At 45.2% G+C, this 144,179-nt stretch overlaps 1 protein-coding gene across 6 annotated transcripts; it reads right to left on the bottom strand.

Moving 5' to 3' along the window:
• Positions 1 to 23,851: 23,851 nt before the first annotated feature.
• Positions 23,852 to 115,370, bottom strand: GTPBP3 (GTP binding protein 3, mitochondrial). Of its 6 annotated transcripts, XM_069962226.1 has the most exons (11): positions 115,190 to 115,370; positions 105,874 to 105,947; positions 70,844 to 71,079; positions 68,257 to 68,343; positions 67,605 to 67,807; positions 66,291 to 66,363; positions 64,149 to 64,292; positions 49,358 to 49,523; positions 39,980 to 40,270; positions 38,996 to 39,165; positions 23,852 to 23,962 (listed from the first exon to the last, which is right to left on the bottom strand). In XM_069962226.1, the coding sequence occupies exons 1-11, from the start codon at positions 115,226 to 115,228 to the stop codon at positions 23,934 to 23,936; spliced, it is 1,512 nt and encodes a 503-aa protein (XP_069818327.1). In that variant the 5' UTR covers positions 115,229 to 115,370; the 3' UTR covers positions 23,852 to 23,933. The 6 variants fall into 6 exon arrangements, with proteins under 6 accessions (XP_069818327.1, XP_069818325.1, XP_069818328.1 ...); XM_069962224.1 differs by lacking the exon at positions 23,852 to 23,962 and having other exon boundaries at positions 38,831 to 39,165; XM_069962227.1 differs by lacking the exon at positions 23,852 to 23,962 and having other exon boundaries at positions 38,831 to 39,165; positions 115,177 to 115,369.
• Between the last annotated feature and the right edge of the window lie 28,809 nt (positions 115,371 to 144,179).

The following is a 144,179-nucleotide window of genomic DNA, read 5'->3' as shown; positions in this document are numbered from 1 at the left end:
CATATAGGAAGAGAAAATTTTATCACCGTACATATTACCGCCATACTGTTACTGACCAAATCCAGTATACTGAGACCAATATTACCAATAATACCAGTATACAGGGGGGAAATATTACTGCCACACCACTACCATCACCACCATATTGTTGCTGACCAAATCCAGTATACTAAATCCAATAAAACACAGTACCAGATCACAAGTAACAAATATTACCACCACATACTGACTAACACTGCCACATACTAGCACCACCGCTGTTACTGAATAATCCACTGTACACACATCACTATAACCTCATACCGTCAAATAGAGGTGGAAGCAGCTCTACATACAGGCCCGGATTGGTAATCTGGCAAAGCGGGCAAATGCCTGCTGGGCTGCCAATATTACCAATCCGGGGGCCGCCGTTCCTGGCCCCCATGTGCGCCAGCCCTCAGCAGTGGCTGCAAGAATAGCGCAGCCGGCCGCTGCGCTATTCATTCAGCCTCTGCAGAGGGCCGGCGCCCTGGCCCTTTAACTGTGAGCGTTCAAGATGAACGCTCACAGCTTGCAGCGCCCGCACTCTGCCTCTGACTGACAGAGCCTGGGCGCCATTGGCCCCCGGCCCTGCCAGTCACTCCTGTGGCCGGCCAGTCTTCCTAGCTGGAAGGTGTCAGGGCCGGCCCGGGGCTGCAGACGTGCCGCGCGCAGGCACGTCTGCAGGCACCTCTAACAGGACCCCAGCGGCTGACGTCACTTCCCTGACGCGCCGCTGAGGACCTGTGAGAAGAGACGCCGCCGACGCGCTGCAGCAGGGAGAAGAGGCTGCAGACTGAAGATCCGGGACCGGGAGGAAGAAGCTGCCGGGAGCGAGGTGACAGGTGAGAATGTGTGTTTTTTGTTTTTTTTTAACCCCTTAACATGTGGCCATGGTGGGGGGGAGGCACAGGGGGGGGGGGGTATTCTATATTGGGGGGGAGGCACAGGGGGGGCTATTCTATATTGGGGGGATGCAAAGGGGGGGCTATTCTATATTGGGGGGGAGGCACAGGGGGAGGCTATTCTATATGGGGGGGAGGCACAGGTGGAGGCTATTCTATATTGGGGGGAGGCACAGGGGGAGGCTATTCTATATTGGGGGGAGGCACAGGGGGAGGCTATTCTATATTGGGGGGGAGGCTATTCTATATTGGGGGGAGGCACAGGGGGAGGCTATTCTATATTGGGGGGGAGGCACAGGGGGGGCTATTCTATATTGGGGGGAGGCTATTCTATATTGGGGGGATGCACAGGGGGGGCTATTCTATATTGGGGGGGAGGCACAGGGGGAGGCTATTCTATATTGGGGGGAGGCACAGGGGGAGGCTATTCTATATTGGGGGAGGCACAGGGGGAGGCTATTCTATATTGGGGGGGAGGCACAGGGGGAGGCTATTCTATATTGGGGGGGAGGCTATTCTATATTGGGGGGAGGCACAGGGGGAGGCTATTCTATATTGGGGGGAGGCACAGGGGGGCTATTCTATATTGGGGGGAGGCTATTCTATATTGGGGGGAGGCACAGGGGGAGGCTATTCTATATTGGGGGGAGGCACAGGGGGGGCTATTCTATATTGGGGGGAGGCTATTCTATATTGGGGGGATGCACAGGGGGGGCTATTCTATATTGGGGGAGATGCACAGGGGGAGGCTATTCTATATTGGGGGGGATGCACAGGGGGAGGCTATTCTATATTGGGGGGAGGCACAGGGGGAGGCTATTCTATATTGGGGGGATGTACAGAGGGGGGCTATTCTATATTGGGGGGATGCACGGGGGGGGCTATTCTATATTGGGGGGATGCACGGGGGGGCTATTCTATATTGGGGATGCACAGGGGAGGCTATTCTATATTGGGGGATGCAGGGGAGGCTATTCTATATTGGGGGGATGCAGGGGAGGATATTCTATATTGGGGGGATGCACAGGGGAGGCTATTCTAAATTGGGGGATGCACAGGGGGGCTACTCTATATTGGGGGGATGCACGGGGGGGCTATTCTATATGGGGGATGCATGGGGGGCTATTCTATATGGGGGATGCACGGGGGCTATTCTATATGGGGGATGCACAGGGGGGCTATTCTATATGGGGGATGCAGGGGGGGCTATTCTATATGGGAGGATGCATGGGGGGCTATTCTATATGAGGGGATGCACAGGGGGGCTATTCTATATGGGGGGATGCACAAGGGGGCTATTCTATATGGGGGGATGCTCAAGGGGCTATTCTATATGGGGGGATGTTCAGGGGGGCTAATCTATATTGGGGGATGCAGGGGGGCTATTCTATATTGGGGGATGCACGGGGGGGCTATTCTATATGGGGGGATGTACAGCAGGGGGGCTATTCTATATGGAGAGATGTGCAGCGGGGGAGGGGAGGCTATTATATATGGAGGGATGTATAGATGAGGATGTATAGAGGAAGATGTTGCTGAGCAAGAAGCCTAAAATGTCTGTCTGACAGATCCCGTGGAGAGGAGTCATGGCCAGAGAAGCCTTCGTGATGGCCGGAGCCAGATGGAGAAGAAAAGGAAAAGTGGACGTCTCTTCATGCAGAGAAGACGCCTACTGTGAGTTACAGGATGTAACTGCACTATAATCACGTATAAGGTCTGCAGAACCTTTACACAGCTGGGATCTACATGTGTATCAGGGTGTCAAATTCAGGCCCTCCAGGTGTTGCAAAACTACAATTCCCGTCATGCTTTGGCTGTCCAGTCATGATGGGATCTGTAGTTTTGTAACAGCTGGAGGGCCGGAGTGTGACACCTGTGTTCTCTGGTCACTGCTTTGGGAGAATATTGGTCTTTATATAGTGGCTGTTATTTGGTGCCAGTATAGTGGTATCCAGTCACCGTATGCTGAGGGTAGTGGGCATGGTGTGATGGTATAGTGGTATTATCCAGTCCCCGTATGCTGAGGGTAGTGGGCATGGTGTGATGGTATAGTGGTATTATCCAGTCACCGTATGCTGAGGGTAGTGGGCATGGTGTGATGGTATTACTCGTCCTGTGTATTCTGGTATTATTGGTAATACTAGTGTTTTATATAGTGGATTATATTCAGTCACAGTGTAGCGGTATTAGTCACTATGTGGTGATAATGGCCGTGCTCATGGTGTGGTGGTAATGGCCGTGCTCATGGTGTGGTGGTAATGGCCGTGCTCATGGTGTGGTGATATTATTTGTTACTTATATACTGGTAGTATAGGAAATATTGGTGGGTTTCCTTAGTGACAGTATGGCAGTAACGTGTACACACAAAAACGTGTACAGTATGGTGATAATATTTGCTTACTGGTGTTATTAACTATGACTATTATCATGCACAGAAAGTTCTAGATAGATAGATGGATAGATAGATAGGAGATAGATAGATAGATAGATAGATAGATAGATAGATAGATAGATAGATAGGCGATAGATAGATAGATAGATAGATAGATAGATAGATAGATAGATAGATAGATAGATAGATAGATAGATAGGGAGGGAGATAGATAGATAGATAGATAGATAGATAGATAGATAGGAGATAGATAGATAGATAGATAGATAGATAGATAGATAGATAGATAGATGATAGGGAGGGAGGGAGGGAGGGAGGGAGGGAGATAGATAGATAGATAGATAGGAGATAGATAGATATCCAGTAGGAAATATCTATCTACCAGCTTATTATGTAGCTTTGATTACGCATGAGATCACAACCAGACACATTTTAATAATTAAAGCCTTACTACTTTTACCACCATTATATGGAGTGCAGACATAGTCAGGATAAAAGGGATTAAAAAAAATATAGTAACTTTTGTCCAAAAACAGCACCACCCCTGTCTTCAGGTTATGTGAGGTATTACAACTTGGCTCCATTCACTTCAATGGAACTGAGCTGCAATACCTCACACAAACTGAGGTGTGGCACTGTTTCTGGAAGAAAGTGGCCATGTTTTTCTCCTTTAAAGGGAATCTGTGAGGTCCATACCAGGTCTAGGGCTGTAGATCTCAGCAGACAGGTGTGAGGGAGATATCACTGACAGGACCTTTAATCCAGTGTAAACTTTTATAATTGTCCTTTTCATTACCAACTAAAGTTTCACAACAGCAGCCGCAGCAGCAGCACCCTATACGTCCATCAGTCAGGGCAGGAAGGGACGGGCGCAGAAGGTGCTGCTGTTGCTCCACATCTGTGACACTTCAGCTGGTAATGAAAAGAATGATTATAAAGGTTTACACTGGACTAAAGGTCAGGTCCCTGACCTGTACGCTGGGATCTACAGCTGTGCACCTGGTATAGACCCCACAGGTTCCCTTTAAGGGCACGTTCATACCTAATCCAATGCAGATTTGATGCTTCTGATTTAATCAGTTGAAATAAACACATAAATATGCCGCATCAAATCCACAGCAGATCATGTTATAGCATTATTTTTAGGTGTTGATGGTGGGGTTCACATGTTTAAAGAGAACCAATCAGCCCGTTTGAGCTGATATGGTTCCTTCGAGCATTGTATAAAGCACCTGGAGCGGCCCCGGCACGTACCGACCACGGCCGCAGCAGGTGCTTTATAACGGAGAAAATGACTTTTATTCCCCGGCTTGTGACTAGATACAAGCGGGGAAGTAGTCATGGTGGGTGGCTCCCCGCTCGTAGCTAGTCACTGCGCTCTGCCTGTCAGCGCGCTCAGAGGGGATGATTGACAGGCAGAGAGGTCCATTACTGGCCTCTCTGCCTGTCAATCATCCCGCCGAGCGTGCTGACAGGCAGAGCGCAGTGACTAGATACGAGCGGGGAGCCGACCACCATGACTACTTCCCCGCTTGTATCTAGTCACAAGCCGGGGAATAAAAGTCATTTTCCCCGTTATAAAGCACCTGCCGCGGCCGCGGCCAGTACGTGCATGGGCCGCTCCAGGTGCTTTATACAATGCTCAAGGGAACCATATCAGCTCAAATGGGCTGATTAGTTCCCTTTAAGGGAGTAGTGGGGGACATGGCTAAATGAAGCAGAATTGATATACCATGATATGGTATGTGGGCTGCTGGGGTTTGATTGCCAGGGCTGATTTTAAGTCCCAGTCCGGCCCTGTCTACATAGGTTCTGTACGTCTTCTCTCATCGGAGTTCTTCCTTTTTCATCTTCTTCTCCATCTGCCCTGGGCCATTATGAGAACTTCTCCGAGCCACAAATCCACAGAATCTGCCAGACAGACATATTAGACTTCTCACTCCTCACCATCTTCATCTCTCTACAAGCTGCACATCTGTATTGGCCCCTTTACACCCTCGTTTAGTGGGTAGGCTGACTATATGTATCCCCCCTTATAGTATATGCCCCCCCTTATAGATGGCCCCCACTTATAGATGGACCCCTCTCCCCTCCCCTTATAGATGGCCCCCTCTTCCCCCACCCCTTATAGATGGCCCCCTCTTCCCCCATGTTGCCCCTCCCTCTTATAGATGGCCCCCTCTCCAACCCTCCCTTATAGATGGCCTTTCTCCCCCCACCTTATAGATGGCCCCTTCTCCCCCTTATAGATGGCCCCCACTGTATGTTGCTTCCCCTTATAGATGGCCCCCTCTTCCCACACCCCTTATAGATGGCCCCTTCTCCTCTCCCCCCACCCCCTTATAGATGGCCCCCTCTACCCCCTTATAGATGGACCCCTCCTCCCCCACTCCTTATAGATGGCCTCCTGGTCTATCCCCGGCTGATGTGCGGCTGCCGGGGGTGTCCCATCCTATCCCCGGCAGCGCCGCGCATCAGTGAACTCCCTATGTGCCGGGGCTGGGACGCATCAGCCAGGGGCCCGGACGATCCTGCTCTTGTGACCACAAGCAAAACAGTGCTTGTAGTCACAAGAGGGATTAACGGGGGGAGGGGGCGCAGTGCGGTGGCCTCGTGGCAGGCCGGGTCGCAGCAGCGACCGCTGCGACCCTGGTAGCTATGCCACTGAACTGCCCTGCTTAAGCACAGTAGGGCTGCATGGTGACTCAGTGATTAGCACTGTAGCAAGGGCCGCTTCTGCCATGAGGCGAAGTGAGCACTTGGCCTCAGGCAGCAGATTCTGGGTCCCTAAGGGGGCGGCAACTCGGCCTATCATTTTAGTGAAGTCAGTCCGACAGGGCTGACCAACTCAAATGTTATGTTAGGTGGCCCTGGCGTGTGCAGCGGGCAGCAGCCTCCCTATCTACAGTCAGTGCTTTCCTGTCAGACCTCCCCTGCGCTTAGAATGATCACGTTCAGGACCTGTATGTGTTGTGTGCAGCTTCATCATTACACACAGGTCCTGCACCTGATCTGTGTTTGGAAGTTGGAGTCCTGTTTGCTCTGCTCTTGGTGCAGCTGCTGACCTGTCAGGACGTTCCACACAGTACAGACTGCTGGTGTCCCCCTCCCCCTACCTGACCACCACGCTGCTGCTGCTGCCACCGCTGCCCTTCGCCTTCTCCTGTCAGCTGGTGTCCACTCCTCTCAGCAAGCTGCTTGCCTGCTGTCCTGTAGCCCATTTCAGCCTTGTGCAGGTCTACAATTTTGTCGTTGGTGTCCTCTTTGGTCTTTGCCAAAAGAGTTTGGAGAGTGATTGACTGTGAGGACAGGTGTTTTTTTATACAGGTAACAAGTTCAAACAGGTGCAATTAATACAGGTAATAAGTGAAAAGTAGAAGGAGCTTCTTAAAGAAAAACTACAGTACTTTATTTTCCTGCGTATAAGACTACTTTTTAACCCAGGAAAATCTTTTCAAAAGTCAGGGTCTTCTTATACGCCGGGTGTTGTCTTATAGGGGTGTGCTGAAAAACATCGGAACCGGACTGGAGAATCTGCAGTTGCCACATACGGTGAGGGGAGGTAAAAAACATTTGCATCTCCACTGTATACAGCGATCCTATAAAGGGCAGAGCAAGCTGCATGCTTCTGGGGTATGGAAAAAAAGATACGGTAGAGTGGCACTGTGCCCAAAAAAATAGACCTCTTTCACCCATCTGGCTCGCCCTTGTATCCTACCGGTATTACTGTGCCTCCTTCTCTGCCTTTCTGTCTGTCTGATGTTTTTCATTAATTTTCATTTGGTGTGCGTTGGAAGATCGGTAGTCTTATATGATAAGTATATCCCAAACTATATATTTTAACTGCAATAAAATGCTAATTAATTATTTTAAAATCAAATAATCAGGAACTTCTAGATTTTGTGTCCCACAGTTGAATTGTACCTATGATAAAAATGACAGATGAGTGAACTTACAGTACAAACGAAGCAAAGTGCTTTCTTAGACCCCCTACACATGTTTGGAAAATTTCAAGACCCATAGGAATACATTAGTGACGGACACCCTTTAGAATTAATCCTAAAAGGTGTCTGTTCCGGAAAATAGGTCAGGATTTTTTATACCCTGTCCTATTTTCGTCCGGAAACCCAGCATGGACGCCCTTATAGAAGTCTATGGGAGCGCCGGAAGCCTGGATGCTTTCCTGATGGACATTGTCTGCGCATCCCCCCTTATCCTGCTCCCCCATACCTCACCAGTCGGCTCCCCCAGCCTCCGGCTGCCACTGCCCCCGGTCTGCTGCCCCGGGGCCTCCTACTGCCATTACCCCCGGTTTGCACCTACACCCCTGGCCTCCTGCTGCCTCCTCCACGCAACTCAATGGCGCCATCCGACCCCCCACCCCACCCCATTCCGCCCCCTGGACCTCAGCGGCTCGACTCCCCCAATCCCCTGCCAGAAGCCTGATTGACCCCCATCCTCCATCTCACCTCAGGGACCACCCTGACCAGGAATTAAAGACTAGGAAGGCCAGAGCAGGATCCAGGACAGGTATGATTATCCCCTAAAACTACTACTCCCATCAAGCCCTGCTGACAGTTTATGATGGGAGTTGTAGTTTTGCAACATGTGGTTATTCAGGTTGCAGAACTACAACCCCCATCATGCCCTAGTGGCAGTTCATAATGGGAGTTATACTTCTGCAACAGATTAGAGGATGAAACAGTATAGGAGGGGGAAGGCAGGGGCACAGTAGACCTACATCTCTCATCACGGTGTGGGTAGTTATAGGCAAGAAACATAATGGGAGCTGTAGTTCTACAGCAGATTAGAGGATGACACATGGCTTTAGGGGGAGACGGTGACACAGTACATGAGGGGGAAGGGGGCACGGTGCACAAAGGGGAGATGGTGGTATGGTACACGAGGAGGAGACAGTGGCAGTGTAAACGAGGGGAAGGCAGTGGCATGGTACACGAGAAGGAGACAGTGGCACAGTACATAAGGGAGACTTAGTGGCAGGGTTAAACGAGGGGGAGATGGTGGCACAGTACACTAGGGACAATGTGGGTACTAGTGATGTATGTTGGCATACTAGACCATAATGAGAACTCTTTTTTTTTTCTCTCATCAAGAAATCCTGAAGGCTTTTTTTATGGGTTTCTGAAGGTAAAAACTGATTACTGTCAGAAAATCCTGATGATTTCCTGATGCCTTTTAAGGCCTCCTGATCAGGATTTCCTGACAGTAAAAACTTAGGCCTTAGGTCGTCAGTCTACTTATGAGCAGGTTGCCTTTGAACTCCATGCCGCTCAACTCCAGGTGCCTGGAAAAGCTGCATCCAGTGCTGAACTTCTGTTCAGTATTATATCGAAAAATCAGGGAATCAGGGTACCGCCTCCCACTATTGGAGTAAGACCCAGTGGTCAAAAAAATCTATACATAATCACCGACGTACATGGACCACTGTAGGACAATTAATACATAACTTTTAATAATACATTAAAAACACAGTCCATACAACATAAACACACATGAACACCCAATAGTGTACTATATATACAGTGTGGTTTCCTCAAGAGCACTAGCAAATAGGGGGAACAGATGACCAGTACGTACGACAGGGGATAATGATAAGGGCTGTCACAAAAAGCGGCAGGGGAAATGGGGTGGGGGGGGTAAAGTGCGCCCTCAGCTATCCCTTGATATCCTCTTGCCCTGCCTTTTGGGGTGCCCACCTCCTTAGCAGGGTGGCCCCAACCACGGTGACAGTCCCTCTTCTGTTATAAGTGCTCAGGAGAAAAAAACAAACAAAGAAACAGAAAGCAAAAAAAGTGCAAAAAATGTAACAACTCACAATCACCTATAAGACACGTAATTGCAGCAGCACGATACATACAAAGATATGCAAGGAGTGCATGTAGAATATACAGCACTCGTTCCGACGCATTTCTACCGTCCCAGTGTGTGAGATGGGTTCATCAGGGAACAGTCTTAGCACTCCAACTTGGATGTGCCCCAAATATGAGCTGCTGTTAGGATCTCCTCTCAATAACATGGACCTCTTATAATGAAATACAATAATGCATGATAGAATGGGTTACTCGTGATATAGGGTGGTGGGGAGTATAGATTGCAGCACTGCCAGATGTAAATAGGCCAACACCCATGACACAATATCAGATATAGTCAAAAGAAAACCAGAGTATACATGTGCCCAGCCTGTTACTTAGTTTAGATACGCTGAATCAGGAGATGGTAACCGCCCGCTCACAGGGTACCAGAGGAGTCCATGATCCCCCTACAATGAGAAGGAGATGGCAAATGGCAAGGTAACCAGTCTTATATACTAGCAGTGTGTACTGCTTTCGGGTGCGGGTCATGTGATACATCAGTTCACATGACCACCCATATTGCTAATGGAACATATTTAGCTTGTTTATAGAGGCACTAGGGGTTATATGGGACATAGGGGGCAGTCTGTAGCATCCCTCCGCCTAGGGTAGAATAATATCTACTCACTGTAAAACTCAAACCGAGCGCGGAGACGATACACCGGCCACTTCCGGTCCGTGGAACGCATTCCATCGGGCGGAAGTGGGCGGTGAAGCTGTCACAGGAGTGACGGATGTGGAGCACAATATGCGCTTCAATAACAGGAGCGGATGTGTGCACAGTGGAACGCACCTGCCTTCCATTGGTAGATACCTGATATATATCAATACTTAATACGAATACAATACTAAAAAGATGGTATATGATGGGAGTATGACTAATGTCAGAAAGGCAAAAAAGATAAATAATACAGGTATTATGTTGGATAATAAATGATAACCTGTATACCGGACAGTAGGGGATGTAGCCATTGTCATAGCTTATGCAATGACCATTGCTACAACATGATAAAGATATAAGATTTGTAAAAAAATAAAATAAATAAAATGGGTGGTACATATATGTAACAGAGCATGGGCGGGCCAAAAGGCGCTTCAAGTAATATGTATAGTGTATATAATGGGGTAATGGAATGTAGGGCAAGCAACCTACACAACCCCCACCACCACGAGTAGAGCAATAAGGGCATTTAGGCAATGAATGATGAAAACACAAGTGTTTCATTCAAGCCCAGTGGGTTCACAGTACCGAGCCTGTATATCCCCTGGGCCTCTTTCTGTAGGAGGCGTTTGTCCAGGTCACCACCCCTTGGTGAAGGTCTAAGCACTTCAATCACCTGAAATTTGTCAGAAAAAGGTCTGTCTGGATGAGTTTGTCGCATATGCAAGGCAAGCAGTTTGTCCCAGCTATGTGTAATGTCCCCTATATGCTCCTGAACGTGTTGCCGTAGTTCGTGTTTGGTCTTCCCAACATATTTAAGGATACATGGACAACTCGCCATGTAGATCACTCCAGTAGACTTGCAGTTGGCAAATTCACGATTAGTATACACCTTACCATCTGTTCCAGAAAAAGATTGTGCAGCCTGTATATAATTACATGCTTTGCATGTCCTGCACCTGGATGTCCTCACCACTCGAGTCGGTCTAAGCCACATATGGGTAGACGGGGCAGAATAATGGCTGTGTACCAGGCGGTCACCCAAATTTCTACCCCGTCTGTAGGTGATGGCTGGTTTGTCATCAACTAATTTGGAAACTAGATGATCTGATTTAAGGATCGGCCAAAAAATGGTTCAGGATCTCCCTGATGGGAGATGCCGACGAATCATAGGTCCCTATGATTCTTGTTTTGGAAAGATTATCCGTGACCCTGTCCTTGGGCACCAATAGGGTGCGTCAGTCCCATTTTTGGCTTCCTTATAGGCAGTTTTTAGCACAGAGTCGGGATACCCACGATCACTAAACCATTTTTGCAAAGTGGCGGCTTCCTGATTAAAGGCTTCCGGGGTGGAGCAGTTCCGACGGGCCTTGAGATATTGCCCCTTGGGTATCTCCCAGCCAAGGGTAGCGGGTGGTAGCTATCCCATCGTAGCAGACTATTGCCTGCTGTGGGCTTGTGGTATATGGTGGTATTAAGGGGACCATCCGCCCCCTTTTCCAAGGATACATCCAGGAAACACAGTTTTTCTTCCTAGACCTCATAGGTAAATCTCATCCCTATTTTGTTAGTATTAAGACACTGCATAAACCCCTCAAACTGATCACGTGTACCCGACCAGATCACTGCGACATCATCGATGTACCTGGTCCATAATTGGATATGCTGTTGGTACTCTAATAGCTGGTCACCGGGCAATATCTCAGCGCTGGATCCCAGTCAGGTAAGTTCCTGGCAGCCTTGCTCTGAAACCTCAGTCTGCTGCCTCAAAATCTTGATCCAGGTGTTTTGTAGTCACTGGAGTTTTTTTGACCACCTGCTTCCTCAGGATTCTGGTAGCAATTGGTTTATAGCTTCCTCTCTCTGCAATGTCCAGGTAATGTAGCCAGCATTCTTTTAACCGTGACCCATGATGTACCTGGTAAGCCATGGCACCGACGGGGGTCGGTACAGAGAGGGCTGCTATTTGCCGGGGGGTATAAAGAGTAATCTTTTCCCCCCACTTTGGCTAAAGTCCTTAAGACCAGAGTGACAGGCTACAATTCCTGAGCTATTTAAAAAAAAAAAGTTAATGTTCCGATCTAGGGTTTAATCTCGTCCACATTGATCCACAGAGGATTAACCTCCTTACAAGCCTCAGTTCTTTTCGGAGTTAAAATAAATCCAAATTGCTCATGTGTAATTTCATCTTGTTACATATGTTCTAAACAGGATCTCATTGCATATGAAGGATTGCTGATATCAATGTATTTACATGTCATTTGGTATGAATGGCTACCTTACGGAGTGTCTTATTCTGTTAGATGAAGCTTAGCGCCCTATTCTTATTTTTTATACTTTTGCACTTTAGTACAGAGCACACATCATTGCTACCATGCTTTTTCAGCATGATGAACATGAACATTATATTTTATATCTAGTAGAGAATTATCCTTGTTTTGAATATTTGAATTATATTTGCTATCGTCGTATGTGGCCCGAACACATCTCTGATCCTGCAAAAGCATAAGTACAAAAAGTCCTAAGTGCAGCTTTTTGGTCACATTAAATCCAGAAAAATGTGAATAAAAAGTGATTAAAAAGTTGCATATATGCAGCCAAGCTACCGATAAAAAGTACACATTATGGAGCAAAAAATTATGGGGGACATTTATTAAGGAGTCTAATGTGTGCAACTATTCTAATGGGGATTGGTGTGTATTTTGTTCCAATATCTTGTGACTGATTCATTAAAATGTAGCACTGCCATATTAAATGTATCTAATTAAAAAGGCGCAAAAAAAGGCAGTTTTATTCACCTGGTTCTGACCAGACGTAAGCCTGCGCCTGTTTATGCGACTTTTTAAAAAGTCGCAAATGATAATTTGGGCGCTAATCCCAGATTATGCAAACTTTTGGGTGAATACTTAAAGCAGGCAGATTAAAAAAAAGTTGCATCTAAAAAATATTCACCTGTCGAATACTGGTTCATAAATAAAACTTAGACCAAAAATGGGTGAAAAATCCAATTATTCACCGAAAATTAGGCGCAAACCCCTTGATAAATGTCCCCCTATGTCTCAAAATAGCCCCGTAGACCTAAAAATAAAAACGTTCAAAGGATCAGTAGGGGTATATGTATGTTTGGAGTTCATTATTATGTCTTGAATATATTATTGTGTGTCTTATCCTGATGATGTTTAACGTCCTACTCTTTTTTTAATACTATTGCATTTTAGTACAGGACAAAGGACTTGTAGAGCTTGAATACACAGATCATGCTACCATGCTTTTTCAGCATGATGAACATGACATTATATTTTATATCATACAGAAATATCCTTGACCTTGCCATATATATGCAATAAACTGTACCAAAACCTTTCCAAGACATCATCATAGTGTGCTTTACAAAGCAATGAGAACATTCTGTCCAGTATTAGGAAACCACACAGGAGAGTATGTAGTTGCTACTGTTTACTTAAAATCTTATCTTTCAGAAAAAAATAGATAAACCTGGAGTCAGAAGCCTCCTAATGTTTATGTTAGCATACAATAGTGTGTCTACCAAAATATTCCTAGTTTAAAATGGAAGATCCCGGTATTAACTGTTTCTGGGATTCACTGGTTACAGGAAATTTTTACTAATAAAAATACAAACAATTGACACTTTGTTATATTTAAAAGAAGGAAGGAAACGTAAGATTTTTTTTTTTATGTGGTGTAGTATATGATATGCACAATCATTGAAATCATAGGAAAATAATGTATACAGAATAACGTAGTATTTACATTAATAAAGATTATATTGTAATAAATGAGTGCACCCTAATCATCTTTCTTTTATGAGTTTCTTAAACATGTTTCATTTATGTGTATGGCTATGTTCACACAACGTCAAAAATAGAGAAAAGGCCGCTGCTTATTATATTTAAAAAAACGTCCGTTATTGCCGCAATTTAACTGGCTGCAATGGCAATGCATTGAAGTCAATGGAAAGACAGACATCCAATGCGCACAATGCATTGAATAACGGGCATTTTTACTGCGGACATCAAAATAATGAATATGATCATTATTTTCGGACGTCTTTTCCAAACAGCGGACGTTTTTTATAAGTTGTTTACACAGTTTTTCTTTTGTCACCGTTCTTTCTCCGTTTTTACTGTTAAATTCAATGGACTTCTCAATTAAGCCATACCCAAAGTCCAATTGATAACCCCAAACTAGAATAATGTACAAAAACCAGTCATTGCACTAAGGGGAGGCCAGGCTGCTAAATGACGTCTGTTATTTTCGACTCAAAATGACGGACGTCATTTTAAACAGAGCTGAAGAAACGTTGTGTGAACATAGCCATAATTTGTTCTTCAGCTCATTTTAGGCTAAATTGTGCTATGTACTGAGGTGAAAAAAAGGATAAAGGATAGACTTACAATAACAGTCTTGGCTTTACATCCTCGCAGCAGATTTTTCATTCCACTGTGAGTATGTAAAGCCCCTTCCGACTTAAGCTGACAAGCTGTAATACCACATACAACTAAAAAATAATAATACATTAACATAAGACAATACTCAACACTAGATATAAGCAGTATGCCCTATACATGCCCCCAAATAGTAGTCAGGCAGCTCTGTGCCACCATATAAGCAGGGAGCTGTAGGTAGGTAGTTATAGGTAGCTGTGGTAGTTGTAGGCAGGTAGTTGTGGGTAGCTGTAGACAGTTTTAGGTAGGTAGTTGTGGGTAGCTGTAGGTAGGTAGTTGTAGGTAGCTGTAGGTAGTTATAGGTAGCTGTAAGTAGATAGCTGTAGGAAGGTAGTTATAGGTAGCTGTAGGTAGTTATAGGTAGCAGGGGCGGTCTTGGCATTTCTGGGGCCCCAAGCGAAGTTATGTCTGGGCCCCCCTCGACATGCGCTCCACAACAATAGACCGCTGTGTGCTGCCCCCAGTAGTATATACCCCTTGTGAGCTACCGCCAGTAGTATATACCCCTTGTGTGCTACCCCCAATAGTATATACCCCTTGTGTCCTGCCCCCAGTATTATATACCCCTTGTGTGCTTCCCCCAGTAGTATATAGACCCCTGTGTGTTCCCCCAGTTATATATAGCCCCTCATGTGCTCCCCCAGAAGTATATGGACCTCCTGTGGGCTGCCCCAGTTGTATATAGACCCCCTGTGTGCTCCCCCAGTCGTATATACCCACTGTGTGCTACCCCCAATTGTATATACCTCCTGTGTGCTCCCCCACTAGTATATAGCCCCCCTGTGTGCGCCCTCACTGGTATGTAGCCCCCCTGTGTGCTCCCCCACTTGTATATAGACCTTCTGTGTGCTCCCCTACTTGGATATAGACCCCTGTGTTCTCCTCCAGTAGTATATAAACCCCCTGTGTGGTTCCCCCAGTAGTATATAGACCCCCTGTGTGCCCCACCAGTATTATATAGACTCCTGTGTGCTCTCCCAGTAGTATATAGACTCCTGTGTGCTCCTCCAGCAGCATATAGACCCCTTGTGTGCTGCCCCCAGTAGTATACAGACCTCTGTGTGCTCCCCCAGTTATATATAGACCCCCTGTGTGCTGCCCCCAGCAGTATATAGACCCCCTTTGTGCCTCACCAGTAGTATATAGACCCCCTGTATATTCCCCCAGTAGCATATAGACCCCCTGTGTACCCTACCGGTAGTATATAGACCCCTGTGTGCTCCCCCAGTAGTATATAGACCCATGTGTGCTCCCCCAGTAGTATATAGCCCCCTGTGTGCTCCCCCACTTGAATATAGACCTCCTGTGTGCTCCCCCAGTTGTATATAGACCCCTCTGTGAAGCCCCAGTAGTCTATAGCCCCCCTGTGTGCTCTCCCAGTTATATATAGCCCCCTGTGTGCTCCCCCTGTTATATCAAAACAAATTTATAAGGGCCAAAAGCCCAGATCACATCCAGTAAACCTACCACTAAGTAAAACGTAACTTTTAATAACTTTCAAATAGAAATAATAAGTATAAAGTTGTGCTCATTAAAATCACAGAGCTTCCATAACCTTCTACAGTGAATCAACCTATATCTGTATAGTCATAGTAGCTGCAGACTACTGACTACCTCGTAGTATATTACTATCTAACTGGGCTATGAAAGCAATGAATTTAAAATCAACCGCACAGCCCCTCCTGTGCGGTTGATTTTAAATTCATTGCTTTCATAGCCCAGTTAGATAGTAATATACTACGAGGTAGTCAGTAGTCTGCAGCTACTATGACTATACAGATATAGGTTGATTCACTGTAGAAGGTTATGGAAGCTCTGTGATTTTAATGAGCACAACTTTATACTTATTATTTCTATTTGAAAGTTATTAAAAGTTACGTTTTACTTAGTGGTAGGTTTACTGGATGTGATCTGGGCTTTTGGCCCTTATAAATTTGTTTTGGTATTTGAACCATCCAGATTACCTACCTTTAGGGCACTTTATTTTTGGTTTGTTTGACCCCCTGTTATATAGCCCCCTGTGTGCTCCCCCCATTTATATAGACCCCCCTGTGTGCTCCCCCCATTTTATATATTCCCCCGCTGTGTTTTCCCTTAGTTAAACAGACCCCTGTGTGCTCCCCCTCCCATATAGTATATAACACAATAAAACAAACACTTATACTCACCTGGCGTCTCCTCTTCTCTTCACGCTTGTGGCCGCAGGAAGGGTTTTCCCTGCGGTCACAAGAGGCCGCGCTCCCCTTGTTCTGGCGCTGATGCTCCAGTGATGTCACTGGAGCGCCAGCACCACAAGGACAAAGTGGCCACTTGTGACCACAGGGAAAACACTTTCTGTGGCCACGAGTGACTGACAGGAAGGGAGCCAATGGCTCCCGCCCTGTAAGTGCTGCTGCTGCATGTAACTATGAGCGCTCATTACGAGTGCTCATAGTTACAGTTCAGATCGCAGCAGCGAGCGGGGCAGCGGCCCTGTCCAGCGGTCTTGAGCACAAGAGCAGGACGTGGGGGCCCCCCTGGATGTTGGGGGCCCCAAGCAATCGCTTGGGGTGCTTGGTGCCGAAGACCGTTACTGATAGGTAGGTGTAAGTAGATAGCTGTAGGTATCTGTAGGAAGGTAGTTATAGGTAGCTGTAGGTAGGTAGTTGTAGGTAGGTAGTTATAGGTAGCTGTGGTAGTTGTAGGTAGGTAGCTGTAGGAAGGTAGTTGTAGGTAGGTAGCTGTAGGAAGGTAGTTATAGGTAGGAAGGTAGTTGTAGGTAGCTGTAGATAGTTGTGGGTAGCTATAGGTAGGTAGTTGTGGGTAGCTGTAGGTATTTGTAGGAAGGTAGTTATAGGTAACTGTAGGTAGTTATAGGTAGCTGTAGGTAGGTAGTTATAGGTAGATGTAGGTAGCTGTAGGTAGGTAGTTATAGGTAGCTTTAGGAAGGTAGTTGTAGGTTGGTAGCTGTAGGCAGGTAGTTATAGGTAGGTAGTTGTAGGTAGTTGTAGATAGTTGTGGGTAGCTATAGGTAGCTAGCTGTAGGTTGGAAGTTGTAGGTAGGTAGCTGTAGGTAGTTGTAGGAAGGTAGTTATAGGTAGGTAGTTGTGGGTAGCTGTAGATAGTTGTGGGTAGCTATAGGTAGGTAGTTGTGGGTAGCTGTAGGTAGGAAGTTGTTGGTAGGTAGCTGTAGGTAGTTGTAGGAAGGTAGTTATAGGTAGCTGTAGGTAGTTATAGGTAGCTGTAGGTAGCTGTAGGTAGATAGTTATAGGTAGCTGTAGGAAGGTAGTTATAGGTAGGTAGTTGTAGGTAGCTGTATATAGTTGTGGGTAGCTATAGGTAGGTAGTTGTGGGTAGCTGTAGGTAGTTCTCCTCTCCTCTCCTTGGCACTGACAAACACACATACACAAAAAAAACAGACACTTTAACTCACTGGACTTCCCGCCGTGCGTCTCCTCTCGTCAGCTCGGCGGACGTCGCTCCAGTAACGTCACTCGGCCGTCGGGACGCTGGAGACGCTAGCGATCAAACTTAGAGGCGCCCAGGCAGAGAGAGGCAGCTCTGCATACTTATCTTTGGTGTAGAAGTGTAGAAAGGAACGCTGTATGTCTGCAGGAGCGCCTTTAGAAACCACTGTAGGAGCAGGGTGCTGGGTGGCCAACTGGGGGAGCAATCTGGGCGGACAGACATAGACAGTGCGGACAGCACGACACTGTCACATAATGCATGATGTGTATGTCTGTCTTCCCCGATCGCTCCCCCAGCTGGCCGCCCGGCACCCTGCTCCTACAGTGGTTTCTAACGACGCTCCTGCAGAGATACAGCGCTCCTTTCTATAAGTATACAGAGCTGCCTCTCTCTGCCCGGGCACCTCTATGGCTAATCGCCCTGCGCCCTCCTCCTATAGTGTGCCTGCGCTCCTGCAGACAGAGACAGCACACATTTCTATAGCTAGATGTGCAGCTGTCTCTGTCTCTTCTGCCCGAGCGCCCCTCTGCTGGCCGGGAGTGATGCGCCCTGTGCAACCGCACAGGTCGCACACCCCAAAGGCCGGCCCTGCCCCTAAGCAGAATGAGTTACGGTTCTTGCCAGCCATTAATTGGCCTGTGTAAAAGAATCCTAACATACCGACTAAAATGTCAAGCTGGTAATATAAAGGACACATTAGGCAGCCCGTACCAAGCTGTACAGAGCCAGTGCTGCACAAATAATCACTAGACTGTTCATTCAGTCTGTGGTCACACACCCCCCTATTGCAGGTGTAGACGTGGGACCTACAGACAATTATTTTATTTATGTCAGATTACAGTGATCAGCTGGCAAGCAAGCATTTGCCCATTCATCAGCAGATCACTGGCCCTATAACACAGGGTGATCTCTGCCTAATTTGACAAATAACCAGCCCATGTAATAAGGCCTTCAACATTACACCAGGCATGGTTTGTCATGCTCTTTCATTAATTTACAAAAGAATTTAGAAAGTAACTCCCTTCTTTATCCCATTAACTGAGAAAAAGGAAATCCTCCTGGCAATGGCATGTGACAGGATTTAAAATGTAAGGAGGAAATGCTGCCAGACATTAATGGAACATCAAAATCCCAGAAAACTCCTCATTTTATCTGCTTCCTATTTAACTTTCCTTATCTCTTAGTCACCTTCCACAATCTCTTCCTTGCTAGACATATGTTAAAGTAGCTTTACATTATTACATAGTCAACAGACACATAAAATGTGGTATTGTTGCTGTGTTTTCAATTGTGTTGGGAAAAATAAGGGTTAGTTATAATAATATATTAGTTAGACACGCTCTAAAAGGGATCACAACAGCTTATCTTTTACTAATAAAAAAACAACAATTTTAACATGCTCTCTAACAGAGGTGTAGGTAGGCTCTGGTGTATAAAAAAAAAAAAAAAAAATATATATATATATATATATATATATATATATATATATATATATTTTTTTTTTTTAATAAAGTTATATTGTATAGTAATATCATTTCATAAACACAATCTATTCACACAAAAAAACAACCTCTGGAGTAACACTTTACCCTCTGGTCCCCATAGCAGCAGCTATGGGTGATACAACTATTGTTACACCCATGCATATGTGTTAATTGCTTTGTTTTTTTAAATTATGTTATAAGGATAGGGATAGCTTACATGCCAAGTAGGGTTTATGCAGGCCGGGGAAGTCAGACAATCTAACCAGGTGGATGGGCCAGGAGGTCCAGGAACAAGAGAAGGATACTGCAGACAGGCTGTACAGCAGCGGGAACTGAACTAGTGTGACTTCATAAACTCCTAACGTCATGTATCACTACTATCTGGAACTTGGGGGAGGACTTGAGGAGAGAGACCTGAAGTGCCTGAAGGTGGAGCCAGACTGGATTCCTGGATAAACGAATTGGCTCTCTGCCACTCCTCTCAGGATGCCAGAAAAAGATGGATCCAATCCTGGGAAATTTCTACATGTTTCCCAGGATTGGATCCAGCTTTTCCCCGGAACCTGAGGTGGAGCAGCAGGGATTGGAGCAACATTAAAAAGCAGGTAGCTTGATAAGCTGAGCGCTGATCCAACAAAGCGCTACACTTTGTTTAGATGAGAGATTCGCTCCTCTCTACTGGCAGCACTAGTGTGGTGTTACCAATATGGGATGAATAATGTCATATTTACATTATACCTGGAATGTTTTTATGAAGAATGATTATCAGGCAGCTCAATCAGTATTTTCTAAAGTACTTCCATGGTGCCTTCCAAGTACTTTCACGGAGGTGGCGGCGTCTCCGATCCCTGCTGTCTGTACTTCTAGCGTGACATCCAGTGTAATGGAGACAACAGCTCCTCCAGTAAGGTATTCTGCCACCAAATTCAAAATAGAAGGAATTTAGAAAAATGACTCTTGTATCCAGTGCTGCCTCATGGTCAGTGTATATACAGGTACAGGTACACTATAGATAGTGCTCCCTGATGGTCACTGTATACACAGATACAGGTACACTATAGGTTGTGCTGCCTGATGGTCGCAGTATACACAGATACAGGTACACTATAGATTATGCTGCCTAATGGTCACTGTTTATACAGCTACAGGTGCATTATAGATCGAGGCATGGAACCTTGGCTCTCCAGCTGTTGCAAAACTACAACTTCCGTAGTGCCTAGACAGCAAAAGCTAAAGCTTTAGCTGTCCTAGCATAATGGGAGTTGTAGTTGTGCAACAGCTGGAGAGCCAAGGTTCCCTACCCCTGCAGATAGTAGGTAAGGTTTATATAAATGTGATATACACTCACCGGCCACTTTATTAGGAACACCATGCTAGTAACGGGTGGTCTTCTGCTGCTGTAGCCTATCTGCCTCAAAGTTCGACGTACTGTGCGTTCAGAGATGCTCCTCTGCCTACCTTGGTTGTAACGGTTGGCTATTTGAGTCACTGTTGCCTTTCTATCAGCTCGAACCAGTCTGCCCATTCTCCTCTGACCTCTGGCATCAACAAGGCATTTCCGCCCACAGAACTGCCGCTCACTGGATGTTTTTTCTTTTTCCGACCATTCTCTGTAAACCCTAGAGATGGTTGTGCGTCAAAATCCCAGTAGATCAGCAGTTTCTGAAATACTCAGACCAGCCCTTCTGGCATCAACAACCATGCCACGTTCAAAGGCACTCAAATCACCTTTCTTCCCCATACTGATGCTCGGTTTTGAACTGCAGGAGATTGTCTTGACCATGTCTACATGCCTAAATGCACTGAGTTGCCGCCATGTGATTGGCTGATTAGAAATTAAGTGGTAACGTGCAGTTGGACAGGTGTACCTAATAAAGTGGCCGGTGAGTGTATATTTGGAGAGGGCAGTCATTGATGGGTTAAGTATAGAATAGTGTACAACCAGCCCCCTAAATAGTCATCCTGTACCCCCCTGTCCCCTCTCCACACCAGACTGGTCACCCTGAACACCCCTGCCCCTACCCTCTCCACACCAGACTGGTCACCCTTTACCCTCCTCCCCAGACTGGCACCCTTTTCCCCCAGACTGGGCACCCTTTTCCCTCCTCCCCAGACTGGGCACCCTTCAGCCTCCTCCACAGACTAGCACCCTTCTCCCTAGACTGGGACCCTTAACCCTCCTTCCCTGATTGTCCTCCCCTTTACACACACCTGTACAGTATCTTGTTTCTTCCTCCTCCATGGTGCACAGGACCTGCTGTACAGGAGTGTACAGGACCTGCGGTGACATCGTAGTCACATGTCACGATCCTTCACCATCTACAGTAATTTTACTGTACTGTCTCCTGGCTGCTGTTTAGCCCTGATTTGAGCAAAATTGCGGTAAAAACGCTGCAATTTAGCACAAATCATAGCTAAACAGTAGCCAGGAGACAGTACAGCATGGAAAATACCTTTGCTGATCAACTAAACATCCTCCCCTGCCTCACCACACTGACAGAGGGCAGGACTGCCTCCAGGCTGCCTCATCCACTGCCATTCTGCTCCCTGTGCTGGCGCCCCCCATGGTCTCTGCATCCGAGGCAGCTGCCCCCCCCCCCCCCGCTACGCCCCTGTAATGTACTCCATTGCCTTACAGAGTGGCTATGCTTGCTATGCTTCAGCTCTGACTGTGAGAAGAGTCTCTCTGATTCTGCTACTGGATCAACAGTGCAATATAAAAGAAGGGAAGTCATCAAAGCATGGCCCAAACCACATGTTTGTGAACAGAAGCAAAGATTGGATCATTAGAACATTCCACTTTACCATGCATTGTAACTGAAGTTCACAGAGAATCAAATGGGAAGATCAAGAGTCTCTTGCACTGACTACTGAGAGTTGTCCAGAAAGCAAACCTTCCACCTGCCTAATACTGGCCAGGACCCTCTGGTTCCACCAAAACTGTTCTAACCTGTCGAGGCTTGGGCTCCATAATACATTAGATTGTTCTATGTGTTAACAGGCACATTTAAGTCCTTTAAGTTACAAAATAGGACCTCCAGCATATCCATTACCGAAATGGACTGAGATTTTTGGGAACTTGGAGGCCAAGTAAAAAAGTTCCAGTATTTAAATCATTTCCAAAAATTTTTGTAGTTTGGCAAGGTACATTATTGTGCTGAAAAAGTCCATTTTGACACTAAGATTACCTCTGCCATGATCGTGTTTATTTGGCCTACAACAATATTTAGGTATTGGTTGATGTGTCAAAGTAACATTAATGCCAGGACCTAAGGTTTTCAAGCAGAACATTGCCCAGAATATCACTCTGTCTGCCAGCTTGCCTTCTTCCCTACAGCATAATATGCAGTAGGCACGATGTTCTGCTGAAAGTGCCCACTGCTATTAGAAAAAATACAGTTGTCATGGGGACGAAGGGTTGTATTTCAAAATAACACCTACATGCATAGCTGGACCTAGTGTTTCCCAGCAGAACATTAAGCAGCCAGGAGACATTGAGTATCACCAGTTTTCCTCTTTCCAAACTGCTTTAACGCTTTCAGGACAAGCTTTTTTTTTATTTATTTTATGTCTTACTTTACAATCCCACTAGGGGATTTAACTATCTGATTGATGAGGTAAAAGTATACTGCAGTGCCAATCTGCACTCGTGTATTATGCCTGTCAGTGATATACTTCCGTAGTAATGACATTGGAGGCCTCAGTGAGGCCTCTGGTTGTCATAGCTACCATCAGGACTCTATGATCGCTTGGTAGAGATTTTTCTCTCTGTTATCCCTATAGATGAGGTGGTCACACTGACTGCAGCGTCTATAGGGATGTCAGGACGCGACCCTGCTCCTGACAGTTGAAGTGGGCACCCAGTTATGACTGACAGCTGGGACCCACCGCAGATGGCATAAGCACATATTTTGTGCCCATGTCATCCATGGATGTGCTGGCACATCTATATGCAGGAAGCGGTTAAGAAATGCGCATGTACTGGCCTTTCCGCATGATATAATAGATCAGACTACTCCACCTTCTTCTATTTTTCTATAGTCCACTTATGATGCTCATGTAAGCATTGTAGATGCTTCTTGTGGTGGACCAGGGCTAACAGGGGCATTCTGACCAGTTTGCAGATACACAGCAAGCTTGGATGCACTGTGTGTTTTGACATTATTCTTACATACATTTTTTTTCAGACATTTCTGCTACAGTAACTCTTCTGTGGGAATTAACTAGAGATGAGTGAATTGGTGAAGAATTAGTTTCTCGAGCTAAACTAGCGTAACTACAATAGTGGGACTATTACAGAGAATGTTTTGTTCAACAGCTATTGTTGTGATAACAATAAGAAAATGTCAAATTAAAAAAGAAAATGGACAGCAGAGGACATTGGTGGATCAGCGGCGTACTATCTATAAACCATTTAACACATTCCAATTAGCCTTCAAGCACCCTTTCACCTCTCCTTGTGTGGCACCCTTTGTATCACGTTAGTTTAAGTGGCACTAATATACAGTAAGTGTCAATTTTAATTCGATTTCATTTTTATTAAGTTAATTTTGATTCAAATAAGTTGTCCTCTGCAAGGAGTTGAAGCGTCTAAAGAAGTCTGGCCCTTTTCAGTGTTTGGCCAGCAGGAGAGGTAGCAATCAAGGGGGTGGAAGTGGTGAAACATGGGGTCATGGTAGTGGCAATCCTAACAGGCTTGGATGAAGGTTGTAGCTCCTAGTAAGAAATAGAACAAAAAGTCTTTGTCAGCTCACCACTGCAGTGTAAATAATCAATCATTCAGTGTTGGTTCCCAGCATAGAACATGTGAATTGCTGCACCTGGAGCCATCAGGTGATAAATGCAATTGGAAGAAAAATGGATGTCCACCGCTCCAATAATATAAAATACAAAAAGCTTTATTCCAGTCGTCTTAAAACATGTCACAAAAGATTAAAAACACGTCAGGGACCTTCATCCCCGACTGAGATGATGATGTGGCAGACCTCACGTGGAATCCGGGAGCGCAGGGTCATCATCTTCATCAGGGGATGAAGATGTGTTTCTTGCACATGTCAATCCTTTGGGTGGTCAGTGGAATCCGCCTGCAAATATCATTTAGTCTATGAAATGGGTGGGACTTCAAGTGGAGGACAGCCAGCAGAATTCCACAGTGTGTACCCTTAGGCACAAAAAGGCACATGACTACAGTCTGCTCTTCAAAGAAGTCCCTGTTTTTGTTTAGGGACACACTGATGAAGACAGGGCCGTAGCTAGGGGGAGCAGCTGCCCCGGGCACCGAGACCAGGGGGGGCGCCATCACAGGGAGCAGAGAGAGAAGGATCACAGTGAATGAGGCAGTCTGGAAGCGTCCTGCCCTCTGTCAGTGTGAGGAGGCAGGGGACGATTTTTACTTAATCAAAAGTGGTATTTTCCATACTGTACTGTCTCCTGGCTGATGTTTGGCTATAATTTGCGCAAAATTGCGGCGTTTTTAACCGCAATTTTGCGCAAATTAGGGCTAAACAACAGCCAGGAGACAGTACAGTAAAGAGATGGTGAAGGACCTTGACATGTGACTATGATGTCACCGCAGGTCCTGTATGTACACTGCCCTATCCAAATATATATCAATTTATATAAACCTTACCTAGTATGTGCAGGTCTATAGAACACGAACATTCACGAACCTGCGGCATTACATTGGTGATGCCTTCCCGGTCTGTAGGAAAGGAGGAGACAGCACGGGTACTGCCTGGAACTCCGTAATTCAGCCTTTGTAATAGTTGGGTACTCTCCTCCTTACCCATGGACTGGGAAGGCATCAGCAACCTAATGCGTCAGGTTTGTGAATGTTCGATTTCAATCGAACCTAGGATTTCCCGAAGTTTGATCAACTCTACTGCTGAGCGTATCTGTGCATTAGGAGACGGCACCATAGAATCACATTACACTGGGTGTCACACTGGAGATGCTTTGCCTCCTAATTCACAGGTACAGACAGCAGGGAGCGGAGACAACGGCGCCTCCTCAGGTACAGACAGCAGGGAGCGGAGACAACGGCGCCTCCTCAGGTACAGACAGCAGGGAGCGGACACAACAGTGCCTCCACAGGTACAGACAGCAGGGAGCGGAGACAACGTTGCCTCCTAATTCGCAGGTACAGACAGCAGGGAGCGGAGACAACAGCGCCTCCTCAGGTACAGACAGCAGGGAGGGGAGACAATGCCGCCTCCTAATTCACAGGTACAGACAGCAGGGAGCGGAGACAACAGCGCCTCCTCAGGTACAGACAGCAGGGAGCGAAGACATCTGCGCCTCTGTTGAGGTACTTAGGGACCAAATTTTAAGATTCTGATAGGATACGTCTGATAGGATCACAGTGGATGAGGCAGTCTGGAAGCGTCCTGCCCTCTGTCAGTGTGAGGAGGCAGGGGACGATTTTTACTTCATCAAAAGTGGTATTTTCCATACTGTACTGTCTCCTGGCTGCTGTTTGGCTATAATTTGCGCAAAATTGCGGCGTTTTTAACCGCAATTTTGCGCAAATTAGGGCTAAACAACAGCCAGGAGACAGTACAGTAAAGAGATGGTGAAGGACCTTGACATGTGACTATGATGTCACCGCAGGTCCTGTATGTACACTGCCCTATCCAAATATATATCAATTTATATAAACCTTACCTAGTATGTGCAGGTCTATAGAACACGAACATTCACGAACCTGCCGCATTACATTGGTGATGCCTTCCCGGTCTGTAGGAAAGGAGGAGACAGCACGGGTACTGCCTGGAACTCCGTAATTCAGCCTTTGTAATAGTTGGGTACTCTCCTCCTTACCCATGGACTGGGAAGGCATCAGCAACCTAATGCGTCAGGTTTGTGAATGTTCGATTTCAATCGAACCTAGGATTTCCCGAAGTTTGATCAACTCTACTGCTGAGCGTATCTGTGCATTAGGAGACGGCACCATAGAATCACATTACACTGGGTGTCACACTGGAGATGCTTTGCCTCCTAATTCACAGGTACAGACAGCAGGGAGCGGAGACAACGGCGCCTCCTCAGGTACAGACAGCAGGGAGCGGAGACAACGGCGCCTCCTCAGGTACAGACAGCAGGGAGCGGACACAACAGTGCCTCCACAGGTACAGACAGCAGGGAGCGGAGACAACGTTGCCTCCTAATTCGCAGGTACAGACAGCAGGGAGCGGAGACAACGGTGCCTCCTCAGGTACAGACAGCAGGGAGGGGAGACAATGCCGCCTCCTAATTCACAGGTACAGACAGCAGGGAGCGGAGACAACAGCGCCTCCTCAGGTACAGACAGCAGGGAGCGAAGACATCTGCGCCTCTGTTGAGGTACTTAGGGACCAAATTTTAAGATTCTGATAGGATACGTCACGGCTGGAAGAAGTCTTCATGATGGAAAAAAAAGGAAATCTGACCAACTCTGATCAAAGAAAACGTCACCTGTGAGTCACTGGATGTGTCTGCACTCTACTTACTTATTTGGTAAACAGAGCTTGTGTACAGCTGGTATGTACCACTATTTAGTTCCTGTATGGGGGAATATTGGTCTGTGTGTAGTGTTGTTTAGTACCAGTATGGTAGTAATGCTCGTGGTGTGACTGTATTATTTAGTAACCATTTATTATTTAGTTACTATGTCATAGTACTATTTGGTCAAGGTAGGGCTGTATTATTTGTAGCTTGTATACTGGTATTATTGGTTATATTGGTATACAGAATTTAGTCAGAAATAGTATGACAGTAATATGTATGGTGATATTTCCTCCCTGTATACTAGTATTTTTGGTGATATTGGTCTCAGTATACTGTATTAGGTCAGTAACAGTATGGTAGTAAAATATGTATGGTGACATTTTCCCGTTTTATACTGTTATTACTGATAGTGTCGGTCTCAGTATACTGGTCACTAAAGGTACGGGAGAAATATGTATAGTGATATTATTTTTCTATTGTATATTGATATAATTTGATAATTCAATACAATAGGTATGATCCTATATATATTTTACACTTATTCTGTGAGATATATATTTTTTCTCATTGAGTGTAAGTTGGTGCAAAATATAACATAGGATATATATATATATATATATATATATATATATATATATATATACTGTGACAGGGGGCAGAGCTTAAGGGTGGGCCCCAAGAATTAATTCCTGGCTACTTCCCAGTGTGCAACTGGCCCAGCAAAGAGGGGATTAAGTCACTCAACCCCTCCTTGCTGGGATGGGGCAGTGCCCCAAGCACAGCAAAGAAAGGATAGGCTGGTTCCCAGAGGGTTAAGTTGGGATGCGGTGGTATGGGCAGCAGGTGGGACCTGCTGCAGTTTGCATGTGCTAGCCCAGGTAGCTAGCACAGCAGGGAATACACCCATAAAGTGCTGAAAGGCTCAGCTTCTACATTGCATTTTTAACTTAAATGCAATGTGGAAACACAGTCCAACACTTACCGCTACTGGGGATGTTGGTTTGGGGCATCAGCATTCAAAGTGCCTAAGGCACTTGGGATGAGCGAACCGGCTGAGTTTCGGGTTCGTTTGAACCTGAACTATCGGCTTCTGATTCCTGCTGTCTGCCTGCTCCGTTGATGTGCTATGATTTGGAACGTGAGGGAGACTTCCTTGGTCAGTACAGTGCTGTAGACCACGCTATGCAGACTATGCCCCTCTCCAACTTCTGCTCCCACCCAGTACAAGGAGCTCTTAAGGAGACCTGTCACCCCCGTGCCGGGCTCCCGACCCCCAGCTAGATCCCCTTATACTGACCTCATCTTGCCGAGTCCCGCTCCCGGGACGGAGATATCCTGGTCAGAAGCCAGCGCGTGCTGTGGAGATAGGTCCGGCATCCATAGAGATTGAATGGAACCGTGCGCGCCGGCTTCTCACCAGGATATTTCCGTCCCGGGACTGGCCCCAGATGGCAAGATGAGGTCAATATAAGGGGATCTAGCTGGGAGTCGGGAGCCTGTCACCCCGGCACTGGGGGGGGGGGGGGGGGGGGTGACAGGTCCTCTTTAAACCTAAGCAATGCTCTTAAACCAAGTAACAATTTTGGAAAAACTGTGAGCTCTTCTTGCAACAATCTCAATCCAAGTTACTTTTAAACCAAGGTACCACTGTAACTACCTTCTAAAGGTACTACCAGCAGCAATCTGTTGCTGCAAAGACAGGTTACCTTGCCTTATTCAGTGTGCATTCAAACATGATTTAAATAGGTGACCCTAATGACTCCTTGGCTAAACCCCACAGCTGCTTTTCTACCACCGTCAGCATGCTGGATCTTCTAATTGTCTCCTGTATACAGCTTCTGTGTGTATAACAAACAAATCACTGAACTCAAGGAGAACAGTGAAAAAACTCCAATGAAGTACTCAATCAAGAGTCTCCACTGATGCCCCCAAAACTTTAAATATGCAAAACAATAGTCTGTGGAGTCTTGGTTGCGAGTCTCAAAACATGGGATAGCCAGATATCTCTAGCCTGTTGCCACGGGGTGCCTCCATGATGGGGAGAGCACCACACCACCCTGATAAATAGCCCCTTAAGTCCCACTCGGTTGTGAGTATTGGAACATAAATAGGGAAATACCAGGGTGGCCCCTTTTTGTCCATGTCTAACTCAAGGTACGAGTATTGCGATCATGACAAGGGCTTGCCAGGGAAGGCATCCATCCACAGACAGCCGTTTCGGGGTATTTGCCCCTCGTCAGTGTGGAGTAGGATTCTGGCTAGTTGGGGCAATGACAAATCAACCAACAAAACATAGTAAACTCTGAACTCAAGGAGAACAGTGAAAAAACTCCCCAACTGCCCCAACTAGCCAGAATCCTGCTCCACACTGACGAGGGGCAAATACCCCGAAACGGCTGTCTGTGGATGGATGCCTGTCCTGGCAAGCCCTTGTCATGATCGCAATACTCGTACCTTGAGTTAGACATTGACAAAAAGGGGGCCACCCTGGTATTTCCCTATTTATGTTCCAATACTCACAACCGAGTGGGACTTAAGGGGCTATTTATCAGGGTGGTGTGGTGCTCTCCCTTTCATGGAGGCACCCCGTGGCAACAGGCTAGAGATATCTGGCTATCCCGTGTTTTGAGACTCGCAACTGAGACTCCACGGACTCTTGTTTTGCATATGTGTGTATAACAGCAACATGCTTTGCCTAGTAGCTCCCCTGTATATGTATCTGAGACAACACAGGAGACAGGGCCAAGGACACGTCCTGCCCTTGCCATGGAATGGTGATGACACTCCTCAGGGATCATGCTGATAATTACTACTGTCCCAGGAATTGGATACGAGCTACCATGGAGCTAGAACTTTGCAGGGTGCCTGGCTGGTATTCACCAGCCCATTAGGTGTTACAGGAAACTGAAACCTTCCTTCAATCTGGTTGATATCAAGACTTCCACAAGCCTGTGTGTTAGGATCCGGTTCTGGTTTTATGTTTGCTGTGTTTGTGGGCATTTCTGCCTCTTTGCAAGATGGCCACTGCAGCTTCAGTGGCCATCTTACCTACTCTCTGAGGCTATATTAATGTGTGCACCTGTGCCCCTCCCTGCCTGAGTATCAGTTAGAACTTAGCTTCTGTCTGCCTTAAGCTTACAGACTCTCCTGTTTGTATATCCCTGCCGTGCTCTTATTCCAGAGTCCTGCTACTAGACCTCCTGATTATACTACTGCTGCACATGGGATCACTCTGCTGTTTAAACTCCTCAGCAAGGTTTACCTAGTGCTACACATCCTGCCTGCTGTCTGTCAGCGGCGCTGCCGCTCACCTACCCAGGACCCGCTCCTGCTGTGTGCTATCTTCCCACAGATCCATTAGTGGAACAGCTGCTTACCACCTCCAGCTCTGCTGAACAACACTCTGCTCACCTGCCGGACATCATCCAGCACTTCTGCAACCAAACGTGAGTCTGCATATACTTACTGTGACTGTTATCTGCTGTGTACACCCCTACCAGCTATAGGCTTCCACAAAGTATCCACACAAAGTGTAACACTGTGTTCCACTTGGACCAACTTGTGTGCCGCCTCGGCTGCTAACACTTTCCATACCAAGGGGATTGATGGGAATTTGAATGTGTTTTGTAATATTTTTGTCACGTGTTTTACAGTAAAGATTTACATGAACCAACTATCCAGTAATCCGACTAAGCAGGAACTCCACTGAGCAAAAACACTTGGTTAACTTCACCCACAGAATGGACTTTGGCTTTACAGCACCCACAGACAGGTTTGAATGTACACTGACTTCACAGCACTCACAAACTGGTTTAAATGTACTCTGGCTTCACAGCACCCTCACACTGGTTTGAATGGACACTGGCTTCACAGCAACAACAGACTGGATTCACTGGACAATGATCACTTCTCCCACACACTGGAATAACTTCAACCATATCACCCACAGACACCCACCCACAATAGACTCTCCTGTGCTCTCTCCCTATCTCTATTTCTCTCCCTGACTTGCCCTAAATGCCTGCTGCGATCCTTCTCTCCTCTGCACACATCCGACTGCCTGCCTCCAGAATGTGGAACACACTATATACATGGTGAAGGGGAGGTGCTGAAATCACAGTGGGTCTTGCAGGTGATTGGATGGCTGCAAAGGATTATGGATAATCCCTTGCTCCTGCCAAGTGATAGTACTGTAACTAAACATGTGCGTCTGTCATTGCAGTTGCCATGTTTAGTGAATTTGTTAACAAATCGTTTGCAAAGCAAAGCCAGCTTTCACTTCCTAAGAGCATTAATGAGCCTTATGTGCCCATGACTCTATATCCACTTTACTAGTTTTCCTTTCTTTGAATAATTTTGGTAGGTACAGTAATAACCACTAAAAACTGGGAACACCCCACCAGACCTGTCAGACTCTGACTCTAGTCATCTAGGAGCCATAGATTCTTATTTTCCAATTTTCCTGCTTCCAACACATTAACTTCCAGAGCCAAGTGGCAGGGACCACTGTCACAAGATAACCAATGTTATTCCCTTCAACTGTCAGTAGATTCAATGTTATATCTAATAAGTGTATTTTAATAATCTGGATATAGATTTGATTACATTTTGGTCAGTTGCATAAATTCATAAAGGCTTCATTAACTTTCTGGCATCATTGTGTGGGAAAAAGTCCACAGGAAAGGATAAAATTCACACATGTTAGCAATCTAAAATATACGTCTGAAAACTAAATAAAAGATACATTGCCCTCGGTCTACTCTTTTGTAGCTCTACACATGATAAATCTGAAAAGCTGACATTTAAACTTAAAGAATTTGACATAAAATATTACAGTGTGTAGGAAACGGTCTACAGTTTTCAAAAGAAAAAACTAAAATACATTTCCTTATACAACAGAATGCTTTGAAGTTAACATGTGGCAAAATCATTGGAAATACATACTGAGTACCTAGATGAAGGTTGAATTATAAATTATATTTTAATATAGTTGTTAGATGATACTACGTAACATTGTTATATAACAAATGCAAAACAGTTCCCTGGTATTACTTATGTTATAAATAAACGTAAAGTAGGTGAACCAAATGAGTCTTTTGGGCCCAACTTTAAATATGAAGCCAGTGTGAGCTGGCTTAGAATGTATGTAGCACATCCAGTGTCTGCATTCCAATACTAAGTAATGTCTACAAGCAGGAGACTGACAGAAATAGCAAATTCCACAACAGAAATATTTTCTTGCTTCCTAGGTACACATTATTTTTAATAGTCTGAGTCATATAACTGAGGTATGGTACACCTTATGTTGTCTCAACCAACTGACCTGTATTTTGATGTAAACATGTCACAGGTAAGTGTTTATATCTTGATGTATGTCTAATAGAAGCCTAAATATGCAAAACAAGAGTCCGTGGAGCCTCGGTTGCGAGTCTCAAAACACAGCAAAAGCCAGATATCCCTAGCCTGTTGCCACGGGGTGCCTCCATGATGGGGAGAGCAACACACCACCCTTAAGGATAGCCCCTTAAGTCCCATTCGGTTGCGAATATTGAAACATAAATAGGGAAACAACAGGGTGGCCCCTTTTGTCATTGCCCCAACTAGCCAGAATCCTGCTCCACACTGACGAGAGGCAAATACCCCAAAACAGCTGTCTGTGGATGGATGCCTGCCTTGGCAAGCCCTTGTCATGTCGCATTACTCGCACATTGAGTTAGACTTTGACACAAAAGGGGCCACCCTGTTGTTTCCCTTTTTATGTTCCAATACTCGCAACCGAGTGGGACTTAAGGGGCTACCTATCAGGGTGGTGTGTCGCTCTCCACATCATGGAGGCCCCCTGTGGCAATAGGCTAGAGATATCTGACTATTTCCATGTTTTAAAACTTGCAACCGAGACTCCACAGACTCTTGTTTTGCATATTTAAATTTTTGGGGGCATCAGTGGAGACTATTGATTGAGTACTTCATTGGAATTTTTTAACTGATCTCCTTGAGTTAAGAGATTTGCTAATAGAAGCCTAGAATGTATTAAACATTTACATATACCAACATATATAACATGTGATATGAGCTGGAGGTATAGTGGCAACAATATTTTCTAACAACAAAAATATTAGCTAGTAATATAAATCCTGTATGTCAGACAGTAGGGTCGGAATTAGCTGGTAACATCGAATGCTTGGATTCATCCAGCCTTGTGGAACTGGGATACTGAAATTCAGCAGATTTTCTTTCTGGCCATAGCAACCAATCACAGCTCAGCTTTTACTTCCCATATTGATCAGTTAAAATGAGAGCTGAACTCTAATTAGCTGCTATGAGCAACAAAGACACTTACTTAGGGTTCTTTTACACACACACACAAACACACACACACACACACATATAAATGACCAATTTATCCAAAAGCTTTTTGAAGCCAAAGCCAGGAGTCAATGGAATATGCAGTAATCTATAGAACATTCAATATTCTATAGAGATACATCTATACCTGTATGAATTACGCAAATAAATGGAAAACTTTACATGCAAAAATCCCCAATGATAACATAAATAATGGATTTGTACAGTTTGAATAAAATGATTGTTACAATAATAGATATGAGAATCAACATTCAATCTCACAATTCTCAGAGAAGCTAAGCAAACAAAAAAAAGGGAAATTTTATTCTGCTAACCCCAGACAGCCTTTTTGTCCACTTTCCAATGTATCATCTTTGCAGGAAGTCTATTTTTTAAATCCACCACCCATTGTGTAAAGTAGTACTTCCTTTCTTTTCCCTGGAGACAGCTGAGTTTGGACAACCTCTCGCATGTATAATAAAAATATTTATTCTGCTATTGTTTGCTATAAAAAGGAATGCTCTAACAAAAGCACGCATGAGCTGGATAGATGTCATGTCTCTGTATGAGCCAATATCATTATTAAGGAGGCAACCACAAACTCCATAATACTAATTTTCATACACGTACAGAAAAGTAGGAAAAACACAGGAGTCAGAAAAACTCTTTATATAATCCTAATCCTCCTTTGGACAAGATTAGCAATCGAGCATTGTGGAGTTAAACGGAACCAATCCGCACAAAAAACAATAAGCTTGAAAATGTTAATATTGCTAATCATATACTGCACAAACATCTAGCTATTTCCTGTGTGCCTGCCCACTGAGCCCTGTTACTTTACTTCTATTAACTCCAATGCTGTAAGCAAATTAGTGTGAACTAGGCATCGGGCCGGTCCCTTAGGCCTAACTAGCGAGTCCTGGGGCTGTCCAGCCCTGTAATCGCATGGTATGGATGGGCATGATTCACAGCACTGTATCCTTCCAGGCGTGCCTCTGTGATGCATCAAGGATACATCGCTGTGAATTATGCCCAGTGTGGCGTGATTACAGGGCCTTAAGGACTGCCTTGATGCCTAGTTCAGACCGATTTGCATACAACGTGGAAATTAATGAAAGTAAGATTGTGGGCAGGGGCACAGGGAATAACTAGATGTTTGTGCAGTGTATGATTAGCAGTATTAGCAATCTTTTCAAGCTTTATATTGATTTTTTGTTTATTGGTTCCCTTAAAATTAGCACAATGTAGTTATTTAAAGTGACACTGTCACCCCCTATTTACATTTTGACTGCTCTCCACAGGTGTAAAGGGTAAATGTTACAGCTTTCATTACTTATATTATATCACACCTCATGGTGCTTGTTCTGGTAAAAAGTCGTTTTTATCACCTGTGGATTGGTATAAGTGGGCGGGGCCTTGCACCCTATGTGCCACTGCAGTGTCCCAGAACAGAGTTTCTCCTCTTGTTATTTTTCTCAAACGTGTATTCTTATATCTGAGTCAGTCAGTATTTTATTGCCTCTGTTCTGGAAACTGTGGTCCACTGCAAACTGTGTATCCTGTCACCCCCTCAGTATTCGGGTCTGCTGTTTCACTCAATTTATATATATATTCAGTCCAATATGCCTAATGGTGTGATGATGCAATGGTTTGATGTCACGTGACTGCCCCTGCTGCCATGGTAACCCCAATAGCCATCGAGCTTTGGCTGGGGACACCATGTGACTTCCTCTTAACCTCAGTCCTGTCTTCTACCTTCAAGGGGACAGGTCGTGTGTGAGTCCTGTCTTCTACCTACAAGGGGACAGGTTGTGTGTGTCCTCTCTCCACTGTCAGGAGAGAGACACGTGTGCTCTGCTGCTCCAGCGTTACTAGAAGTGTTCCAGTCCAGTCGGGACCTGGCTGTGTCTTCCTTCTCAAGTCCTAAAGATTCTCATCTCGATCAAAGATCTGGGTGCCGATAGTCATTCCTCTCATCATCTCCCATCATCATCCACAGCAAGTATTCGTCTCAGCTTCATTCCGCCCAGTATCTTATCCTCAGTACTACTACTCCCATCATTCAGTACGCTACCATCACAGCCTATTGCAGCATCACCCATTGCTTTGCCTTATCCAAGTCTGCCTTATTCCCGGTTGCATCCGGAGAGACTGTTGCCACTAGTTACCGTTTCAATAAATGCACAACTACCGTTGTTTCTGAACCCTGGCATTGGTTTAATTATTGGTGCCCTGACTAAGGACAACGAGGAATTGCTCGGCCTCCGCTCGTTCAGGTTCCCGATCTACAGCTGCTATCCCTTGTGCCCATACCGTGACTACCATCAGGCAAGTGGCTAGCCGGGTTCCTACTCAGTACTACCACCACCAGTACTACTACCCTCAGCGGAGTGGCCCAGCGCACCACATCGCTCCGCCCCTAGCGCCACTCAGCCCCGCCCCATCCGTGACTTCATCGCTGCATAGGCCCCGCCCCCTCAGCAGCCAATGGAAGGGCCAGCCTAAAGCTCTAGGCGGGGCCTATGCATTGATGACGTCATGGATGGGGCGGGGCTAAGTGGCACTAGGGGCGGAGCAATGTGGCACATAGGCCGCAAGGCCCCGCCCATATATACAATCCACAGGTGATAAAAACGACTTTTTACCAGAACAAGCACCATGACATATAATATAAAATAAGTAATGAAAGCTGTAACATTTACCCTTTAAACCTGTGGAGAAAAGTCAAAATGCAAATAGGGGTGACAGTGTCACTTTAACATGGTAACAGTAATGTGTCAGTTTAATCTGTTACCAAGGAGAAGTACAACATGAGGGTATGTTTGCACACGGAGTTTCATTGCGATTTCAACGCAATGAAGGAGAGCAGTAAAATGATGCAGTAACACAATGAAAATGCACGTGTGAACAGCCTAATAAGTGAATAAAATTATTATTATCTGTTTCACCTTATGATCCATTTACAAAGAAAGATTATCTGACAAATTATCTGCTAAAGTTTTGAAGCCAAAGCCAGCAATGGATTTGAAAAGAGGAGAAGTCTCAGGCTTTCCTTTATGACCTGATCTCTGTTTATAGTCTGTTTCTGGCTTTGGCTTCAAATCTTTGGCAGATAATCTGTCAGATAATCTTTCTGTGTAAATGGACCCTTATGCTGGGTTTACACGGAATGATTATCGTGCGAATTTGCACGATAACGATCGAATTCGAATGATAATCGTACGTGTAAACGCATCGAGCGAGCGAACGACGAGCGAGAAATCGTTCATTTTGATCTTTTATCTTGTTCTTAAATCGTTGTTCGCGAAAAATTCGCAGATCGTTCCGTGTAAACATTGGATCGGCGGCGGGGCGATCGGAGCGGCGGTAGGGGGTGGCGATCGGAGTAGTGGGGGTGGTGATCGGGGCGGCGCAGGGGGCTGCGGTTGACCGTGGGGCCGGGCCGCGGATGAGCGAGGGGCCGGGCTGCGGGCGGGGGCCGGGCTGCGGGCGCGCGATCGCAAAACGATCGCAAAACGATTTTTCCACACGATATATCGTACCGTCTAAACGCTGATCGTTATGAATAAAAAATCGTTACTCTGACATTGTTAATCGTACGATCGGGCCAATTATCGTTTCGTGTAAACCCAGCATTAAAAATTACCTCTATTTAGTAGTAAACCAGTGGAAATAATGATGCTGATTCAGCCTATTATCGCTCCGTGTAATAGGTTAAGTTTTGTGTATAATACCTTGGATATGCAGGAACTTCCTCTGTTGAGACAGAACAGGAAGTTTTGAGCAGCAAGAAAAGCATAGAGGGGCTGTACGTGAGTGTAATTTTTCTTCCCCTGCCGTCCTTCTCACTAGTATTTTGATCAGTAAAAAATAACAGAAGGGTTATATGGACAGAATGATTTTCAACGGCCGTTATTTTGAGTACCAAATAATGGAAGCTATTTAACATACTTTAGCAGCCATCATTGCAATATTGAGAAGACGGTAAAGGACAGCCCCAAAAAAAAATTCAGTGTCTACAACTTTAAATAAAGTCCATTGTTCACTAAATAACTGCCACCAATAATTGTCCTGAACAATAATTTGACAGCTGCTGCGAACAGCGGTTGCTATGCATTGTGTGAGCATCATGTTTCCATAGACTTCAATGGAAATCATTGAAGACTTAGAATATCAGCCGTTATTTTGGAGTATCAAATAACATACGTTATTTTACTAAAAAAGACAGTGTGTGAACATGGCCAAAAGATACAAATGTTTCCGTAATATTTTTTCTTTTCTGTCAGTTTTATTCCTGGTTTTGGCTTTACATACTGACCAAAATACTGACTGAAATGCTGATCAAAATACTGTGCGTATGATGGATTTGGTCAATAACAGTAAGGTGATATTCGTCCCATGTAAAAGTCAAATCGCTAGTCAGTTGATTTAAACTTTTGACCTTAAAAATATTTGTTGTTGGCCACATATCTTTGTACTATCGTGTAAGGGCACTGCAAGAGAGCGCTGATCTCGCTGATCAGCACTCATTTGCAGCCGTACAGTGACTCATATTGTGCGGTGTAAAAAGACCCTTACCTATGTTAACATAGATAAGTGTCGTAGCTGAGAGGTGGGCCTCAAGAATGATTTTCTCTGGTGGGCCCAAGGTACTTCAGTCCGACACTGAATGCAATCCTCTGAACTTCTTATTTAATGTTCCACATTTTGTTTTACTCTATTTGTTTTACTTAAAGCGACTCTGTACCCACAATCTGATCCCCCAAATCAGTTGTACTATTGGGTAGCTGCTTTTAATCCAAGATCTGTCCTTGGGTCCGTTCAGCAGGTGAAGCAGTTATTGTCCTAAAAAAAAAAAATTAAAACTTGCAGCCCTGTGTCAAATACGTGTGGCCTAGAGTACCCATGTCATAGGATTGCAACACCCCTCCGTCCCTCCTCACCTTTGCTAGAGGGACAACTCTCCATGCGTATGCTCAAGAAGGGAACCAGTGTTTAGTCTTCCTGCAAACCCAACCCAGGGCTGTAACAAGATGCAGTCCTCCTGTCCCAATTCCAGCAGGATTAACAGGCGCAGCTACTCCCAACAGATGAAGTATAAAAAACTACTTTATTAAAATAATAAAAACATGTATAAAAGGCTCAGCATTATGCATTTCTTGACCGGATCGGTCTCTTCATCCGATGCTTCAGATGAAGAGACCTGTCTGTTCTAGAAACGCGTTATACTTCATCTGTTAGGAGTAGCTGCGCCTGTTAATCCTGCTGGAATTGGGAGAGGAGGATTGCAGCTCCTCACCATTGGAAATGCCCCTGGAACATTTTCTCCTATTCCTCACCTGTCTGAACACTGCACATGGGCTGGATCGTTAAGGCACCTGTGCAGTGTTCACACAGGTGAGGAATAGGAGAATATGTTCTAGGGGCATTCCTAATGATGAGGAGGGCGGGGAGGAGGGACGGAGGGATGTAGCAATCCTAATGCACAGACACCTAAGTCCACACCAATTTGACACAGGGCTGCAAGATTAAAAGTTGTTTTTAGGACAATAACTGCATCACATGCCGAACGGACCCCAGGACAGATCTTGGATTTAAAGCAGCTATCCAAAAGGTACAAGCGGTTTTTGTGGGTCAGATTGTGGCTACAGAGTCGCTTTAAGTGTTGCAAATCTGGTCTTTTAGATTTGTTTTTCAGATCTGTTCTTTAGGTTCTCAAAGCATATACAAGAAATTGAAATCAAAGAAAAGACAAATGATGCAGAATGGTTTATTCATACAGAAAGTTTTAGAAGTTAACATGCTTAGTGCCTAAAACAGCACAAGATATTAAAGGTTGAAACAGACATAAACAGAATCACTTTCCAATGCAGAAATCACTAAATATAATATCCAAAATTTCCTCAGCGCTTACCCTACCTGTAATAGCACCTAGTTGTCTGTGTGCAATACGCAGATCTTCAGCTGACATAACCAAGTCCTGCTGTCTGTGCACACTGTAGTGGCCTAGGGCATCAAGGCATTGTGTAAGATGATGTCTGTGGCGAGTCTGAGTAAGTGTAGGCATTCCCTGAAGAGGATCACCACAACTAAAAAGAAATACAAAATATATTGAGAAAAAAAAAATATATTTTCTTTTCAAAGAAAACATCAAAGTAAAGCCTTATTCGCACATTCCATAAGTTTGTCTGTAATGGTACATTCACACTGAGAAATCTGGACGGATCCCCTGCCGTTGATTCCGTCCCTTACGACTGCATACATCTCCGCCAGTGCCATAGACTCCATTCTATGGTCGGGCAGAATCCAGAATCCACCGTCCGTCCAAAGAATGATTTTGTTTGTTCTCTGGACAGATGGCGGAATCCGCCCGACCATAGAATGGAATCTATGGCACGGCAGAGATGCAGAGAGGGAGCACACGGTGGCGAGTGGCGGAATCCACAGGAACTTCTCTGCGCAGATTCCTCAGTGTGAACCCACCCTCATTGTGGACCCGCAATTACAGTCAAATTTAGGGCCCATTGATTTCTATTGGGATGTTATACAGCAGTCAGACAGTCCAAAGTTTTATGGGTCAGTAACAAGTGCCGCAAAAATTACTGCCAAGCCCTAGTAGCAATTCACCCAGTTTATATATCACACTTATTTACAGATGTGCTTATGAGATCTTCTGTTTTATGTCTGACACCCACTCAGCCAATTACAGAGCTAAGCAAGGAGGTCATCAGAAGCTAGCAGAACGGAAGAGCTGCCAGGGCCAGGTAATCTGACAGCAGGAGCAGTGGTTGAGTGAGGTAGGTAGGCGCTCTGTTATTGTTTGATCGCAAAGAGAGGTAGTACACAAGGTTTTCTAGGTCAAATAAAATGCACCTCTGACAAGTATATAAATGTGAACCTCACATTGCTTCCAAGCGGTCTCTGAGGATTTTCAAGAACTTGATGATTCCTTCTCCTGTGTGGCATGACAGAAGACATACTGACTGAAGTCCAGATTCCTGGCATATCTTTTCTATGTTAACAATACTCTCTTGGCTGAGCAGGTCTACTTTGTTGAGTGCCAAAATAACAATCTCTGGTCCATCGCCTTTGAAGCTCGAATAGATGTTCTGCAGGTGGGCAAGCACTGTTTCCCGAGATAGTAAACCATTGCTGACATCTATAACTGCTACAAGAATGTCTGCTTCCCTAGCCCTACAAAATAAAATTAGACATTAGATTATAATGGACACTGCTTAGTATTCCAAAATCAAGTCATTCAATTAGTTAGAAATATCTTTTTTTTTCACAGTACACTTGCTTACCTAAACCTTATGTATTGAGATGCTAAACTAAAATGTGCACTTCTACATTGGCCCTACATCTGTTCTATGTTTTATTTAACAATTTATTATCATCATAAAAGGTTTCCTGTTCAATGTACTGTAGCTTTTCCCAAATCATTGTTGGTTTTTAATGTTGTAGGGGACTAGTACTCAAACACTTTGAGAGGACACTGGAATCCATAATAACCTGAATTAACCTCACAAGAAATATCGGCGGTGTAAGGACTATAAAGAAGGGTTAGTAAAAGGTTTAGACAACTAGTTTTCCCACATTTAGACATTAGTGCCAAGCCAGCAACACGTCTTGGACTGAAAAATAAATGGTCTGAAATCCCACAATAACAATGTGTACAAAGGATGCATCTGTGTGGCTGTGCGCAGCATCATTGTCTTTGCCAGGCATTAGCAGGAACCTTTTTCTGCACAGTAAATAATTTTTTGCCCAAAAAAACAACGGGTGAAGTACAGTTCGGCAAGTTGTTTGCTTTTGTGACGTTCATCCTCTACTCTTATCAAGCTGCCTGAATAATTTGAAGGGCCAAAGTGAAGGTAAGTTACACACAGAAAACCTTGGATTCCTCACATAATATAAAATGTTAGCTATAAAGTTTGTCAATTGGAATACTATATTGTACATTTCTATTATACCACTGCTTATAAAGAATATATCAGTGGTAGAAGTCAGTGTACACTTAACATTTTACTAACACATGCTTTTGGTGGACTGACCAGTTCTTCGTGAAAACTGTAACAAACCCTAGGAGATGACTGTGACTTTCATTTAACATAATTGAACTTAAACATTTTGACCAATTTTTCGGTCTATAAGATGCACTTTTTAGCAGAAAAATATCCTGCTAACAAGTGCCTTCTAGTCTGGAGACAGGGCAACCTGACAGTGTAAGACTGCTTCCCTGATGTTTAGGCAGAGCACTGATGAAGACCTGTGCCCGAATGCTGCGTGAACTGTGCAGCTACTGATAGCTGCACAGTTCTCTCCGTTCTCCTGTGGGAAACTGATCTACAGGATCAATGCCCTGCAGGAAAGGAATCTGCTTGTGATCTGCATGACCTCCAGATACATGGAAAAGCCCCATCTAAAAGAACTGGAGCTGAAAGACCTGCAGAACCTTCCATGATTAGTCACATGACTGGGAGGAGTCAATGGGTATTAAAATTTGTGTGTTTCTGTATGTAACAGAGCTGTTTGTGTATGACCTAATAGAGGTGTGTATGTGTCTGTACATTGATGTGGTAGAATTGTATGTGTGTCTGTGAGTATGTTTATGTAGCGTGTGTCTGTTTAATTATGTGTGTCTGTGGGTATATATTTGTAGCAGAGCTGTGTGTTTATTTTCATGTGGCTGGGTGTGTACAATGCAGAAGAGCTCTGTATGTGTGGGTTTAATGTACTGTCCTGGAAAGTTTCAGTTTCGGGCCAGTGAACCTGCTGATATGAGCCAGCCGCTATTTACCTCAGGAATCCAGGGCTGTCCTCCTTATACCGTTGGGGTCCGGTATAGTGGTGTTTTCGGCTAATTACTTGTCAGGATTGTACCTGGTAAAACAACGTTCTCTAGCTCTGGTCGCCCACTGCGATCATGGCGGCAAAATTAGTTGTTTACTTGCATCATTTTATTAGTGTGAACACAGTTTTATTCTGCTGTGGCATTTCTATTGATTCAGGTTAACGCCCTGCTTATTGTCTGGGAAGATTTCTTCCAGCAGGTATACAGTTAACACCTTGCCTTGGATAATGACTGACAGCCTGGTCCTCCTGTCCAATCTCTTGTTTCTCTGCTCCAATTGTCTCTGAGGTAGGGGCAGTGGGAGTGGGACAGTGTCAGGGCTTCACCTGTCTTTGTGTGTGTTTCCTTGTGTGCCCTGAACTGTCCTGACATTATAGCAGGCCCAATATTCCAGTCAACCCTCCCGGCGGTTCACTATGAGTGCTGATCCGTTAGTCAGTGACCGCCTGGCTGAGTTGGCAAATCAGTGCAAGGAAATGGCAGATGTTGTTGACCAAATTTCACAACGTCTAAATGCCATGAATACCCATTCATCTGACACTGCTGCCTCACCTGTTACTTTTTCAGCCCCTGTTTTCCCTGTCCAGAACCTCCAGCGGAAACCTAGCATGCTTCTGCCAGATCACTTTGAAGGCGACCCTGATAGATTCCACACGTTTCGTGAATCATGTAAGTTGTTTTTTAGGTTTAATCAGTTCCCTACTGAAGCTGAGAAAGTTGGGGTGATAGTCTCTCTACTAAAGGGTCCTCCACAGGATTGGGCACTGTCACTCCCTCCTGAGTTCCCAGAATGGTTTTCGGTTGACCGATTTTTTGAAACCCTTGGCCAAGTGTATGATGACCCTAACCGAGTAGCACTGGCAGAGACCCATCTCCTGTCCATTCAGTAGGGCCGTCGCTCTGCTGAAGATCATTGCTCTGAATTTCGCCAGTGGTGCTCAGTAACTGGGTGGCCTGACCAGCCTCTAAAGACATTGTTTAGACAAAGCTTGTCTGAGGCTATCAAGGATGCTTTGGTAAGCCATCCTACCCCAGACTCCCTCAGTGACTATATGGCCCTAGCAGTTAGTGTGGATAGGAGAATTAGAGAGAGACGCAGGGAAAAACATGGGGTCTCCCCTCTACCGTTAAGACCAGGTTTTTCTTTTAAGTCTGCTCTTGCCTAGTCTGTCGCTCCTTCTCCACCTTCTCCTCTCAGTGAAGAACCAATGCAACTGGGATCGACTGACGCTGCTGCTCGAAGGAAACACCGATTTGAGAATTTCCTGTGTCTATATTGTGGAAAATCAGGTCATTTCATCCGGGCCTGTCCCTCCAAGCCCAAGCCGGTGCAGGAAAAACTTCAGTGCCTGAGTGGTGACCGGGGAAGCCACTCAGGCACACAGGTACCTCCTGTTTCTGTGAATAAAGTTTTGTTACCGGTTTCTTTGTCCACTGGTAGTAAAACTCTTGCTTGCCAGGCTATGGTGGACTTAGGGGCTGCAATTAATTTTATAAATGCTGTTGTTGCTCGGGCCTTAGGCATTGAGTTTATTCCTTTGTGTTCTCCTTTCTCAGTCACTGGGGCTCATTCCACTCCTTTGACAGAAGAATTAAATTTCGCACTGCCGAAGTCACCCTCTCAGTGGGGTGTCTTCACTCTGAAAAAATTTCGTTTTTTGTTATGGAAAAAATGACCTCTGATGTAATTCTTGGTTTGCCTTGGCTTCGTCTCCATAACCCAGTGTTTGATTGGGTGACTGCTGAGTTACTTAAATGGGGTTCTAGTTGTCATTCTCATCTGAGCACTGTACAGACCTTAGAATGTACCACTGATTTTGGATCTATTCCTGAGTTCATAGCTGACTTCCGAGATGTCTTTGACGAAGTCAGCTCAGACCATCTTCCCCCACATAGGCCATATGATTGCGCCATTGACCTCCGGAAGGGTCACATCCGGCCGTCAGTATCGCCTATGGGGGCAGGTTTCTTTTTTGTCAGCAAGAAAGATGGGGGTCTTAGACCATGTATAGACTACCGAGAGTTAAATAAAATCATGGTTAAGGACCAGCATCCTCTTCCTCTGATCCCGGATTTGTTCAATCAAGTTGTGGGTGCTCACTGGTACTCCAAAATAGATCTCCGGGGAGCCTACAACTTGATCCGGATCAGAGGGGTGATGAGTGGAAGACGGCATTCAATACTCCTGAGGGCCATTTTGAGTATTTAGTCATGCCATTTGGTCTCAGTAATGCCCCTGCCGTCTTCCAAAGGTTTGTAAATGATATTTTTCGTGACCTTCTGGGTAGGTTCGTGGTCGTATACCTAGATGACATCCTCATCTTTTCACCAGATTGGACTACCCATCAAGAACATGTAAGGATTGTCCTCTCTAGGTTGCAACAGAACTATTTATGTGCTAAGCTGTCTAAGTGCCAATTTGGTGTCCAAGAGGTGGGGTTCCTGGGTTATATTCTCACTCCTGATTCTATCGGTATGGATCCCCAGAAAGTTTCTGCCATACAGGAGTGGGTACGCCCCATTTCACTAAAAGAGATTCAACCTTTTCTGGGTTTTGCAAATTATTACCGGAAGTTCATTAAGGATTTTTCTGTTATCGCTAAGCCCCTTACTGATCTTACCAAAAAAGGGTCGGACCCCACTGCTTGGACACCAGAGGCAGAACATGCCTTTAGTGCTTTGAAGAATTGTTTCTCTGACGCTCCTGTTCTGGTCCACCCAGATCCTGAAAAACCATTTGTTGTTGAGGTTGACGCTTCTGAGACAGGAGTTGGAGCGGTCCTGTCCCAGGGAGCAGAGCCGTACACCAACCTCCGTCCTGTGGCTTTCTTCTCCAGGAAATTCTCCACCTCAGAGATTATGACATTGGGAATCGGGAATTGCTAGCTATAAAGTGGGCATTTGAGGAATGGAGACATTTCCTGGAGGGAGCCAAACATAGGGTGGTTGTGTTAACTGATCATAAGAACCTATTGTATCTTGATAATGCCAAGAGGCTCAACCCTCGACAGGCACGGTGGGCTTTATTCTTTACAAGGTTTAATTTTATTGTAACTTATCGCCCAGGTGCCAATAATGTTAAGGCAGATGCCTGTCTAGGAGTTTCGGTGCCCGTGATGCCCCCAATGAGGAACCTGAGAATATCCTCACCCCAGGAGTTGTGGTCGCTACTCTTACTCCCGATTTGGTGTCTTCCATTACTAATTCTCAAGAATTAGCGCCCCCAGATCTACCCCAGGGTAAACTTTTTGTGCCAGGTCACCTCAGACTTAAAATCTTGGAGGAAGTGCATTCCTCAGTCTTGGCAGGTCATCCGGGCATTGCAGGTACCAAATATTTATTATCACGTACTTATTGGTGGCCATCTTGGGCACGGGAAGTTAAGGAATTTGTTATGGCCTGTGAAACCTGAGCCAGGGCCAAGACTCCCCGGAGACTCCCTGAAGGGTTGCTTCATCCACTCCCTGTGCCCAAGAGGCCATGGTCGCATTTATCAATGGATTTCATCACCGATCTTCCCCTTTCCCAAGGAAGGTCTGTGATATGGGTGGTGGTAGACCGTTTCTCAAAGATGTGTCACCTTGTTGCTTTAAAGAAATTACCTAGTGCTAAAGTTTTGGCAGGTCTGTTTGTTTGCCATATTCTCAGATTACATGGTATTCCGTCTAATATTGTATCTGACAGGGGAGTTCAGTTCGTGTCAAGGTTTTGGAGGGCTTTCTGTGGCCAGTTGGGTATTGCTCCATCATTCTTCTCTGCCTTTCATCCCGAGACCAATGGGCAGACAGAGAGATTAAACCAGTCCTTAGAACAATATCTCAGGTGTTACGTCTCTGAATGCCAGGAGAGGTGGAGGGAATTCTTGCCACTGGCTGAGTTTGCCCTTAATAATCAGGAGAACTCCTCGACACGACTGTCTCCCTTTTACTGTAATTATGGTTTCCACCCAAGATACTCAGCCGTTACCGGTCATGAATCTGATCATGCTTCCGTCAAATCTGTAATCCGTCGTCTGTGCACAGTCTGGGCTCAGAATCGTAAGAATCTGGAAAAAGCCCAACTCCGCCATGTACAATATGCAAATAAAAAGCGCTTGCCTGGGCCTAATTATGCTGTGGGAGATAAAGTATGGCTTTCTGCTAAAAATCTTCGTTTAAGAGCACCCTCAAATAAGCTTGCACCTCGTTTTATCGGTCCGTATGTAATCGCCGAAATCATCAACCCAGTATCCTATAAATTGCAGTTACCCAGGTCTCTTCGTATTCACCCTGTCTTCCATAAATCATTGCTCAATAAATATGTTTGACCAGTTGTTTTTAAAACACCACCTAGTCCAGTTGTTGTTCAGGGAGAGCTGGAGTTTGAAGTGGAAAAAATTATTGATTCACGTAGAGTGCAAAACTCGATTCAGTATCTGGTCCACTGGAAAGGGTATGGACCCGAGGAACGAGTTTGGGTGTCTGCTAGAGATCTCCATGCCCCAAAATCGTTTGATTATTCCATCATACATACCCTTCCAAACCTGGTGGTTCAAATGAGGGTCCAGTGGCCCCTCGTAGAAGGGGGGGTAATGTCAGGATTGTACCTGGTAAAACAACGTTCTCAAGCTCTGGTCGCCCACTGCGATCATGGCGGCAAAATTAGTTGTTTACTTGCATCATTTTATTAGTGTGAACACAGTTTTATTCTGCTGTGGCATTTCTATTGATTCAGGTTAACGCCCTGCTTATTGTCTGGGAAGATTTCTTCCAGCAGGTATACCGTTAACACCTTGCCTTGGATAATGACTGACAGCCTGGTCCTCCTGTCCAATCTCTTGTTTCTCTGCTCCAATCGTCTCTGAGACCGGGACCTGCTTTCATATAAAGCTCAGTCATTCCCTAGGCCTGATGCCTGCTATAGGATTACACTTGCTGTACCTGTTTCAAGCTTGCTATTCTGGTGTATTCTGAACTCCTGTTTTACCTGACCTCGGCTTGCTTCTGACTGTTCTTTGGCTATGTGATTCTGGTCTATATTTTGATTCTCCTGGTTCTGACCCATTTTTGCCTGACTATCCACCATTGTGTTTTGTCTGTCTCTGTTATAGTCCTTGTCTTGTTTCACGTGTCACCCTGTTGCAGTGCAGGGAAAGTCACCTAGTTGTCCGCCATCATTTAGGGTGGTCTAGTGGCAAGCAGGTAGGGGCAGTGGGAGTGGGACAGTGTTAGGGCTTCACCTGTCTTTGTGTGTGTTTCCTTGTGTGCCCTGAACTGTCCTGACATTACTGCTATGCTAATTAGCGTGCTCGGAGCATTTGGGGCGTTCCCCCATCCTCCCGGAGCACCCGCTCGGGCCGCCTAGCCTGCCCCCTCCCGGCCTGCCCACTATGCATATTCATATATGCATAGCTAGGCCACTTGTTATGGGCTGCTTTCTGCACATGCATCTATCTATGCATACATGAATATGCATAGTGGGCGGGCCGGGAGGAGACAGGTTAGGGGGGCCGAGCGGATGCTCTGGAAGGACGGGGAACGCCCTAAATGCTCCGAGCACGCTAATTAGCATAGCAGTAATTAGCCAAAAACACCACTATACCGGACTGCGGTATTAGGAGAACAGACCTGGAATCCTGAGGTAAGTAGCGGCTGTCATGAGACGATTCCCACTGCATCAATATAGAGAAACATACACCTCTTCTACATCACCATATGCAAACAGCTCTGCTACATACAGACATCATGGAAGTTCCTGCAGGTCTTTCAGCCCCAGTTCTGAGTGGGTTCTTATATGGGGATTTTACATGTAGGAATCTGTACACATGAAAACATTTTCTTAATCCAAGCTCAAAATTTTTGGAGCAACTTTCACTAAATCCACCTGCACCACTTTTATTGAGCTGTGCAGCAAAATCAAAAGAGGTGACAACAGTTTCCATGAATTCACTTACATTGAATGAATGTGTTTTACATGCAGAGATTCCGAATTTTTAAACAAGTTTATCAGTGAATTGTAATAAGGGAGAAGTCATTAGTTTTCACAAAACACAATTCACACTTTCTTTTATTCCCCCCCCCCCCCCCATGTGTATGGCGGCCTCCTGAGTCTACTTCTACTACAGGAGAAGTCAGGGAAGAAAAGGACCAGGCATGTTGGATTTCAAAATATTTGATCCCTTTGTTCTCAAACCACCACCAGAGGTGACTGACATTTGCTTCCTCATCCAGCATACATGCACCAGGCAGAGCATGCATGTTTATGTAGGGATTGGGAAAGATACTGTAGCTGTCAGGCAAACAAGCATTCATCCAACAGCCATCTCATATATATAGCCAGCTTAAAAAGATTTTGTCAGTAGGTTTATGCTGCCCAATCTAAGGGTGGCATAAGCTAGTGACAAAGATGAACAGAAAGATGTATCACATTGTTCTGTGCAGCTGATTCAGCGGTAGTCTCCTGAATAACTAGGACTCTGAGCACCACACACACCTGTTCATTATGTGCCATTACGCAGTAGTTCTCCATATTCACGAGCACCAGCTCCCTCTGATTGGCAACTGTCTATCTATACTGTGTATATATACTTTGTATAGTCCAACAGCTGTCAATCAGCAGCCAGAGGCCAAAGGTTGTTGTGCAGCAAAGCCACATTCTCCTGCATATGAGGAGAATGACTGAACAGAATCATGGACATAATACAAAGATGCTCATACACCTTCAACAGTTGAAGGACAAAAGTTAATTTGGCCCAAGCTACCTCCCCTGACAACTCTTCCCCCATACACATGAATATTCAGCTCAATAGGAAAAAGGTAAGCCGCTGCCAGACAGCTAAGCAACAACTTTCTCTCTCGAGACAAATGTTGGTTAATAGTTGGGAGGCCACAGATCAGATGGTCGGCCAGCCATGCTAAAAACAGGCAGGTCTGACCATCTCCGTGAGAAAACAAGTAAAGCAGTAATGCAAATATAAAAAAAGGAAAATTTTGGCAGCACATCTATGACTCTGTTCACACTGCAGGTTGCACGCTGCTTGTGGCTTAAGTACAGACAAAAAACCTGCCCAGTTGTAGGCTTATTAAAGCCCAGGAGAGGCCATTGCTAGTGTGAAAATGCTAGAGTAGGGACCATGTATCAAGGACGCCTTAACGTGGTGACATGGTACACTCTGTTTGATCAAATAGTTTGCCAAGATCCTCACTTTTCTAAAAAAAAAAAATTATATTTTAAAATCTACAGAGTAGGTGTTTGCCATGTGAACGCTAGGAGGAGTATATACGGTAAGCCCTTACACCTGTGGGTTGCTAATGCAAATATAAAGTAGATTTTTGTAAAAGTCTACCAATTAGATGCAGCATCTCCTTCAGTTAACAATATTAGATTGTTAATTTAGATAAAACTGGATTTCAAATCTAATTTTGGATTTAGATTTTAGATTTAATTACCTTGCCATGGCCCTTCTCACACCTTCCTTCTCTATAGGATCCTCAGAATCCCGAAGGCCTGCGGTGTCACTTAGGATAATAGGATATCCCCCAATGTTCAAAGTTGCCTCAACAACATCTCGAGTGGTGCCGGGGATGGAGGAGACTATTGCAGTTGGTTTCTGGCCTAAAATAAAAATGTAAAAAAGTACACAAGAATTACGAATGCTTAAATACAGGTTTAAAGTGGTCCCGTCAGCTCCTCTGACATGTTGTTTAACCTCTTCAGGACCAAAGGTCATTGATGCATGGATATCAGGGCACAATAAAGCAATGCTCTCTTTCTTGCCTTCTAAGAGCCATAATGCTTTTTTTATATATATTTTTGTATTATATTGATGTAGAAGAAAAATTTTGATTTGATTTTGATTTATTTAAAAAAATTTTAATATTTTTAAAAATCAGCAATCCTGGTGAGGTTTTTTTTCCTCTTTTGGTTTAAGCAGTTTTTTTTCTTTTTTACACAGTTACATTTTGTTATATGGGAAAAGTGGTTATTTAAACTTTTATTGGGGATTTTATTTATAAAAATCTTTTTTATATCTTTAAAAACATTTGCTTTTCTTTTATACTTTTTTTACAGTTACATGCCATTTCATAGCATTGATCAGCACTTCTAGCAATCTAGAAACTGGCTGACTTTATCAGATGGCCAATCCGAAAGGATGGCGGTAAGGAGATCTTCTCCATCTGTCAGAGTAAGTGAGCAGGACCCCTGCAGCCATGCTGCGGGTTTCCCGATCAGTCACTGACAGGTGCTTATCCTGTCACTGACTTCCTTAAACGCTGCAATTGCTATAGATCGCAGCATTTAATCAGCTGATCAGGTAGGGCAATCACACATACAAATCTATATGAAATGGACAACCACAAATGTTTGAGCAGTAGAGGTGGCCTTATAGGGGAGGTGTCATGAAGAAAACTAGGTCTATAGTGATGCATTATGTTAAAATAATAATAAAAAATGCTTTTATTTTTCAAGTTCTCAGGTAAAATTAAACTTAAGCTGTGAATAGTTTCTACATAAAAAATTAGAGATTTTTTTGTCCTCAGATTAATACATTTGGGCTTTAGTCTGGCCATCTTCTCAGTGGCGGGAAGAAACAAGCTGTCAGGCACCTCTGACAACAACTTATATTTTGTGAGAAAAATTCATCACACATGTTAAAATGAATGAAGGGGTTGTCTGGGCAGGAGAGATAAAAAAAAAAGTTAGCCGTTCCTATTTTTTTAATTGCTCTATGTTAAAAAATCAATGACATTTGCCATTGGTAAGAGTTGGGACACCCCTAAAAAACATTACATGATTGGCTGGTCTCGCCAAGATCACTGGATTTGACCAACTTTCATCTAATTTATATTGTCACATTTTTCCTGAGATCAGCTTAGGAATGGGGGGGGGGGGGGAGAAACTGGCCTCTATGATGTCTTGCACATGCGGCATACACATAGAAGAGACCCTACAACCCTATATCTCCATAGCACACCCTCAGAAGCAGCAGCATGCAGCATATTTACATGCAACATACTTACTTTAAGCTGAAGCCATGTCTCTGTATCGCCCTGCCTTTATCTTTCTCTAGCCACTGCCCATTCCTCCTCCTCTCTCCATTATCTTATAGGGGCAGCATGTAAACTGATTTCTCAGTGAGATAACCTTTTTTCTCAAGATGAATTTTGCAGTGGAGAGATTGTAAATGGTCAGAGCAAGAGAAAGAAGTGGCTGATAGGTAAAGAAAAAGGTATTTTTGTCTGCTAAAATAAAGTACAATTTGCTTGTACTATTAATATGCCCAAAGTATGTTTAAATATGTATGCATAATTAGACAGCAATTTCATCAGCCTTATAACGGGATCTTTACACACACTAAATTTCTTCCAGTCAAACTATCCTTAATTGGGTTGTCCAGGATTTTTCAATAAATTAGCATTGCATTAACCTCTGTGGGTTCTACATACACTTCTTTTTTTTTTTTGTTTAGAGCTCTTATTGTGTTCTTAGGCTCTCTGCCTGTGTTTTCTTTACTTCCTATGAGGTCACATTCCCTTTCTGTTTCCTGCAATTGAGGGAATATTAAGTCATCATGTGGGTGGGGTTATGGATCCACATTGATTTAGCCACACCCCTGTAGGAGGAGCTAACATCTGGAGACCAAGAGCTGATAGCTATGTGGGGGGCACAGAGGTTAGCCATGTTACTATGTAGTGCTGGGGTCCTGGGATAAAAGCTGCATGTATGTCCCCCCATGTTTGCATGGATTTTATTACACACTCCAAAACATGGCTAGCTCCATTGGGGACAGGGACCAAGATGAGTGACTACAATCTTTGTACAGCGCTGCAGAATAGGTGGGAGCTATATAAATAAAGGAACTATGGGAGTGATTTATCAAAACATGTGCAGAGGAACAGGGAAACTGTTGCCCATAGCAACCAGTCAGTCTAGGTTTTATTTTTGGAGACCTTTTTAAAAAATGAAAAAGCAATTTGATTGGTTGCTATGGGAAACTGTTCCACCTTTCCTCTGTACCGGCTTTGATAACTCTCCCCCTATACTGTTATTATTGTATAGTAAAGATTTACAGTGTTAGAGCAGTGCTGCTGCTGTCTGTAATATGGAGAGGAGAGATGCTACGTCACCTCATGGCATGGCATGAACTTACACCAGAACCCTGGCTCATAGAACCCGCATCCACCCGTAGGATGGCTACTGTAGTGTATATGTATTTCAGGACTACAACTGTAGTCCTACAACCAATAAAACTGTGAAAAAACTAGTTTATTTGAAAATATAAGTAATTGGCAGACACTGAGCCACCATGCTGCTCAAAGGACACTTGTAGGAAGACAGACATTTCCTGCATATGGGTAGAGGAGGCGGGGCTAGATTCAGAGAGGAGGGGGAGGAGCTATAGGCATGTAGAGCTGTCATGTCACTGCTGACCGCTGTGACCTAGAAGTTCTTCATGTTACATAGTTAATACAATTGAAAAAAGACACATGCCCATCAAGTTCAACCAAGGAGGGTATGGATGCAGGGAAGGGGGATATACAGGGAGGGGATGGGTGAAAGGAAGGGGGGCGGATGATGGGTAGGTTCTATACATATGCATTAAAGTGTCACTGTCGTTTGAAATTTTTTTTTGCCAAAATCAATATAACAGGCAATTTTAAGAAACTTTGTAATTGGGTTTATTAGCCGAAAAATGCATTTTTATCATGAAAAAGCAGTTTGAAGCTCTCCCCCCCTGTCTTCTTGGTTCTCTTATGGAGAGGGGAGGGGTTGAGGGAGATGAGGCACCAAAACAGGACAACAAAGAGTTAATTTACAGCGGGAGAGTTAATTTACAGCTGGAGAGGGGAGGGGTTGAGGGAGATGAGGCACCAAAACAGGACAACAAAGTTCATTTACAGCTACATCACTGGGCTATCTCCTCTGAAGTCAGCACTAACCTCTCTGACCTCTGAATACCGGCTTTCACACAACTCCTGCTGTGTAATCCTTTGTTCTTTGCTGCCGAGTAATCTCCCTCCTTCCCCCTCCCCCATAATAATGAGCAGTGAATGATAGAGAGAAGGAAGGGGGGGGGGCCTGGGGAAAGTCTTTTTGAATGCAGATAATGGCATATTTGCCTAATAAACCCAAATGCAAAGTTTCTTAATCGCCTGTACTTGTCTCTGCCTGTTTTGAAGCCCGCTACTGTTTTTGCTGTGACCAGATCCTGGGGTAGACCGTGTAACAGATTCACAGTTCTCATTGTAAAGAAGGCTTGTCGCCTCCGGAGAGTGAACCATTTTTTCTCCAGGCGGAGGTATTGCCTCCTTGTCTTTTGAGGGGGTTTTACCTGGAACATCTTTTCCCCATATTTTATATATATGTAAACAAACAAACAAATCCAAAAACCAGCAACTGAGGATGCCCAGACACAGAGGATAGAAAAGGTTAGAAAAAACAACTAAGGGAAAGATTACAGATTACAAATGATTCCCTTTTCCAATAAGAAAAGAAATGATTATCTATTTACAGGCTACCAATCAATACTGGATTAATTTAATTAATTAATTAATTTAAATCTCATATAATTTATAGAAACAAACAATCATATAGCAGATTAGAACAATCCGCCACATCACTAATATATGTGGGACCTTTTATTAACAGCAACAATAAACAGTATGTCATGCAATACAAGAGAAATATCTGAACTGAAATAATACAAAATCTGGTATGTAACGCTCGTATTTCCCATCACCTCTCTGACCCTTGACTTTTTCACCTATAAGTAATAAAAGAGAGGCTAAAATTATTAGTTATTCTCAATAGTTCTAAAAGGGTCACATCCTTGAATGAAGAATACATACTTACACAATGGGACACACTTTAAGGGAAGGAAACAGAACCCAGACTGTAACTGACGCTGCCTTTGACTGTTTAACCTTTTATAAGAAAATTTACTGTTCTCAAGTCTGGATGTAGTTTATATTTTAATTGTAAAATCCCCCTAAAATCACACATAACTTGTCAAACAAGAAAGATTTAAACACAAAGGGTTGATACTGTTACCCTGTACCACCAAAATCAGCAACCCTCACCCTGAATATTCTGTACAACATCCTTCCGCAAGGTTGGCCACAGTATGATTCCTCACTCCCTACCCTCATATCCAGCACGTGTTTTCTTTATTTTTTCAGAAACACATAAATCTGGCTTTATTTAGGGGATCAAATATAGATTGATTTTGTCCATTAATGCTACGTTTACACAGAACGATAATTCGCCCGATCGTACGATTAACGATATCGAAAGAATGATGCTTTTTTAGAACAATCAGCGTTTAGACGGAACGATATATTGTTCGGAAAAATCGTTTAGCGAAAGCTTAAGCCTATCTCGCACATAGGTAAAATCAGTGAACGACTGTTTACTCGGAATGATCTGCAATTCCGACGAACGACGATTTTAGAACATGTAAGATCAAAATAAAATTTCACGCTCGTCGCATGATCGTTCGCTGTGTTTACACGTACAATTATCGTTCGAATTCGATTGTTATTGTGCAAATTCGCACGATAATCGTTCTGTGTAAACGCAGCATTACACTCTCCAGGGAAGCAACACTGATGAGAACACTAATTTCCATGGCTGCTTGTATCAGCTTGTAAAGGAGGTAAATTTTAATTACACCTCAATTACACCTAAAATGTGCTGTTCTGGCTGTGATAAAAATACTGTTTGTAGATGGTGTTGAACACTGTGCAACACAGTATTGCACTTCTGTTGAGCAAACTGCATTAAGTAAAATTCTGTACCCCTTCTAGTAGGGCTAGGCGATTAGGGGGGCTGACGATTAGATTTGTCCAAAAACTGCAAATTCTATAAAAAAAAACAAAAAAAAAAAACTGCTGACTGCAGTGCAGGAACAATGAGGCATGAATGTCCTGTGTCCTGCTCTTTGACCCTTTCTGTGCTGCAGTGTGTAAGTGACACAAAGTACAAAGTTCACTTATATCTGTACTGCTGCACAGAAAGAGTTAACGAGTAGGACACAGTACATTTACGTTTTATTGCTCCTGAACTGATGACCTTCAACCTCCATTCTCAGGTTGCCTGCAAGTAGTAAAATTTGCAGGATTCCACTGCAAAAGTCGGGATGGGTCATCAGTGCAGGAGTGATGAAGCATAAATGTCTTGTGTCCTGCTCTTTTACCCTATCTGAGTTGCAGCATGTAAGTGAACTTTGTGTCACATGCTGCAGCACAGAAAGGGTTAAGAAGGAAACTACCAGGGAAGGGCGGGCAAGTGCCTACATTTAGCACTACTCCAGACAAGTGGACAGGATAATTCTTCTAAGCCAGGTGATGCAGGTGATGCAGTTATTGTCCTAAAAAACAACTTTTAAACTTGCAGCCCTGTGTCAAACAGCTGTGGCCTAGAGTACCCGTGCCCTAACTTTGCACCACCCCTCCGTCCTTCCTCCCCATCATAGGAATGCCACTGGCAGGATTTTTCCTATTCCTCTGCAGTGAACACTGCACATGTGCCTTAACGATCCAGCCCATGTGCCGTGCTGACACAGCTGATGAATAGTAGAAAATCTGCCTGGAGCATTCCTAATGATGAGGAGGGTGGGGAGGAGGGACAGAGAGGTTGTGCCAGCCTAATGCATAGACACTCTAGGTCACAGGCATTTGGAACAGGGCTGCAAGTTTAAAAGTTTTTTTTTTAGGACAATAACTGCATCACCTGCCGAACAGACCCCAGGACAGATCTTGGATTAAAAGCAGCTATCCGAAGGTACAAGTGGTTTGGAGGGGGGGGGGGGGGGTCCGATTGTGGGTACAGAGTCGCTTTAAATGCATCTTAGTCGAGGTACTGCATATAGATGAGACATGTGAACTAAGCATCCTATTAGACGGGTTGATGGCACCTGATCACTGTAAACAACCTCTGATCTGCTAGATCGACACTCATTTACTGAGCTTATTACACGGTTTGAACATCGTTTAACAAGGGCTGCACAGACATTGATGGCCTAAACTGACATACATTACCTCTTCACACTCCCGGTCCTCTCCTGCTCTCTGCTTTCACTCCCGACACCATGGCTGTCGCTTCAGAGCAGCCTGTCTGAGCTGACAGGACGCTCAGCCAAACACTGTCTGGGATCACGACAGCCACGGATTGGCTGAGCGTCCTGTCAGCTCAGACAGGTCACTGTGAAGCTGCAGCCACGGAGTCGAGAGTGAAATCAGAGAGCAGGAGAAGAGGTAATGTATGCCAGTTTATTCAATTGTTAGCTGTTGGCCTGCGAAACGCTATTACATGTACTGATGCGCGGTCGGCGGCTGATGATTTTAGATCTGGACCTAAAGACCAACGTGAAACAGCCTAGTAAGAATCTAAGTTACCTTACATAGTAATATAGTAAATAAGGTTGAAAGAAGACAAGAGTCCATCAGGTTCAACCTTGGGAAACCCTACTGTGTTGATACAGGAAGGCAAAAACCCCCATGAGGCAGTTGACAATTGCCCCATAACAGGGAGAAAACTCCCTCCCGACTCCAATGACAACCAGAACAATCCTTGGATCAACGTATAACTGGAAATCTAATGCCCATGTGCAATATTTTTTTTTTTTTTTGACTGTCTCACCGCAGCTTTGTTGACAGAGAACAACTAACAGTAATGAATTATAGGGATGGTATATATATATATTTTTTTAACTATAATTTTTATTACATCTATATAACTGTTAACAAAACCCATAAAAAAACATGAAGAATCATAATATTACATAAATACCCCTACCCACCCTCAGAAGGAGCAACTCTTTATAAATACCCAAAACCGATACAAAACCTATTACTCCCGTGGAGTCACAACACGAGGCCCCGGATAATCTTGCAAAATGTTTTACCTCTCTCACACTTCCACCTCCCACTAACTATTCACCCACATTCTATTCTTATCTTATCGTGGAGGGTCCCCGCCCCCGCCCACCCACGCGAGGGCCGCGCCCCCCCCCCCCCCCAGCCCAACGAAAGCATACCAGCCATCCAAATGTGAAATAAATAAATAAATAAATGAAAATAATACCCAAAAGAAAAAAAAAAACAACCTACAAAAATTGATTCTCCTCCCCATCCATAACCCCATGGGCAGACCAAGCCACCGCCGCCATCCGCATCTACCAATCCACTCACACCCAATGGGTCCCTGATCGTCAGACCCCCACCTTCTCCAGATGGGTGTCCAACCACCCTCGGGACCCTCATCTTAAGGTTTTGCCTGAACCCCTCCACTGCCACTGCAGGGGTTCCGCATTTCTTCCATATTCCCCTGGTGGCCAGCTAACCATTTATTGTAGTCAACCATGGCCCTCAGAGAGACAAATTTTTAATACACTCAACCCAAAGGCCACACCAAGGCGAGCTCCGCCCAGGGACATGAAAGAAGAGAACATCATCTACTCCTGCCTTAAGGCAATTTCAGATAAAATTAATAACGAAGAGAAAAAGAAAGAGAAAAAAACAAAAAAAAACAAAAACCCACTTGCATACCTAACTGGCCGAGCCCAGGATCGACGAGCGGCCCCCACCCGGGCTCACACAGGCCCCCCCCCCCCACGACCACCCCCCTTAATCCTCCCCTTAACTAACACCATAATTCCGATGCCCCGCGTGTACTCCACTGGTCACACTCTTTTATACAAAAAAAAAAAGCGTACATCCATAGTTCTTACTATAACATTTCCTTGAACTGTACAGCAATTATGTTACTCCATCTCTACACCTTGTCCCAATAGTATATCAATCAGCTGCCTGATTTAATCCGAAACAAGATAGAGGATCTTTATTGCCACAGCTCGTTACTATACCGGTAATCCAATTATCTATTCTTAACTTAACTTAACCTAATTTACTCCTTGTCCCACCCTATTCCCTCCCCCCATACCCTTCCACCGAGGAGAAGAGGAGACACACACAAAAAAAAAAGAACATCCCTGAGGAAGCCGCTAGACGGCGGAACACGTGGGGTGATTTCTTATCCCATCTGATTCTCATTCTGTTGGACTGTATATGGTGATCTTTTCCAATTTTTTTTCTATGCTCCATTATTTGTGGTTATATTTTGTTTTACTGGGTCTCTGTCTAGGTAGAGATGTTGGATATTTGTTATTGTACATACAGTCCAGAGTCAGAGTGGTAGATTATCCCTGGCTGGTACACCAGCAGGACTTATGGTGACATTTTAGTGTTTTTAATGTAGAGCAGTATTTGGGGTGTTGTCTCTCTCATTTTACTACTCCTGTACATTCATATATTTATGTGGTATTTTTGTTTCTATGTCAGTGTTATAATAAAGATGTTCGTGATGTGCTACCATTTTTTGTGCATATGCTTTTTTTCTTTTGAGAGGATGATGTCCTCTGTTATGGGATTCTCCTCTGTGAATACAGTAGAGAAGAATGTATTTAGTAGATTGGCCTTTTCCTCTTCCCCCTCCACCATTACACGCAGATTATTTTTGAGGGGACCAACATTTTCGGTTTTAAGTCTTTAGTTGTTTATATAGGTGAAGAACATTTTGGGATTCGTTTTACTTTCTGTGGCTATCCTTCTTTCTGTTGCTATTTTTGCTTCTTTTATTTGCATTTTACACATTCTATTCTTCTGTCTATAGTTGCTCAATGCTTCCCCACTACCTTCTTGTTTTAGTAGTCTGAATGCTTGTTTCTTATCATTTATTGCACCCCTTACAGCTGACGTTAACCACATTGGATTTCTCTTATTTCTACTACGTTTATTCCCATATGGTATGTGCCGTTCACATGATTTACCCAGGATGCTCTTAAATATGTCCCATTTCTCTTGTGTACTTTTATTTCTGAAGGCATTGTCCCAGTCTATGTTCCCAAGGTCCTCTCTTAGTTTTTGGAAATTAGCCTTCCTAAAATTTAATATTTTTGTAGCCCCTCTACTAATCATTTTACTGAAGGATAATTGAAAACTTACTATGTTATGGTCACTATTACCTAGGTGACCCCCCCCACCTCTATTTTTTATATTCTGTCTGGCCTATTGGTTAAGATTACGTCCAGGAGTGCCCCCCTCTTGTTGGTTCCTGTACTTGTTGGGAAAGGTGATTATCTTTTACTATTTCCAGAAACTCGCTTCCCTTCCTGGAGCTGCAGGTTTCTGCTTTCCAGTTTATATTTGGGTAGTTAAAGTCCCCCATAATAATGACGTCACCCTGCTTCGCTGACGCATCTATTTGTCTTATAAGAAGATTTTCAGATTTTTCTGCTATACTTGGAGGTTTATAACTCACTCCTATAAGAATTTTATTATTCTTCGTCCCTCCCCTTATTTCTACCCAAAGAGATTCCACATTATCATCACTTATATCCTCCCGCAGAATGGGCTTAAGGCATGATTTAAAATATAGACAGACCCCTCCCCCTTTCTTAATTTTACGGTCATTTCTAAATAGACTATAACCCTGGATATTAACAGCCCAGTCATAACTCTCATCCAGCCATGTCTCGCTTATCCCCACTATATCATATTTCTCTTCAACCATTATGAGTTCTAATTCCTCAGCTTTATTAGCAGGGCTCCAGACTAAAAAATTTACCTAGGAGCCATTGGCTCCTAACCTGAAAAATTTAGGCGCCAAATAGAATATTTGGTCGCCAACATTTTAAACCATGTAAAATTAATGTTATGTTAAATGGGACTTACTGTGTGCAGAGGCCACGGCAGCATCCTCCTCCTTTAGATCCTTTCTTTTCTTAGTTTGTATATGGTTGTCAAGTTGCAAGTTTCCATGTTGAACGTTTTCAGTCTGACTCAGTACTTCAGCCTCACTTGGCTAGCCTTCTAATGAGGCTTACTCTTCTGAACTTGAACTTAAAGGGAACCTGTCGACCCCCGTGCCGGGGTGACAGGCTCCCAACCCCCCGTTAGAACCCCCTATACTCACCTCATCGCGCCGGGTCCCGCTTCTGAAGATGGTCGGGTCACGGAGATCTCAGCCGCTGCAGCCCGGCGTGCGCTGAGAGATGAGTCCAATGCTCATAGAGAATGACGGGAGAGTCCAGTGCTCTTTCATTCTCTATGTGCATTGGACTCATCTCTTAGTGTGCGCGTCAGGCTGCAGCGGCTGAGATATCCGTGACCCGACCATCTTCAGAAGCGGGACCCGGCGGGATGAGGTGAGTATAGGGGGTTCTAACGGGGGGTTGGGAGCCTGTCACCCCGGCATCGGGGGTGACAGGTTCCCTTTAAAAGCTTGCAACAGTCTATACATACTGAGCTAGACTTATGACTGCAGCCATAGTGACCCCCCACAAGATGTGTATATAGATAGATATATCTCTCACCTAGTGACTAATGCAAGTGACCCCCTACAATACAGACACCTGAGGGGCCCTGATAATAATAATTGTGCATATATCTATCTCCCAGTGTCTGCAGCCAGTTTGCCCTACACTTATAGATGGCCCCCTCCCCTTATAGATGTCCCCTCCCCTTATAGATGCCCCCTCTCTACCCCCATTATAGATGCCCCCTCTCCCCCCCCCCTTATAGATGCCCCCCTCTCCCCTTATAGATGCCCCCTCTCCCCCCCATTATAGATGCCCCCTCTTCTCCCCCCCTTATAGATACCCCCTCCCCTTATAGATACCCCCTCCCCTTATAGATGCCCCCTCCTCTCCCCCCCATTATAGATGCCCCCTCTTCTCCCCCCCTTATAGATACCCCCTCCCCTTATAGATACCCCCTCCCCTTATAGATGGCCCCCTCTCCCCCCCTTGAAGATGGCCCCTCTTCTCCCCCCATTATAGATGCCCCCCTTCTCTTCCCCCCATTATAAAGCCCCCCCCTTTCCTCTAAGCTAAGCAATATTTAAAAAAAACAAACAAACAAACTCACCTGACAACCCGCTCCCCCGGCGATCCTCTTCTTCTTTAGGTGCTGTCCCCGGCTGATGCGCGGCTGCCGGGGGTGTTCCGTCCCATCCCCGGCAGCGCAGCGCGTCAGTGTACGCCGGGGCTGTGACTTCTGACACAGGAAGCGTCTCTGACGTGCGCTTCCTGTGCCGGAAGTCAGGGCCCCAGGCAGCTCACTGATGCGCCGCGCTGCCGGGGATAGGATGGGACACCCCCGGCAGCCGCGCATCAGCCGCGCATCTTAAAGAGACAGCGCGCCGCCGCCGGGGCCAGTCGCAAATGGCGCCCAGATTAATAAATCTGGGCGCCATTTGCAAAATGGCAGTCGCATTGGCGACCATTTTGGTCGCCATCTGGAGCCCTGATTAGTGAGGCTTCGAGCATTAGTATACATACAGTTAATATGTTTTTCCATATTCCCTTTCCTCTTGTCACTAGTGACTGTTGTATCCCGTCCGGCCGCTCCACCCCAGTTTCATACTCTAGGCCCAGCTCTCCATCTACTCTGTCTTCACTTACTATATTGTAGTTGCCCTCCCCCTGGTCCCTAGTTTAAACACTCCTCCAACCTCTTAGCCATCTTCCCCCCCAGCATGGCTGCACCCTCCCCATTGAGATGCAGCCGTCCCTACCGTAGAGCCTGTAACCGACTAAGAAGTCAGCCAAGTTCTCCATGAACCCAAACCCCTCTATCCTACACCAGCTCTTGAGCCACTTATTTACCTCCCTAATCTCCCGCTGTCTCTCAGGTGTGGCTCGTGGTACAGGTAATATTTCGGAGAATATCACCTTGGAGGTCCTAGTTTTAAGCTTCATGTCTAAGTCCCTGAAATCGTTTTTAAGGACCCGCCACCTACCTCTAACTTTAGCATTGGTGCCAATGTGCACCATGACTGCTGGGTCATCGCCAGCCCCTCCCAGTAATCTGTCAGCCCGATCCGCGATGTGACGAACTCGAGCGCCCGGAAGGCAACACACTGTTCGACGATCCCGGTCTTTGTGACAGATTGCCCTGTCTGTCCCCCTAATAATTGAGTCCCCCACTACCAGTACCTGCCTGGCCTGCCCTGAACTTCTGCTTCCCACCTTACTGGAGCAGACACCCCCCCCTGGCTTTCAGAGGCAGTGTCCTGCTGCAGCAATGCCACCCTTGAATCAACAATTCACAATTAAATAAAAAGTGTTTGTCACTTGCAATCAATATTGAAAATTATTAAGGTTTGTCAAGAAGGGAACAGTGACTTTGCAATATGGTTTTAGAGCGTATATACACATGTGAATACATTTTTCTACAATCAGCAATACCACCTTGTGGAGACGTATACAATTACACATGACTAGTCCCCTGGTGTGTTAGCTGCAGAGTGAAATTCTGAGAATGATCACCTCTGTATGCTTTTGTGGTCTATTAACCACATGTCTGCATATATTTAACTGTACATACAAATTAGACATCTCACTTTATTACAATCATACAGTTAAAACATGCAGTTTTGCCTGGGATGTTCATTAAAGGGAAGGTTTCCAGAAAGTGACCTATAGTTTAAAACAAGCGTTTATGTTAAAAGGAATCTGTCAGCTATAATTCATGTATATAATGACTGGAGTCACAGATCCACTGAGCCACCGCTAACAATGGAGTAAGCCGTACCAGGAATCAGAGTCTAAGGGGCTGCTAGTCTTCACCAGGGTCCGTCGCAAGGTGGGTTAGATTTGCTGCGCCAAGTGACCCCTACCCCTGGATTGACTTGCTAGTGGTGGCAGCTAAGGTGAAGCTGGAGACACATAGGCAGGAGAGCAAGTAGGAACAAAGCAGAAATCATGGGCAGGAGTCACGGGACCACAATGCTAAGGGTAACAATGCAGAGGCACCAACAAGGGAAATCAGGACAGGTGCAACCTTTTATAGCAGGGCTGTGCAGTCGGTAAGCCACAGCTCCGACTTTGACTCCTGAATTTTATCAGGGACCGACTCCAGCTCCTTCATAAATGGCCAGTCAGACACCGGGGTAACTAGTGTAAAATAAATCCAGCACAGCAGCTTCTTCCTAATGTCCTACATGATCCTGGAGCAACTTCTGAGTGAATAAGGCAAAGATATAAAGCAGATTCTCCTCTGTATGTGTGTGTAGTGGATGTAGCCAGTCTACAGCCACCATGTCCTGAACAACTCAGAACTAGACTAGAAGGAGCAGGTGTTTTTTTCTTGCCGACAGTCTTCTATGTTGCCATAGTGATGTAGAGTTCAGACATAGGCCCAGATGTATCATCTCAGCCCCACAGGAACTACACGCTTAGCAAGTCAGTGACTGTAGCTGTATCCGGCCTGTCAATAATTGGCTGAGTGGGCATTTCTGAGTGGGGCTGTGACATCATAGGATCGGGAGCCCAACGGAGGACCATGAGCCATGACCCTGCACTGTGGGGGCATGGGAAAGGGTAAAGGAAAAGGCAGGAGTGGGGACTGGTGAGACGCTCGAGAGGGCTGAAGAGATGGCAGCACCTAGCCCCTGCCAGGGAGAACGAGTGCAGCAGCGGCCTGGGACACAGGTTGCCGTTGCAGCAGTAACAATGTTCCAATCAAAACTGCTGAGAGCTGGATGATGCGAAAAGGATGTCGCTCCTTTCATTGGAACACTACTTTAAGACCCAGGGTTTTATGCTAAAATAAAGAATATTTGCATCTACTGGTGAGTGCTGCCAAATCTCCGATGTGAATAGCTATCTAAGGGCTCATGCACACGCTCTTAAATTCTGCTTGAAATTCCTCCTATAAAAGAATGAACAGAGCAATGTTCTATTGTGTTCAATGGGATTTCCACTCGGTTGTTCACACTGCAGAATTTCCAAGCAGAATTTTCTGCCGCAGATCTGCTTTCTGCCCAAAGAAGTGACATGTCACTTCTTTGGGCAGATTTTGCTAGAGGAATCCTATAGAAGTCAATGGGGCTTGAATTGTGCTTAAAATTCTGCTTAAATTCCACTTACATTCTGCATGAAATCTGCTCAAATTCAGCTTCTATTCTGCCAAAGCAGGAATTTCAAGCAGAAATCTTTCCTCTTTAATTCCTCGTCTTTTGCTCAGTGTGCATGAGCCCTAACAGTGTAAGCAGTTTGGAACCTGCATTTCAGCTAAAAGATTCCTTTTAGCTGTTCCTACACCCATGCATAAAGTCCAAACTGGGAGGAAGGAAAGGTCACACTACAGTATATACCAGTGAACTTTGAAAATGAGAACACATGACCACTAGTGTTTACTCCTTCAAGTATGTATTTTAGAACAGATCGGGACTTACTTATTACATTTAGAAGGCTGCTTTTTCCTGCATTGGTAGCTCCTGTCAGAACAACCTGTATCCCATCTCTCAGTCTCTCTCCTCGTCGGTTGTCCATAAGATGTTCCTCCAGTTCTTTCTGAAGTTTTTCAACAACTTCATCAACTGCCATTTTAATAAGACAAGTTAAACAGAAAATAATATACAAACTTTAAAAGGGGATTCAAACTTCTTGTGCAAGTCCTGTTTCTGTTAAAAGAAATGTTGCGCAAATTACAATTTCAAACTAAATTTATTTTTCACAATTTGGTCACTTTGTGCTGGTACACAGAATGATAATATCCCCCATTATATATTCTTTTTGCACAACTGCATGAAAATTGAAGAGTCAGAAGAGAGAGAGATAGAGAGAAGTGAAGAAAGAGAGTTTTGAAAACTACATCCATTTCTACTGCAAATTCAAATTAATTCAGCCATTTCTGTACATTGCTTAAAGGGAACCAATCACACTAAAATTGGCCATAAAGCTAAGGAAACGTGCTGGTAGATCAGCCAGCACGCTTCCTAAACATCCCCCTGTACCCTCCGTCCCCTGTACATAAAGCCCACAAATTTAGTTTAACAGCCTGTTAAACTAAATTTGCGGGCTGTATGTACAGGGGACGGAGGGTACAGGGAGATGTTTAGGAAGCGTGCTGGCTAATCTACCAGCATGTTTCCTTAGCTTTATGGCCAATTTTAGTGTGATTGGTTCCCTTTAAAGTGTCACTGTTGTTATAACTTTCAAAATCTAAATCAACAGTAGATGTGAAACAAAGCAAGTTTGCAATATACATTCATTATTTTTTTGTTATCATGCTGTAAAACAAAGCTGAACTTACCAGAAATCCAGGTCCAGTCTCCAGAGGACAGATTTTCTGACTTGTGCTGGTTGAAAAAAAACGACTAAACACAGAAATTCCGGCCAGTACAGAGAGTCACGGCTCAATATGTCCATGAATCACATGACTGCCTTCTCTCTGTGAGTGCTCAGATGACCTGGAAAACACAGGACTTCCTGTTTTCTGACTGTTTCCTATTTTCTGGGGGGAAAAAAAGTCAGAAAACAGGAAGCGCCGTGTTTTCCATAACTAAAAAAAAAATGAATATAAATTGCAAACTTGCTTTATATCACATCTACTGTTGATTTAGATTTTGAAAGTTAAGACAGTGACACTTTAAGAAGTAACTGCTTTTTTAGGTAACTTAAAGAGATGCATCAAAAAAAGCTTTTGACATGTGATTTAGACATGTCAAAAGTTGTTGTCACTGCTAACACCCTCTCTGTTTAGGAGATACAGCTAGGGAAAGACTGCAGCAGCTGACCCATTTACTCCCTGACCATATCTACGAACTACTTTTTTATCACCAGGGTAACCATTTAAATAGGACTTGTCCCTACTCCTATCTGTTATCTGTTTTAGCAAATGCATACAATACACATACACAGTGTGGAAGTGCCAGCTCTGATTTTATAGTATCAGACAATGTAGGGACATGGCCTCAACAGGTGACACTCAGTTGGTTATTTAGTCATACAATGCTAGTAGGAATAACAGAGGAACATCACACATTGCAAAGATATAAGCTAAGATGTTCCAGAATTGCTATTCAATGGGGAATACAAGTATTCACTAAAACTGGTCAGGAGTGGCGACAGGCTTCAGGCCCTATTCCTCGGGGCGACTGGAGGAGCCAACGAGCGATATCAGTGCTCGTTTGCTCCTCGTTCCCCGCTTGCTGCCACCGCTTTTACACGCGGCAGCAGCTAATGGGTGAGTCCGAGGGGTGCGGGCAGCTGCGAGGGGGTCTGCCTGTGTAATTGCTAGATTGTCCTGCCAGCCCATAGCATACAGCAGCGGTCTGCTGCCGCCGGTCCTATTCCACAGTGCGACGGCAGCGTTGCTGTATGAGTCGTTTATTTTTCAACATGTTGAAAGACAGACTGCGACGATCAGCCGACATGAATAATCTCGGCTGATCGTTGCCTTCTATTCCACAGGACGAATATCGTTCTGTGGAATAGGGCCTTTAGGGACCTTACAGATGCAATATTGTATCAGTTTATCTGAGCTCAATATGTTATTACATATTCATACATAGATTGTTAATGGAAACGCTTACCTGCTAGTAGAACACCTTCCTCTACATTATCATCCTCGCTAAAATCTATGAAGGCCTCAATGTGAGCAACAGCCTAGTAAGAAAGAGTACATTTTACAAGTTGTAGGAAGAAGGCTGATGACACAAACTGTTCCACTGTATCTAATTTTAACAGAGCCGACAGTCTCCCATTAAAATCAATAGGAGTAGGGTTTGTTTTTTTTTTAAGGTGAAACCACATGGTTAATGACAATGAAACCATTGCAGTTACCCATCAAAAAACATGACGTTTATACCTGTGTAAACACACCCTAAATGCTGACATATTAAGTTTTTGCACATTCTGTTATCCTACATAAAAAATAGCAAAATACTGCGGAATAAACTACACTGGTCCCTCAACTTGAATGGCCTCAGGTTACAATATCTTTACCATACAATGGTCCTTTCTGGTCCATCGTAACTTGAGACCAGAGTTAAAGGACAACTCCGGCGGGACCCCCCCCCCCCAAAAAAAAACACAGACACACACAGACACCATACTCACCATCCCTCCGGTGACGATCGCCACTCCATTCGCCCGCCGTCCGCCTCACCGTCACCTGCCTCCGCCGTCCAGCGATGTCTCTTGCTTCCGGGTCCATGAGAGAGAAAAGGCTGCCAGCGCGCTGTGTGTGTATTATCTCCTCCCTACAGTACACTGTGATACTACATGTTCTGTACTGCTGTATGTGTGTGATCTCCTCCTTATTTGTTCACACAGCGGAGTTTCTGCGCTGAAAGTTCCGCCGTGGATCTGTTTTCCGCCTGAAGAATTGACATGTCTAGAAGAATCCGCTAGAGGAATCCTATAGAAGTCAATGGGGTTTAATTCTGCTTGAAATTCTGCTTGAATTCCGCTCACATTCTGCCAGAGCTGAATAGGCGAGGAATTTCAAGCAGAAAACTTTTTGCTTCAATTCCTCGAGAATTCCTCAGTGTGAACCCACCCTAGGCGTGAAATTCAAGCGGAATTCAAGCCCCATTGATTCCCTTCTATGGAATTTATCTAACGGAATCCGTTTACAGAACTGACTGATGTCAAAGAATTGATGTCAATTTTTGGGCAGAAAGCGGCTCCATGGTGGAAAATTATGTGCAAAAATTTCACCATGTGAACAGCAGAGCGGAAATTCTATTGAACGCAGTGGAACAACAGAGCGGAAATCCTATTGAACACAGTGGAACTACAGAGCGGAAATGCTATTGAACAGAATGGGACGATGCTCTGTTCATATTTTACGGGCGGAATTTCAAGCAGAATCCACAACTATAAGTTATAAGAATTTCTCTTACCACAGTTAGTTTGTGGCTCCATCTCTGGTATAGCTGTCCAAGTTTACCGGACATCTGACGCAAGGCCTGCCTTCTCTGCACCTCAGTCTCTGCATGAATGAGATCCCCAAGACCCTCAACCTCAGTTAAATCAAGTTTTCCATTTTGAAAGGCTCTTTTGGTGAATTCACCTGGTTCTGCTGGACGGAGCATTTGCAGAGATCCTACAAGTAGTACAAAACCGAAAGGTTTTTACCTTTCTTATTATAAATTATCACATCAACTGTGGGAAGTAAATAAAAGTGTATGTGCCAAAAATCGGATCCATGTTGCACATTTTGCAAAATTATCTTTATCCTCAGCACCATGTGCGATATACGGACATGTCAGCAGATTGAAACTGTAACCTGCTTATCGTTTCCCTTTAAATGCACCAGATCCACATTTTGGTGTAAAACTAAACCAATAGATGGTGCAACCTTAGTCAGTCTAAAAATGTGCCAGATTTTCAAATATCACCAGTAGACTGTTTAGTTTACACTGCCTAATTATTACAGTTTTTATCTCCTCTACTGTCGCTCACCAGCAGGTCTGATGGTGGACGGGTGTCTTAGTGCCTCTGTATAGTTCTGTTTAAAATCTCTAAGTTAAGGGAGGCCGAAATAGGACATACCTAAAGCCTGAAGTACACCATGGACTACAGCCGTCCCACCATGAACATGGTATTCACAGCAGTCTTCTCCTGTGAAGCTACGTGGACCTGAAAAAACATTATACAGCTGGTCAGTCAGTCAGAACTTTTCCTTTGGTTTAATCATCCTGTCTACATTAATATATCCTAAAAAAAATATCAGGAGAATGTGAACATGCCTCATTGTAATTGTTACACTGTAAAGAGAGATGAATTAATCGCCTGTCTAAACAAAGCTTCATTTGATTGGCAAGAGGCTCATCAGCCTGCTGCCTTTGAACTCTGTTTAGCTCCCTTTCGCTCCACCCTAGGTGTCGGGAAAAGTCCTGAGAAAATGTGAGAAATTTCCCAGAACTGGATCCAGCTTTTCCCAGCACCCAGGGTGGAGCGGCAGGGAGCAGAAAAGAGTTGAAAGGCAGCAGGCTGATAAGCCTCTTGCCAATCAAACGGAGTGCTTCGGTTCATTTAGACAGGCGATTTACTCATCTCTAATTGTAAATACAAGGTAGCATTATCATCTTGATAGATGTATATAGCGTAGTATATAATGTATAAAAATAGACTGCATCCTCAGTGAAAACATCAAACATTTCATTTGTACATCAAAATCATGTCAGAAGATATCAGTCAGATTATGATAAGGTAAATATGTGTATGAGGTCCAGAATGAAAAAACAGCTTTTGTTCTCCATCTCGTAATCAGATGCAGCTAAATTATTATAAGGTCTTGCACAGTGCATATTCTGTAGTACCCTAAAGAAATCTGTAGATGTCATTGTTGCTCTGTATATAGAAATAAATTATAAAATGTAAACACACAAGTCAGAGGATTTGTACTCAAACTAAAAGTGGTTTAAGAGCTGAATAGATAAGTAAACAGTGTTAAAGAGGACCTGTGAGTTTTTATATCATTTTATAACCCTGCGTGCCCTGATTCCAAAAGTATTTTTACCTTCCTGTTACAGCCCCTAATCCAGCCTTACATTAACACACCATTTTGAAACAAAGGGGGATATTTATCTAACTGGTGTAAAGTAGAATTGTCTTAGTTGCCCCCAGCAATCAGATTTCACCTTTCATTTTTCAAAGAATCTGTGAGGAATGAATAGTGAAATATGATTGGTTGCTACACTACAGCACTTACCTGTCCGTAGGTTTTGTGTTTGGGTATAAGCCATTAGGCAGTGTTTCCAGATTTGTGTTTTTGCCAAGTTTCTTGTGTTCCTGATCAGAACCTAAACCAGTGGTCTACAAGGCTGTGTTTCAACATTAGCAGTTAAAACAGAGTAAGGCTATGTGCACACATTATATTTGCTCAGTATTTTGGTCCTCATATTGCAACCAAAACCAGGAGTGGATTGAAAATACAGAGAGGCTATGTTTACACACTGTTGAAATTTAGTGGATGGCCGCCATTTAATGGCAAATAATTGTTATGAAATAATGACTGTTATTTGTCATAAAATGATGGCCATCCATTAACGTTCAACAGTGTGTGAACATAGCCTTTCTATATTTTTAATCCACTCCATGGCCTGCATAGCGGGATCTACAGCCCTGTACTCTGACCCAGGAAGTCTCCCTCAACTTCCAAATCATAGCAGATGCACTTCAGGCTGGGGCTTACATCAGGGGACAGGACTGTGGAGGATAATCTCTACATAGCTATAACACCTCTCTCCCTGGACAGAGTGCTGCTATACTGTGCCCACATATGTCCCACTCATTCCTTCATACTCCCTGCAGTCTCTGTCAGCCCTTGAGTTTCCCATCCTCTCCATTACTGTTATACTGTGCCTGCACTTACACTTAGCTATACACACTGCTGCTATAATGTGCCTGTACTTACACTTAGCTATACACACTGTTGCTATAATATGCCTGCACTCACACTCAGCTATACAAACTGCTGCTATAATGTGCCTGTACTTACACTTAGCTATACACACTGTAGCTATAATATGCCTGCATTCACATTCAGCTATACACACTGCTGCTATAATATGCCTGCACTTACACTCAGCTATACACACTGCTGCTATTATCTGCCTGCACTCTGTGATTCTCATTTCCTGATTGGTCCATGCTGAACACATGCCGCTTCCCCATTGCTGTCATGTGGCCACACAGACCTCTGACAGCAGCCCTGCTTCTCTATTCTAGCCTGTTGTACTACACTACTGCCTTATGGGGATCTGCAGTTCCATCCTGTATCTAAAAACTGCTTCTGTTTTTTCAGGTTTATGCACTTACTATACATTATACACCACATGCTGATTGCTAAACTGTACAGTAACTTATAATATGACATATTCAGCTGTTTCTAAATGTTGGTTTCATTTGTTTTACATGTTATTCAGAATAATAAATCATTATTTTGGGGTGTGGAACCAATTGTCTGCATTTCAGTGATTTATTATGGACAGTTTTGCTTTGGTTTAAGAGTGGATTTGGATTAGAAGCACGGTCCTGGAACGAATTATGCTCGTAATCCAAGGCACCACTGTATTGTATAAATCAGATTGCAGAAAAAGTAACATTTGTAATAAAAACTGTACTGAAGTATTACCTGAAAACCTTACCACAAGTCCTCTGTCCAACAGCTCCCCAGATTTCGGGCAAAAAATTGATGCAAGTTTTACTTGCCGTGGTGGAGGTAATGTCTGCCACTTTGTTAGGTGGCGCAAAGTCTCTTCACTAGCAGGTCCACTGGTCCTGATAACTGCTACTCCACATTTCCCATGGCCAGATGAGAGGGCAAATATGGTATCTCTTACATAATGACGTATCCACTTCTTCAAAGGACTACATAATAAAGACAATTATTGTTTAATAAAATGTATGGCACTAACAACAACAACATATTTCATGAGTATCCCTGTAAAAAGTTTTCTTACATTAATTAAGAATCTCAAACTGCAGGTTAGGCTGGGTTCATGCTGTGTTTTTGCAATTGGTTTTTTTTTTTTGCAAAAAAAAAAAAACGGATGAAAAATAACATGCATTCATGTGCATCCATTTTGATCCGATTTTCCATTGACTTCCATTTAAAAAAAAGGATCAAAACAGATCCGTTTTATTTTTAAACGGACACAAAAATGAGGTTGACTACATTTTTGTGTCTGTTAAAAAAAAAGGATCCTTTTTGATCCTTTTTTTATAATGAAATTCAATGAAAAAAAATCAAAACGGTTGCACGCAAAAAAAAAAGAATGAAAAAAACAGATTGCAAATACGCAATGTGAACCCAGCCTTAGGAGACAAGCAAATTAACTGTAATAATGAAGTGAAGTGCTTCATTATCTCAGCAGTCCGGGCCTGCTGCCTTTTAACTCCTTACTGCTCCTTGCCGTTCTGGGAAAAGCTGGATCCAGTCCTGGGAAACTGGGAGAAGTTTCCATGGACTGGATCCAACTTTTCCAGGCACCTGGGGTGGAGCGGCACAGAGTTAAAAGGCGCTTTGCTTCGCTATGACTGTAAATTTGCTATCTCTGGTGCAGATATATATTATGCTTATATTTGTTACCTTTGCTTTATGATATCCCCACATTTATTTAAGTGCTAGTATAGTAAATACGCGTACTATGAATCCTTAGACTAATAAGGCTAGGTTCACACTGTACGTTACAATATAAAATATATAAACATACCATACTGAAACGGAAACAGTGAAACGGGTGGAAAAACATAGGGGGAGATTTATGAAACTGGTGTAAAGTAGAATTGTCTTAGTTGCCACTAGCAACCAATCAGATTCCATCTTTCATTTTTCACACAATCTGTGAGGAATGAAAAGTGAAAAAGGGCAACTAAGACAATTCTACTTTACACCAGTTTCATAAATCTCCCCCTATGTTTTTTCATCCGTTTCACTGTTTACGTTTCAGTATGGTATGTTTAATTTTAATGTACAATAATACGTTGTCAATCACATTCCTGTTATATATATAATCTGTTTCAAATGGATTAGGGAGATTCCTATGAATGTATATGTTAAATGGACAGCAAAAACGTAGCGTAAACCTAGCCTTACACAGTTGGCAAAATATACTACTTAGAGCGTAACTGTCATGTTTTTTTTTATTGCAAAAATAAAAAAAGTAGTATAAGCGATTTTAAGAAACTCTGTAATAGGTTTTATTAGCCAAAAAAGCCTCTTTCTGTACTCAAAAAGCAATTTCCCAGCCTCCCCCGCCCTCACTTCTTATCTGTGCATTATCAGGCAAACACGTCTTCATTACAGAGAAGCCAGTGAAGACGGGTTCTGCTCTCTCCATTATCTCCTATGAAGGGGGGAGGGGCCGAAGGAAGATGAGGGAGCAGGAAGAGGTGACATGAAGGTCAGCTGTTTGTAGACTCTCTGGGCACCTAAAACGCTGGACTCCGGGGTCAGAAAGCTCAGTGCTTATCTATGAACTGCTGAGAGAAGATTGCAGGGTGTTGTGCTGTGCAGGACTGCTCCGTGCTCACTCCTCTCAGCCCCTCCCCTCTCCATAGCCACATAATGGACACAGAAATCCTGCTTCATCTGTAGTGAGAGGGGAGCTAGAAAAACTGCTTTTTCAGAACAGAAGGAAACTCTTTTGGTTTATAATACCTATTACAGAGTTTCTTAAAATCGCTTGTACTGTTAATATTATTGTTTTCCGAAAAATGACCCTGAAATGACAGTTACGCTTTAACATAAAATAGTTGTATATAAATCATTTGAAGGAAATGTAAAAAAAAAAAAAAAACATACATGGGGAGACTTACTAAACCAATATTCTGGCTGGAGTGCACAGATTTGCAATCTGTCTGAAACCAAAATGTCTAATTTTGCCTATAGCAACCAATCACGGCTCAGCTTTAATTTAATATCCAACAGAAACGTGACCTGGCACCGCTAGCTCAGGAGTAATTAATGCTCAGCAATGACCATGGTACAGTAATTTTGCTGAATAGTAGAAAGAAAAAAAAAAAAAAAAGACTGTAGCACTCTCCATTTGGCCCCTTAGTGGCCTCTTTGCCTCTCAATAATTTCAGCACTGCATGCCGACAAATGACTAGTTGCCGCCCCTCTCCATTAGTTTTTGGTGCTGTGTTTTAAAGGAGAACTCCAGGTAAGGAAAAAAAAATTTGAGTCAAAAGTACATTAAAAGTTACATAGATGTCTATATAATAATATATTACCGTGTCTGTATGGATCTGCAGCAATGGTAGTTGACTGACATTCAGGAAGCAAAAAAAATGGCCTTTTTTCCATCCACTCTGTCTCCTGCTCCCTCTGCTGGCCCTTCCCTCAGGAGACAGAAATCATGTGACCTCCATCTCACATTGAGTTTGTTTGATGAGCACAGGCCAATGATGAACATGTGACAGGGGGCAGGGCGTAATGTCACGGGAAGATTGGCTCAATCTTGTCTCCCATCTCCCTGAGTGAATTACCATCATTGAAAGGCCCCTCCAGCTTACAAGGAGTGAAAGAAGCAGGTGCTGCAACTTCACTGATTGTGCAATAGTCTCCAGTGAAATTAGGGCTATGTTCACACATGCTGGAGTTTCATTGCAGTATCTTTACAAAAATGATGCAGTACTGCAATTAATTCATGCAGTATCCCCATGAAATAAAGATAAACAGAACTTGATACGCCCAAGGATAGCGCCAGGAGCGCTCCCCACCAGACATGCCCACAGCGACGTTGAAAAAGGTCCTGGATAGGATCGAAACGTCCACAGTCGCTTTGCATCCAATAATTGTCTTGCTAATGAAAGCATTGTTATTTTCCTGGCTTCTCTCCTGCACGCTGTTAATAAATTTATGAACACTTTTGCATATAAAAAACGAGTGCTTCGGATTTTTTTCTATTGGACCGGTAGAGAATACAGCACGCTGTGTGGTGTTGCAGGTAGAGAATACAGCACGCTGTGTGGTGTTGTAGGTAGAGAATACAGTGTGCTGTGTGGTAGTACAGGTAGAGAATACAGTGTACTTTGTGGTGTTACTGGTAGAGAATACAGCGTGCTGTGTGGTGGTACAGGTAGAGAGTACAGTGTACAAGCCTGGAGAACAAAAAAATGGCTGCACATCTCACCCATGTTTGATACTAAAGCTTTTCAGCTACATTAAAAACCAACATCAGAAATTAGTATATAATTTGATCAAACCATATTGCCTCATGTACCACGTGCAGGTCTACTAATAAACATGAGTTCCTACTCTAACAATGGTGACCACCACCACCAGTACAAAGCCATAACCCACAGGAAGGGGAGGGTACCTAACGGTCCAGAAACCCCAACGTGTTACAGCTAGAGAATAAAGAGTGCTGTGTGTTGTTACAGCTACAGAATACAGCATGCTGTGTGGTGTTACAGGTGGAGAATACAGCATGCTGTGTGGTGTTACAGGTAGAGAATACAGTGTGCTGTGGTGTTACAGGTAGAGAATACAGTGTGCTGTGTGGTGTTACAGGTAGAGAATACAGCAAGTTGTGTGGTGTTGCAGGTAGAGAATACAGCATGCTGTGTGGTGTTACAGGTAGAGAATACAGAGTGCTATGTGGTGTTACAGGTAGAGAATACAGAGTGCTATGTGGTGTTACAGGTAGAGAATACAGAATGCTGTGTGGTATTACAGGTAGAGAATACAGCGTGCTGTGTGGTGTTACAGGTAGAGAATACAGCGTGCTGTGTGGTGTTACAGGTAGAGAATACAGCATGCTGTGTGGGGTTACAGGTAGAGAGAATACAGTGTGCTGTTTGGGGTTACAGGTGCGCTGTATTCTCTACCTGTAACACCACACAGCATGCTGTATTCTCTACCTGTAACACCACACAGCACGCTGTATTCTCTACCTGTAACACCAGACAGCGCACTGCATTCTCTAGCTGTAACACCACACAGCATGCTGTATTCTCTTGCTGTAACACAACACATCATCAGTCTGTTCTCAGCAAACAAACTCAATGTGAGCTAAGGTCATGTCAATGCTGTCTCATGAGGGGGGGAGTAAGGAGCAGGAGGCAGAGTGGATTGAGCAGAGCTCAGTTTTCTTCACTTCCGGAATGCCAATCAACCAACAGAGTGACAGAACCATGCAGACACGGTAATACATTACATAGAGATTATATATCTTTTAAATTTACTTTATAATAGATAATAATTTTCCTGATCCAGAGCTCCCCTTTAAGACATAGTAAAAGTGTTAGAAGTAGATAAGGAAGAAAGAAGAATATTTTCTCCCTATGTTTTGCTTAAAGGAGAAGTCCAGCCAAAACTATTTTTTAATATGTTATTACTTACGGAAAGTTAGACAAATTTCTAATGTACATTAATTATGGGAAATGCACATATAGGGCTATTTCCCTTAATTTAGTAAATCAGGGAGACTTCAGATTCTCTAAAATACCGTGATGTCACGAACCGAGGGTGTAATTACAATGGAGTGTCCAGCAGGGGTGCACTATATATAGAAGTCAATGAGCACCATTGACTTCTATATAGAGTGCGCCCCTGCTGAACACTCCATTGGAATTACAATGGATGTGTATGTAAATGTAATATACAGTGTTTTTGATTGAATACATTTATGAAATACTTTGGGGAGCTAGTGTCCTTGCTCCCCAAAGTATTCCATAAATGTAATCAATCAGTACATTTGGATACTGTAAGCGCCCCCGCCGCTCTGGACTACACTGAACTACTACTCCCATCACCTGCTCATAGCATGAGCAGGTGATGGGAGGTGTAGTAGCTTTGTTATCGCTATGAGATCGCCGCCGCCGCTGATGCTGCCGGTCGCCGCTCATCACTGCAGCCATCATGCCCCTCAACTCCCCCCTCCTGCTTCTTCCGGGATCCGGCAACTTTACACTATCTGATGGCTGACTCCCTGCCCAGCCGCCGCTCTCCGATCACACGTGCCGGCCGGGGACACCAAATGTACTGATTGATTACATTTATGGAATACTTTGGGGAGCAAGGACACTTGCTCCCCAAAGTATTTCATAAATGTATTCAATAAAAAACACTGTATATTACATTACATACACATCCATTGTAATTCCAATGGACTGTACAGCAGGGGCGCACTATATATAGGAGTCAATGGTACTCATTGACTTCTATATATAGTGCGCCCCTGCTGGACACTCCATTGGAATTACACCCCTGGTTCGTGACGTCACTTTTTTAGAGAATCTGAAGTCTCCCAGATCTACTAAATTAAGGGAAATAGCCCTATATTTGCATTTCCCATAATGAATGTACATTTGAAATTTGCCTAACTTTCCATAAGTAATAACATATTAAAAAATAGTTTTGGCCGGAGTTGTCCTTTAACATTTACTGCAAGGAAAACTGCATCTATAAATCAGGCCTTACTAAATTTTATTAATCTGCCTGGAAGAAAATTGGTTAATTCACATGCATTCCCCATTGGAGCTTTAGTTCAAAATAGTTTAATCCACTGCTCAGGGAATTTACACATTTAAATGCTTATCTATGGCCTTAATGCCTTGAAAGAGATATTACTGAGGCATCATTTTTTCATAATCACAGTTCTTCATCCTAGCTCAGAACATTAAAGGGATTAGTACCAGAAACCTATATTTCCCTGCAGAAGAACATCTGCAGTGACTCTTTAAAATAGTTAAAAATGGAAAGTGTTGGATTGTTTTTACAGTGTAAGCATAAAGTCACAAGTATAATACAGAGTCCCCCAAGACCAATCCTATTTAACCAGAAAATATTAATGCATGATCCGCATGTTAGAATCAAGATACTCATCCAAAGGTACACTAGATCAGAGGATAATTATTTACACATGTATATTTTGTCTTAGTATCTGTAAGCCAAAACTAGAAATGGGTCCAAAACAGCAGGGGTTTTAATCACAGATCCCCACTGTCATTCTAAAATGTCAGAAGTATTGGTGCGTTTACACGGAACGATCATCGTTCGAATTTTTGCAATAACGATCGCATTTGAGCGATAATCGTTCTGTGTAAACACAGCAAACAATCAAGCGATGAGTGAAAAATCGTTCATTTTGATCTTTCAACATGTTCTCAAATCGTCGATCATCTTTGTCAGTAACTTACCTGACCGCGCTCCAGCGTCGTCTGGTCCGGCTGGAGCGCAGCGCCGTCCTCCTCGGCCGAGCCGGGTGACGTCACGGAGACCCGACGGCGTCCCTAGTAACCAGGGAAGCCGCGGGTCTCGCGTTAGTGTACGTCGCCCGGCCAAGCAGCTGAGTGCTGTTGAGCTCAGGCTGAGTGACGGATCTCTCTGCCACTCAGCCTGCAGCGCACCAGCTGCTATGTGTCTGGATTCAGGAGGCCGGACCAATCAGTCTTTGGTCCGGGCTCCTGATCCAGTATAAAGTGTTTGCAGTGTCAGCCTCTAATCGCTGGCTATTAGTTTGTTCTGATCCCAGCTCCCGAGTCCCTTGTATTCTGTCCTATCCTTTTCCATTTTGTCTTGCCTGGATTCTGACCTTTTGCCTGTCCCCTGACTCTCCGCTCGCCTCTGATTTTGTACTGCGTTGCTCGTTTGGTTCCTGACTCGGCTAGTTGACTCTCCGCATTTTGTTTGTCTGTCTGTCTGCGTTTTATGTTCTGCACGTATACAGTATAGGGATTGTCTTCGTGGTTGTCCGCGACCGCCTAGGGTCGACTGAGGCAAGTAGGCAGGTGACAGTGGGTGGGGTCAGATTTAGGGCCCACTGTCGAGTGTCTTGTCTTCACCTGCCGATCGTGACAGAATAGCCAGCCTGTACAGTTTCGTGACGTGCACCAGGATTTCTATTATGGATCCTATGAAAGCATTGTTGGAGCAAATGCAGAACCTAAACTCTATGGTACAGAGCCTTGCTGAACGGGTTCAGGAGCAGGAGGCTGCTCCCCGACAAGTTACTATGACCACCCCTTCCCCCCCTGGACCACCGGTACAACTCCCAGAAAAATTTAAGGGTGATAGAAGGAATTTCCGGACCTTCAGAGAGGGGTGCAGACTGTTCTTTCGACTACGTCCCCGCTCCTCAGGGGACGAGTCCCAAAGAGTGGGGATTATCATGTCACTGTTGCAGGGGCCACCACAGGAGTGGGCATTTTCTCTTCCTCCCAACGCCATAGAGTTAACCTCGGTTGATTATTTCTTTTCAGCTTTGGGTTTATTGTATGACGACCCTGACAGGACTGCTGTAGCCGAGCGACAATTGACATCTTTAAAACAAGGTAAAAGGCCAGTTGAGGACTATTGCGCAGAGTTCCGCCAGTGGTGTATCCCATCCGGTTGGAACAACTCTGCTCTGCGCTATCAGTTTCGGGTGGGCCTATCTGAGCAGCTAAAGGACTGGTTGGTAGCTTATCCTCCCCCTGAAACGTTAGAAGAGACCATGACGTTAGCCATCAGGGTGGATCGTCGTACGCGGGACAGACGTAGGGAGAAAGGAATCGTTGAACTCTGTAAAACCCCTACCTCTTTTCTGTCTCCTTCTAAACCTCCTCCTTCCCCGTTACCACCTCCGGAGGAACCCATGCAGATCGGGGCTACCGATGCGAAAACTAGACGGGCCCATCGTATGCAACATAATCTGTGTCTGTACTGTGGCAAAGCTGGACATCGTGTTCGGGAATGTACTTCCAGGCCTGGATCATCGCCGGAAAACTCCAGCGCCTGAGTGACTATCGAGGGGGTCACTCAGGCGCACAGGTACCACTCGATAAGAATAAATTAATGGTCCCCATCTCACTATGTTTGGGTGAGAAGTGTATTTCGGGAATGGCCCATGTTGATTCAGGGGCATCCGCTAATTTTATTAATTCCGGGTTTTGGTCCAGTCTGGAGGTATGTCCACTTCAGCTTAAATGCCCGCTGAGTATTACTGGGGCGGACTTTACACCACTGGCTCAAGGTAGAGTGAAATATATCACTCCTCCTCTAGAAGTAAAAGTGGGGTCGATCCATTCGGAGTGTCTTGATTTTCTGGTTATGGACAATTTGTCTTCCAATGTTATTTTAGGTTTGCCCTGGTTGACCCAGCATAACCCTGTTTTCGATTGGGCAAGCAGAGAGCTCGTCCAATGGGGGCCCGGGTGTGCTGCTCACTGTCTTTCTTTAAATTTAACAGGATGTTCTTCATTAGAAGGGGAGATCCCCGAGTTTCTGTCTGATTTTTGTGATGTTTTTGATGAAAAATCGGTGGATGAACTACCCCCTCATCGTCCATACGATTGTGCTATCGATTTGGTTCCTGAATCTAAATACCCGAAAGGGCGTATCTTTAATTTGTCTAGACCCGAAAGGGAAGCTATGCGGGATTATATTAAGGAAAGCTTACATAAGAGTCACATCCGTCCCTCCTGTTCTCCCCTTGGGGCCGGATTTTTCTTCGTAGGCAAAAAAGATGGTGGATTACGTCCCTGCATTGATTATCGGGAGCTAAATAAAATCAACATTAAGAATCAACACCCGCTCCCTTTGATTCCAGATTTGTTTGATCAGATTGGGGGGGCCCGGTGGTTTTCTAAGATCGACCTCCGGGGGGCCTATAATTTGATTCGAATAAGGGAGGGTGACGAGTGGAAGACTGCATTCAATACCCCCGAGGGACACTTTGAATACCTAGTCATGCCCTTCGGGTTGTGTAATGCGCCTGCAGTTTTCCAACGCTTCGTCAATGATGTGTTTCGTGAGTACCTGGGTCGTTTTGTAGTGGTGTACTTGGACGATATCTTGGTTTTTTCTCCAGATTGGTCTTCACATGTCAATCATGTTCGCAGAGTTATGGAACTGTTAAGACACAATCAGTTATTTGCGAAGTTGTCGAAGTGCCAGTTTGGTGTTCAGGAGGTCTCTTTTCTGGGATATAAAATCACCCCTAGTTCTTTTGGTATGGATCCCCTTAAGGTGGCAGCCATTGAAAAGTGGGAACGCCCCAGGAATCTTAAAGCTCTTCAAAGATTTCTGGGTTTCGCCAACTACTACAGAAAATTTATTAAAGGCTTCTCAGTAATTGCTAAACCCTTAACCGATCTCACTAGAAGGGGTTCCGATATGGATAACTGGACTCCTGAAGCCATTCTGGCCTTCGACAAACTCAAAACATGTTTTCTGTCGCTCCAGTGTTGATTCAACCTAACTTTGAATTACCTTTCATTGTCGAGGTAGACGCATCAGAGGTGGGTGTAGGGGCTGTCCTCTCACAAGGTCCCGTAACACTCACTAACCTCCGACCCGTTGCCTACTTCTCTAGAAAGTTCTCCAAGACCGAATGCAACTATGACATTGGCAATAGAGAGCTCCTTGCCATTAAGTGGGCATTTGATGAGTGGAGACATTTTTTAGAGGGGGCTAAACACAAAATTAAAGTTCTTACCGATCATAAAAACCTCGTTTATTTAGATAAAGCTAAGCGCCTTACTCCACGGCAAGCCAGATGGGCATTGTTTTTTGCACGGTTTGATTTTGAAATCACCTTCAGACCAGGTTCCAAGAATGTAAAGGCAGATGCGTTATCTCGTAGTTTCAGTGTTAAAGAGGTCCCTGTAAGAGAATCCGAAACCATCTTATCTCCTGGGGTGGTGGTGGCAATTCTGCAGCCCGATCTGGCTGCTCAGGTGGTTCAGTCTCAGTCCATGGCACCTAGAAACACCCCGGAAAATAAACTATTTGTTCCCCCTAATCTTCGGTTGAAAGTGTTGGAAGAAACACATTGTTCAGTACTGGCAGGTCATCCAGGTATTGCTGGTACCAAGTATCTACTGTCTCGTCATTATTGGTGGCCATCCTGGGCTACGGATACTAAACTGTTTGTAGAAGCTTGTGAGATTTGCGCCAGGTCCAAGGTTCCTCGCAGGTTACCGGAGGGACTTCTTCAACCCCTGCCTCTGCCTGCTAGACCTTGGACCCACATCTCCATGGATTTTATAACTGATTTACCACCCTCTAAGGGTAAAACGGTGATTTGGGTGGTTGTTGACAGGTTCTCGAAGATGTGTCATTTAATTCCTCTCAACAAACTGCCCAATGCTCGTACTTTGGCCTCTCTTTTTATTAGTCATGTCTTACGGTTGCATGGGGTACCAGAGAATATCGTGTCTGACCGGGGGGTACAGTTTATATCTAGATTCTGGAAAGAGTTTTGTGGTCGCCTAGGTATATCTTTGTAATTTTCTTCAGCCTTTCATCCACAATCCAATGGACAAACTGAGAGGGTAAATCAGTCACTGGAGCAATTCTTAAGGTGTTTCGTTGCAGGCTCACAGGAGAAATGGAGAGAATACTTACCATTGGCTGAATTTGCCCTGAACAATCGTGAAAGTCAGTCTCTCAAAATGTCGCCGTTCTTTTGTAATTTTGGGTTTAATCCTCGTTGTTCTTCTGTACATGCGTCCGAATCCACTAATCCATCCGCCGAAGGAATTTACAGAAAACTGTGCACAGTTTGGGCCCAGGCTCTGCAGAACCTGGTTAAAGCTCAAGAGAATTGTTAAAAACAATCTAATAAAAGACGCATATCTGGCCCTGAGTACAGGGTAGGTGACAAGGTGTGGCTCTCCACTAGAAATTTGAAATTAAAGACACCATCTGGTAAATTGTCTCCAAAATACATTGGTCCTTATCCTATAGTAGAAATCATAAATCCAGTTTCATTTAAGCTGCTGTTGCCTAGGAGTCTTAGAATTCACGATGTTTTTCATAAATCTCTATTGAAAAAATTTGTTAATCCAGTGATTCCGTCTGCTCCTCCCGCTCCGTTGGTCATTCAAGGTGAACTGGAATATGAGGTGGAGAGAATTCTGGATTCTCGTCGGGTTCAGAGTTCTTTACAATATTTAGTTCATTGGAAAGGATTTGGACCAGAGGAGCGCACTTGGGTAGCTAGTAGAGATTTGCATGCATCACGTCTAGTTAGACAGTTTCATCTGCAAAATCCATCTAAGCCTGGTCCCTTAGGTAGAGGTCCGGAGGCCCCTCCTGAAGGGGGGGGTAATGTCAGTAACTTACCTGACCGCGCTCCAGCGTCGTCTGGTCCGGCTGGAGCGCAGCGCCGTCCTCCTCGGCCGAGCCGGGTGACGTCACGGAGACCCGACGGCGTCCCTAGTAACCAGGGAAGCCGCGGGTCTCGCGTTAGTGTACGTCGCCCGGCCAAGCAGCTGAGTGCTGTTGAGCTCAGGCTGAGTGACGGATCTCTCTGCCACTCAGCCTGCAGCGCACCAGCTGCTATGTGTCTGGATTCAGGAGGCCGGACCAATCAGTCTTTGGTCCGGGCTCCTGATCCAGTATAAAGTGTTTGCAGTGTCAGCCTCTAATCGCTGGCTATTAGTTTGTTCTGATCCCAGCTCCCCAGTCCCTTGTATTCTGTCCTATCCTTTTCCATTTTGTCTTGCCTGGATTCTGACCTTTTGCCTGTCCCCTGACTCTCCGCTCGCCTCTGATTTTGTACTGCGTTGCTCGTTTGGTTCCTGACTCGGCTAGTTGACTCTCCGCATTTTGTTTGTCTGTCTGTCTGCGTTTTATGTTCTGCACGTATACAGTATAGGGATTGTCTTCGTGGTTGTCCGCGACCGCCTAGGGTCGACTGAGGCAAGTAGGCAGGTGACAGTGGGTGGGGTCAGATTTAGGGCCCACTGTCGAGTGTCTTGTCTTCACCTGCCGATCGTGACAATCTTTCGCTAAAAATTTGCAAATAGCTTCATGTAAACAGTCTTTCAAAGACTCACCCTGTGTAAAAGAGGGGCTTAAAGTGACACTGTCACCTCCTTTGTGCATTTTGACATCTCTACACAGGTGTAAAGGGTAAATTTAGCGCTTTTCATACATTATTTTATAACATAAGTCATGGTGCTTGTTCAAGTAGAAAGTCATCTTTTATCAACTGCAGATTGAGTTAAGTGGGCGGGGCCTCACGGCATTAGTGCCACTTAGCCCTGCCCCCAACGCCACAGTTGGCCCCGCCCCCCTCGCCGGCCATTGGAACAGGCTGGCCGAAATGTCTAGACTCCACCCCCTTTACAGTGGCCAACCAATGGGTGTCAAGGGGGCGGGGCCAACGGAGCTACATTGTGGGCGGGGCTAAGTGGCGCTAATGCCGCGAGGACACTTTTTACTTGAACAAGCACCATGACGTATGATATGAAATAAGGGATGAAAAACGCTAAATTTACCCTTTACACCTGTGTAGAGATGTCAGAATGCACAAAGGGGGTGACAGTGTCACTTTAAGTGATCTTAAAAACTATGACAATAACCATTTTTCTTACAAATTTTCTAAAGATTTATTCGTCTAAACGCTGATCATTATAAAAACCAAATCGTTGCTTCAAAATTGTTAAACGATCGATTGGGCAAATTATCGCTTTGTGTAAACGCAGCATACCAGGAAACTACAATTCCCATTATGCATCTCCATCTGATTGGTCCGTTTGTGTACTCGCCCCCTTAGCTTTCTTTCCTGCCACTGCAGTCATTACTATTGCACAGTGAACACAGGACTGTTTTTATTCACTGATTTTGCATCACATCACGCCAGTATGTAGTCTTTACTAGCTGATGATGTAGCAGAGCTCACGCGTGTATGGTGTAGCAGAGCTGACGCGCACATGGTGCAGCTATGTGCTGCATAACAGGCATCTGATTACCAGGGGGTGGGAGGTGTAATGTAGGTTTATATCTCTGCTTGCTGGCTGTGAATGAAAACATTCTAGTTCCATCAAGACTCTAAGAATACCCATAACAATATTCAGAGCTGTGACACAAAATCAGGTACATATGTCTGCATTCAATGACAGCAAGCAGAGACAGAACTAAAACTTTTCATATTACAGAAACCTAAGCTCAAGGACACATGTAAGTCTATGGAAGCAGCACTTTCACTAGTGAACAAGTAACAGGTAGACAGCTAACCCCAGAGAGGAGATCACATGTCCTGTGTCTATAAAGGGAGGGGGGAAGAGGGAGCATGTTGTCAGAGTGGACACAGAGATGATGATTTTAGACATCCAGACGTGATAAATATGATAAAAAAACAGGGAACGGGTGCAAGATTATACATGTATGCAAGACATAGGGTATTTGGAAGGCGGGATGATTTAGAATATTGTTTAAATGAATAGTTCTGACGATTCCAAACACAGTGAAATATGTTCATTTATTTTTATTTATATATTTATAAAATGGGAAAAGGTGGGCGATTTAATATTTTAATATTGGAGGGCATCATGGGTCACCCCGATTCTGTTTCCTTCCCTGCATACATGGTGATATGAGTTATACACTTTGTTTATTCATTTTATATGAACCCTTTTATTTCCCTATTTATGTTCCAATACTCGCAACCGAGTGGGACTTAAGGGGCTACGTATCAGGGTGGTTTTGTGCTCTCCCCACTGGGAGGCACCCCCTTGGCAATAGGCTTCACTCCCCTGGAGGGTAATCTGACTATTCCCGTGTTTTGAGACTCGTAACTGAGACTCCACGGACCCTTTTTTTGCATATTTAAATTTATAGGGAGCAATGCATCAGTGGAGACTCTTCAGTGAGTACTCCATTTGATTTTTTTGTCGCTTGTCTCCCTGAGCTTAGCGATTGCTGTGTTTTGTTGGTCTATTTTTATTTTATTCTGTTAGCCAGAATCCTACTCCACACTGACGAGGGGCAACTACCCCAAAACGATCGTCTGTGGATGGATGCCTGCCTTGGTAAACCCTTGTCATGTCGCAATTCTCGCCACAGAGTTAGACTTTGACGTAAAAGGGGCCACCCTGGTATTTCCCTATTTATGTTCCAATACTCGCAACCGAGTGGGACTTAAGGGGCTACATATCAGGGTGGTTTGGTGATCTCCCCACTGGGAGGCACCCCCTTGGCAATAGGCTTCCCTCAGGAGCTCAGGGCTCCGGGCTACCACCCGAAACTGACCTATTGTAATTCGCTACTGGCTGGAGGGGGCCGGATCAGTGTTCGGGAAGGGGGGGGGGGTTGTAGCCATGCCCCCAGTGCTCCCAATGGCTTACCGGACAGAGGATTTTAGAATAAACAGCATGGGAATGGCACTGTAAATGAAGGTAAGAGACATACCTTTATCTTCAGCGCCTCGTGCCCACTAGGGAGCTATCAGCAGGTAAAATTCATCTAAACTGCTGAGAGTTCACCCTTTAATTTCACTGATAGAGTGATGAAGAGGACTTGTTCCTTGAAACACGTAAATTGTGGACTTTTGAAAAATATTTAAACTAGTCATTAGTTTTTATTGTCAGGAAATGCTGATCAGGAGGCCTTCAGGTGGCTTCAGGCATACCTCCCAACCATCCTGGATCCGGTGGGACAGTCCCGATTTCGGGGTCATGTCCCGTCGTCCCGGGACGGCCCCCATGTGTCCCGCTTCTCAAAACATACCTGGCCCTTTAACTGCGAGTGCTCCAGATGAGCGCTCGCAGATGCGGGGCTGTGATCAGCTTGCACTTGAGGCCGGAAGCAGCATTCTGCCTCCTGCCAGAAAAGGCCTCTCTCCCTTCCCCTGCGTTCCAGCGCGGAGCACGGGTGACGTCACTCGTGCGCTCGGATTGCCGGAGAGCTCTGAGAGGAATGAGACGCTGGAGGGCTGAAGCTCAGAACGTGACAGCTGGAGTGAGTATGTACTTATTCTCTTTTTAAATCAAACGGGGGATGGAGGGAGGGGAGCTAGGTGACAGGGAAGGTGGTCAATATGGAAACTCTCTCTGGGGACGGAGCGGTGGGCAGGGGAACTGGTAAACAAGACGATTGCTATAAGATGGATCCTCATTGGGGTATACTACATACAGGGGGGGGGGGGCATTACCTGCCACATTACCTGGGGAAAGTATTATCTACTGAGGGATGCCTGCCTAAAGGGGAGACTACCTGCACTGGGGTAATGCCTCTTCCCACTGGGGGGGACCTAACTATATTGTATAAATGAGCAGAGGAGGGCCTCACTAGTATGTATATAAGGCACAGCTGGTCTAAACTACTATACAGATGTGCAGAAATGGCCTGACTGCTATATGGATGCGCGGGGGGGGGGGGGGGGTTACTACTATACAGATGTGCAGGGTGAGGGGGGGGGCTGACTACTATACAAATGTGCAGAGAAGGTCCTGACCACTATACAGATGTGCAGAGAAGTGCCTGACCACTATATAAATGCGCAGAGGAGGGCCTGACTACTGTTTAAATGCGCAGGGGAGGGCCTGAATACTGTATAGATGCACAGAGGAGGGCCTGACTACTATATGAATGCGATGAGGAGGGCCTGACTACTACTATTGTATTGGATTGCAGAGGGGGCTTGACAACTAAATGGATGCATAGAGGAGGACCTGATTACTGTATGGAGGCACAGAGGGGGTTTATCTACTTTATGAGGGCACAGATGGGGCTCTACTATGTGAGGGCATAAAGGGGGCCTAAATACTACATGCGGGCACAGAGTGGGCACTGTTACAAAGTGGAGCAATACAGACGGGGACTTCGTATAGAGATGAGGATGGTGCTGGAGCAAATAGCCTAAAATGTTTGCTTGGCAGATTCTGTGGAGGCAAGGCATCACCAGGAGAACTCTTAATGATGACCAGGCCAGATAGAGAACAAAAGAAGAGAAGACGCCCCCTGTGAGTCATTGGATGTAACTGTACTATAATCACTTAAAGGGAACCTGTCACCCCCCGTGCCGGGGTGACAGGCTCCCGACCCCCCGTTAGAGCCCCCTATACTCACCTAATCCCGCCGGGTCCCGCTTCTGGAGGTGGTCGGTTGATGAAGATCTCAGCCGCTGCAGCCCGGCGCGCGTGCTGAGAGATGAGTCCAACACCCATAGAGAATGACAGGAGAGTCCAGCGCTCCGTCATTCTCTATGAGCGTTGGACTCATCTCTCAGCGCGCGCGCCGGGCTGCAGCGGCTGAGATCTTCATCACCCGACCACCTCCAGAAGCGGGACCCGGCGGGATTAGGTGAGTATAGGGGGCTCTAACGGGGGGTCGGGAGCCTGTCACCCCGGCACGGGGGGTGACAGGTTCCCTTTAAAATTGTGTGCAGCCTGTGTAACCATTGGTATCTCCCTCTATAAGGTTCAGTTTATGGGGGATATTGGCCTTTGCATAGTGGAAGTTACTTATGGCAGTATTTTCAACCTTTTTTTGAGCCGTGGCACACTTTTTATACTTAAAAAATCCTGGGGCACACCACCAACCAAAATGGCACAAAATGACACTAAAACAGTACATATTATACATATAGTTAATAATATAGATTCTAAATGTATTTATACTCACTTATACTCAGTGTGAAACCTGGGCCTGTTTTCTTCTCCCCCCTGTGATTCTCTCCACCATACTTCTCCCCCCTACTTCTCTCCACCATACTTTTTCCCCCTGCTTCTCTCCTGTGCTTCTCTCCCCCATGCTTCTCTCCACCATACTTCTCCCCCCTGCTTCTCTCTTCCATGCTTCTCTCCTGTGCTTCTCTCCCCCACGCTTCTCTCCCCCATGCTTTTCTCCTGTGCTTCTCTCCCCCATGCTTCTCCCCCCTGCTTCTCTCCGTCATAGTTCTCCCCCTGCTTCTCTCCCTCATGCTTCTCTCCTGTGCTTCTCTTCACCATACTTCTCCCCCCTGCTTCTCTCCCCCATGCTTCTCTCCTGTGCTTCTCTCCCCCATGCTTCTCTCCCACATGCCTCTCTCCTGTGCTTCTCTCCTGTGCTTCTCTCCCCCATGCTTTTCTCCACCATACTTCTCTCCCCCCTGCTTCTCTCCACCAAACTTCTTTCCCCCTGCTTATCTCCGCTGTTTCTCTTCCCCATCCCCAGGTTTCTCTCCCCCCCCTTCATCCTCACCTCCTCAGAGATGGTCGCCGCTGCTGTTCGCCTCACCTACTGGACGCCTGTAGGGCCTGGACATGCTTCTCCAATCAGCGGAGACCGGGAGCGTGGTGCAGTCCACGTAATTGGATGCGTGCATCACGGCCCGCCGCAGCGCACCACGCAACCGCCCACATTATAATCCGCCACTGATCGCTGCGCATTGCCGGGGAACAAAACACAGGGGCACCATAGTTTTTGGAACTTTCCCAGCAGCACACCCGACCATGTGTCGCAGCACACTGGTTGAAAATCACTGACTTATGGTATGGGGGTATTAATCACTATGTGGTGATAATGGTGGTCAGGGCCAGCCTTGGGGTGTGCAACCGCAAAGGCCGCATCACCCCATCAATTGAAAAGGTGCAACAGCACTGAAGGGATATAAGGAAGGGCACGGTGGAAAGCGCAGGGGGAGCTGTGGAGGACCAAAAGAAACTCCTTTGTAATGTGTTACTAGGGAGACAACCCTGTCTTGTTGCTCTGAATAGGGAAACTAGGTGGGGGAGGAGAGAGAAGCTGTCAATGGAAGGGGGTTAGAAAGGGGTTAAAACTGCTGGGGAGGTAGAGATGGGAACAGGACTACTGCACTGGTGTGTTGGTTTACTATAGGTGGAGCAGTATGTGTTGTGCACTGCTATCTCAGTTTTTTACAGGTGGAGCAGTATGATTTTCTGCTGGTCTGGTGCTGGGTTACTACAGGTGGAGCAGTATGTGTTGTGCACTGCTATCTTAGTTTTCTACAGGTGGAGCAGTATTTATTCCTATAGTCTGATGCTGGGTTACTACAGGTGGAGCAGTATGATTTTATGCTGGGTTACTACAGCTGGATCAGGATTTATTGTTGCATTGCCATGTTGGTTGACTAAAGGGGGAGCATTATGTATTTCTGCAGTGTTGCTTTACTACAAGTGGAGCAGTATTACCACACTGAGGTTCTGGTTTATTGATGGTAGAGAAGTACTTAGGGTCCTATTCCACGGGCCGAGGAGGGCCCGATTAACGATGTAAACGAGCGGCGATCTGCTAGATCGCCGCTCGTTTACTAGTCCTATTCCACGGCCCGATGATCGTTGAGCGAGGGCTGCAGGGACATCGTTACCGATGTCCTTGCAGCATCATACATTACCTGTCAAGTCTTCTCGGCGCGGTCTTCATCCCCGGGTCCCGCGCGCTCTATCTTCAGAATGGCCGGTCAGCTGACCGGCCAAACTCAGCCAATCACAGGCCGGGGCAGTCCCAGCCTGTGATTGGCTGAGCGCTCAGTCAGCTGACCGGCCATTCTGAAGATAGAGTGTGCAGGACCCGGGGATGAAGACAGCGGCGAGAAGACCTGACAGGTAATTTATGATTCTGCAGCCTGTCAAATCGTCGGTCGCCCACCGCGCACTGCTATTCAACTGTAGCGATGCGCGGTGGGGGAACTATGATTTTAGGTCTGCCACTAAATGAACGATCAGCCGATGACACGTTCTCTCTATTTCACCGAACGATAATCGGCCGAATCGGGCCAAATGGGGCCGATCCGGCCGATTATAGTTACCGTGGAATAGGGCCTTTACTGCTGCACTGAAGTGCTGGTTTGGCGCTACTAGGAGATATCATATGCACTACATGGCATATTCAGAGTGGTTGTGTAGTATGTTTGTTGGTGCACTCCGTAGACAGTATATGAGTGCACTACCTGTATACATTCTCATGTCCTACTGATTCTCATACTTCTAGGGAGGGGGGATGGGTTGGCGGAAGCCTAAAGCAAATTCTGCACACAATGTTATCTACCTTAATGACAGCCCTAATGGTGGTGGTCACTGTGTGGAGATAATATGTGTTTCTTATATACATTATTGGTCCGGGGTCTCTGGATTTGGTCAGTAATAATGTGGTAGTGATAGATATGGTGATAATATGAGATCAGTCAAGGATAGAACCAAACCATACTGTCTCTTCTCACTATTTCTTCATTCCTGGCCCCAGGTGCCCAGGTCCTACACTGAGCTCAGCGCTGTACAGTGTTGTGCAGTACCAGACTCAGTGGATCATGGCGTAGGTTTTCATTATCCTTTTGTTGTCAGCCTGTCCCCTGAGTATAGAAGGTCCTCTGAAATTTAGGTGACAGGCTAACAATATAATTGCTCTTAAAGGGTTATTGTATTGCTACAGTTTACAGCTATCCACAGGATAACTAGGTGATCAGGAAGGGTCCTACTGCTGGGACCCCTGCAGGGTAGAGGATAACCAGGTGACTAGTGAGAAAAGGTGTTAAATAGAGATGAGCGAACTGGTTTTGGGTTGATCCGAACCCGAATATTCGGTTTTCTGATTAAAGCTCTAAGGTTGTCTGGAGAACGTGGATACAGCCAATGACTATATCCATGATTTGCACATAGCCTTAGGGCTTTATCCAACTTCAGCAGCCACCGCTAATCAAATGCCGAAAGTTCGGGTTCGGATCGACTCGAGCATGCTCGAGGTTTGCTCATCTCTAGTGTTAAACTTCCCTTAAAGGGGTTATCCAGCACTACAAAAACATGGCCACATTATTCCAAAGACAACATGACTCTTGTCTCCAGTTCAGGTGCGGTTTGCAATTAAGCTCCATTCACTTGAATGAAACTGAGCAGCAAAACCCTGCTTAAGCTGGAGACAAGAGCGGTGCTGTCTCTGAAAGAAAGTGGCCATGTTTTTGTAGTGCTGGATAACCCCTTTAATGGTCAAACCACTTCTGGCTTTTACCACATTTTCAGCTGCAAAAAATCTGTGGAGCTACCCTGGGGTGTGGCTACGGGGGGCGCGCACATGTCCCTCTTTGCTCTTAGCAAAAGTTGGAAGGTTGCTTCAGGAAATCATCATTAAAAAATTGTGTCTGTTATTCTGCAAGCTTTCCTGATTCGCATCAAAAAAGCGTTAGTAAATCTGGATGCTCCCATAGACTCCAAGGGGGCATTCGTTCAAGAAAAATGGGCGAAAATAGGACAGGTTGTATTATTTTTCTGTCCTATTTTCCTGAACAGACACCCTTCAGAAAAAATCTTGAAGGATGTCCGTGCCCAATACAACCATATGAGTCAGGAAATCTGTCTGGATTTCCTAAAAAGAAATCAGGACAGATTTTCCTTATGTGTGAAGGGGGCCTTAGGATGATGGGGTTTATCTACAGAGGGATTGACTATAGAGGCGGTTAACTGCCTACAGAGGGAAGGTCAGGGGGTTTACTACAGGGGGGACTGTGCAGAGGGATTGACTATAGAGGGGGTTACCTACAGGGGATGCTTACTACAGGGGACTATGTAGGTGGACTATGTATGTGAGTGCTTCATAGGGGATACTACTTACTGGAGGGAGGCTACCTACATGGAAGCAAAGAGAGGACCCATCTACTATATATAGAGGCACAGAGTAGGGCTGGGCGATAATGGCCTAAATCAATATCGCGGTTTATCGTACATGTTGCCGCGGTAACCAGGGCTGTGGAGTCGGAGAGTCGGAGTTGGAGCTAGTTTTGTCTGGAGTCGGAGCTTTTAAAAAAATCTTTAAAAAATGTAGAATGGAATTTTGATATGAATTTTACAAGTTTTGCTCATGAACATATATTATGAGCAACATTCTAATAGGACACTGGCCCTATTACATAAGGGTGGTCATGGAAAAGTTGTCAGTCACTATTTGGCAGTTTGTTTCTGAGCTGGAAGAGTCCATTGTGTGGGGGGAGATCTGTGCTGTTCTTTTCCTGGATGCTGGATGACTGTATATGAGCAGCAGTGTAATATGAAGATATCCTGTGTAATATAGAGGAGGAGGAGAAGACATAAGTAGTGTAGCTGTAACCTCTGTCCTCAGTGTGGGGTTTTCTCTCTGGGAGAAGATTGTATGTTTTTCTTCAGTGTTCTATGGCTTCAACTGTGTGTGTGTGTGTGTGTGTGTGTGTGCGCTATGGCTGCAGTAGGCTGTGTGTGTGCTATGACTACAGCAGACTGTGTGTATGTGTGCTATGGCTGCAGCAGGCTGTGTGTGTGTGCTATGGCTGCAGCACGCTGTGTGTGTGTGCACACTATGGCTGCAGCAGGCTGTGTGTATGTGTGCTATGGCCGCAGCAGGCTGTGTGTGTGTGCTATGGCTGCAGCAGGCTGTGTGTGTGTGTGTGTGTGCTATAGCTGCAGCAGGCTGTGTGGGTGTGTGTATGCTATGGCTGCAGCAGGCTGTGTGTGTGCTATTGCGTGCCCCCACAGTGACCTTCTATATCACTATGTATGACCTCTATATTACTATGTGTGACCACTCTCTATATCACTATGTGTGACCCCTCTCTATATCACTATGGCTAACCTCTATATTACAGGAATCTGGCATTGTTAGCAGTGTTTCTTTAAGTATGGTGAATATTTAGTTAGAAACATAGAAGACTGGAAAGCAGCAGGAAAAGACCACCTGCTCCATCTAGTCTAGTTGTGAGTTGTTCAGGACATGGAGGCTGGAGACTGGCTGCATCCACTGCACACACAGGAGAATCTGCTTTATACACAGTATTGCTTTATTCCCTCAGAAGTCGCCCCAGGATCATATAGGACATTAGGGAGAAGCTGCTGAGCCAGTGTGATAAGTAACTCCCCTGGTATATGACTGGCCATTTATGAAGGAGCAGGAGTCAAAGTCAGAAGTTGGAATCGGTCCTGATAAAATTCAGGTGTCGGAGTTGGGAGTCGGTCCTGATAAAATTCAGGAGTCGGAGCTGTGGCTTACCAACTCCACAGCCCTGGCGGTAACGATAAATCAAACGATAATTATGACACGCCCCTTTTAAAAGCCACACCCCTTTTGAAAACCCTATTTTCCGATGGTAATACAAACGTGAATTTATTCCATATAACAATATGCAGCAAACTTCACAAGTAATACACAATGTTTTGGCGTCTCCTACGCCATAGGAGATAGATAGATAGATGGATAGATAGGAGATAGATAGATAGGAGTCCTATCTATGTGTCTCCTATCTATCTATCTATCTCCTATCTACCCCCAGTTACTCAGTGGCTGCAGGGGGTCAGGTATAGGTCAGCACATCCTTCCTCCCCCGGGCACCGCACTCTCTCCCACACAGGAATCCTCTGCCCCTGTCACTCGGTGATGTAGCACATATATCTGTGTCCCGGGCAGAGTGTCACAAATGGCTGCTTCCAGCACTGACAAAAGATAACGGGACTCCGAGGATTCCTGTGCGGGGACAGAGAGCGGTGGCCAGTGAAGCATGGAGGTGCATACTAGAGATGAGCGAACCTGGAGCATGCTCGAGTCGATCCCAACCCGAACTTTCGGCATTTGATTAGCGGGGACTGCTGAAATTGGATAAAGCCCTAAGGCTATGTGGAAATCATGGATACAGTCATTGGCTGTATCCATGTTTTCCAGACAACCTTAGAGCTTTATCCAAGTTCAGCAGCCCCCGCTAATCAAATACTGAACGTTCGGGTTCGGGTCGACTCGAACCCGAACCCGGTTTGCTTATCTCTAGTGCCGACCCATACCTGACTCCAACTGTATGCGTGGGAGAGGGGAGGGGGGGGCAGGGCACACCATGCAGCTTCCAAAGAGGCTAGGAGGAGAGAGCGGCCCGGCAGCAGCAGCGCTGAGCTCACACTGGAGGGAGAGCTGCCGTTTGAGTGCAGCCTGTCACATCTCCAGCCTTCCTCTTCAGCCCCCCGCAGCAGGATCTTCCATTCCCTGCCCGGCACCAGTATATGTGCGCCCTGGCTCGGGAGGTAAATCGGAAGATCACCTTTCCAGCCCCCACCTCTCCACCCAGCCACGGTGGTATGCGGGTATGGCCGGCGCTGTACTGCTGCTGCACTGTCAGCGTGCACCCAGGCCCCCTGCGTAGTGATAGCAGCCTGGGGGTCCATGGGTGCAGTAGCATTTGATGCCGGTGGTAAGCGGGTGAGGGGGCGGGGCCATGCGGGGCCGGCCGGCGCTGTACTGTACACTATCGATCTGGATGTAACAGGCTGTTACCACCACACAGGGGGCCTGGGTGCACGCTGACAGTGCTGCAGCAGCCTCCATCCAGATCGATAGTGTACAGTACAGCGCTGGCCGGCCCCACCCCCTCACCCGCATACCATCGGCAGTCCGCACCAAGCGCTACTGCACCCATGGACCCCCAGGTTGTTATCACTACACAGGGGCCGGGCCTGGGTGAGAAGCGGCTGCCATCCTGTGACGCAGGAAAGTGCAGAGAGGACTTTGTGGCGCACATCCAACTGCCAGCCCGTGCGACCACAAGAAAGCCCGCCCGCACACAGCCAATAAAAAGGAGGGCTGCAGAGGCGGTACGTGGGCGACGCAATTACGGGTGTAGGGGGGGGGGATTGGCTGGCCAAGCACATTATTAATTAGAGACTGCTTTCAGGTCCCCCCTCCCCTCAGCAGCAGAATAGTTTATTCCAAATGCCTCCTGCATGGTCCAGACAGCAATTAGGCGGCGCCGGGAAGACGGGAAATACAGAAAATACCGCCCATAACGTCCTGGCCAAGTTGAGGTCGGTTAACCGACGCCAGTGACGGTATCGGTATTTTCGCGGTATACCGCCCAGCCCTAGCACAGAGGGGCCTAACTATTATATGGGGCTTGTCTACTATTTGGAGGCACATACTGGGCATAACTGCTTATCCGGGAGGCACTGCTACTGTGTGAAGCATTACAGTTTCTGTCTCAAACACCATTAAAATAGTATCAGAGGTAGTATGCAAGGAAAAAACAATTGTCCAGCTCTATACACTATTGGGAAGATTAATCAAGCGTTCCTACAGTAGGAATAATCTTTGCCACCTATAGCAACCAATCACAGCTTAGCTTTCATTTTACCAGATCCCATGAATACTTGAAAGCTGCGCTTTTATAGGTTGCTATGGAGCTATGCATTGAGTGCCAGCAGGGGCAGGCATCAGCGGCAGCGCAGGGGGTCCGCTGCTGTAATTGATGATCCGGTCTAAGGGTGGAAGTAGGCCCCGGGAATAGTGATCCAGAGCTCCGGAATGCTGCTCCAGGATCAGGTGAACTGCAGTGGCAGGCTTGGCATTGGCGGCAGCGATGATGGGGATAGCCCTAGTACTACTTCCCCATCATCTGCTCATACTATAAGCAGATGATGGGGGAGTAGTACAGTGTATATGTGTGCAGAAAGACGTTTTACATAAACTTTACAAATTTTCCATAAGTAATAACATTAAAAAATACTTTTGGCCGGAGTTGTCCAGGGAGCAGGGGATCCATATGTGCATTGAACCAGGCACAAGGCTTGAACATTTCATTGAAACGGTTTAGGGATTTCATCAAATCCCTGACTTTCCTCAAGAAAGTGACCCAACGGAGTGTTAATTTTTTATTTCCCGGGATCTGATCAAATCCCTTAGTGATTTTATCATTTCCCTGCAACATTTACACAAGGCTGGACTGGCCATCTGGAATTTCAGGCAAATGCCAGAAGGACTGGTGGCCTCCATGGGTCATAGGGAAAGGGAGTCACCGGGCCAGGAGGAAGGCCACAGGGGGCCAGTGTTGAACTTTGCAGTGCTCCAAGGCTATTGCGGTAATGCAGGACACCAGTTCCGAGTTCCCCATTCAATTGTGCACAGGCAGCCAGGAGTTCTAGCATAAACAACGTCTGTAGAACACGCTGCCTGTGCCAGAAGAGAGGAGAGCAGAGAAGAGATGAGAGCAGAGCTGCAGCTTCGAAGGAGGTAAGTTGTTTCTTTTTTTTTCTTTTCAGGAGGAGTGTGTGTGTTTGGGGGGGGGGGGGCGGTTGTGTGAAATACTTAAGATACCATATTTGCAATGGGTTCTAATTCACTAAAGGGGCTGCATAGGGAGGTTTACTACTATAAAAATTCATAGGAAGGCTTATCTTTTATGGGGGACTGCATAGGGGAGGCATTATCTACTGTGGGGAACTGCATGGGGGGCGTTATCTACTATAAGGGACTGCATGAGGGCTTATCTACTATAAGGATTTGCATGGGGGGCTTATCTACTATAGGGAACTGCATGTGGATTGGTGGCATCTACTATAGGGGACTGCACAGAGGAAGGCCCTCTAATAAAGGGGACTGCATATTGGGAACAGGGGGCATTATCTACTGTAGAGGACTGCACAGAGCGGTGCCCTTTACTATAAGGAATGTACAGCAAAGATGGACCATCTACTTTAGGAAATGCACAGAGAGGCACTCTACTGTAGAAGATGCACAAATGTGGGCCATCTACTATATAGGGGCAGCATAGAAGGGCCTATTACTATATAAGCATTGCACAGAGGAATACAACACTATATGAGGGCTACACAGCGGGGCCTAATACTATATGGGGCAAAAGAGGACGCCTAATACAATGTGGGGGCAAAGCATTGGGCCTACCCACTATATGAGGGCATATAGGGACCAGTACAGATGTAGAGTTTGTAAAGAGATAGTGAGGAGCCTAAACTGTTTTTCTAGCAAATTCTGTTGTGGCTGGGAGAAGTCCTCATGAAGGCCAAGCTGGATGGAAAAGAAAAGACAAAGTGAGAGACTCTGATCAGAGAAGACGCCCCCTGCGAGTCACTGGATATAACTGCACTATACAATAATGACTTATATGGTGTAATATAGTCTGTGTACAGAGGTGATATTGGTCTTTGTACAGTGGATTTTATTCAGTAGCAGAGTAGTATGTGGGTCAGTAGCAGGGGCGGATTAACTTTACCATAGGCCCCGGGCTGTTCACCAAGCCTGGGCCCCGCCACCCCACTGTAACTATGGAAGCACTAGCCTGGCGTTCATAGTAGTGATGTCACGATACCAGAATTTTGAGTTCGATACCAATACCAACTTTTTTTTTTCAATGCTCGATACCAATTCGATACTTAATAAATTATATATATTTTTTTAAAAACACAAGAGTAGAGATCCCCCCCGACTGTCAGGTCTGTACAAACCATATTACTTTATAAATAAAGTTTCCATTATTTAAAATAAGTGTTCTTAAAAAAATAGCCCTATTCTGATTCTTAAAGGAGAAGTCCGGCGAAAATTGTTTTTTTATATGTTATTACTGATGGAAAGTTATACAATTTTCTAATGTACATTAATTATGGGAAATGCTCCTATACTGCTATTTCCCTTAATTTAGTGTACCAGGAAGTGTTAGAATTCTCTCAGAAGCAGTGACGTCACGACGAAAGGTGTAATTCCTATGGAGTGTCCAGCAGGGGGCGCACTATATATAGAAGTCAATGAGTACCATTGACTTCTATATATAGTGCGCCCCTGCTGGACTCTCCATTGGAATTACAATGGATGTGTATGTAATGTAATATACAGTGTTTTTGATTGAATACATTTATGAAATACTTTGGGGAGCAAGTGTCCTTGCTCCCCAAAGTATTCCATAAATGTAAGCAATCAGTACATCACAGTAAGCCCGCCGCCCGCCGCTACCAAACGCCCGCCACTGCCGCCGTTGTGGACTACTCTCAACTACTACTCTCCCCACCTGCTCATAGCATGTGCAGGTGATGGGAGAGTAGTAGCCGGGTTATATGGCTGAGATCGCCGCTGTGATGCCGCGCAGGGGGAGCCACTCATCACTGCAGCTATCATCCCCCTCCGCTCCCCCCTCCTGCTGCTTCCTTACTCTATGTGATAGCTGACTTCCTGCCCGGCCGCCGCTCTCCGTTCACACGTGCCGGCGGCCGGGCAGGAAGTCAGCTATCACATAGAGTAAGGAAGCAGCAGGAGGGGGGAGCGGAGGGGGATGATAGCTGCAGTGATGAGCGGGTCCCCCCGCGCGGCATCGCGGCGGCGATCTCAGCCATATAACCCGGCTACTACTCTCCCATCACCTGCACATGCTATGAGCAGGTGGGGAGAGTAGTAGTTGAGAGTAGTCCACAGCGGCGGCAGTGGCGGGCGTTCGGTAGCGGCGGGCGGCGGGCTTACTGTGATGTACTGATTGCTTACATTTATGGAATACTTTGGGGAGCAAGGACACTTGCTCCCCAAAGTATTTCATAAATGTATTCAATCAAAAACACTGTATATTACATTACATACACATCCATTGTAATTCCAATGGAGTGTCCAGCAGTGGCGCACTATATATAGAAGTCAATGGTACTCATTGACTTCTATATATAGTGCGCCCCCTGCTGGACACTCCATAAGAATTACACCTTTCGTCGTGACGTCACTGCTTCTGAGAGAATTCTAACACTTCCTGGTACACTAAATTAAGGGAAATAGCAATATAGGAGCATTTCCCATAATTAATGTACATTAGAAAATTGTATAACTTTCCATCAGTAATAACATATAAAAAAATAATTTTCGCCAGACTTCTCCTTTAACATGGCTATGGGGCAATCTGTAGTTTTATTTAGTGCCACGTTTTTATGTGGTACTGAATTTGGTGGTTTCTCCGCTTGCACCATTTACCGTGCGTCATCAGGAAGGTGATAATCTTATAATATGCACAATAACACTCCAGCTATCAGGGGGGATGATGGGAACTGTAGTCATGTGATACACCCTTTAGCTATCAGGGGGATGATGGAAACTGTAGTCATGTGATACACTTCAGCTATCAGGGGGATGATGGGAACTGTAGTCATGTGATACACTTCAGCTATCAGGGGAATGATGGGAACTGTAGTCATGTAACACACACTTCAGCTATCAGGGGGGATGATGGGAACTGTAGTCATGTGATACACTTCCGCTATCAGGGGGATGATGGGAACTGTAGTCATGTAACACACTTCAGCTATCAGGGGGATGATGGGAACTGTAGTCATGTAACACCGACTTCAGCTATCAGAGGGGATGATGGGAACTGTATTCATGTAACACACACTTCAGCTATCAGGGGGGATGATGGGAACTGTAGTCATGTAATACACTTCAGCTATCAGGGGGGATGATGGGAACTGTAGTCATGAAACACACTCTTCAGCTATCAGGGGGATGATGGGAACTGTAGTCATGTAACACACACTTCAGCTATCAGGGCGATGATGGGAACTGTAGTCATGTAACACACACTTCAGCTATCAGGGCGATGGTGGGGGTTGTAGTCATGTAACACACACTTCAGCTATCAGGGATGATGGGGGTTGTTGTCATGTAACACACACTTCAGCTATCAGGGGGATGATGGGAACTGTAGTCATGTAACACACTTCAGCTATCAGGGGGGATGATGGGGGTTGTAATTGCACTATTCCAGCTGGATTCTGGCGGCAGAGTAATGTGCAGGCTACCGCCCCCCTCCCACTTCCCTTCACAGTCGCAGCCAGGCCGACCTTTTGTTCACCCCCCACATTGCTGATGCCGGCCCCGGGGATGTCCTGACGGCCCGGCCTCACAGCTACCTCCTGTCAGATCTCCTCCTTGCCTCCCCCACCTCCAGCCGTCTCCTGCGTTCTCCTCTCCCGGACCGTGCAGCTCTCAGCCGCTCTCCTCCCTCTCCTGCCGCCGACCCTGTGCTGCCCCTCTGCTCTTGTCAGACACTCACCGGCCCAGCTGTGTCTCATGCTCGGTGCCTGTGGAGGGGGGGGGGGGAAGGTCCTCATCTTAGCCCATAGGATCCGCAGTGACACACACGTGTCCCGGGGCTGGCGATGTCAGAGGCAGGATCGGCGACCTAAAATTTGCCGGCGGCAGCTGCATGGTAGGTGGATGATCTGGGCCGAAGTGAGCGTGCAGGGTCCCGGGTCTGTGTTCGCAGGGGTGGCACAGAGAGAACATGACAGGAGCTCAGGTAGCCGCCTGTCATGTTCTTGGCACTATATGTTAAACTACGCCGTTTTGTAGTTTAACATAAAGTATAGATACCAGGAAATCCTGGTATTGAACCGTTTTTTTGGCCCGAAAATCGATAGTAGTATCGATTTTTCGGTGCATCCCTAGTTCATAGTACACGATACATAATGTCATGATGTCCTGATTTGTGCAAAATTGCCATAAAAAACAGTTATTTTTTGCAAATCATGGCAGAAGTGTAGCCAGGAGACAGTACACCATTGAAAGTATAAGTCTTTTTGGGTGGTCATGGGCCCCCCAGGAGCTCAGGGCCCCGGGATGCCTCCCAAAACGCCCCTATTATAATCCACTACTGGTCAGTAGAGTCAGTATGTAGTATTATATGTCCCTGGATTTGGTCAGTAACAGTAGTGGTCATGGTGTATACTGGTATTATTTAAATATTGGTCTTGTATACTGAATTTGGTCAGTAACAGTATGGCGGTAATGTGTATGGTGACAATATTTGCTCTTCATATACTGGTGTTATTTAGCAGCTGACTATGACTATTGTATTTAAGTATACAGTGTGAGGCTATGTTCACATTACGTAAATTCCATAGTAATCATGGCCGTTGTAACAGTGGCCATGATTTCTACGGTACTTACGTAGTGCTTCCTTCTGAGGAATCCCAGCCGGAGTGCATACACATAGTATACAATCCGGCAGGGATCCCTATCGGCACCGTCAATTCGCACAATGGAGCGAATTAATCGACGCTAAAGATCATGTGGCTGGTACTGCAGTACTGCAGTACCGGCCGGGATGAACTTTTCTGAGACCGGCAGCTCCATGACCTGGCCGGGTCACGGAACAGCCGGTCTCTTACAGCGTCTAAACATAGCCTTATCATGCATTGAAAATTGTCTTTCCTACATTAACATAGAACACTTTGGTGGCTGATGGGTGGGTTCCAAGGTACTCCAGTCTGACACTGTCTCTGCCTGCATGTTACTGGAGCCGCAAATCCTCCTTAGTGTCCGGGATACACAGTTAACATAACCAAAAGCAGTTTGTCTTCATACACTGTGTTGTGGTGGTGACCTGTAACTGCAGCTCAGCCTCCATACAAGTGACTAGGACATGCAGTTACAGGTCACCACCGCTACAGTATACAAACTGCTTCCAGCCCCGACCACACGGCAAGTGGGCTTGTGTGCTCTGAAATACCAGGTCTGATTTTCAGGAAGCTGGTTGACCTCAGGTAGATCAACCAAAACACCGCAGACACCATCACGTGTCTCAACGTCAGTGTATTCTAGAACATTGCCCCCTGGGAAATCGAATATGCAAAAGAACACTGCAGAGACACCATCACATGTCTCGACATCAATGAACTAGCCAGACCTTCCCTCCAGGAAGGAACAACCAAGCCAAAGCGTTCTCCAGTCAAGGAAACCACCTCAGCAAGGTATCCATCCACAGACAGCTGTTTCGGGGTTTTTGCCCCTCATCAGTGTGGAGTAGGTTTCTGGCTAGTGGGAGCAATGACTAGTAAGTGCATGCAAAAGGATGCTGGTTGACCTCAGTCCCAGTCAGACCCTATATACATACATATGACCATTGCTTTGGGGAATGTGCCTGAGTGTGTGTATATGTGACTGTTTGTGTATATATGTACATGTGACGGTATGTGTGTATATATGTACCAGACTTTGTGTATATATGTACCTGTATGTGTATATATGTGCACTGATAGATATAAATAAATAATTTATTTCCTATAATTAATTTATATTGCACTGAGTTTTCTGGAAATTTTTAAAAAATAACTTTTATTCAAAAATCTTTTAAAATATAATTTTTTGCCACACGTCTATTAATATACTTACACAGCCATCACCATATTAAGCTTGTACAAAAAGTGCAAAAAAGTTAAAAAACATCAAACCAGCACCTTACAATCTCCTATATTACTATGAGTACTTCTCAGATATGTGTTTTTTCACTTCAAGCATCTCATAGGTTATTCTTTTAATTTATAGTTTTTTTGTCCCAGTCTTTTATATTATTGTCCATTTACTATGCGAGTATTCATTCTATTGCGTTTTTATTTATAAATATAAATATAGACTGAAGAGATTACTTCCCTTATTTTTCTTTTGGACACTCTTCAAGCTTGTTTTTTAATGCCCGACGTGCTCGCTTTTCTTGCTCCATACATCTTCAGGGGCCATTAGGTTAGTCTCACATATTCTTTGGGACTAGGTGCAACTGCTCCACTCCGTACAGCTCTGATGATGGCCGTACAATGAATCAACGCTCCTGGCTTCTTTTTATATGTTGCACGTCTCCGCCCACTCTAATTACAGACTGTTGCACCTTCCAATCATCACCTACAGAGCAGTCATGTTGGAGCGATGACGAGAAAAAAAATGGATGATACTGACCAGATTAGTCGAATCATTGACACCTATGATGTAAAAGCAAAGGAAGTGAGGCAAATCCTGTCCCAATACTGGTCAATCTTGAAATTGGATAATGTGATTGATTGGTACATACCCGACAGACCTCTGATCACATACCAGAGAGGCCGAAACCTCAGGGATAGATTGGTTCGAAGCCATCTTCCAGCAACAAATGAAATGAAAAGGATAAGTGTGGCTGGAACCTATCCTTGTAGCAGGTGTACAATGTGTAAATATATAACACCGGGTAAAGTCTTTGAAAGTAGCAGTACGGGACAAAGATTTGAGATACGGAACTTTGCCAATTGTAACACCACGGGAGTGATATACATGCTAACCTGCCCATGTCCAAAGAATTATGTGGGGAAAACATTCAGGATATTGAAGAAAAGGCTGAGTGAGCATATTGGGGACATAAAAAACAAGCGTGATACCCCCGTAGCAGCACACTTCCTTGAAGAGCATCAAGGAAAATGGGATACTTTAAGATGCCAAGTGATAGAAGTGGTTCAGAGGTCTAAAATGCGGGGAAACTACGATAAAAAATTATTGCAAAGTGAGGCACAATGGACATTTCGGTTAAATTCAGTGCGACCCAACGGTCTGAATGACTATATATCGTATATGTCATTCCGCTGAATATATTTGCAAATAAGGAATCAAAAGTAAAAAGAAACAAGATCTAAAGCATCTCTCAAAAAAGATACAGACTTGCGGCTCAAGAGCGGGATCCAAAAAGAGGCTTGACACGCAGCGGCGTCTCGAGTAACCAAGCAACTATGCACATGATACGGAGACGGAGACGTGCAACATATAAAAAGAAGCCAGGAGCGTCGATTCATTGTACGGCCATCACCAGAGCTGTACGGAGTGGAGCAGTTGCACCTAGTCCCAAAGAATATGTGAGACTAACCTAATGGCCCCTGAAGATGTATGGAGCAAGAAACGTGAGCACGTCGGGTTAAAGGTTTTTTTAACTTTTTTGCACTTTTTGTACAAGCTTAATATGGTGATGGCTGTGTAAGTATATTAATAGACGTGTGGCAAAAAATTATTTTTAAAAAATTTCCAGAAAACTCAGTGCAATGTATGTGTATATATGTACCAGATTTTGTGTGTATATGTACCAGACTTTGTGTATATGTGACTGTATGTGTATATATGTAACAGACTGTGTGTATATGTGACTGTATGTGTATATATGTAACAGACTGTGTGTATATGTGACTGTATGTGTATATATGTAACAGACTGTGTGTATATGTACCAGACTTTGTGTATATGTGACTGTATGTGTATATATGTACCAGACTTTGTGTATATGTGACTGTATGTGTATATATGTACACGACTGTGTGTATATGTGACTGTATGTGTAAATATGTAACAGACTGTGTGTATATGTGTATATAAGTACCTGACTGTGTTTATATGTACCAGACTGTGTGTACATGTGACTGTATGTGTTTATGTGACTGTAGGTGCATATATGTGGCTGGCTGTGTATGTATATGTATACTGGATTTGGCCAGTAAGTATGGTGGCAATATGTATGGTCGTATTTTTAGTATACTATATGGACCATACACTTATTTGTATAGTATTTGACCATACGCACATGATAGCACATACTAGCAGCAGGATTGACATCCCGCTGTGAGTATATAAGTTAACCCCCACCGCCGAGAGCATACATTACCTCCTGGCTCCGGTCCCACTCAGCCAATCAGTGCATGGCATGGCTGCGGCGGGGGGTTAACTTACATATTCACAGCGGGATGTCAATTCCACTGTATGTGCTATCATAGAGATGAATGGCACTGGATCCGCAGAGAATCCGTTATGTGTAGAGATGAGCGAACCTCAAGCATGCTCGAGTCGATCCGAACCCAAACTTTCGGCATTTGATTAGCGGCGGCTGCTGAACTTGGATAAAGCCCTAAGGATACGTGAAAATCATGGATATAGTCATTGGCTGTATCCATGTTTTCCAGACAACCTTAGAGCTTTATCCAAGTTCAGCAGCCCCAGCTCAAATACCAAAAGTTCAGGTTTGGATCGACTCGAACCCGAACCCGGTTTGCTCATCTCTAGTTATGTGTGAAGGCACCCTTAGTATATGTGGATTTGATGCCCATCTGCTGCAAAAAATGTGCAGTGATTCTGCATCAAAACAAATCGGTGTAGGTAAAATCTGCAATCAATACTGATCATAATAAAGGGTTAAACCAATAGGACTGGACTGAAATCTGCTCCCGGCGGTTGTAACATCTGGCACCTGTTGCATATATTGTGGGCCCATCTCCGGAGCCTGCTCTAAAGGCATGGCTGCCGAGGCGCTATAAAAAGCCATACCATTGGTCATTAAGAGGTTAAGAACTACTTTTACTGTAAAGAAGAACAAGGAGTCGCCATGCAAAAATAAAAAACTAAATCCCTATGTATCACAGAAAAAAAACTATACATAAACCTTACAGTTGTCCAGAGAAAATGTTTCCTTTAAATCAACTGGTGTCAGAAAGTTATATAGATTTGTAATTTACTTCTATTTAAAAATCTCAAGTCTTCCCATACTTATCAGCTGCTGTATGTTATGCAGGAAATGTTGTTTTATTTTCATTCAGACACAGTGCTCTCTGCTGACATCTCTGGCCAAGACAGGAACTGTCCAGAGCAGGGGTGTTTTCGATGGGAATTCATAGAACACCGAGAATCTCGTCCAGAGATGTCAGCAGAGAGAACTGTGTCTGAATAAAAATAAAACACCATTTCCTGCATGACATTTAGCAGCTAATAAGTATGGGAAGATTTGAGATTTTTAAACAGAAGTAAATTACTAATCTTTATAACTTTCTGACACCAGTTGATTTGAAAGAAAAAGATTTTCGCTGGACAACCCCTTTTATGGCAAAATGAGAACTTGCTTTATAGCATTCAAATCCGCATGCTCTTTAAAAAAAAAAAGTGTCTGGTCATGAAGGAGGTTAAAGGAGAAGTCCGGCAAAATTTTTATGTAAGTATTGTATTGCCCCCCGAAAGTTATACAAATCACCAACATACACTTATTACGGGAAATGCTTATAAAGTCCTTTTTTCCCTGCACTTACTACTGCATCAAGGCTTCACTTCCTGGATAAAATGGTGATGTCACTTCCTGGCTGCTGGAGAGGATGATGGCAGAGGGATGCTCAGTGTCCCTCCAGTGCCCTGTGTCTCTGTGTCCCCTTTCCATCATCCTCTCCAGCAGCCACAGCCCGCACAGCTCTGGGAGTCGGGTCGTGACATCACCATTTTATCCAGGAAGTGAAGCCTTGATGCAGTAGTAAGTTCCGGAAAAAAAACACTTTATAAGCATTTCCCGTAATAAGTGTATATTGGTGATTTGTATAACTTTTGGGGGGCAATACAATATTTTAATAAAAAAAATTTCCGGACTTCTCCTTTAAGTGGTAAAGAGAACATTTTTTGTTTTGCCTGGAACACAATGAAAACATACTTACTATGTATTCAAGCATCTTTTGAAAGACCACATGTCTGGGTGGAGATCACACCAACATTGATGATTGATATTTATCTGGAACAAATATCAGATCATTTGTATCAATATAATGGCACTTCACAAAAAATATGGAACCCTAATTTAAATAAATAGATAAATCAGCAAGTCCTTTTTTTAATTGGAAGTCTAAAGTTAAAATGTACATGGTTTTTGTTTTTAGTTGCTTATTAATTTTATAATATATCCATACAGGTACTGGAGCTCTGTTTTTCTCATAAAGATCCTCAAATCCCCTGTGTGGTCATAGAGTTAAAGGGGTTATCCCTTATATAGATTTGTCTTCCCATACGTATCAGCTCCTGCACAAAATGTTGTTTTCTTTTCAGTCTGACACAGTGCTCTCTGCTGACATCTCTGTCCAAGACAGGAACTGTCCAGAGCAGGAGAGGTTGGAAAGTTCTTGTCTCAGACAGAGGTGGCAGCAGAGAGCACTGTGTCAGCTCCCAGCCCGTGTCTAGTCACCGCTCTCTGCCAGTCAGCGCGCCCGTTACTGGCCTCTCTGCCTGTTAATCATCCCCTCCGAGCACGCCCAATTGGGCTGATTGATTTCTTAATGCTGCGTTTACACGGAACAATTATTTTTCGAATTTTCGCAATAACGTTCGCATTTGAGCAATAATCGTTCCGTGTAAACACAGCGAACGATCAAGCGACAAGTGAGAAATCGTTCATTTTTGTCTTTCAACATGTTCTCAAATTGTCGTTGGTCGTTCGCTAAAAATTCACAGATCGCTTCGTGTAAACAGTCTTCCAAAGATTCAGCCTATTTGAAACATGGGCTTAAGCGATCTTAAAAATGATCGCAATAACTGTTTTTCTAACGATTTTTCTCAGTCTAAACGTTGATCGTTATAAAAACCAAATTGTTGCTTCAAAATTGTTAAACGATCGATTGGGCAAATTATCGCTCCGTGTAAACGGACCATAAAGGCAACCAATCCCCATGATTGTGCTGATACAGCTCCCAGCTGCACCCAATAAACCTCCTGCACAGACCCCTTACCATATCAGCTGTATCTCCCTTGGTATCTTTACATCCATGAAAAACATGTTTTATTCCAGTACACAAGGCTAGGAGAGGGGCGGCAACTAGTCATCTGGGAGCCGCCTGTGACTAGTCACGGCTCTCATCCGGAATCATCCCCACAGAGCGCCCTGAGAGATAGAGAGCCGTGACTAGTCACGAATGGCTCTCCACCAAGATGGCTAGTTGCTGCCCCTCTCCTGGCCTCACATGCGGGAATAAAACACACTTTTCATGGATATAAAGATACCAATGCAGACACGGACAACATGGTAAGGGAGCTGTCTGCAGGTGTACTGAGTGATACTGAAAGCTACATTGTCCCAATCGTGCTGATTGGTTCCCTTTAAAGGTAATCAGTCACCTCCTTGGTGGAGTGTGAACCAGCCTTAGTACCTTAAGGGTACAAACCCACACACCGTATACACAGCAGATACGCAACAAATACGCAGCAAATACACAGCAGATTTGTTGGTGCAGATTTGATGCTGTGTTCAGTTATTTAGATCTAATGTGCTGCGTATTTGCTGAGTATTTGCTGCGTATCGCAGCAGTAAATACGCTGCTTATACGGTGTGGGTTTATACCCTAAAGGGGTATTCCCTTATGTCCTATTAGCCTCACAACAGATGGGGTGTTCTCCGCCCCATGAGCTCACAGGAAGAAGGAATTTTAATGAAATCAGACCTGTAACTCCACCCCCTGGAGGCTATATCTTGGTGTCAGACCCCCTCTACCTCAGTTATTTTCTTTCGTCCCTTGAAGCTGTAGTACGTGGACGATCATCTTTCGGGTACTTGAACCTCCACTGTGCTGCAGTGTGTGGACCAAGCCGAGAATTCATCTTTCCAGTCGGGGCGCCGCCATGTTTCCGGAGTCCGGCCGGACCGGAAATGACATCGCACGGTGACGTACTTCCGGTTTGGCCAACCTGTGGAAAAAAAGGAATTCTTTCTCCTGTAATAGGTAGGTTGCAGAAGCGGTTTGCTGCTAGATCTTAATAGGAAGGATCCTGTACGGTATTTCTCTTGTTCTGCACTCATTCGCACTCGGCCGCCCAGGGGGCGTGGCCTATTAATTTTGCGCCATCGTGGCCATTTAAAACCGGCAGTCACAGCGGCCAGTGCTGCCTGTGGATCCTGTGTCTGTGATTCCTGCGTCTGTGAAGATTACCAATCTAACCCCCTGTGACGATTCTGACTTGGACACTCTGTTAAGGGTGAGTCTTTTGGGGCAGAGTTGGAATGCAGTACTTGTTACTGTGTTTTTTGCTGCTAGATGTCTTCTGTGGAAGTATCCGGGGGTGCAGCAGCTTTAAAAAAGTCTACTCTGAAGAGAAGACACCTGACTTGCGCCCAGTGTGGTAGGTGGTGCGCTGCACCAGCTGTTAACTCCTATTCACTTATCGAGGTACCTAAAAGTTAATTGCTGTTTATAGATAAATCCCTTCCTAAGGATTGGGAATATATCAAATGCTTTCATTGCCGCTCCGCTTCTGCTGACAACACTGAACCTACTATCCACGATGTTGTGGTTTGGGTCAAAGACTATATGGAACAATCAGTCAGCGGTAAGCCTTACCCATGTGCTCTTCCTTACTCCAGTTAAGAACATGTACTAATTATCTCTATCCTCTAGGCCTTAATCAAGCCTTCAATGACCTTAAGCAGTCCCTGCTGCAGCCGGGCATCGTAGCCAAAAAGAAGCTCAGGAGGGAGGATTCCCCCATGCAGCAGTCACCTGACCGCAGAGAATATACAGTGATTGATGAAGTTTGCGCTTCCTCTCCTGATGAAGACCCGGAGGATTTGGAGACTATAAGAACTTATTTTCCCACTGAGAAGATAGCTAAGTTAATCAGAGCTGTCAGGATTCAAAACCAGCCAGAGGAGGAGGAGGATGATAGACCATCCACTTCTAGAGGTCGTAGAGGTTTTGACGTGGATGAATCCGTTTTGGATATGATGAAAGTAAAGTGGCAGAAGCCTGAGAAAGCTGCGGTGTTATCTCGCAGGTTCAACACATTATATACCTTGGTGGAAGAGAAATCTAAAGATTGGATGCCTGCACCAAAGGTGGACGTAGCAGTTGCCAAGCTATCCAGAAGAACCTTAGTTCCAGCGGACAACGGCTCGAGTCTTAAGGATCCGATGGATCGCCGCTTAGAGATCTCTCTGAAGAGAGCATATTCAGCAGCTACTGCCCAGGAGGCTGTATCCATTTCAGCTCTAGAGGTCAGCAAAGCCTTAAGAAAGTGGCTGATGAAGGTACAAGAGGAGATCGAGACGACATACTCACCAGATTTAACCCCTTAGCGACCCATGACGTATCTGATACGTCATGGTGCCGCAGGGGGTGTTCAGAGCGGGGTCCCGCCGCCACCCCGCTCTGAACGGCACCGATCCCGGCTGCAATCTGCAGCCGGGCAGTGCCTCTATTAGCCGGCGCGGGTCCCGTTGCCGCGTCGGCTAATTAAGCCCTTCAATGCAGCTGTCAAACCTGACAGCTGCATTGAAGTGCTTTATGCACACTATCCCTGGTGTCTAGTGGCACGGATCTCCCCCCGCGCGATGCGATCGCGGGGGGGAGATCCGTTCTTCTGCCCGTGCCGGGCCTCAGCGTCGGAATGACGCTGATCCCGGCTCGGCAATAGATTGCTGTGGCCTGCAGCAGGCCATAGCAATCTATGACCGATCTAATGGATCTTTGCTGTGTATATACACAGCATTGATCTCTATGAGAGATCAGTGCTATGTATATACAAGCCCCCCAGGGGGGCTTCTAGTGTATGTAAAAAAAAAAGTAAAAAAGTGTTTTTATTAATAAAAAATCCCCTCCCCTAATAAAAGTCCAAATCACCCCCCTTTTCCCATTTTATAAATATAAATTAATAAATAAATAAATTAATAAACATATTTAGTATCGCCGCACACGTAATCGCCCGAACTATTAATTAATCACATTCCTGATCTCGCACCGTAAACGGCGTAAGCGCAAAAAAATCCCAAAGTGCAAAATTGTGCATTTTTGGTCGCATCAAATCCAGAAAAAATGTAATAAAAAGCGATCAAAAAGTCGTATATGCGCAATCAAGGTACCGGTAGAAAGAACGCATCATGGCACAAAAACTGACACCTCACACAGCCCCATAGACCAAAGGATAAAAGCGCTATAAGCCTGGGAATGGAGCGATTTTAAGTGACATATATTTGTTAACAATGGTTTGAATTTTTTACAGGCCATCTGATACAATATAAGTTATACATGTTATATATCATAGTAATCGTAACGACTTGAGGAACATGCATAACAAGTCAGTTTTACCATAGGGCGAATGGCGTAAATGCAAAACTCCCCGAAATCAAAACAAATTCGGTTTTTTTTCAATTTGACAGCGCAAATGATTTTTTTCCAGTTTCACAACATATTTTATGGAAAAATTATGCCTGTAATTGCAAAGTACAATTGGTTTTGCAAAAAATAAGCACTCATATAAGTCTCTAGGTGAAAAAATGCAAGCGCTATGGACTTTTAAACATAAAATGGAAAAAGCAAAAGCGCAAAAACGAAAATTGGCTTTGACCTTAAGGGGTTAAGCAGGTAAATATGGGGATCGATTACCTGTGTGACGCCTCATCTCAGCACGTGAGACTTGCTGCGAGGTCGATGTCCCTCTCAACCGCAAGCCGTAGGGCTTTATGGTTGAGACCCTGGACCGGCGACATTTCTTCTAAATATTTTTTATGTAACCTAGAATATTCTCCGGGCCGTCTGTTCGGCACTGAGCTGGATCAGCTTATGTTGGACCTTTCGGACAACAAAGAAAAGTCACTTCCACAGAGTCAGAAAACTTACCGGAGATTTCGGAGGGAAAGAACCCCGCAGAGAGTTCGGCAGTTCCGCTACTCCTCTAGACGCAGAGGAGCCTATGCTGCCAGAAAAGGTAACACCCGCCAGCAGGCCAAGGACTTCTGACAGTTCGGACCTTCCAGTGGGAGGTCGACTAATGTTTTTTTCCGAGGCCTGGGGAACTGCGATCAAAGATCCCTGGGTTCTAAATTTAGTTCAGGAGGGTTACTCCCTGTCTCTGGATCCTTATCCCCCAGAGAGATTTTTGGTTTCAAGGATTCCAGGGCCCCCAAGAGGAAAGGTCCTGAAAGAGGAGATCCAGCTGTTAATCTCCAAACATGCATTAGAGGAAGTTCCTCTACAGGACTGGGGAAAAGGATTTTATTCCCCAGTATTTTTAGTTCCCAAACCCTCCGGCAAATGGAGGTTAATAATCTATTTACGTTTCCTCAATCAGTATATTGTGAAGAAAAGGTTCCAGATGGACACCATAAGATCGGTACAGTTCGTCCTTCGCAGACACGAATTTCTGGCATCCCTAGACCTGCAGGACGCTTACTTCCACATACCAATTTGGCCTCCGCACAGGAAGTTCCTACTGATAGCGGTTTATGTGAAAGATCAACTGAGACATCTACAATTCAAAGTGTTACCTTTTGGCATATGCACAGCTCCTTTCGTGTTCACTAAAGTGGTGTCCTCAGTTTCGGAACTCAGGCTCCAGGGTATCAGGATAATACCTTATTTGGACGGCTGGATAATCATGGCGGCCACGGCGGACCTCCTAAGCGTGCATGTCCGTACAGTACTCCAATTCGTCAGTCAGCTGGGGTGGATTATCAATCATGAGAAGTCCGATCTCACCCCTTCAACATCCAAAACCTTTCTAGGATTTGTAATCGACACAGTCAAGATGAGGCTGTTTCTGACAGAGAGGAAAATGAGAATCTTCAGAGGGTGCCAATTTCTCTCAGGACCAAGGCAGGTCCCCATACGTACAGTCATGAGATTTTTAGGCCTCTTTTCCTCCACAGCGAACGCTGTGCCTTGGGCTCTCTGGCACATGCGCACTCTACAAACGGAACTTTTACGATCATGGGACAGATCCCAGGAGACGTTAGACAGCAAGATCGTTCTATCTGTGCACAGCAGAAGATCTCTTCATTGGTGAAGCTCCATAAAAGACGGACTCCAGATAGAAGAGCCTCAGTGGATAATCCTTACCACCGATGCTTCTGGAACGGGATGGGGGGCTCATCTGGAAGACCGGCAAGTCTCAGGAGTCTGGACGCAGGAAGAAGCTCTAATGTCTTCCAATGCCAGAGAATTGAGAGCTATAGCCCAGGCCCTACGTCATTTCACTTCGGACCTTGTCAACAAAGCAGTACGTGTACGGACGGACAACATCACGTGTGTTTGTTATATCAACAAACAGAGAGGCACCTGATCTCAAGCTCTCCTCAAGGAGGTAGAGAGGATCTTCAACTGGGCGGACGGGAGGATAACGAGGTTATCTGCAACCCATTTCAAAGGGGAACAGAATGTTCTAGCAGATCGCCCCAGCCGGGGACTCACGGTTCCAGGGGAATGGAGTTTGAAGAAGGAGATCTTCAACCAACTGGTGGACAAGTGGGGTCTTCCTCAGATAGACCTGATGGCGACAGGTACCAATGCCAAACTCCAGAGGTTCTGTTCCCTATACGCTGCAGACAGCCCAGTGGCGATAGATACCATGACAATACCTTGGAAGTACCAGCTAGCATACATTTTTCCGCCTGTATCAATGATACCGAGAGTATTGACAAAGATCAGGCGAGACCAGGCGTCATTAATTGCAATTATTCCCTTCTGGCCGAAGAGAGAGTATGGTTCCCTGTCCTCTGGAACATGAGCAAAGGGGATTTCTGGAGACTACAACTATATCACGACCTTCTCTCCCAAGACAAACATCTTTGCAACAGCTTGAAGTCATTCAATCTGACAGCCTGGAGGTTAATAGTACCCTATTGAGAACCAGCGGGTTATCTCAAAGAGTGTTAGAGCCAATATCTCACTTTAGGAGTGAGGCGACCAACAAATCCTATGAAACGGTAAAGCGGATTTTTCATTGTTGGGCTACTCCTAAGGGTATTAACCCAGACTCTCCCTCAGTACCAGAGATATTAGACTTCCTTCAGGATGGATTTGACAGGGGCCTCAGACCTAGCTCCTTAAGGGAACAGATCGCGGCCATGTCTGCATTTCTAGGTCGAAAAAACTACTCATTCAGGAAACAAAGGACTTCACGAAAGCTGTGGATAGACTAAGGCCCCCATTGGTCAAACCTGTCTCTGCCTGGGATCTCGGCCTTGTTCTCAAACGCCTCTGCCTGGAACCCTTCGAGCCTTTGCAGGAAGCAGAACTCAGGTTCCTTACAATGAAAGTGGTACTCCTGTTAGCGATTACGTCCGCCAAGAGAGTCGGGGAATTACAAGCTCTAGGCTCGGCAGAACCATATGTATCATTCTTTGCTGACAAAGTTATCCTGAGATACTTACCATCCTTTAGACCGAAGGTGCCTTCACAGATGAATTTAAACCAATCAATTCTTCTACCAGCCTTTTCTCCCCCGTCGGAAGAACAACAGGATTTTTCCTCACTTGATGTGGTACGAGCCCTTAGAACCTATCTTTCCAGGGTAATGGAATTTAGGAAGGAAGAAAATTTGTTTATTTTGTTTCATGGAAGGATCAAAGACAAAAAGGCCTCCAAGCCCTCTATCTCCAGATGGATTACAGATGGTATAAGAATGTGTTACGACCTGGAAGGACTCCAGCCGCCAGAGTTCCTAAAAGCTCATTCTACAAGAGCAGTGTCCACATCTTGGGCCGAGAGGTGTGCGGTCCCCATCGAGAATATATGCATGTCCGCAACTTGGACTTCTCCCTTGATGTTTGTCAAACACTACCGGCTAGACTGCATCCTGACAAAGCGAACTGAGTTCGCTAGATCGGTGTTGAGTGCTGTATCTACAGAGTGCCCTCCCAGTGGGGGTATTTCTTGCTAGATCCCCATCTGTTGTGAGGCTAAAAGGACGTAAGGGAAGTTAACATTTTGTTATGTTAATGTGTTTTCCCCGAGTCCTATTCGCATCACAAGGGTCCCTCCCTGTTGACTACTTTTAAATTAACTGAGGTAGAGGGGGTCTGACACCAAGATATAGCCTCCAGGGGGTGGAGAACACCCCATCTGTTGTGATGCTAATAGGACTCAGGGAAAACACATTAACATAACAAAATGTTAGCTTCCGTTCAACAATAACTTTTCATATGTTGCTGCCCATGGAGGTAACATAACAAACAATGTATTCATACCTTTCCATACTTCCTGGTGTCCTCCTACATCTTCTTTGGGCAACCCAACTAAGCGACCCCGTGTCCATTTCTGAGATGGACTGATCTAAAGGGTGAAAGCCCGCTTAGCCAATCAGTGGCCGAGAAGGGACAGCGTCGCACACAGGCTGTCACCCCAAGACGAGTCCGTCTCAAAAGTAGGGCCAGGGACCTTAAGGTGACGTAGGAGGAGATGTGGGGCGTGGCAAGCAAAGAATTTGCTGTTTGTTATTTTATCTCCATGGAAAGCAACATATTAATGGCTATTTTTGAAAAGAATATCCCATTAAAAACACAATTTTTAATCTTTATTTCTGACAGCTGGTAATAAGCTATTGGGGCATTGTTCCTGGCATGGCGGTATTATTACAGTGGTGTTACGGCCAATGCTACTCTTTATAGAGTATGTAACTGTGTTGTATGGTATATTAGTATTTTGGGCCCCCTTTTAATTTTGCCGGGGGCCACACTTTGTATAAGACCAATTTACATTTAAGATATGTAAGCTAAAGCAGGGATTGTAAGGGCAGACAGAATTCCCCTTATACATATAGATGATAAATCAAACAGAACATTGAGTGTGACTCCTTGTATCCTGTCCCACTGGGAATACAGCCCTGCCTATAGTAACCTGGTATAGACCAATGGAAGCAGAGCAGACTGATCTACTGAGTCCTGTAAATCTCTGCTCATATAGGCTAAGGAGTCAAGTGGGCGGTCCTACTTACTGATTGACAGCCCTCCATATGCACACTGCTACAGCCATCTATTACCGAGCAGGAAGCCGTTCAACGTCCCCATGCTCACTGGCTTGAAGTACTACACAACCGGTGACTGCTTATCAGCCGTATATCCGCATAGCCCTCTGTGCCCTTCCAGCACATCATACACTACGGCCATCCCAGCAGCAGCTTCCTCCATATGCCGGGACTTCACTCCTCAGCTCTATAGGTCTCATCGCTATTACCGGGCAGCGCCGCACAAGACGCGTGTAACCTACCTCTGCCACTCACATGGATCCTGCAGTCACGCATGCCAACCAAAGCCGCCATACAAGCCCTGATTGGTTAGTGAACCAATAACCCGCCCCTTTCTTGTGTTTCCCCTATTCTGATTGGATACTACGACACCCAGAAACTCCTGTAAATAGCCAACCATCTGCTCGGGCGCCCCGATATATTGTACTTCCTGCAAGGCGGAGTGAACGTCAGGCAGCTCACACTGCTATTGCGGTGAGTATAGGGTGTGCGCACATAAGTACCGCTGCTGCGTCAGGTTTTTTCCAGCTGCGCTCTGGCTGTGAGGTAAGGTGCGGGAAAGTTACAGAACGTTTACGGCAGACGAAACGTGCAACTATGGCGGGAGCCCTCCCAGGGGAAGCTTATAGCTGTCCGGAGAGGAGCACATTACCTACACACGTTACAGAGCGGACATCACTATGCTATGGGGGGGCCGGCGGGGGAGAGAGGCAGCGGCTGTGTATAACGGCGCCGGGCGGGGCTGGCTTGTTTGAATTTGCCGCCTTCAGGGAAGATCCGAGCAGGTCCCGCCGGCGGTGGGGAGCGGGCACACCGGGGGAAGTGTCCCCGAGCTGGGGGGAGAGTGGCGGAGGAGCCCCCTGCAGCCCCGGGGAGATAGTAGCCGGGACACTGAGCACCTCCCGTACAGGGGCATTAGTATTATGACGGGGATACCGGCACCACAACCGTGCCCGGGGCACACACCTGCCCTGCTCCGGTACCCGGTGCTTCCACCAACCTCTCCGGCACAGCTCTAGGAGGGAAGCCACGAGGCTGAAGTTGGTTTCTTATTCAGAGGATTATTCTTTTTCCTGTTTTAGCTGCTATTCTTATAGAAAATATAGGGTATAATATTCATACCCTACTGTAAGTGAGGGGCCCGATGATAAAAAATGGCCAAAAGGATCCCAAGGTTGGCATAAAAATGGGCATCAAAGTAAAAACACTAAATTATGATTTAAAAATAAAATTTACTTTGGGCCACTGATCTTACACAGATAGGGATGCCCTGCATCACATCCAAGAGAGTCCAGCCTGGCCCAAAGTGGTTATGGGTATAAAAACTGGCTTTAAAGTGGGCACATAGGCATTTTTCATGATTTGAATAAGTAACAGCTGTTTTCAAAGGGTTAAATGAGTTCGGGCCACTGGTCTCACACTGATATTACACAGAGAGGGATGCCCCGCATCACCTCCAAGAGAGTCCAGCCTGGCCCAAAGTGGTTCTGGGTATAAAAACTGGCATCAAAGTGGGCAGATGTCAGGAACTTACCTGACCGCGCTCCAGCGATGTCTTGTTCCGGCTGGAGCGCAGCACCGCCTTCCTCTCCGAAGCCTGGTGACGTCACGGAGACCCGACGGCGTCCTTGGGTTACCGAGGACACCGCGGGCTCCGATGACGTCGGACTCCAGACGCCGCTGCCACCCAGCTTGCAGCCCGCACATGTGTATTGATCAGGACTCAGGAGTCCAGACCAATCACACTCTGGTCTGGGCTCCTGGTCCTGTATTTAAGAAGCCAGCGGTCAATTACTGATCGCTGGCTATTAGGTTAACCCCTGGTCCCAGCTCTCCCCAGTCGATTCCTGCGTTCCCCGTCCTAGTTCCCTTCTGCTTGCTGACTCGTGTTCCTGACTTCCCGCCTCACCTGTGACTATTCTTTGTGTGCCGATTTTGTACTGCGTTGCCCGTGTGGTTTGACCTGGCTTTGTTTACTACTCTCTATTGTGATTGTCTATCGTGTTTTGTGTCCCACGTACTCAGTGCAGGGAACGTCTTGATGGTTGTCCGCAACCGCCTAGGGTCGACTGAGGCAATTAGGCAGGAACAGTGGGTGGGTTTAGACCAGGGCCCACTGTCTGGTTGTGTTTGTCCGTTGCTGACAGCAGATAGGCATTTTTCATTATTTGAATAAGTAACAGGTGTTTTCAATGGGTTAAATGAGTTTGGGCCACTGATCTCACACTGCCTCCACACAGAGAGGGACGCCCCGCATCAAATCTAAGAGTCCAGCCTGGCCCAAAGTGGTTCTGGGTATAAAAACTGGCATCAAAGTGGGCACATAGGTATTTTTTCCTAATTTAAATAAGTAACAGGTGTTTTCAAAGGGTTAAATGAGTTTGGGCCACTAATCTCACACTGATAATACACATAAAGTAGCTCCAGTTCTTATAATGGTCTGTATGTACAATGGGGCAAATGCCAAAATGCACCACAATAGCAGCGAGGATGAAGATAAGAGAAATCCCTTCATCCATGGCGTCTCCGCTGCAATAGGGACATATCAGCGGGTTAGATTTCTCACGTCAAGGTAGTTCCCCTTTAAAGGGGTTGTCCGGCGAAAAAAAATTATTCACAGAATAACACACATTACAAAGTTATACAACTTTGTAATGTATGTTATGTCTGTGAATGGCCCCCTTCCCCGTGTCCCACCACCCCCACCCGTGTACCCGGAAGTGTGGTGCGCTATACATTACCTGTCGCGTGCCGACCACGGTCTCCGATCGTCAGCAGTGACGTCTTCTTCGGGAGCTTGGCGGATCTTCCCGAGTGCCGGCCGCCCTCTGCAGCGTCATCCGAAGCTCAGCCGCGATTGGCTGAGCATAACTGTGCTCAGCCAATCGCAGCTAATGACGTGGCCGCGTCATCAGCCGCTCAGCCGCGATTGGCTGAGCACAGTTATGCTCAGCCAATCGCGGCTGAGCTTCGGATGACGCTGCAGAGGGTGGCCGGCACTCGGGAAGATCCGCCAAGCTCCCGAAGAAGACGTCACTGCTGACGATCGGAGACCGTGGACGACACGACATGCGGTGAGTATAATGCACCACACTTCCGGGTCTAGCGTGGGTGGGGGGAAACACGGGGAAGGGGGCCATTCACAGACATAACATACATTACAAAGTTGTATAACTTTGTAATGTGTGTTATTCTGTGAATAATTTTTTTTCGCCGGACAACCCCTTTAAGGCCAGCTCACACAGAGTAAAATAGGTGGAATTCTGCAACTCTCCGCTGCCGTATCCCGTCTGCCTCAGTGACATAGTCTGTCTATGGAAGGGATCGTGCGCCTCCGTTTTCCGCTTCTCTCCACCCTTTGAAAACACCTGTTACTTATTCAAATCATGAAAAATGCCTATGTGCCCACTTTGCCAGTTTTTATACCCAGAACCACTTTGGGCCAGGCTAGACTCTCTTGGATGTGATGCGGGGCATCCCTCTCTGTGTATTATCAGTGTGAGATCAGTGGCCCAAAGTCAAATTTATTTTTAAATCATAATTTTGTGTTTTACTTTGATGCCCATTTTTACATTTTTTACACTGTGTAATAGCCCACCGATGGCTTTATATATTGGTCAAAGCAAGTTATTATGTATTTTGAGCTGTTTTGGTGCGTTTTCTGCTGACTCACCTCCTTGGGATGCAAAAAAGGAGCGAAACAAAGTCCACTCAGACACTGCTCCTCTCTCCTCCCCTCTGCCTCTTCAGTGGGCTGGGTTAGCGTTTATAACACTGCCCACTAAGGAGAGGGAGGACACCTGTCCCATCAGTGTGCCTGCTTCCGATTACACCCTCTGCCCACACACACACAAGAGCAGGACCCGGCTGTATTGTAATGTAACCCCAGGAATCGCCTAGCTCACATCCTCTTCCATATCCTCCCGTCATAATCCAGCAGCCTCTGCAGCAATCCGTCCCCCAGCGCCCCCTGACTGCCCTCTCCCCCTGGACATCACCTCCCACCGCCTGCAGCGCCCCCTGACTGCCCTCTCCCCCTGGACATCACCTCCCGCCGCCTGCAGCGCCCCCTGACTGCCCTCTCCCCCTGGACATCATCACCAAGTCCCCCCACTGCAATCCATTTTTCATTTTAACACAAGTGTACGTAAACCAGTGATCTGCTCATCTTGATACCAAATGCCGTACTGTAGTGCTCTGCTCATTGTAGTGCAGTGCATTGTATAGGTTGGCATAAGAGAAGCGCTTTAGTATCTGTGACATCTCCTACCCAGGTGCCAGGAAAAGGTGAGTATAGTCCTGTGAAATTTCTCCGTTTCCCAGGATTGGATTGGAGCAGACGTCAGTTAATAGGAAGCAGGCTGATGAGATTTCACTAATCTCTAGTCAACATCATACTGACAGGCAATCTACACAGTCCCATATCAATTCAGAGAAGGCAGCCAGAGATTTGGATGGGCTGCCAATGAGTAAGTGGACATCTGTTGATTCATGTCTCTGGTTAAACTACCCAAAGCTCTGGGTAGTTACAGCCTGGCTGCCATACTAACAGCTGATCTCCTACGATGCAGAGTTCATGTATATCGGACGGTCAAGCATCTTTCTTTATCCTTTTTGTTTGCTTTTTTATTCCTCTCCATTAAACATCAGTTACACTGCAAGATGCGTTCTTCTGTCCTTCATGTCCCGTGATCTAGCATCTGGATTCAATCGCTGGATATATATATTTGAAGGGGGATTTACCTTGACTGTAAAAAGGTCAGAATATGGCCATTAGTGACTTCCTTAGGGTACGTTCACACCTACCGGATCCACAGCGGATTTGACGCTGCGAGTTAGCAGCGACATCCGCTGAGGATCCAGTACTGTGAATTTGAATGGGTCCCATACACGCAGCGAATCCGCTGTGTGTATGGGACCCGGCTCCTTTAACCCCGGCTGCGCCGGCCGAAAGCCTGCCAGCCCGCAGCCCCGTCCGCCCGCGCACACTGCCGGCCGCCCGAGCATACATTACCAGCTCGGCGCCGCGGCTTCATTCAGGCTCCCGGCTCCCCTCACTCCTCTTCAGCCATTCAGGGCTGTCGTGCACTGAAGAGGAGCGAGGGGAGTCGGGAGCCTGAATCAAGCCGCGGCGACGAGCTGGTAATGTATGCTCGGGGTGGGGGGGCCGGGGCTGCAGGCGGTCAGGCTTTCAGCCGGCGGCGCAGGGGGTTAAACGGGCCAGGTCCCATACGTGCAGCGGATCCGCTGCGTGTATGGGACCATTCAAATTCACAGTACTGGATCAGCAGCGGATTTCGCTGCTGACTTGCAGCATCAAATTCATTGTGGATCCGGTATGTGTAAACGTACCCTAAAAAGTCACTAATTGGTTAAAATAGTTTTCACTTCTATTAATATATTAACCCCCTCCCGCATCAGCATGTAACTGTATGTCCTAATGCGGGTGGAGACTTTCAGAGAGGCGTGGCGACCCTGCTCTGAACGCCACAATCTAGGGTGTGCTTGCCAATTATACATTTAAATGTGGCTGTCAAAACTGACAGCTGCATTTAAATGTATCATATCTCCCTTTCCCTGGTGTCTAGATGGGGGATACCCCCCCCCCCCCCCCATCGATCATTACTGTATTAAGTATAATGCAGTGATCTCTATGGGAGATCACTGCAGTAATACTGAAAGTCCCCCAGGGGGACTAAAAGTTAAAGTATGAAGAAGAAGGAAAAAAAAATAAAAAAATTTTAACCCCTTAAGGACCGGGCCTGAAATGGCCTTAAGGACCGGAGCAAATTTTATGAATATGACCAGTGTCACTTTATTCATTAATAACTTCGGGAGGCTTTTACCTATCCGGCTGATTCTGAGATTGTTTTCTCGTGACATATTGTACTTCACATTTCTAGTAAATTGGAGTCGATACTTATAACGAATCTTTATGAAAAAAACCAAAATAGCGTGAAAAATTGCGAAAAAATGCTTTTTTTCTAACTTTAATAAAACTTTTCTGCTTATACAGAAAATGGTTATACCACATAAATTATATATTAAATAGCATTAGCAACATGTCTACTTTATGTTGGCAGCAATTATTAAACTTTATGTTGGCAGCATTTATTAAACTATCTTTCATTTTTTTTAGACAAAAGAAAGCTTAAAACATTAGCAGCAAATTTCCAAATTTTCAATAAAATTTAAAAATCCGATATTTTTAGGGACCTGTTCAGGTTTAAAGTGTATTTGAGGGGACTGTGTGTTAGAAAGCGCCACAAAGCACCCCATTTCAGAAACTGCACCCCCCAAACTCTGCAAAAGCACATCCAGAAAGTGTTTTAACCCTTCAGGGGAGTCACAGAAATAAAAGCGAAGTGTTTAAGAAATGTGAAAATTTAAATTTTCTGTGCAGAGATTTTATTGTAATCCAATATTTTTCATAATTATAAACTTATTACCAGAGAAATGCACCCCAATATTTATTGCCCCGTTTGTGCAGTTTATAGAAATACCCCATATGTGGCCCTATTGCGCTATTTGACGCAACCACAAGCCTCAGATATAAAGGAGCGCCTAGTAAATTTCAATGGCTCCGTTATATGTGGTCATTTCTGACTGTACCACTTCAGGTTGGCAGAGGCTCTGGGGTGCCAAAACCTAAAAAACACCCCTAAAGGGACACCATTTAGAAAACTACACCCCTCAAGGAATGTAACAAGGGGTGCAAGGAGCATTTGGACCCCACAGGTGCTTCACAGATTTTCCGAACAATGTGGCGTGAAAAAAGACAAAAGCATTTTTTACACTAAAACGTTCTAGCCTTCAATTTTTCATTTTCACAAAGGGATAAAAGGGGGAAAAAAACACAAAACATGTAGCGCAGTTTCTCCAGAGTACGGAAATACCCCACATGTGGACATAAAGTGCCAAGCGGGCGCAGGATGAGCCTCCAAAGGGAAGGAGCGCCAATTGGCTTTTGGAAGCTGGATTTCATTGGAATGGATTTCAAGGGCCACGTCGCATTTACAGAGCCCTCGTGCTGCCAAAACACTGGAAACCTCCAACAAGGGACCCCATTCTGGAAACTACACCCCTCAAGGAATCTAACAAGGGGTGCAGTGAGCATATGGACCCCACTGGTGACTGGCACAAATGTGAAACAATGTGACGTGAAAGTGAATTTCATTTTTTCACTTTCACGGCACAAATGGGCTTGTCATCAAGGGGTCCATATCCTCACTGCACCCCTTGTTAGATTCCTTGAGGGGTGTAGTTTCCAGAATGGGGTCACTTGTGGGGGGTTTCCACTGTCTTGGAAGCACAAGGGCTCTGTAAATGCGACATGGCGTTCATCATCCATTCTAGCCAAATCCAACCTCCAAAATCCAAATGGCGCGCCTTCCCTTTGGAGGGTTACCCTGCGCCCACATGGCGCTTATGTCCACATGTGGGGTATTTACGGACTCGGGGGAAATTGCTCTACACTTTTTTTTTTTCTCTTTTAACCCCTTGTGAAAATGATAAATTCAAGGCTAGACCAACATTATAGTGTAAAAAATTTAATATTTCATTTTCACGCCACATTGTTCCGCATTTGTGCCAGTCACCAGTGGGGTCCATATGCTCACTCCATCCCTTGTTACATTCCCTAAGGGGTGTAGTTTCCATAATGGGGTCACTTGTGGGGGATTTCAACTGTCTTGGCAACACAGGGGCCTTTTAAATGCAACATGGCCCCTCGAAAGCCAAATCCAGCCTCAAAAAACCAAATGGCGCTCCTTCCCTTTGGAGGCTTACCCTGCACCCGCATGGCGCTTTATGTCCACATGTGGGGTATTTCCGTACTCAGGGGAAATTGCTCTACACATTTTGATTTTTTTTTTAAATCTTTTAGCCCCTTGTGAAAATGAAAAAATCATGACAAGATCAATGATTTAGAGTAAAAATTACACTAAATGTTGGTCTAGCCTTGATATTTTCCATTTCCACAAGGGGTTAAAAAAGAAAATAAACGCAAAACGTGTAGGGTAATTTCCCCTGAGTACGAAAATACCCCACATGTGGGCATAATGTGCCATATGGGCACAGGGCAAGCCACCAAAGGGACAGAGCGCCATTTAGAGGCTGGAATGGAGGATAGAGGCCATGTCGCAATTACAAAGCTCCTGTGCTGCCAGGACAATAGAAACCCCCCACAAGTGACCCCATTCTGGAAATTACACCCCATAAGGAATCTAACGAGGGGTGCAGTGAGCATATGGACCCCACTGGTGACGGGCACTTGTGTAGAACATGTGCTGTGAAAATAAAAAATAATTTTTTTTTCATTTTCACGTTACAAATGTGGCCATATACCCGCTGCCCCCCTTGTTAGATTCCTTATGGGGTATAGTTTCCAGAATGGGGTCACTTGTGGGGGGTTTCTACTGTCCTGGCAGCACAGAGGCTTTGTAATTGCATCATGGTATCCTCTAATGGGAATGGCGGCCATAACTATGTAGCTGGGGAAAAGGGACAATTCTAATTTATTTGGTTTATAAGGTTGAAAATGACAGGTGTCCATCAAATTCAACCTGTGTTGATCCAGAGGAAGGCAAAAAAAACCCTTGTTTGACAACAGTAGCCTCATCACTGGGAAAAAATTCCTTCCCGACTCCATAATGGCGATCATAATAATCCCTGGATCAACGTGACCCCTGAAATAGGAATAAGGGACAGAATTTAGATAATGAAGAACTCCAATGACGCGTGGTACGCCTTGAAGCGATCCAGTATGCAGAGGCCGTGATGATCAGGACAGGTGTCACACTGGAAAATGGTGTCCTTCCTGATCCCCGTTACGCCACACTCTGCACTTCTGGGGTCTCCTGTTTTCCAGTGTGGGGGACGTCACCTGGAAAATGTTGTCCTGGTGCGATACGGGGTCCTTCATATCCAGAAGCGCTGGGTCCGCTCCATGGCTGCTAAATATCAGGGCTCTATTACTGCTTCTGATATTTTGATATTTTTGGATCGTGCCGCAAGCTACAGTAGCTCAGGCAGCGAGGGACCGGAAGAGGGGGTGCTGGTATAAAAGTTATCCCCGTACGGGTTGTAACCTTTATCCAGCAGTGGGAAGATCAGTTTCTGAATGATCTCCCCACTAACTCTGAGGAGGGGGGGGGGGCGCATCTGGGGGCAGGATTCGGGTGTCCCTTCCTTCATACACTCTTAAGGGTACGTGCACACTGCGGAATGGCGAAGGATAAGCCTTTGTGCATTCCACAGCTGGCACCCATCGGCGGACTGATGCGGGCGCGCGTCTCCATCCGTGTCATAGACTCCATTCTATGCACGGGCGGATTCTGCTCTCCGTCCAACATATTTATTCTTTGGATGGACGATGGAATCCTCCCGTGCATAACATGGAGTCTATGACACGGGTGGAGACACTCGCCTGCATCAGTCCGCCGGCGGGTGCCAGCTGCGGAATGCACAAAGGGTTATCCTTCGCCATTCCGCAGTGTGCACGTACCCTAAATCTGTAAGTGTACCCTGAGGTACTCTCACAGAGTTAGTAGAATTTCACGCCATACCGTCATCTCTTATTGGGATGGTACTGGCGGAAAAGACGTGTCTGGGAGGCAGTGTACGCTACGCTACCCCCAGATACTTCATTGGAGGATGAGGATGAATGGAGGAACGAAGGATCCCCCCATTCATCCTCACTGGCTGTTTCGGTGTCGGAGGCAATAATAGCGTATGTGTCCGATACCGAAAACACGCCGGGGGCCACTTTTATATGGAGATTGGTATATGGGGTATGTAATGGTGTAGTGTCATTTTCAATGTAGTGTGGTGTGGTGTAATGTAGTGTTTTTTTTCAGTAACTATAAAAAAAAAAAAAAAACCTACGCCAAAAATGGGTGTTGCTGATAAATGCCGCACTTATGTGCGGCACTTATCAGCAGACCGTGGCAGTAGGATATAGAAAAAAAACACCCTACGCCAAAAAGGAGGAGTTGCTGATTAGCAGCGCACTTTCGTGCGATGCTGATCAACACTCAGCGGCGATATGGTGCGGAAAATAGAAAAAAAATATATATTATTATTATTTATATAATATATATAAATATATATACACTTATCAGCCGCTAGAGGGCAGCAGAGCGCAAGATCCGAAGCTGAGGGGTCCAGAGCAGGTATATATAACTTTTGGGGACTTTGATCGCCGTGAACGGGCGGCCGTTCACGGTGATCGGGCCGGTGGCACCGTGACCACCATTACTTTTTACAGTAATGGCAGTCGGTGCCGTCCTCGGACAGCACCGACCGCCATTTTTTCCAGGTCATCGGGTCACTGATGGCCCGGAAAGGTTCCGATCGCCACTATTGGCTGATCTGAACTGATAAGCCAATAGCAGCGATCGTGGGCATGGGGGAGTTAACAACCCCCCATGCAGACAGGGAGAGATGGCCTGCAGTGTATTTCTGCAGGCCATCTCTCCGGATCGAATGCGGCCGGTCCGCGGCGCCCTCTTAAAGGACCCGCGTATCGGTACGTCATGGGTCCTTAAGTGACAGTGATCCATGACGTATCGGTACGTCATGGGTCCTTAAGAGGTTATTAATGGGAAAAGGAGGGTGATTCAAATTTATTAGGGGAGGGGAAAAAATCCCCTCCCCTAATAAATTTGAATCACCCTCCTTTTCCCATTTTATAAATACAAATAAACATATTTGGTATTGCAGTGTGCATAATCGCCCGAACTATTAAATTTTGTTTCTGATCTCACATGGTTAATGGCGTAAGCACAAAAACCCGCCAAAGTACAAAGTTGCGCATTTCTCGTCACATCAAATCCAGAAAAATTGTAATGAAAAGTGATCAAAAAGTTGCATATGCGCAATCAAGGTACCGAAAGAAAGTACAGATCATGGAGCAAAATATGACACCTCAGACAGCCCCATAGACCAAAGGATAAAAGTATTATAAGGCTGGGAATAGTGATTTACAAGGCGTCCACCATGACAGCCCCACATGAGATTGTCTCCATAGAGCTAATAGGAACAGGAACACAGAGGTTAAAGCCCCTCCCCCCTGCACCTTCCCAGTGTTTTCCTTTTCCTACAAGGTCCAGGAGAGAAGTCTCTCCTGGGGTCTGTTAAGGCTTCAGGAGAGGTTTATGGCCAAAGGTTGGAGACCGGACGCTTTAGGGGGTCCCTCTCTGTGGCAGCAGCCTTGGCAATGCAGGGGTTAATACTGATTGCGGCCAGCACGCTGTCGGCGCTCCAGAGGGGGTTTATGAGAGTGGGCTTATGTGCTGGGAAACCCCTCTCACATGTGGGCGGGTGTATTTCCCCTCATGCCTGCTCCGTTCCCTGATGTCCCCTCTGCTTCCTGGAATCCCCTGTTAGCCCTCTGGCATGAGGCTGGGGAGTAAATGAGCCTTACTGCATTGTTTTAGGCTCTGGAGCAGAGGAGAGGACTCAGGCTGGCTGAAGATTTGTGGCATCTGCACACTAGCAGCTGAACTTCCAGGTTCCTGGGTGGAGCGGTCTGCACCCAGAATTATTAATGAGTCTGATTCAGGAAGTGAGGAAGGAGTTTGCCTGTTTGATGAATGTCAGGACTCTGAGATTCTTCTAGTTGCATCAACTGAGGATACAAAGTATTTCTTTACATCCAGTGACACAAATACTCTGCTTAAAGCAGTCATAGATGTGATGCAGTTGGAAGAGGAGGAACAACCTAAGACTATACAGGACTCTATGTTTGGGGGGTTAAAACCAAAGAAGAAAAGGGTATTCCCCATTCATGAGAATATCAGAAATATGATTCTTTAAGAATGGAAGGAGCCTGAGAGGAAGCTGGTGGTTCCTAGAGAAATTAAGAACAGGCTTCCTTTTGAAGATAAAGAGACAGAAATTTGGGATGAAATTCCTAAAATGGATGTCAAGTGTCAAAGGTGGTAAAAAAAGACAGCCCTCCCCTTTTGATGATGCATCACAGCTCTGGGACTCAATGACCGTAAAATGGACTGTCTATTGCATAAAACCTGGGAATCGTCTGTCATTTTAAAACCTAACATTGCTGCAACCAGTGTGGCCAGAGCTTTGTTTGTATGGCTGTCTCAATTAGAAGACCGTATAGAAAACAAGACCTCTAGGGAGGACTTAGGGCCCTTTTACACAGAAAGATTATCTGACAGATTATCTGCCAAAGATTTGAAGCCAAGGCCAGGATTGGATTTGAAAAGAGGAGAAATCTCAGGCTTTCCTGTATGACCTGATCTGTTTATAGTCTGTTACTGGTTTTGGCTTCAAATCTTTGGCAGATAATCTTTCTGGGCCCTTATACCAATGCTAAAACTAGCTGTGCTCTCAAATACATCCAGAAGAGCCTTATGGCTTAGATACTGGCAAGGGGACACCACATCTAAGACAAAGCTGTGTGCCATCCCCTTTTCAGGCAAGTCAGTTTTTGGTCCAGTCCTGGACTAACTCCTTGAAATGGCGGGAGACAAAAAGAAGGGCTTCCCTGAAGAAAAGCCTAAAAAACCTCTGAAAAATTTTTGTCCCCAAAGTGGTAGAGGAAATTTCAGAGGGAAAGGAAAGCATGGCAGGTGGAGCTATGCAAAGGGAGGAAAGGGCAGAGATTTCTTGCTCAATCCTACTGTCAAATAAAAAACAATGATGCCAGGCCAGTAGGAGGGAGGTTGAAGTTTTTTGTTCCCCAGTGGCAGAAGATAACATCAAATCCTTGGATCCTCAACACTTTACATGGGGGTTACAGGATGGGAGTTCTCGTCCCTCCCTCCTCAAAGATATCTTCTCTCAAAACAATCCATTCTTCTACAAGAAAGGATGTGGGAAGGAGTCTCAAATTTAATACAATTGGGAGCAGTGGTCCAAGTGCTAGTCAGAGAAAGGACAGGGGCATTACTCCTCCCTTTTCTGGTCCCAAAACCAAATGGGACGCACAGAACCATCATAAATTTAAAATACCTAAACAAATGTATCCTGTACAAAAGGTTCAAAATGGATTCAATAAAGTCAGCAATCCCGCTGATAGTCCAAAATGCGCAGATGGAGACACTAGATTTGAAAGACGCGTACTTTCATATCCCGATAGACCCGGATTATCAGAAATTCCTGCGTTTTGCCATACACATCAAGGCAGTATTCTCCATTACCAATTCGTGGCACTCCCACTTGGAATCTCCTCGGCGCCAAGACTATTCACCAAGGTGATGGTGGAAGTCATACAACACCTGAGACTCCAAGATGTCACCATAGTCCCATATCTGGACGACCTCTTGATAGTGGCAGATTCCACCCAGCGCCTCTTATCCAACCTGACACTTTAAATCAAATGTCTGGAGGATCTGGGATGGATTATAAATCACGAAAAGTCCAATCTGATTCCCAGCCACAAAGTCTTTTCTAGGCATGCTGTTGGACTCTCAAAAACAAAAAACATACCTACCGCCAGAAAAATTAAAATATATTCCTATGAAGGTAAAGACATTTCAAAAGAAAAAGATAGTGACCATCAGAGAGTCCATGGCTCTTCTAGAGACGATAGCGTCTTGCATGCCGGCTGTTCAGTGGAGTCAATTCCACTCAAGTTCTGCAAGCAAAAACTCTGGCAGTTTGGGACAAATTCCATTTGTCCCCAATGGTGGTGTCATCTCTACAATGGTGGACAAGGCAAACTAATCTGTCCAAAGGAGTCAGCTGGATTCAGGAGCAACTGTCTGTCATAACTACGGACGCCAGTGCCTGGGGCTCGGGAGCACATGTGGGGTCAGCAGTATTCCAGGGCCAATGGCCTCCACACATACAGACCATGTCCTCAAACTACAAAGAACTAAGAGCTGTTTGGGAGGCTCTCCAACTATCAAGTCACCTGCTGACACACTCCCATGTGAAAGTTTGCTCGGACAACGCCACAGCAGTGGCCTTTATCAGAAAGAAGGGGGGATCCAAACACAGGGCTCTACAAGCACTTGCAGCCAGGATCCTACATTGGTCTGAGCAGAATCTCCTCTCCATTACAGCGGTCCATCTCAGAGGGGCAAAAAATCAACTGGCGGACTATGTCAGCCGCAGGGAAGTAAATCCAGGCGAGTGGTGTCTAAATTCCCAAGTGTATCAAGCTCTTAACACACAGATGGGGAGTCCCAGAAATCGATCTGTTCGCTAATAGCAGGAACAAGAAAGCAGTTTGATTCTACTCTCTCAATCCGAGAGAAGCCGGAGGCAGTGGATGCCTTAGCACAGGTTTGGAACAATCATCTAGCATATGCATTACCACTCATCACAAGAGCTCTCCTAAAAATCAGAGACTGTCAGACCAAGGTAATTTTCATTGCTCCGGTGTGGCCAAAAAGGAGTTGGCTCTCCGTACTGAGGTCCCTAGCAGTAGAAGATCCTTGGCCGCTACCACTCCTAGAAAACCTACTGCACCAGGGACCAGTAAATCATCAGGGTCTAGAAAATCTCCGCTTAGCGGCATGGATGTTGAGTCCATCTTGAAGCAGAAGGATCTATCAGATAAGGTGATCAACACCCTAAAGGAAAGTAGAAAAAGCTCAACTTCAAAGACATACCACAAGATCTGGAATAAATTTTCTCCTTGGTGTGGGGAAGAGACTCCGGATCCAGAATCTCTCAGGATTCCCCACATCTTGGATTTCCTGCAGGAAGGTCTGGAGAAAGGTTTATCACCTAGCACCCTAAAAGTGCAGGTAGCGGCGTTGGGTGCAGTCTCTGACCAACCGCTTGCAGAACATCGCTGGATAAAACGTTTTTTTTTAGAGCTGTAGCAAAAATTAAGCCGCGGGTTCCGAACAGGTCCCCCTCCTGGAGCTTAAATCTGGTTCTGACGGGCCTACCAAGAGTCCATTTGAACCACTGGAAAAGGCGTCTGTTCGCTATCTAACATTAAAAACAGCATTTTTGATAGCAATCACCACAGCCCGTAGGGTGGGCGAAATTCAAGCTCTGTCCACCAGAGAGCCGTATATGTCTATCCTGGATGACAGGGTGATTTTGAAGTTGGATCCAGCATTCCTGCCAAAGGTGGTTACCAATCTTTTGTAATGACCCTAAAAATGATGAGGAAAAAACTTTCCATACACTGGATGTGAGACGGGCATTGCTAAATTATCTAGAGGTGTCGAATCCGTGGAGGAAGAACTCTAACATACTGCTGCAATTTCAGGGTCCCAACAAGGGAAAAAAAGCCTCAAGAGTTCCATAGCCAGGTGGCTAACAACAACTATTCAAGAGACTTATAAAATACAGGGTCAACCTGTTCCTGGAGGTCTAAAAGCACATTCAACCCGGGCAGTGCCCACTTCCTGGGCAGAAAGATCTGCGGCCTCAATAGACCAAATCTGCCGGGCTGCCACTTGGTCCAGTCCACATTCCTTTTTTAAACATTTATAGGCTAGATGTAGCAGATAATAGTGCTGTAGCATTCGGTAGGAAAGTGTTACATACTATTTTCCCTCCCTAAGTTGTTTCATTTGGTATTGCTCTCATGTGGGGCTGTCATGGTGGATGCCCTGTTAAGGGGCGAATTATACTCACCGATAATTCGGTTTTCTGTAGTCCACCATGACAGCCCGATTTATACCCCGCCCTGTTGAGTTTGAACTTTCTTTTAATAAAGGGGTTTTCTGATTGCATCATTTCCTGGTGTCTAGTACTTATTTGTAAACCACTGGGAAGGTGCAGGGGGGAGGGGCTTTTAACCTCTGTGTTCCTGTTCCAATAGCTCTATGGAGACAATCTCATGTGGGGCTGTCATGGTGGACTACAGAAAACAGAATTATCGGTGAGTATAATTCGCATATAATTTAAGCACATTTTAAGTTTTAAAGCCGTCGGATAAGTTATATGAATTACATATTATTGTAATCGTACTGACTTGAGGAACACATATAACATGTCAGTTTTACTATAGAACTAATGGCATAAACAGGAAAACCCCCCCAAAATTTAAACATTCATTTTTTTTATTTTTTTTTCCAATTACACTGCACAAACTTTTTTCTGGTTTTGCAGCGTACTTTATGGAAACATTAAGTCTGCAAAGTACAATTAGTGGCCCAAAAAATAAGGGCTCATGTGGGTCTGTAAGTGAAAAAATGCTATGACCTTTCTAAACACAAGGAGGAAAAAACGAAAATTAGCCCAATCCTGAAGCCCAGTTCCAATCACCTCACCTCGTTTGCTCTTAGAACTGTGACTTGCAAGTGTAATGGTGCGTTTACACTGAGAGATTTATCCGTCAGATTTTTTTAAGCCAAAGCCAGGAATGGATTTAAAAAGAGGAGAAATCTTAGTCTTAGCTTTATGACCTGTTCTCTGTTTATAGTCTGTTCCTGGCTTTGGCTTTAAAGGGAACGTGTCACCCCCGTGCCGGGGTGACAGGCTCCCGACCCCCCGTTACCGTTAAAGCCCCCTATACTCACCTAATTCCCCCGGGTCCCGCTTCTGGAGGTGGTCGGGTGATGAAGATCTCAGCCGCTGGACTCTCCTGTCATTCTCTATGGGTGTTGGACTCATCTCTCAGCGCACGCGCCGGGCTGCAGCGGCTGAGATCTTCATCACCCGACCACCTCCAGAAGCTGGACCCGGCGGGATTAGGTGAGTATAGGGGGCTCTTAACGGGGTCGGGTGACAGGTTCCCTTTAAAAATCTGTCAGATAAATCTCTATGTAAACGCACCATTATGGAGACCGACTGCCAATAACATAGAACAGACTAGGAGGCTGCAGTTGAACTGAGCATGAGTGACACACCTTAGTAAACACCCAAATGTGGGTCATAACCAAGGGCAAAATCAAAACAAAGCAGGCACTTAGGGTATTGGTAAACCTATTAGAGACTGGTAAATCTACAGCAGCCTGAATGCAAACAGCTGAGTGTAACAAGGCACTTTGCTTTGTTACTACTGTAGATTCTCATGTCTCAAACAACACATTTTCATAAGTGTTTGTACATTTGCCATATGTTTCATTTAACATAATGCATCAGTTTAGGCTTATTTTTTTTCATGACACCACCCCTTTAATGCATCAACTAGATTCTTATGCGTTTTTAAATCTACAATAAAAAAAGTGACTTAACCTATTTATATTTTATTTTATTTTTTTAGGGATGGCGAAATCATCAGCATTGACACCTTGTATTTTTTCAATCTTCATGTGCGAAAGATGCAAAACAGTCCTGGCAGAAGGGTGCAAGGCTTGTGATTCCAATGATCTGTTGGATGTGATAGCATTCGTATCAACTACTGAAAAAGTAGAGTTGGAAGACAAACTGAGATTCTATGTTGAGCCACCTCTAGAAGGCATTGCATTTTACTCTTTGAAGTGCAGATTGTGCAGAGCTAAGGTCGGCATACGTCTGAATAATGTTACTGTGGAATTTGCATGCCTAAGAAAATTCTTCTGCTTATTTCGAAGCTCCATTTTGAACTTTTCTCCTAAAACTAAACAACTGCTTGAAGGAAACAAGTTTCACGTTAATTGTGATCATTTGCTAGGAATGCTTCTTAAGCTGGAGCAGGAGACATTTGAGCTAACCCAACTAATACAAAAGTGGTGTGAGATATTCGTGATGCCTCTTGCTATAAACCCATAAAAGACAAGGCTGTCCAATACAAACAAGGTTTTTTTTATTGTGTGTTTTTTTTTTTGTTTTTTTTGTTTTTTTTTCCGTGCTTGAAAAGCATTTATATAAGCCGGTTAGTAATGTTTTGTTTTTTTTTGCCTTTGTTCACTTTCTCTTTATTACATGACTATTTTCAGAATGGCCTTACTATTCAGTTATGTTTCTCATACACACTTGGGGTGCCTTCACACGTACCGTATCGCTGCAAGTTTCTCGCACATAAATCCACAGTGATACTGATTGCTATAAAGTCAATGTATGTGTATTCTCACTGCATGTTTCGTGCGATTTTTACATGCGAGTTTGGATTTTCACATGATTTTCACAAGAGCGTTTAACGCCACAAAAACGCAGCTACTTTTGTGCAATAAATACGCAGCGATACCATATGTGTGAAGGCACTCTAAAGTTGGCCTATGTTGGCAGGATCAGCCAACCATTTAAGTATTCATGGGTGCTTCCCAGCTTTTCACTGGTGGCAGGAATGGCCACCGCTGCCTCATGCTTAGTTACCAGGGACCAGCCTTCTCAGAGACTGCTGGGCACAGCTAAGGTATTGGGCGAGTTCACATTCTATCAGGGGCATTACCAACTTGTAAAGTGGCCACTGGAGGTGGAGTGGGGTTGATCTGGCTCTGGTGGACTTCTTTTTTTCTGGCACTTTCACACCACTTTAGACTTTATGGAGCATCTCTTGGTGGGTGGGGAGGCTGAGGTCCACTGGATAGCCACTCCTATAGAAGCCAAGACTGAAGCAGAGGGGGAAGAAAATGGTATCCTGGGTCCTGTCACTGGCTAGCGGAGGCTTGAAGTTCACCTGTGTATTCCTGCTCAGCATGGAAATATAGGAGTCTGGGGCCGAATGTCAAACTCAAAAGGCTGCAACAGAAGATTACCCTGCAGCTGCAGAGCAGACCTATCTGAGCAATCCACTCAAGGGCCGAGCATTGTATGTTTCTGGGCTCAAGAGTGATGCTTTCTTCTTTATACTGCCTTTAAGGGGTACTTCAGCAAAAACTATTTTCTTTCAGATCAACTGGTTCCAGAGATTTTTAATTTATGTCTATTAAAAATTCTCAAGTCTTCCTTATCAGCTGCTGTATGTCCTGCAAGAAGGGGTGTATTCTTTCTAGTCTGGAGAGCAGGAGATGTTTTCTATGGGGAATTGCTACTGCCCTCGACAGTTCCTGTCATGGACAGAGGTGGCATTAAAGAGCATTGTCAGACTGGAAAGAATACACCACTTCCTGCAAGTCATACAGCAGCTGATAAGTACTGAGATTATTTCAATAAAAGTAAATCACAAATCTCTGACACTAGTGGACTTAAAAGTTTATATTTGTTTAGCTGGAGCACCTCTTTGAGAGAGAAAATGAGGCTACAAAGAAACTAAAAGATTTGGTTATGAAAGAATCTCAATCAGGTTCTGGAAAAATAAGTTTGTGTGGATCTAGACTTGAGCCTTCTTGTAAAAACAAACTGTGGTTCTTGTATTTCGTTAATTGTAGTCTTTATTGAGATTTTTACACAATAAGGCCAGGTTCAAACTATGTAAAAACAACGGCTGTATTTCATAACGTCCAATATTTCACAAATAACAGCTATTGTTTTTACATAGTGTGAACCTGGCCTAATACAAATGTGATCATTCAATAGCACATAAGAATAATAACATGCCTTACAAAAAGTGCAACTGAGCAAAGTCACAAACAACATTTCCAGCAAGTGAGGTTCCATGGAGGGAGGCACAATAAAAACTGTAAACTTAATTTTTTTTACAGCAACATAGTTTAAGGTTACAAACCCACTTGCCGGATCTGCAGCGAGTCTCCTTGCTGCGTTTTTGCAGCGAGACTCGCTGCAGATCCTGGCCCTATACTTTCAATAGCAGAGAAACTTGCAGCAGGGATTTACATCCCTGCTGCGATTTTGTCTGCAGCCCGCCCCATTAACCCCCCGTCCACCGGACATTATACATTACCGGGTCCCCGTTCCTGCTTGCTTCGGGGCTCCCGGTGTCTTCACGGCCCGCCCGGCCAATCAGTGCGCTGCGGCGGGGCAGCGCACTGATTGGCCGGGCGGAACGTGCCGGGAGCCGCTGAAGCAAGCAGGAGCGGGGACCTGGTAATGTATATCGTCCCCAGCCCCTGACCGCACCATCGCCCGCAGCCCCCAGCCCTGCAGCCCCCAACCTTACGATTACCCCCAGCATCGCAGCCCCCGGCCGCACGATCGCCCCCAGCGGGTGATCGTGCGGCCGGGGGCTGCGGGGCTGGGGGCGATCGTGCGGCCGGGGGCTGCGGGGCGATCGGGGCTGCAGGGGGGCGGGCAGGATATACATTACCAGGTCCCTGCTCCTGCTTGCTTCGGCGGCTCCCGGCACATTCCGTCCGGCCAATCAGTGCGCTGCCCCGCCGCAGCGCACTGATTGGCCGGGCGGGCCGTGAAGACACAGAGAGCCCCGAAGCGAGCAGGAACGGGGACCCGGTAATGTATAATGTCCGGCGGCCGGGGGGTTAATGGGGCGGGCTGCAGACAAAATCACAGCAGGGATGTACATCTCTGCTGCGAGTTTCTCTGCTATTGAAAGTATAGGGCCAGGATCTGCAGCGAGTCTCGCTGCAAAAACGCAGCAAGGAGACTCGCTGCAGATCCGGCAAGTGGGTTTGTAACCTAAATGTGTATATATCTTCAGGTCCATTTACACAGAAAGATTATCTGCTAAAGATTTGAAGCCAAAGCCAGAAACAGACTGTAAACAGAGATCAGGTCAGATCTGGCAGATACTCTGTCAGATAATCTTTCTGTGTAAATGGACCCTAAGGATACTATTACATGGAACGATAATCAGCCCGATTCGGCCGATTATTGCTCCATGTAATAAATACAACAATCAGCCGATGACAACCGACCGTGCACCGCTACGTGTAATAGCGGTGCGTTGCTGGCGACTGACTATATACATTACCTATCCACGTTGCAGGGCTGCTGCTGCGGTTTTCTCACCGGGTCCTGCGAGCTCTAGCTTCAGGGTGGCCTGTCAGCTGACAGGCCGCCCGACCACTGTGATTGGCTGAGCGGTCTGTCAGCTGACAGGCCGCTCTAAAGTTAGAGCGCGCGGGACCTGTGGAGAAGCGGACCGTAGGAGCAGCCCTGGAACGTGGATAGGTAATGTATGTAGTTTAAACAAGGGCTGCAAGGACATCGGTAATGATGTCCCTGAAGTTCTTGCTTAACGATTATCGGGCTGTGTAATAGGTCCAGTAAACGAGCGACGATCTAGCAGATCGCTGCTTGTTCACAGGTATTATCGGGCCCCTAAGTCAGATAAAAAAAAAAAAAAATAGAATGAACAGACAACCGACAAGGTAGATGAGGACATACAGAGCCAATCTCGTTATAAGAGATACAATAAGAATCCCAATGAGCCTATACACTATCAAACAACTCCATTTTGTTATTCAAAGAGGTAGTGACAGGTTCATCTGAGTTTATTGGCCCTTCTTATCGTCTAGTGTTGGGGGCTTTGTTTATTTTCCAGTTATGAGCAATCAGGGTCTTTTTCAGCTGTTAGAATCGCTAGGAACAATCTAGTGTGCTTTTTGCTTAGGGCTGGCTTTTGGAGACAAGTTAAAGGGGTGTTCCGGGAAAAAGTAAGAGATGGCGGAGTGTTCGACCCCTGAAACCTTCCCCAACCCCCCCACCCCCCACCCCACCCCACCAAGGCGATCTCCATATCAGACCCCGCCGACTGTTATGAATAGCCTCGGGTTGACACGTGACCAGTGGTGCTATTTTTTTCGTATAGAGCAACTGTCAGGAGGTTCAGGGGTCGGACGCTCCACAATCGCCTACTTTTCCCCTATCCTGTGTTAGGTGAATAGTGAATTTTTTTATGGAATACCTCTTTAACCCCTTAAGGACCGGACCGGGCCTGAAATGGCCTTAAGGACAGAGACAAATTTTATGAATAAGACCTGTGTCACTTTATTCACTAATAACCTGGGAATGCTTTTACCTATCCGGCCGATTATGAGATTGTTTTCTCGTAACATATGATACTTTACATTTCTGGTAAATTGGAGTCTATACTTATAAAGAATCTTTATGGAAAAAAAACAAAATGTAAAAATTGTGAAAAAATGCATTTTTCCAACTTTGAAACTTTTCTGCTTATACAGAAAATGGTTTTGACACATTAATTATATATTAAATAGCATAAGCAACATGTCTATGTTGGCAGCATTTATTAAACTTAAATTTTTTTTTTAGACCATAGAAAGCTTAAAACAGCAGCAGCAATTTTCCAAATTTTCAGTAAAATTTCAAAATCAGATATTTTTAGGGACCTTTTTAGGTTTAAAGTGTCGCTGTCAAATTTTTTTTTTTTTTTTTTTTGCAGAAATCAATAGTCCAGGCGATTTTAAGAAACTTTGTCATTGGGTTTATTAGCCAAATCTGCAATTATCTGCATGTAAAAAGCCTTTTCCCAGGTCCTCCTCTCCTTTCTGCTGTACACTCCTCAGAATCAGGAAATCTCGACTGTTTTTTTCATCTCTTTCATCAGTCAGATCCTGTCTGGTCTATGAAGAGGGGAGGGGGAAGGAGCCAGATTAGTGGCAGCTGAGAGCCGAGAACAGAGGATTGCTCAGCAGGGGAGCTATTCAGAGCCCTAATTAGTGGTCAGAGAGGTCCATGGTGCCTGTCAAAAGAGAGAGTCGGGATGTGAATGTAAATTAACTCTTTGTTGTCCTGTAAAGGAAGCAAGCCTTTACTTTTCCTCTCCATAGGAAAACCATGAAGACGGGGGGGGGAGAGCTTCAAGCTGCTTTTGCATGATAAAATTGCATTTTTCGGCTAATAAACCCAATTACAAAGTTTCTTAAAATCGCCTGGACTATTGATTTCTGCAATAAACATTTTAACGACAGTGACACTTTAAAGTGTATTTGAGGGGACTATATTTTAGCCCCACAAAGCACCCCATTTCAGAAACTGCACCCCCTAATCTCTGCAAAAGCACACCCAGAAAGTGTTTTAACCCTTTAGGGGAGTCACAGAAATAAAAGCCAAGTGTGTAAGAAATTTGTAAATGTAAATTTTCTGTGCAGAGATTTTATTGTAATCAAATATCCTTCATAATTATAAATCTATTATTAGAGAAATGCACCCCTATATTTATTGCCCCGTTTTTGCAGTTTATAGAAATACCCCATATGTGGCCCTATTGCGCTATTTGACGCAACCACAAGCCTCAGATATAAAGGAGCGACTAGTGAATTTCAACGCCTCCGTTATATTTGGTCATTTTTGACTGTACCACTTCAGCTGGCAGAGGCTGTGGGGTGCCAAAACATAAACACCCCTAAAGGGACACCTTTTAGAAAACTACACCCCTCAAGGATTGTAACAAGGGGTGTGGTAAGCATTTGGACCCCACAGGTGCGTAAAAAAGGAAAAATTAAATTTTTTACACTAAAATGTTGTTCTAGCCTTCATTTTTACAGGGGGATAAAAGAAATAAAAACACCAAACGTGTAGCGCAGTTTGTCCCCACATGTGGATATAAAGTGCCAAGCGGGCGCAGGACGAGCCTCCAAAGGGAAGGAGCGCAAATTGGCCTTTGGAAGCTGATTTTTACTGAATGGATTTCGAGGGCCATGTCGCATTTACAGAGCCCTCGTGCTGCCAAAACACTGGAAACCCCCCCACAAGCAAATGGATCCCACTGGTGACGGGCACAAATGTGGAACAATGTGACGTGAAAGGGAAAATTTTAATTTTTTCACTTTCACGGCACAAATGTGCCCGTCATCAAGGGGTCCATATCCTCACTGTACCCCTTGTTCGATTTCTTGTGGGGTGTAGTTTCCAGAACGGGGTCACTTGTGGGGGGGTTTCCCTGTCTTGGCAGCACGAGGGCTCTGTAAATGCGACATGGCGTTCATCATCCATTCTGGTCAAATCCAGCCTCCAAAATCCAAATGGTGCTCCTTCCCTTTGGAGGCTTGCCCTGCGCCCACATGGCACTTTATGTCGACATGTGGGGTATTTACAGACTCAGAGGGAAATTGCTCATTGTTACATTCCCTGAGGGGTGTAGTTTCCATAATGGGTTAACTTGTTTGGGCAGTTCCCTGAAGAAGCCGGTGGTGGCAAAACATACGTAGGGACAGCTGTGACCTTCACAGTTAAATAGGTGAGTGTTTACAACATTGAGGTTTTTGCCTGCACATAATGCTGCCTAGATATTGCTTTACCTGACTGAGTCTATGTTTACAGTTGAAAGGGCACTTTATTAGACATTTCCTAAGCACCCACAATCGGTTAACCCATAGCTGCACCAGGACGTTACTGAACGTCCTCGTGCCGCTATGGGAGTTCAGAGGGGGGGTCGCGCAGCGACCCCCCTCTGAACTGCCGCGATCCCGGGTGCCGCATGTAGCCCGGGATCGCGGCTATTAGTGGGCACGGTCCGATCGCCGTGCCCGCTAATTAAGTACTTAGAAGCAGCTGTCAAAGTTGACAGCTGCTTCTAAATACTTGCTAATCTCCATACCTGGTGGTCTAGTGGGGGGAACGCCCCCCTGCGGCGCGATTGCGGGGGGAGATCCCCGCATCCATCCCGGGCCGGGGTCTGCGCCGTAATGGCGCTGATCCCGGCTCAGCATTCTATTGCTTTTGGCTGCAGCAGCCAAAAGTAATAGAACACCGATCTCATGGATTCATGCAGTATAACTATACTGCATGGATCTCTATGAGAGATCAGAGTGCATATACTAGAAGTCCCCAAGGGGGGCTTCTAGTATATGTGTAAAGTAAAAGAAAAATGTATTTTTAATAACACAAAATCCCCTCCCCTAATAAAAGTCTGAATCACCCCCCTTTCCCCATTTTATAAATATAAATAAATAAATTAATAAACAAACATGTTTGCTATCGCCGCGTGCGTAATCGCCCGAACTATTAATTAATCACATTCCTGATCTCACACGGTAAACGGCGTCAGCGCAAAAAAATCCCAAAGTGCAAAATTGCGCATTTTTGGTCGCATCAAATCCAGAATAATTGTAATAAAAAGCGATCAAAAAGTCATATATGCGCAATCAAGGTACCGATAGAAAGATCACATCATGGCGCAAACAATGACACCTCACACAGACCCATAGACCGAAGGATAAGCCTATGCGCTATAAGCCTGGGAATGGAGCGATTTTAAGGAACGTATATTTGTTAACAATGGTTTTAATTTTTTACAAGCCATCAAATCAAATAAAAGTTATACATGTTACATATCGTTGTAATTGTAACAACTTAAGGAACATATATAACGAGTCAGTTTTACCCCAGGGCGAACGGAGTAAAAACAATCCCCCCCCCCCCCCCCCCACAAAAAAAATAAAATAAAAAAAAAAAACATTTTTTTTTTTCAATTTCACCACACATATAATTTTTTTCTGGTTTCCCGGCACATTTTAGGCAAAAATTACATCTGCCATAGCAAAGTACAATTAGTTGCGCAAAAAATAAGGGCTCATTTGGGTCTCTAGGTGGAAAAATGCAGGCGCTATGGCCTTATATACACGAGGAGGGAAAAACAAAAACGCAAAAATGAAAACTGGCTGTGTCCCCTAAGGGTTAAACCATTTTTCTATTGGGTCTGTTTTTTACCATATGCTATATTAATGTACGGTTGTTTTTAAATACATAGTTCTATTTTTAGTACAATTTACTGGCTTTATCATGTTGAAATAATCATGGTAAATAAAGATTCTTTGTGATTATTCAGACTTTATGCCCAGAGTTTGTGTTGTGTATCTATCATTTGAATGGGTTGTTCTGGTAGTGACACCTAGGGGTGCAGTACAATATTGTGCCTCAAACACTATTTTTAGAATACCAATCCCTCTGTGAGCCTTTTTGTGTATAAAATGTAATATTTCATTTTCACGCCACATTGTTCCACATTTGTGCCACATATGCTCACTACACCCCTTGTTACATTCCCTGAGGGGTGTAGTTTCCAGAATGGGGTAACTTGTGGGGGGGGGGGGTTCAACTGTCTTTGGCAACACAGAGGCCTTTTAAATGCAACAAGGCCCTCGAAATCCATTCCAGCCAAATCCAGCCTCCAAAAGCCAATTGGCGCTCCTTCCCTTTGGGGGCTTACCCTGCACCCACATGGCGCTTTATGTCCACATGTGGGGTATTTTCGTACTCAGGGGAAATTGCTGTACACATTTTTTTTAACCCCTTGTGAAAATGAAAAAAATCAAGACAGGATCAATGATTGTGTAAAAATGTAAAAATTTTTACACTAAATGTTGGACTAGCCTTGATTTTTTTTTCTATTTCCACTAGCGGTTAAAAAAGAAAATGAACACAAAGCGTGTAGGGTAATTTCCCCTGAGTATGAAAATACCCCACATGTGGGCATAATGTGCCATATGGGCACAGGGCAAGCCACCAGAGGGACAAAGCGCCATTTAGAGGCTGGGATGGAGGCCATGTCGCATTTACAAAGCTCCTGTGCTGCCGGGACAGTAGAAACCCCCCACAAGTGACCCCATTCTGGAAACTACACCTCTCAAGAAATCTTAGAAGGGGTGCAGTGAGCATATGGACCCCATTGGTGATGGGCACATATGTAGAACATGTGCTGTGAAAATAAAAAGCACTTCTTTTTTTTTTTTTTTTTTTTTTTTCATTTTCACGGCACAAATGTGCCCGTCACCAGGGGGCCATATTCCCGTTTCACCCCTTGTTCGATTCCTTATGGGGTGTAGTTTCCAGAATGGGTTTACTTGTGGGAGGTTTCTACTGTCCTGGCCGCACAGAGGCTTTGTAATTGCATCATGGCACGCCTCTAATGGGAATGGCGGCCATACTTATTTAGCTGGGGAAAAGGGACAATTTTTAACTTATTTGGGGGTATTAGGCCAATGATTCGTTTATAAGGTTGAAAAGGACAGGAGTCCATCAAATTCAACCTGTATTGATCCAGAGGAAGGGAAAAAACCCTCGTGAGGCACACGACAGCCTTCCCGACTCCAAAATGGCGTTCAGAAAAATCCCTGGATCAATGTGACCCCTGAAATAGGAATAAGGGACAGAATTTAGAAAATGTAGAACTCCAATGACATGTGGTACGCCTTGAAGCGATCCAGTATGCAGAGGCCAGGGTGATCAGGACAGGTGTCACACTGAAAAATGGTACTAAATGTTCTATGGCTGCTAAATATTAGGGCTCTATTACTGCTTCTGATATTTTCGGATCGTGCCACAAGCTACAGTAGCTCGGGCAACGAGGGACTGGAAGAGGGGCAGGCTGGTATAAAAGTTATCCCCGTACAGGCTGTAACCTTTATCCATTAGTGGGAAGATCAGTTCCCAAACTATCTTCCCACTAACTCGGAGGATGGGGGCGCATCTGGGGGCTGGATTCGGGTGTCCCTTCCTTCATACACCCTAAGGGTATGTGCACACTGTGGAATGGCGAAGGATAACACTTTGTGCATTCCACAGCTGGCACCCGCCGGCGGACTGATGCAGGCACGCGTCTCCCCCCGTGTCATAGACCCCATTCTATGCATGGGTGGATTCCGCCCTCTGTCCAAAGAATGAACGTGTTCATTCTTTGGATGGACAACGGAATCCGCCCGTGCATAGAATCACAGCGATCGGGGAAACCGCGGGCGCAAATTTACGCCTGCAGTGGGTAAGGGGTTAAGGACACACACTGCTGGGTTGACCTGAATAGGTTTCTGCAAAATAGAGGTAGATAAGGCAAACACATCAAAATTACAGAAACAGTTGAGGGAGCTCACAAAACAAAGTAATAACAACAGGGGTGCAGCTGAGTATCTACTATACACAATTATAATCAAAAGAAAAAAAAGGCAGCTGGACACTATGAAGTAGCGCACACCACTAGACGTATGAAAAATATCTATATGCAAACTTTATAACATAAATCAAAAACAACATCACAACAAACTCAAGGATAAAATCAATTAAAAACCATATAGGTATATCAAAGAACTGAGTACTCCCCTACTCAACCAGGGAATCAAGCAATTCTATTAGTTCCACATGGTAGTGTAGTTTGTAAACTATAATATATATCGGCCTCCAAAGAAAAATTACATCAATGTTACTATATAATATACATGCTCCAATAAATACATAAATGATACACAAGTGCTGTAAGATAAAGTGCATATTGTGCAATCCAATCAAACAAACCAATAACCTAACACAATATGAATGTAAGCAATAAAGTGAAACAAAATAAGGAAGCCGAATCCTATATAATCACAATAAGAACACAATAAAGAGATCACCAATGACCCTCCATGGGAACAGATGCCCTGGTGTGGACCCAACACGTGTCGTCACTTAAGGTGACTTCCTCAGGGGTGGAGCTAAGAATGTAATGATGCCCTTTTTATACTCACATATCTATATCATAAAAATCAAAGTCTGTCTGTCTGTCTGTCCTCTATAGACTTCCAAACGCCTGAACCGTTTGACCCCAAATTTGGCACACAGATACATTGGGTGCCCGGGAAGGTTATTGCGAAGGTCCCGTCCCCGCCAGATGTACAGGAGGGGAGGGGGAGGGGAAAGAGAGGCGCCCCATAGAGATGAATTGGAAAATCTCCTCACTGCAAACACAGGTGATATAATTAGCTGCAGCAGACACGGCAGCTGGAGCCTTAGCAACCAATAGGATTACTGCTTTCATTTTCACAGGGAGCAATGGTTGCTAGGGAAGCTGCCTCACAACATCCACAGTAATAACTGGTAGACCCCCTACTCCATCTATACAGTACATGTATATACAGGACCCCCTACTCCATCTATACAGTACATGTATATACAGGACCCCCTACTCCATCTATACAGTACATGTATATACAGGACCCCCTACTCCATCTATACAGTACATGTATATACAGGACCCCCTACTCCATCTATACAGTACATGTATATACAGGACCCCCTACTCCATCTATACAGTACATGTATATACAGGACCCCCTACTCCATCTATACAGTACATGTATATACAGGACCCCCTAATCCATCTATACAGTACATGTATATACAGGACCCCCTACTCCATCTATACAGTACATGTATATACAGGACCCCCTACTCCATCTATACAGTACATGTATATACAGGGCACTACAGGACAGGTATACCAAACTGTGACTGGGTAACACCGCTACACCAGACCTGACCAATACCGCCATACTGGGACTGGATAACACTGCCATACCAGACCTGACCAATACCGCCATACTGTGACTGGGTAACACTGCCACACCAGACCTGACCAATACCGCCATACTGTGCTGGATAACACCACTATACCAGACCTGACCAATACCGCCATACTGTGACTGGAGAACACCGCCACACCAGACCTGACCAATACCGCCGTACTGTGACTGGATAACACCGCCATACCAGACATGACCAATACCGACACACTTTACTGAATAACACTGCCATACCAGACCTGACCAATACTGCCATACTGTGACTGGATAACACAGCCACACCAGACCTGACC

This window comes from Dendropsophus ebraccatus, chromosome 3 (genome assembly GCF_027789765.1).
Source record: "Dendropsophus ebraccatus isolate aDenEbr1 chromosome 3, aDenEbr1.pat, whole genome shotgun sequence".
In the NCBI taxonomy this organism is placed as follows: domain Eukaryota; kingdom Metazoa; phylum Chordata; class Amphibia; order Anura; family Hylidae; genus Dendropsophus; species Dendropsophus ebraccatus.
This window is presented reverse-complemented; position numbering and strand designations above follow the sequence as displayed.

Excerpts from the sequence above, each read along its gene's own strand:
- GTPBP3 (XM_069962224.1), bottom strand. The coding sequence starts at position 115,228 with ATGGCGGCTTTGGTTGGCATGCGTGACTGCAGGATCCAT. Across the intron at positions 71,080-105,873 it reads AAAAGATGCTTGAATACATA|TCCTTTGAAGAAGTGGATAC; the intron begins GTAAGTATGTTT and ends TTTATTATGTAG. Across the intron at positions 64,293-66,290 it reads GGAAGGTGTTCTACTAGCAG|TTGATGAAGTTGTTGAAAAA; the intron begins GTAAGCGTTTCC and ends TTAAAATGGCAG.